At 35.1% G+C, this 116,741-nt stretch overlaps 8 protein-coding genes and 1 long non-coding RNA gene across 15 annotated transcripts; 4 read left to right on the top strand and 5 right to left on the bottom strand.

Annotated features, from left to right (window-relative positions):
* Positions 1 to 475: 475 nt before the first annotated feature.
* LOC126763582 (innexin inx5) lies at positions 476 to 2,370 on the bottom strand. The gene is made up of 3 exons (XM_050481223.1): positions 1,756 to 2,370; positions 1,545 to 1,684; positions 476 to 1,400 (listed from the first exon to the last, which is right to left on the bottom strand). The coding sequence occupies exons 1-3, from the start codon at positions 2,231 to 2,233 to the stop codon at positions 885 to 887; spliced, it is 1,134 nt and encodes a 377-aa protein (XP_050337180.1). The 5' UTR covers positions 2,234 to 2,370; the 3' UTR covers positions 476 to 884.
* A 516-nt stretch (positions 2,371 to 2,886) lies between these two features.
* On the top strand, positions 2,887 to 6,735 carry LOC126763577 (uncharacterized). Its single transcript, XM_050481217.1, has 3 exons — positions 2,887 to 3,046; positions 3,145 to 3,411; positions 4,080 to 6,735. The coding sequence occupies exons 2-3, from the start codon at positions 3,150 to 3,152 to the stop codon at positions 6,122 to 6,124; spliced, it is 2,307 nt and encodes a 768-aa protein (XP_050337174.1). The 5' UTR covers positions 2,887 to 3,046; positions 3,145 to 3,149; the 3' UTR covers positions 6,125 to 6,735.
* On the bottom strand, positions 6,238 to 12,449 carry LOC126763572 (uncharacterized). 2 transcript variants are annotated; one of them, XM_050481211.1, is made up of 6 exons: positions 12,349 to 12,449; positions 12,106 to 12,286; positions 11,548 to 12,051; positions 8,312 to 10,925; positions 7,421 to 8,156; positions 6,238 to 7,080 (listed from the first exon to the last, which is right to left on the bottom strand). In XM_050481211.1, the coding sequence occupies exons 1-6, from the start codon at positions 12,400 to 12,402 to the stop codon at positions 6,784 to 6,786; spliced, it is 4,386 nt and encodes a 1,461-aa protein (XP_050337168.1). In that variant the 5' UTR covers positions 12,403 to 12,449; the 3' UTR covers positions 6,238 to 6,783. The 2 variants fall into 2 exon arrangements, with proteins under 2 accessions (XP_050337168.1, XP_050337166.1); XM_050481209.1 differs by having other exon boundaries at positions 11,548 to 12,286.
* Positions 12,450 to 13,139: 690 nt separating this feature from the next.
* LOC126763576 (cell division cycle 5-like protein) lies at positions 13,140 to 16,117 on the top strand. Its single transcript, XM_050481216.1, has 6 exons — positions 13,140 to 13,322; positions 13,376 to 13,641; positions 13,695 to 13,825; positions 13,881 to 14,658; positions 14,727 to 15,783; positions 15,837 to 16,117. Exons 1-6 carry the CDS (start codon positions 13,278 to 13,280, stop codon positions 16,008 to 16,010), a joined length of 2,451 nt encoding a protein of 816 aa, XP_050337173.1. The 5' UTR covers positions 13,140 to 13,277; the 3' UTR covers positions 16,011 to 16,117.
* Positions 16,113 to 41,843, bottom strand: LOC126763575 (tyrosine-protein phosphatase non-receptor type 4). Its single transcript, XM_050481215.1, has 13 exons — positions 41,034 to 41,843; positions 28,976 to 29,427; positions 22,371 to 22,478; positions 22,209 to 22,301; positions 21,760 to 21,901; positions 21,466 to 21,674; positions 20,962 to 21,114; positions 20,740 to 20,891; positions 20,319 to 20,669; positions 19,557 to 20,254; positions 18,862 to 19,486; positions 17,418 to 17,595; positions 16,113 to 17,342 (listed from the first exon to the last, which is right to left on the bottom strand). The coding sequence occupies exons 2-13, from the start codon at positions 29,117 to 29,119 to the stop codon at positions 17,250 to 17,252; spliced, it is 2,946 nt and encodes a 981-aa protein (XP_050337172.1). The 5' UTR covers positions 29,120 to 29,427; positions 41,034 to 41,843; the 3' UTR covers positions 16,113 to 17,249.
* A 519-nt stretch (positions 41,844 to 42,362) lies between these two features.
* On the bottom strand, positions 42,363 to 45,244 carry LOC126763578 (chitooligosaccharidolytic beta-N-acetylglucosaminidase-like). The gene is made up of 3 exons (XM_050481218.1): positions 45,078 to 45,244; positions 44,223 to 44,854; positions 42,363 to 43,540 (listed from the first exon to the last, which is right to left on the bottom strand). The coding sequence occupies exons 1-3, from the start codon at positions 45,164 to 45,166 to the stop codon at positions 42,444 to 42,446; spliced, it is 1,818 nt and encodes a 605-aa protein (XP_050337175.1). The 5' UTR covers positions 45,167 to 45,244; the 3' UTR covers positions 42,363 to 42,443.
* A 7,023-nt stretch (positions 45,245 to 52,267) lies between these two features.
* LOC126763570 (la-related protein Larp4B) lies at positions 52,268 to 67,725 on the top strand. 5 transcript variants are annotated; one of them, XM_050481207.1, is made up of 14 exons: positions 52,268 to 52,534; positions 52,604 to 53,374; positions 57,040 to 57,856; positions 57,952 to 58,201; positions 58,276 to 58,416; positions 58,527 to 58,763; positions 58,831 to 59,422; positions 59,496 to 60,142; positions 60,956 to 61,625; positions 62,042 to 62,926; positions 63,114 to 63,143; positions 63,205 to 64,239; positions 64,315 to 65,301; positions 67,195 to 67,725. In XM_050481207.1, exons 3-13 carry the CDS (start codon positions 57,057 to 57,059, stop codon positions 64,527 to 64,529), a joined length of 5,502 nt encoding a protein of 1,833 aa, XP_050337164.1. In that variant the 5' UTR covers positions 52,268 to 52,534; positions 52,604 to 53,374; positions 57,040 to 57,056; the 3' UTR covers positions 64,530 to 65,301; positions 67,195 to 67,725. The 5 variants fall into 5 exon arrangements, with proteins under 5 accessions (XP_050337164.1, XP_050337162.1, XP_050337161.1 ...); XM_050481205.1 differs by lacking the exons at positions 52,268 to 52,534; positions 52,604 to 53,374 and adding an exon at positions 53,780 to 53,918; XM_050481204.1 differs by lacking the exons at positions 52,268 to 52,534; positions 52,604 to 53,374 and adding an exon at positions 55,485 to 56,477 and having other exon boundaries at positions 60,959 to 61,625.
* A 16,135-nt stretch (positions 67,726 to 83,860) lies between these two features.
* LOC126763598 (uncharacterized) lies at positions 83,861 to 84,454 on the top strand. Its single transcript, XR_007667640.1, has 2 exons — positions 83,861 to 83,934; positions 84,326 to 84,454. It is a non-coding gene; the product is annotated as an uncharacterized LOC126763598 (long non-coding RNA).
* Positions 84,455 to 84,785: 331 nt separating this feature from the next.
* On the bottom strand, positions 84,786 to 113,939 carry LOC126763585 (probable protein phosphatase 2C T23F11.1). 2 transcript variants are annotated; one of them, XM_050481226.1, is made up of 4 exons: positions 113,386 to 113,939; positions 92,096 to 92,564; positions 91,648 to 91,981; positions 84,786 to 86,000 (listed from the first exon to the last, which is right to left on the bottom strand). In XM_050481226.1, exons 2-4 carry the CDS (start codon positions 92,375 to 92,377, stop codon positions 85,639 to 85,641), a joined length of 978 nt encoding a protein of 325 aa, XP_050337183.1. In that variant the 5' UTR covers positions 92,378 to 92,564; positions 113,386 to 113,939; the 3' UTR covers positions 84,786 to 85,638. The 2 variants fall into 2 exon arrangements, with proteins under 2 accessions (XP_050337183.1, XP_050337184.1); XM_050481227.1 differs by lacking the exon at positions 113,386 to 113,939 and adding an exon at positions 92,856 to 92,945.
* Positions 113,940 to 116,741: the final 2,802 nt, after the last annotated feature.

Here is a 116,741-nt window from a genome sequence, read left to right as displayed (position 1 = left end):
TAACTTCATCTATCACAAAGTCACACTGAGTCAAGTCTGGTGAATATGGAGGCGTGGTAATCGTTACAAATTCTTTTTTGGATTTAAGAACCCAAAATTGCCAACTGACAATTTTGTGGTACTTCAAGGGCATATACTATAATATATCAACACATTTATATATTATACATGTTATTTTTTTAATTCATAGTTCGGCGTAAAAACCGAATAATAAAAATATACAAACTTTCAAATCGAATGTTAAGCAGAAAACTTTATTTTTAAAGAAAATGTGTGATTCAGATACAGATTTAAGGGATCGTCTCAGTGTAAATATTTTTTTATAAATAACAGTCAACAACAGTTGGGGTAGTTTTAAAATTAAGAAAATTTTGAATGGCAATGCATTTTTAAACATTTGAGTACTTACCAACATATTAGTCAATATCAGATTTTATATGTTCACCACCAATTTTAAAATTTAAAAAAAATTAAATTATGTCATCTTCCAAAATTATTTCTTTTATTCAAATTTTAATTTAATTAATTTCTCGTCTTTCGATTTTCATACATAAAAATAAATATATACGATTCTATCGCTTATAGAAAGAACTAGAATTCATAAAGAAAAATCTTACACTCTAATATACATATCTGTATAATAGCATCAAGCATATATGTATGTAGTTCAAAACGATTATAAGTAATTCAATAACAAGGCACTTTTATATTTTTTGGGTGTGCAGCAAACTAATATTTGCTGCCAATTAGAACTTAAAATAAACCGATTTTTCCATTCTTTAAGAATCCAAAATTATTTTCAAAATTTAATATGGAATATTTTATGTACACTCAGTCAGTACATACGCATATATTTGCAATGTCAATTTTAGTGAGATGAGTTCTTACACCGAAGACAAATTATTACTCAATTTATGTTGCTTGTATAGTTCGTTAATTAAATCTCGAAATAACATTGGATTAATATTTACACTGACTTTAAATAGCAAAAACCAGTCACCAAAGCTGATGTTCTCTAAAGCGAGCTGTACCTGTGTGGTAGACATTGGACGCAACTGAGTACTTATCATTTTTAACCGAAAAGTTCTGCTGGACATTAAAAATAGGCGGTACAGCAAATTCAAACCGGCGATTACTGCGATAATGAGGAACCAGCACCATAAAAAAACAAAAATCTTCTCGTTTAATATATTCAGTGGGAGAATACAGAGGACGTCGCGCCTGGTTTGAGAACCGCCTGGTCCAAAAACAAAGTAGTCGCATTTAGCAACTTTGGGAAAAATTCGGGAGCTCATTCGATTCCAGTTGTCCCAATCATAACGTGGAACGGCAGTAAGCGCTTCAATATACTTTGTCCAAAATCCGTTTAAAAACACGTTAAGCAACAAAATATTGATAACCTGTAATTATTAACATAAATTATGCATTAAACATACATATGTATACAAATATTACTCATTTAAAAAGAAAACTCTTAAAAAATAAACAGAGAAAACTTTTCAACGATTTAGGTAAGTCTTAAATATTATGATCTAAATACTTACACCAATTACAAAATTCAGGACTTCACATGTCAGGCCTTTGACCATATAACAAAAGTGTATTTCCTTGTAGTCGGTTGAGAAGTATTTCACTAACAATTTTAAACGTTCTACGTAAGTATTTTCGGGAATCAATGCATCACCTACATGATTAAAACAACAATGTTTACATGTATAAAGCAAAAAACTAAAAAACAAAAACTTTCAGACTCACCAACTTCGGAGCATAATTGTTTCAGTCGTTGACCTTCCCACATCTTCCAAAGGAAAGATGGAAAATAAAAGAAAACCGATTGCAGAAGTAATAACATAATGACCCATTGGTAATAACGCAAATACACTCGTTCTGTTACACCATAAACCTCTGGAATTAATCCCTCGGCTATATATGGAGAGGCTTCTCCAGTCTGCGTATTTAACAATTTGTTGCCATGTGGTACACGATCTCGTACATCGAAAACATTGTATATATAAGTGCCCATTGTCCAGCAATATGAATTAACAAATTCACTGTATTTGTCATCGCCCATACATTGTATAGGTTCACCGAAATATTGCTTTGCTGATAGCAGAAATGTGCAAGTTAATAAAATCACTACCGTACATTTGGAGTGCAAAGTGAATACCACATCATATATGCGAACTGATTTCAATTGCAAGTATTTGGAGAGCGGTTTCACCGCGGCATACATATTGACCGTTTGTGGAAGAAATATTTCCAAAATATCAAACACGAAATCACAAATTTTGTATTAATTTTACTTTGCTGTGTACATATGAATTCGAGATTTATATTATTGTTGCTTGACATGGATGGAAAACACGTTTCAAACGTAAAATCGCTTGTTTTCATTAAATAACGGATTTTCGGCAATTTACAGGAATACATTTTCCATTCTACAAATCACATAATCTACTACAATCATTTTGTAGAACTCAGAGTTGCAATTAAATATATACGGTTAGCGTAAAACAGCTTTTTATAAAATTATAAAAAGAATATTATATATTTACGAAACTGTACGTTCTCATACACAGACGAAATTAATAAATACTCCAATGTATTACAAAATATATGAAATCACCAATAGAGATTTCAAAATATATAATGGTAATCAAAATCTAAAATAAATTTAAAATCACATACCCTTTACACTGCCACAATTTTATTATTATTGTTACTGTTTTTGATCTTTTTCTCAGACTATTTATAAAAATTAAATAATAACCATCGGAATAACCGTAGGCCCAATAAATTATTCTGCTAATATTTTACATTATGAGCACTCTGTTTCTAACAGCTGTTGCATATCGCAAAGCAACCCTCTACGCGGAAATTGCATTATATTGCATTGCTATGCATTACCGTTAAAGAAGTAAAAGGTATAAAAGCCGAAAATATTCTTAGGAAGCTCTAATATATTTAATTAAACAAATTAGTGAATTCAAATGCATTAATCCAAGCTATGTGGTTGCCGAATGAAAAAGTGTCATTGTCAAAACAGGTTGGAAGAAAATCTAACATAATTCCAAACTTGTTTATTTATTTATTGATTTTTCAAAAACACCCTATTTTCATGTGTTCTTCGTTTGGGCAATGCAGCTACAATGCTTCATATGGAATATCCTCATCAAGCTATCTACGCACCGTTAAACCAGGTGATTACTGATTCCGACGAGGAGTCAGAGGAGGAAATTCACAACAGTATAAAACATTCAAAGCAAAAAATATACCAGCAACAACGGGTAAATCAAAACGGATGTATTGTTAAAAAGGAGCCTCCCAAAAGTCTCGCACTACGCCAATTACAGAACGACTTGAATACTACCCATCTTAAGCGTCACGATTCGCTTAATTCATCGAATACAGGTAAGAACATGCAGTTTTCATATAAAGTTAATTAGATTACCGATAATCTGTGCCAAATTCATTTTACCGCGAAAGCGTATATTAATTTAGATGTGTGTTTAGGTCAAACAAAAGGAAATTATTCATGCTTCGGGCAACCAAAAAAAAGAAAAGGGCGTGTAGCTACTCCTCGTTGGATGGTTGATACGACAAAGTCCAAGACTGTATAAAGAAGTTTATTTTGTTGGCCAGCTAATTTTATGCTTGTGTACTGGCGTATATACATATGTAAATAATCAGTATATCAAGCTGAGTCGATTTTGCCATGTCCGTTTTATTTATATACGTTTTAGTTGATGAAATATCTGTCAAACTAACTGAACAATCAAACGCAAGTTCTTGTAAGGACAATTTCTTTATTTAGCAAGATATTGTCACGAAATTTGACATGAATTATTGTCCAAGGGAATGATAGGATACCAAAAAACTTGTTCAGATTGAATCATTATAGCATTTAGCTGCCAGAGTACAAATTGACTTTTTATTTGTGGATTCAAGGCAACCGAAGTTAACGAATTTTTTTGCTTATAACCTATGCTGATAATCAATATAAATTTTAGTTTAGCTATTGTATTAAGCATAATTCTTTGGCCAATTAATATTAATCAAAACGTATGCATGTTTTTCAGGAAATAATCCACTAAACAACCAGGGGCAGGAGCCAAGGCCCAGCAGTTACACGACCAACATGCAAAATACTTTTCGTTCCGTGATGATGTCCGATATAGGATTAAATGACCAGGCCAGCAGTTTTTCAAGTTTCAATAGCGACTATGACGAACGTAATCATCTTGATGCTGATAATGTAGCTATTTTGGGACGCGGCAGCTCAAAGGATCTCAGCACACATGAACCTATGACACCGGCACGACGATGTTGTTTTATATCTTCGTTGCTTTTATGTGTATTTGCTGTTTTTGGTTTTGTTTGGTTGGTGCCCTGCAATAAATCATGTCCCGCACCTGTTGATCAAATACGAACACACAATTGGCTCAACAATTACACAAAGATCGAACTGAAAGGCGGAGTTCACGTGGTGGGCGGCTTACGCAGTTGGGAAAATAATTTAATATTCTTGTATCGCGGTGATGATTTCTTCCCGACAAACAATAACGGCAAACGCAATGGCATTATATCGTTAATTGGTAGTTCTGGAGCTGTAGCCTGGTACGATCAAATGGCTGACGAACCGGTAGCCATCGATTGCACACTAATCGACGTAGATCAAAATGGACGTTCCGATTGCTTAGTGCTTGATGAATTTGGTGAATTGGGCGCAATCGATCCAATTACCGGCAAATGGTATTGGCATTACAAAGAACGTTCGCCACACAGAGTAGATGCGTTGGATTTCCCAGTAATACTGCCAGATTTAGATGGCGATGGCGTTTTAGAGATATTAATGGTAACTAGCATACCCTATGAGCTGCGCACACGCAATCTTGTGCACAAAGGTGAACTCCGTGCTGGAAATCATCGAGTCGAAGAGAGAAATTTCTTACGTATACTCTCCGGCCGTAGTGGCAAGCCAATGGGTGATGGCTTTAAGGTGCAAGATTGCGATGTGTTGCACAAGTTGCAATTGGAGAATTCTCAAAAGGTAACATTCAATTGTTGGCGCAATAATACTGAAGCGCAACGATCGAAAAGTTTAGCAGATTTATTTGCCTTAATAACAAATAAATCGATTGCAACCGGACAAAAACTTATGCCCGCTTCCAAAATTGCGCAGCACCGCCACTACGGCCAACGCAAAGAAACCGATGCGCAACGCAACATTTACTCGCTCAGTGGGCGTGAACTGATTGTGGAAAATCGCGGCAAATGCCCAGATGATTGCAACGTCACGTTCGTACTACGCGAGACACACGGCAACAAAACTACCGTTCTGCGAAACTTCACCAATTCCGCAATGTATGGCATGGTACCGGCACAATGGCATTTCAAAAATACCAAAAATGAAATGTCAGGTTTTGTTATGAAATTTTGGAATTGGAACAATCCTAAGGCTGCATTACGAACTACAAGCAAGGATGAAGCCTCGGCCAATGCAAACAACGCGCGCAATAGTGCCGCAACTGCAAACAAAAAGGCCAAAACTCACATTGGCAAGGAGAATGCCACAAAAACCACCAAACAGAATCACATCACATCAAATAAGACAAAACGTCAAAGTGATAATGATAAATTACACAACGAAGAGCTGGTACATGACTTCCCCACGAAGGCGTTTAGCGCATTTGACCATCTCATACAAAAGCGACACACCTACACATTGCCACTAGCTGAGCAGAATGTAACCCGTCTGCGACGTAGCAGTAACAGTAATTTACTGCTGAATAACTATAAAATGCATATGATTACGGAAACTGTAATGTTGGTTATATTCACCGGCGCTGATTATCGCATCGAAAACACCTCACAGAGCAATATTATACAATTCTGTCGAAATGATCATAACGAAATCGTATGCCAGCCGGATCTGAATAACCAGGAGAACTCTATGCTCATAGCCGACTTCGATATGGATGGCTCTCAAGAATTGGTTTCGTATTCGTCGACTTTCACAGAGAATGATGATGATCCGGAAGATTGGAATTTGGTAACATATGTACGTTTGCTGCGCCTACAGGCGGAGATGCCAGTTGTCTATGGCGAGAAATTAGTTGAATAAAATAGATTAAAAGCAAATGGGACATGATGTGTTGACTAAGCTATTAGTAAGAAGTGACGATTTTGTAATCATTGTTATACATACGTATATGTATATAATATAAACACAATAAATTACACACATACATACATATGTAGTATATCTTACTGTTCTCATATATTGTATAAGTATATCAAATAAAATATTATACAGTACGCAGTGTATACACGTTAAAATCTACAAAAAACATACACACTCTTAACTACATAGTTTCTTAAAAAACACATAACAATATACAAAAATGAAAAAATGCCACAGGGCTAGTATAAATGTACTCAAAGGCAATGCTAACAGAAATTTAAATCATTCAAACTATTTTATTCAGTTGTAGTTGTAGTATTTTATGCTGTTTTCTAACGTTCCATTAAATATTATTGTTATAGTCTTTGAGACCATATTGAATCTTTTCTATAAAGTATGCGCGATTATATTCTGAAAACTAAGTTTGCATTTAGCATTGCCGTTGAGCCTAAAACTAATTAACCTAAACTATTTACATAATTACAAACATTCATAGTGAATTTACAGTAATTCATCAATTTTTCAAATAAAAGTAAATACAAAGTTAGAAATTTTATTTTTTTATGGCAACATTTCTACGTTACCACATGAAGTTACGACTATGACGGCATAGTTACTGCATCGAAGCATAATTCATTAGATTCCATTGTTGAATCTGTCGAAGTGGTCAGTAATAAGTGGCTCTTTACTTTTATCTTCGTTTTTACAGTTGTTGTCTTTTCCGCGCCTGCATTTTCACCAGGAAGTGCAGCGGTTGCTTCAATGTTGCCATTCTTTTTTTCATGTTTCACTTGATGCACGTCGAATAAACCCTTATTTATGGTGACATATGTGCATATTTTGCACTTATAAACGATGGAATCAGCCACTTGTGGATGTTTTTGTTGAACATGTTTCTGCAAGAAAATTATTGTAAAAAATAAATACAGTTTGCTAATATACATATATTAAAATTAAATAAAAAGAGTTAGAATAAGGAAAGGTTACGTTCATGATGGACCCAGCAGCAAAACCGTTTCCTTGACGGTCTGGTCTGCGTAACGATCAAATTGAACACAAATTTTTATCAAAATATCGGAGGTTCTAATTTCAATAATGTTTTTTCAGCTATTATTTTATGCCATATCAGCTGGGAAAATGCTTTTAATTTGGAACTGGGCGCGAATGTGGTCCAACCTAAAGCTCTGCTAAAAGAACGCCGTGGCAAACAATAGGAATTTAGTTTTTATCCCTTACCTGATAGGCTACGCTTTGTATTGACTTGTAATCACAGTGAGCACAAGCATACATCTTCGCATTATTGTCGTGTGTCATCTTGTGGCGTCGAAAGGCGTTGTGATCACTGCCAGAATAGTCACAGACGTTACATTTAAAACGCCGCGAAGACTCGTGCGTTTGCATGTGCAACTTGATAGAGGAGCGTGACGTCAGCACCCGATCGCACACCTCGCACTGTATTGCTGCGGCGGCGTTCTTGCACAGATGTTCTCGTAAAGTTTTCTGATGTGAAAAAACAGCTTCGCAGTCCTTGCATCTGTAAAAATTACGCGCTGCGTTTACAGGTACTTGAGTGGCATCAGATGTGCTTGCCCTAGTTGTTGTTGGCGGCAATAGCGCTGGACTGCCGCTTTCGGAAGCTGATACATCTGATTTTTTGGAAACTTCACGCTTCGCTGATGGAGGTGTTGTGGATTTGTTATGGTTGCGGTGCCAACGACGATGATTTTTCAATTGCTTTGTATTCTTGAAAGCTTTTTCGCACTGGTCACACTTATAGTTGCGTTCGTCATAATGAATTTTGGAATGTGTGTTTAGTAACCGTGAGTATATGGGTGTTTTGAAGCTGCACAGTTCACAGCTATATAGCTCCATGTCGATTTTGTGCGTACGCCAGAGGTGTGTATGCAACGAATTCCAGTTGGTGAACGGTGCTTTGCATTCAGGACATGCCATGGACTGTGGTGGAGATTCACTGCAATAAAAAAGTTACTTTTTTATAATAAATAACAATAACAATATCGACCGATAAGAGTAGTAATGGATTTTAAGTCAGGGATTTGCAATGAAATTCATAAAATATTAAAAAAAAAAAAATCAAAATTCTAACCTAGGAGCCTAATTCCTTACCTGCTATGGCACTTTATATGGTAATCTAGCGTGCTAGACTTTTTAAATCGAAAGGCACAACCTGTTACGGTGCACTTCAGGTATACGCCAGCTCCGTTTTCATTAAGCGGTTGCTTACGAAGCTTCGTTACGCCAGTACGATTCGAACCAAACGGGCGGCCACGTACCGAAGTGCCGCCCGTTACTGAGACAGCAATTGGTGTTTTGGTCTGCTGTTTGTCTAAGCTCTTCGTACTAAGAGATTTGGTCGTTGGTGTTTGTGCCTTTGGTGTTTGCGCCATTGTCGCAGCGTTGGGTGCTTGCATTAGATTATTCGCTACATAAATGCGTCCACGTTCCGTTGAATTCGCAGGCGTGTTAACGTTTGTTGTTGTTATAGCTTTTGGTGGTAACATAGGTACAAGTGGCGGCACCGGTAAACCAGTCGGAGCAACAATAGTTGTTGAGGTATTTAAGTTACTGCTCACAGCATATGTAGCTGAAGTCATTGGTGTGAGCGGTGGAATGTCATCAAAATTGTTTGCCTTATTTTTTTGAGTAGACGCCTGATCGGTATGTTCTCCAGGAGTGGCTTGATTCAAGCGCTCCTGTTTTAGTACTTCTGCGTTTTCTAATCGAGCTGTATCAATCGACTCAGGTTCTGTTTGAGGTTCCGTCATAACCTCATTACAGATCGCAGAGGTATTGACTAAATTTTCAGAGTTACAAACCGGCTCTTCAAGACTAATATTTTCTGCAGAGGGGATTTCACATTCAAAAGTGAAATTTGTACTTATTTGCTGTTGTGTTACAGTCGATGTCATTGTAGGGTCCGCGCTTGTTACAGACTCTGAACTGACATTAAGTTCAGCACTTGTACCGGTGAGCTCTTCCATATCTGGTATCGATATCAGCGATATTTGTGGTGTATCCAAATCGTGTATAGTCTTCTGAGCTGAGGATAAAGTTGGCGCCATGGTACTCGTTATTATCTCCCTAATATCGTCACCCAAATCATAGTCATCGTGCCAACCATTTTGTGTTGAAAACTCATTCAATTTAAATCCTTCACAGCCATAGGATATCGCGTCAATTAAATTACTGGTATTGCAGTTATCAATGGCCGACAAAGACTCTCCATTTGCATTATTCGATCGCGCAAAGTTATCACTCAGTTCCTCTTCAACTAGATTTGCTTGATTCCCATCCAAATTCGGTGCTATTAAGTTTTCAACGTCTTTTCGGTTCATTAAATTTAATTCGTCGACGGTACGCAAATGTAGTAGGCCACGTGGCTCTTGGAACTGTGGTTCCTTCAGAATATCTACATTTTTTATGAAAATTTTCTGCTTTTGTACATTTGCAATGGCATTGGCGTTTTGTGTAAGTTGAGCATCTGTCGTACAGTTGTTATTATGACTTACTGTTGTACTCATGGTAGGAGGTGACGGTGTAGGTTCAGTGGTCATTGGTGTTATCGCATCAGCAAACCGATTAGAATCCATTAGGAAGTTTTCTGTAGTTTGCTCATTGCCATAAGTGTAGTTATCTGAGACGGTGGTGGTACTGTTTACTAAAAAGTTCCCACTTCCACTATCGAAGAGATATTGATCTGATATGGTGCCAAGCGGGAGCTGTGACATGCCACCATTAAAAGGTGGCACTGTTGCGTTTAGGTTATCAACGGTATCTAGATAGGAATTCACCGTTTGTGGTATTGTTGGTTGCATAAAATTGAAATTCATTACGTTGTTAGTGGACTCTGTTATAGATGGAGCATTGACATTGTTCGAAAATGTCATTGGTTCTTTAAGTATATCAACGTTTTTTATGTAAATTTTAGGTCTTCTTGGTTTTTCGAATTCATTCGTAAATTCAGCTATGCCAGCATCGCCATTGTTACCAACGAGTGGTTCTCTATTGGAAGGCACGGAATAACTATATTGCGCATCCGTGTCATTTATTCTACTGTGGCTGTTATCACAGTTACTTTCGTTGTTATTGCTGTTGTTGCTATTGTTTGGTACGTGCAAATTTAAATCATTGCAGACGCTAATGAAATCTCCGAATGGTTGCAACTCATAACCACGACGCGCCAAAGCTGGCTCACGTAGTACATCAACACTCTTAATGGAAATTTTTTGTTTTTGTGGATTTACTGACTTATTTGTTTCTATAGTTGCCGCTATAGTTTCATTAACGATATTATCAATATTATTGTCGCTTTTGTTGTGAAATAATGGTTCACCATTAGTGAGCATGCCTATAAGATCCTGCTCCTCCATGCTAATGCTGCCAATGTTTTCGAGTGCATTGCATTCATCATTTTCAAAATGAAAGAGGCTATCATTAATTAGATTATCTTGTTGCTCAATCGGATCTCTATTCGGTTCCCGCAAACATTCAACATTCTTCAAATATATCCGACTTCGGCGTTGCGTTCCCTTAATTAAAGCGTCATTGGAACCCTCTAAATCAGATGTTTTTACGTTGCTAACTGTGTTCGATTGCTCAGAAGGTTGGTTATTCCTTTTAATAGTCTGCATTAGTTCTGTTATATCTTCTTCGGACATTAAATGGTCTTCTCGTAAATGAGTCTCTACAACCGTGTAAGCGTAGAAAATATTGTCACAACCTAAAACCAGGAATAATATATTAGTTACAGTTTAAGTATATATACATATGTTTTGCAAGCAAAATATTATAAAAAAACATTAACTTTGTCTTGTACTACCCTTCAAAAATAAATACCACGTAAGAATTTGATTTTGTTTGGTCAGGTTTGTATGACAGCTATATGCTATACAAATCCGATCTTAACAATTTGTTCGGAGATATAGTATTGCCTTAGACAATAATCGATGAAAAATTTCATGAGGAGATCTTGTTGAATAAAAGAGTTTTCTATACAAGAAATTGTGTTTGATCGTCGGTTTGTAAGGCAGCTGTGTATATGCTATAGTAGTCGGATATGAAAAATTTCTTCAGATATTGTAGCGTTGCCTTAGAAAATTATCTAAGCCAAATCGTGAAGATATCTCGTGAAATAAAGTTTTCATGCAAGACCTTGTCTTTGATAGTTTTGTATATAGTCCGCTCAGGAAAATATTTTGAGATATTGTAGCCTTAGAAAATAATATTTTGTATCATAAAAGAACTAAACATATTACTTCTACATACAGTCAAATATTAAAAAAAGTTAAACTATTATTAAGTCATAATAAGAAAGCAGAGGAATTCCAGATTCAAGACCTTACCTGGACATGGTAGTTTCGTTCGACTAATGGCATTTTCACATATGCGGGAGGTCCCTTGAAAGCTGGAATTGAGGTGGAGTTGTAAACTTCTTTCGGTCAAACTTATAAAAGCACAATGCTGGCATTTATAAATATTTGGAAATGTAAACGATGTTCCCCTTTTTGTGCATGTTTTTGTGTTTTTTTCATTGACTTCATCCGAAGGTTCACGGGTAGTTTCTAAATCCGCATAAACTACTTTCTCAATTTGAGTTAAATTTTTAGAAGTTTGGCTTTCATTTCTCTGCTGCACAGGTACTGGTGGTGTGGGAGTTCCATTTATTCGTTCTTTGGCACTTTCAGAATTTTCCGACTTTATTGGTTCAGCTTTTATTTCTTCTTGGTTATTATTAGTGAGATTTCTTCTAAATCTTGTACTATTAAATACACTCTGTGGCTGCACATCCGTCGTGTGAATTTGAACGAATGGTATTTGTGTAAAAGCAGTATTACTCGAGCCGTTACCTATATACGTTGCACTGTTATTATTATTACAATTAAAACTCATTTGTGCGGCACCTATATTTTGCGTAGTACCGTCACACACAGCACCAATTAAATTATTATATGTCGACGGATGGTGGAAAGACCGTGCATGTTGATTTTGTGATTCCTGTGGTATTATCTCTTTATGGTAATCCGTTCCAATAGTTGCGTGGATCGAAGTGGCCGCTGCCATTTCTATAGCTAGGTCAGACGGCTACAATATAGTTAGAGTAATAACAATAACATTGTATTTTAATATTCTGTAGTGTGGCTCACCAAACCAGAACCACCAATTAAATGCTCGTAGCTGGAGATAACTCCTTCGTTCATAATTTTTCTACAAATTTTCCTGTTCACAATTTAATCTTCAACTTTTCTGAATGACAAACAAACATAGAAACAGCTGTGTAACGAAGCATAATCAAAACATAACCATAAAATGGTTATTCGATTACTTTGAACTACCAACTACACTGAAATGCTTAATAAATACCAAGAAAAAAATAACCAAAACTAAATAAACTTCAATATATTGAAAGTATTAGCCTAGCGTTAAATGCCCGGGGACTCGTAAATCCTTTGCTTCAGCAAGATATGAACGTATACATGAATTTCGTTTAGTTTTATGTATTTGGCATAAAGAAGCTCATAGAAACTTTAACAGGAATCTCCACTAGAGTTCTTGCGTGTTAAACCAATGATTTAAGCAGCAATCGACATGTAGGGAATAACTATACAAAGATTAGTGGAATTATAGTTTTATGTTTTTACCAAAACAATGTAATAGTTCCAACATTATTTAATTTTGCTAAAAAATCATATACAAACATTAACCATTTTAACTTTGTAAATTCTAAATAAAAACATCAAATATAAATCTGTTAAAACTCTATATAATTAAAAAAAATGTATAATCTCTTTACAATATCTAAACAGCTATACCTATTTGATTTGCGATAAAAAGAAATTAATTTTCATAACTTTGTTATATTTCAACATTTGTCTGATCACTTTACGAACTAAGTGTAGTCACTGTCATTGAATACAACCATGTCTACTTTGACAATTTCAATGCGGCAATTGGGTAGAATCGCGTAAACTGGTGTAAACTTTTCTTTTTCGTTGTTATTTTGCTAAAATAATTTATTTTGCCCTAAATAGTAATTTTATTTATTAAAAAATAGGGGTCTATATCAACAGCAATCATGCCACGAATAATGATAAAGGGAGGTGTGTGGAGAAACACCGAGGTAAGCATGCAAAATTTTTAAAATTTCCACTTCTAACATGTCCCTAACTTTAGGATGAAATCCTGAAAGCAGCGGTTATGAAATATGGCAAAAATCAGTGGTCTCGTATAGCATCACTATTGCACCGAAAATCAGCCAAACAATGTAAGGCACGTTGGTACGAGTGGTTAGACCCCAGTATTAAAAAAACAGAATGGTCACGGGAGGAAGATGAGAAATTATTGCATTTGGCGAAATTAATGCCAACCCAATGGCGTACAATCGCTCCCATCATAGGTCGTACTGCTGCACAGTGCTTGGAGCGCTACGAATATCTTCTGTAAGTATATACAGAGCTATCATTTCTACTTTAGTAATCCTTTTTCATTAAAGTGATCAAGCGCAGCGCAAAGAGGATGGCGAAGATGGTGGTGATGATCCTCGCAAATTAAAACCGGGTGAAATTGATCCAAATCCGGAAACTAAACCTGCACGTCCAGACCCTAAAGACATGGACGAAGATGGTTTGTTTAGCGAATTCATTATATTCTTTAATACTTATTTTTATATTATATTCAGAATTGGAGATGCTGTCAGAGGCACGCGCTCGTTTGGCCAATACCCAAGGCAAAAAAGCTAAGCGCAAAGCTCGCGAAAAACAATTGGAGGAAGCACGGCGGTTAGCAGCATTGCAAAAACGTAGAGAACTTCGTGCTGCGGGTATTGGTAGCGGTAATAGAAAACGCATCAAAGGCATTGATTACAATGCAGAGATTCCATTTGAGAAACGTCCGGCTATTGGTTTTTATGACACATCTGAAGAGAACGTCGATAAACAAGGACCTGATTTCAATAAAATGCGACAACAAGATCTTGATGGTGAATTGCGCTCCGAAAAGGAGGAACGAGAGAGAAAGAAAGATAAACAAAAACTGAAGCAGCGCAAAGAAAATGATATGCCACTAGCCATGTTGCAGAACTTAGAACCTGAAAGGAAACGCTCTAAATTGGTACTCCCTCAACCACAAATATCTGATCACGAATTGCAACAGGTTGTTAAGTTGGGTCGTGCCAGTGAAATTGCCAAAGAAGTAGCAGGTGAAAGTGGTGTCGAGACCACAGATGCACTTTTAGCTGATTACTCTATCACGCCACAAGTTACGGCGACGCCTCGCACGCCAGCACCATTCACAGATCGCATAATGCAAGAGGCACAAAATATGATGGCTCTAACACACGTTGATACGCCTTTAAAAGGTGGTATCAATACCCCATTACACGAATCGGATTTCTCGGGGGCATTACCAAAATCGGCCTCGATTACTACACCCAATACCGTAATAGCAACTCCATTCAGGTTAGTTTATATTTTATTCACACAGTGAACCTCTTGATTTATTTGGAAATATATCTTTCATTGACTAGAACACAACGTGGCGGCGATAGTAATACGCCTGGATTTGCTACCCCTGCGTCCAATGCTCTTGTGCCACTAGGAAAAACACCGCATGCTGTTGTGGGCCAAACGCCCACTTTAGTAAGGGACAAGTTAAGCATCAACCCCGAGGATAATTTGAATGTCGGCGAAACGCCTGCAATATATCGCAATTATCAAAAGCAACTGAAACACTCCTTACGTGAAGGATTGGCAACATTGCCTGTCCCACGTAATGATTACGAAATCGTTGTACCGGAGCATGACGATCACGAACCCACCGAGACGAAATCAGAAAATGTCGTGGAGGATCAAGCTGATGTTGACGCAAGGGCAATCGCTGAAGAGAATGCCAAACGGCAACGCGAATTGGAGAAACGTTCCCAGGCCATACAAAGACAACTACCGCGACCAACTGAAGTGAATACAAAGATCTTACGACCACAATCCGAGAAACAAAATCTCACTGACATGCAGAAAGCCGAGGAACTGATAAAGCATGAAATGATCACAATGCTATTATTTGACTCTGTAAAGGACCCCGTGCCCGGTCAATCACAAAACAAAATTGAACAATTACAAAATTACTTCAAATCAAATCCATACGAAGAGTTTAAGAAACCCGATTTGGAGAAGGCTTCAAACCTTATCAAGGAAGAAATGGATGTTGTTAAAGAGGGCATGGGTCACGGTGACTTACCAATGGATGTTTATTCACAAGTGTGGCAAGAATGTTTAGGCCAAGTGCTCTATTTGCCCTCGCAGAATCGCTATACGCGCGCTAATTTGGCCAGCAAAAAAGATCGCTTGGAGTCAGCCGAGAAACAGTTGGAGCAAAACCGACGACACATGGCGAAGGAAGCAAAACGTTGTGCTAAAATAGAGAAAAAACTAAAAATTCTAACAGGTGGCTATCAAGCGCGAGCACAGGCTATGATAAAACAGTTGCAAGACACCTACGATCAAATCGAGCAGAATTCTTTAGCATTGTCAACTTTCAAATTTTTGGCAGAACAGGAAGCAGTTGCCATACCACGACGCTTAGAGGTAGTTTAATAACATTATTGAACGCATACAAATCTAACTATTTTTGCTTACAGTCGTTACAAGAGGACGTACGCCGTCAAATGGAACGTGAAAAAGAATTACAACAGAAATATGCTAAACTATGCGAAGAGCTTGACCAAGCGCAGCAGGAAATAGAATTATACGAAAGCGCTGAGCAAACCAATGAGGTCACTGAAATCACTGAAACAGATGAAACCTCTAATTGAATGCAATAACAAAATATCAGCGTTTCAAGCTAACATTTAAACTCGTATGATTAGGAAAAATACACAAATTGATTGACAAATAAAATAAAACTTCAAAGTATCTTCAATCTAGGCGGACTTTTTATTATCTTTTGTATTAAAATAAATTCAGTCACGCTTGGACATGATTGAATTGCCATAATTGTGAATACGAGGGTACAATAAATATTTTATTTGGTGCTACAATACTATTAAATTGATAAGTTTCGTAATAGAGTAAAATTATGCCTAATGGGTTTATTCGCCAAACACATTTTGGAGTTAATATTTCTAAATGATTAAATTACCAAATATCGCAATAGCACACGCGTATTATATATCAAATCGGTTGTATGCGGTGTCAAGTCTTAAATTAAGTTTGTCTTACAATTTTTATTACTTATATATTGATATTGCGCATATGCCTACATGTATCGCATTTATAGCATTCACATATGGTACAATAAAATTTAGAATTGCGTTGCAGCACTTACGTGTAAATTCATTTTTTCTTTCAATTGTCTTTCATATTTCGTAATTTGCCCAATAATATAATACATTACACAAATAAATGGGTGAGACGCAGGCATCAATAAGCAGCTGGGAAGTGAAAAAATGACAGAAGTGCTATAAATTTAAAATACTAAATAAAATTGTGAACGAATAGCCACTTTTTGGATGGTGCGCTACATGATCCAACGAACTAACCCAACATACTTATGATCAAATCAAAAATGGTCTACATGAATATACATACATTTATGTGTGTGTGTATGTATGTAGCTAACAAAACCGCGCATTTATAATGCACATTGGTCGTTGCATACGAAGAATCGTTTACTTAATAATAAACTAGATAATGTGAAACAAGAAAGGTCGAGCTTATGTATTTAATTGTCGCTTTGAAGCGCAGAACATAATGATATATTTATACAATAGAAACAAATAAATGGATAGCAAAAAATCAGCGCGAGCTTGTAAGTGTTGGTCGCACGCGCTACTCTATTACGGACGCGGGCGACTTATCTCTGAAACATTAAATGGTTGGACAAAATATATTTTGTATGTGTATAAGTAAAGTATATGTTGTTCTTCGTTCTTTTATGCTCGTAAGCAGTATAAGTGTGTAAAACGAGCAAAATATTTCAACAGCATACATTGCTATATAAATGTCTGCACGTATGGTATAATATTTATTAACTATTATTTCAATAATTATTGTTAATCGTCGTCAATATCATCAAGGGCGGCACTGGAGCGTGACAATTTCATATATGCAGCACAAATGCATTCGCACACGAAACGATATTGGCTCTGCAAAGAAAAAAGTAATTGAAAAAGCATTAATGTACGAAGTTCTCAAAATATTTTGCCACAAATATTGCTTACCACATTTTGCACCATGCAGGCACGTTGATCGCGCATTGTACGCACAATATCTAGTGGATACACAGGCTCTCTGATTTCCATTAGCGCCAAAGCCGTGTCCATTAATATAAGCACACCAGTGCGTCCAATACCGGCTGAACAATGCACTATCACAGGTGGATTTGCAGCACTTATGCATCTGAAATTATATAAGTATTACATACACATAAATATAGTACAATTGTATGATAATAAAGTGTACAAAAAAATGTGTATTAAGAATACAGGTTAATAAATACCAGGAAAAACGTTAACTTCGGCTGCACTGAAGACATAATACCCTTCAAAGATGAATTTCTTATCGCATAAAATGGTAAAGAATAAATTGATTTTAATCGCACCACCACTTTTGTAGACTATCTTCAGGTGTATAACTGTAAACTTAAAAAAATTGGCATTGGATGAAGAAAAGTGATCTTCCCAGCAAATAGCAGCTAGAATTGGAAATTAGAATCAACTATTGTTCGCCTTTTACAAAATAAAGAGAATAGTAATGTTTTGAAGTGTAAAAAGAGATCGGATTGTCCTCGAAAATCAACTGAGAGAACAGATAACTTACAGCGGCGGGTAATTTTAAGCGACCGCTTTAAAAGAGTGTAGATACGAAATTTGAACCAAGTGGATTTAAGTGTCGAAACCATAAACCGGCAAAAGCCGCAATTAACACAAAAAATTAAGGCTGCACAATATTTGGGCTAAAAAGTACGAAAATTGTGATCAAAATTATTATTATTGGCAACATATTATGTCTGACGACGCCTGACGCCATTCAGGTAGTTACCGGTTCCAGGATAATTGGTAGTAAAGAAAATTAAGTTTCCTTAAATATAAATAATTTGGGGCTGCTTTTCATACCATGTTTTGCGATCCCTACACCTTGTAGAAGGAATAATTAATGCACAAAAATATGCGTATAAGGTGTAAACAAGTTTTTAGTAACCGCGATTGAAGAGCAATATGCTTATACGGATCGCTTAATCTTCCAGAACACTTAAATTTTGCTCCAGACAAGAGAGACCTTGCATTTCCTACTCATATTTATGGATTTAAGGATTTCGCTACTTCTCCCGAGAGCTACGCAATCAATCGAGAATAAGTGCTCTGTCTCTGCACGAAAGCATTGTAACAAAAATATTTCCATATTATTTATAGTACCACCCGCATCCTAACTTTATTTATACATAGATTGATTATTTGTTTGAACCTTTTTAGGTTATCCACTTCCAAACAAATTTATTGATGGAAGTCAGTATGTTGTAAACAGTGCCTATCTTTTTTTCGCTTTCTCCCTTTTGTGCAACTCAACTCCTAATATGATTTAGAAATCATTATTAATAACATGTCACCTTTTTTAAAATTCTCTTTCTGCAGCTTACTTTGTCCTTAACAATATTTGAATACTTACTGATGGACACTAGTCGAAACAGGGTTCTCATCTTCCGGCGTAACACCATTGCTGGCAGCACATTTGCGTTCACTCATCAATCCGCCATTTTCATCGGCATCGGCGTCTAGTAGCCGCACCTGTTTTAGACTCTCTTCGATTTCCTGCAACAATGTTTTGTTACGTGCCACACGTACACGCTCGGTGAACTCAATAAAGAGATTCGGATCGGAGGGCACGCAATGATCGGGCCAAGCCAAATATTGCATGTGTTGAATGTGCCGTTGTTCACCCGTACGTTTGTCGCACAAAACAAATTCACGAAATACAAAGCTGCCCGTTTCGTCCGCCTGCTCGCTGAGGCACTTAACCGAAAAACCGTCTCCCAAGTGCAATTCATCGCCGGTAACTGGCCAATACTGATGACATTTCTGGCGTCCCGCCTCCATAACTGTAGTCAGCATGACAATCAAATGACTGCTCTCCTGCTGCACCATCCGCCAAAAATCGGTTGTGGTGTTGGCCAAAGGACCTTGTGTGGCAATATAACGATTCACTACACCGCCTGGTATTTCCATGTTCACATAATTTGCGTTGATGTAATCGCCAGTCATCGAATTTACAAGTGAAACACGTGTACAGTCATCTTAGTGAGTTAAGAAAAATGTTATTAAAATTATGTGCAAGATTATACATAAGAAATGTATATCACTTACATGGTGATATGTCACGATAGCGATTCTTAGCAATATTCTCAGGCTTTCGCGCCTCTGTAATCGCTAATTCAGGATTCTTGCGATACATCAGTTCGTATTGTGCCAAAAGCGCACCAGATGCTAAACCGTCGCTCAACAACAATAAGCTCTGCGTAAATAATGCATCGCCGTCTAGTAGATTTGAATGTGAACCGATTTCATCGTTTTCTGGAACATATTGATACAATGGCTCCTCCTCCGACATTATAGCGCGCATTGCTTTTGGACGTACAGTGAGCAAAAGTTCACCACCTCGTTGACTGCGACTGTCACGTATCATCGTCACTACTTGGTCATGTTGCAAACCCACAACATCACGCCCATTAATCATAACGACTTCATCTCCTTCACAGACGCGTGGCGTGCAGCGATCAGCTGGGGTGTTCGGTACCACTTTGGACACCTGCACAGGGAGTCCGAGATCTATGCCACCCTTAACATTAAAACCAAAACGACCCTGTTCATCACACTGTAAGCGTATGGTAACCAGATCACTGCCGCTATCCAATGCTGTTGACGAATTTCCATTTATGAGAGTCGTAATCGCTGGACCCATATGTGATGGCGCGATATTTGAGTTCAATATCGGGCTATGACTACCGGAACTGTACGCTGGCGGTATAGGTGATTCAAATCGTCTAGCTATAATTCCAGTGTCCCTAAAGTTGAGAAGAATTTAATTTCTATGAATCAAAAATCGAGTTAATATATATTGACACTCACAGCTGTATGTCGTATTCATCGCTCTGTTGTTCCCAAGCTTTACGAGGCATTGTTTCAGTCTGCTTCGAGGTTACTTTATTGTCGTGTGGACGGCTCGTTTTCGTAATGGTCAAAATGGACGTATGATTTATTAGTGCGGACGAGGTGATTTTACCGTTATGAGACACGCTTCCGTTGCTATCGGAACCACTGGTACCGTTAATCAATCCTAACGGTAACGGTGATGTGGCAACAGCAGAGCCAGCGGTTATCAGTCGTTTGCTCGGCGAACGTATAAATGCCTTATGCACAACGCCGCGCTGCTTCGACTCCTGCACCGCCTGCAGCTCTGTGCGGCCCGAATAATAGAATCTGGCATTTTGGTGGGAACAAAAGAAATATTTGTATATTAATTTTACGTAATGGTAATATTTGTACTCACTTCGAGCCCAGACTGATATTTAGAAAACGTGGTAGTCGATGCGGTCGTTTTAGACGGAAAAAGGAATGATGTTCCACACAAGATTTCCACAAAGCTTTCGCATGCTTATGTGAGGTCATGCTAAAGCCCAGCAAAGTGTCATAGCTTTCCGACTAATCAATCCGTTAAAAGCAATTCAATAAATAAATTGAAAATATTGAAATAAATTTGATTACTAATTACCGGTTCCCTACGCAATTGGATAAAAAAGTCTTTTCGTTTGAACGAAACCTTCACCATTTTTGACCAGGAAAAAGTATTTATGCGCAAACCATTTTGGAAGACTAATAGCCCAACCGCCGATACGCCCAACTGAAGTTCCTTACCGTTAGAGTCCTGAAATAAGTATAGTAATAATTTTGAAAAAAAAGTATTTTCTAATTTCTTAAATACAGAAGAAGGTCAACCTCTCGATTTTATGGTAAATTGATTTCCAAAAACACTCGATGTACTTGAAAATGTCTGGCAGTAAAAAAATTAACTATTTTAGTAGTAATATGGATTTCAAGTAGGTCGAGTTTAAAAGTTTGTAAGCGAACATTAAAAAAAATGGTAATAAAACTTTATTTTTAATCCCCTAAGATCTGCTAATATTTAGCAAAAAAGATTTAAAAGTTTTTTTCAATAAGTATAAATAATTCTTATTGTATTTAATCATAATGCAAATATATTTCTACACACACATACCGTAGCTTTATGTAAATCGATGCCATATAAATCAAGCCGTTTCGCATGTTCCAAATAATTATACTCCGCATCAGCCGGCAATTGGCCACGATGCAATTTATGTAATTCGGATATTTTTCGCTCGGCATCTGGCGTTTGTTCGACCAACAGTTGCAAATCGCTCAAGTATCCAGTCTGATGTTCGGCTGGATTGAAATCGCCTAATTCGGCTGAAGAGACACAAATCATACAAATTTATTATAACTGCAGTGTAAATTTGTATTCAAAATAAAAGCCGGCAATTTTGATACTCACATTGGACCGTATAGCTGGCAAGCAAACATTGCGTGTTGACCGAGCATGGCAATCTTCCCAGTAGAATATTCCGTTTTACTTGCAAATAGAACTGATACCGGGTGTATTCCTCTTGCAAACGACTGGGGTCACTTACATAAAACTGTAAAATCCACAAAAATAATGTTTACTCGAAATAAAATCTAAGTATTCACATAAATGTGTATTAGGGTACTTAAAAAAAATTTTGGATATTTTTTTTCAACTCTTAGGGGCTGTAGCTTAACTCTAAGGGGTCGCTTTTTTTAGTTTCCTATGCATTTAGCATAGGAATGTTGGTTTTTTCATTCTAACTAAAATTTCAACAATTAATTTACGTGACTTAAAAAACAATCACTAACATTTGAGGGGGTAAAGTTGAAAAAAAATATAAAAATTTTCTTGAAGCACCCTAATGTGTATATATTTACCTTAACTCTAAATTCCAACGTTTGAATGGCGTCATTTTCTAGAGCGAGGCTATTACATTGCTTTTTGAATTGCTTATGCGCATCCACCCATCGCTGTAAGGAGAGGAGTTGTAATTATTTTAGAATGAATTATTATTATTTTTATATAAAATAATTGCTTACAACAACATCACCGGGTTTCTGAGGAAATAGCAATCCAAAGTAGTCCCTTTCGGATAGCTCTAAGAATTGAAAGACTTGATCTAGTAATTCAGCTCCTTTAGCACGTTTCTGAAATAGAAAAAGAAGTTATCCATTATTTTTTAGCAAATAAATAAATATAATTTATACAATAACAATACATTTTCTTTAAAAGTGCGCAAGTCTTAGTTTGTTAAATTTGAAGCAGTTAGCAGTTTTCCTGTCTGAGTTGAATTCAATAAAAGAAAGGTAACATATAGATACCAGATTAAAGAGCTGTAACCACTTGTTATTCTAACACTAATTAATTATACCAGTCAGTTGTATTTATACCAGTCGTTTGTGCCAATCGCTAACGTCCAAGTAACACGAATCGAGCCACAATGACAGGTAATTTCGATACATAAGTATGAACTCACTATTTATATAGTGATTATTTACTTTTGGTTAATTATATTCAAATAGCGATAAGAACATTTTACATGGACAAATTAACTGTGGCTGGTTATGACTCAAATATGTATAGTATGTTGAAATACCGGGATTTTTAATAAGAGTGATATGATAAAAAATAGTGAAAAAACAGATTAATTGTTAAGGAAAATCTAATTTTTCGTGTGAAGTAGAATCGATACAATTATGTTCTGATTATAATATTATTCAATTGGCCTAATGAATAGCAAGTTCAATATTGTTGCATAAGGCCAGTGACTTCCAATAACTTCACAAGAAGTATTTTATTTTTATTAAAACACACTTATTGGAGGCCTTTCAATATCACAATTTCTTGAAATAATCGAATCTCTAAAATTTTCTCGCAATAATTCGATTGTTGCACATACTATGTGGCACGTAGCACCATCTTGTTGGAACCTGATGTTGTCAAGACCAACTTCTTCCAATTGCGACGATAAACAGTTGGTTATCATCGATCTATACCGCTCTCCATTGACAGTAACGGCGTCATCAGCTTAATTTCGAAAGAAGTACGGACACCGATGATTCCACCAAACTAAAAACCAAACCAAGTGTCAGTTTAGGTGAATGTAAAATCATCTAATTCAGGACGTTTATCGCAAATTCAGATCAGGTTTATGACCTGTCAGTTGAAATCATTATGCAAACGATATAGGGGAATGTCATTAGTAATATTCTGATATATTTGATTAAATATCCAAACTAAAGCATTGTACAGAGTATGTTCCAAAATAGTCTATAATTTATATAAGATCTTCCAACTACTCGGCAATGTACACCTATGAAGGTTATCTGTGGACTGACCATTTCATTCCTTCCATTCCATTCAATTTCTTTGAGGACAGTTCGGGATAAGTGGAAGTTTAGCCTACTGCAATACCCAAAACGAAGTTGCGGAGGGTCAATCTGATTTCGCGGGATAATCATGAACCCAGAGCTAGTCTGTGATTGCGAAACCTTTTGTGTCTCAATAAAATGTTGCTAACCCAATTCTGGATTCTTTTATATCCGTTCATCGTATATAATGTGCATATAAGGCTCATTTTGGTGAACGTTAACTTTCAGCCCCAGGTTTGGATTGTATGCAGCACTTTTAAGGAGTTACATGGATTAACGGGTTTCAAAAACTCGATTTTCTTTTGTCTTATTAAATTCTAGAACAATGTACTAAATTTTCAAGTTGATCCGAGTAATAGTTTCGGAGATACAGTCTTGAAAACTTGTGTGCTCGAGGCTAGCTAGGCTAAGTGCGCCGTCTTCAAACGCGTTTTTCTAGAAATTATTTTTTGAAGTCGGTTGGCAAGATTTCTCAAGAACTACTCAGCCGATCTTCATGAAATTTTACACACGTCTTTGAGATACAATTCTTAAAGACTTAGACGAAGGATTTTTTTTCGATTACAACTATTTCAATAAAAAATCGTAAAATTTTCATTGAAATTTTCATTTTTTTGTAAAAATGTTTGCCAAAAATTCAATTTTCATTGCCAAGTTCTAAGTTAAGGTTTTAACTAAAACACGTATTTCTTTTTTTCACTTTAGATGATCCTGTAAGGAGTTATCCTGTCAAAGCGGGCGCATCTTTTTTCCGAGAGGTCATCGGAATAGCGTCGCAATGGTCGAATTTAAAATATTTTTTTTCCAAAAATTTCAGAATTTCTTTGTTAATAGTCTATCTTTGTAACTAAAAAATTATAATAAAATATTTAATTTCTTATATGAGAAAAATTTTTTGAAAAAATGCGGTTTTTTACCGGCGGAAACGTTCGCGGACGTGAATGCTATAGCATTCAAATTTGAAAGCCAATTTTTATTCATTTAAATTTATAAAATCTTAAGTTTTTGTAATTAATACACACTTCAAAATAATGACCAAATGGTTCATTAGATAGTTTCATATTATTTTATCTTTTCTCCGTGTATTTACAATTTTCCTCACGTCATTCTGGTTGAAAAATATTATCTTTATCGTCGTGGATGCTATAGCATTCATTGTATATAACAGTTAAAATACGATGTTCTGTCTACTATTATAATATATTTCTAATTAGATTTCGGATATTACAACTAGTTTCAAAAATAATTGCCTGTATATTTTTAAAGCTCCCTAAAATTTTTTGCGTCCGCGAACGTGTTAAGGAATATCTTTGACAATATATAATGAAATAACAATTGTAATTATATTCAAAAAACTTAAGTTTTCTAAATAACACCTGGATCAGACAGACGGAACTCAATATGTGGTGTAGTGAAATACAATAGTTGCGTTAAATATAAAGATATTTTCGATTTAAGCGACTATGGCGACCTTTTTTAAAAATTAAAAATCATTCAAAATTGCGCTAGGTACCCTCTCTCTCGTGCACATTTATTGAAACGAATTAATTCGTATTAATACTTGAAACATTAAATTATACTGATAATTCATAAGGATTAATATGTTTTTTCACGGCTCTGCTACTCTCAGAAACACCTTTGATCTTACGCATTAAAATGATTTTAAGCATAATAACAAAAAGACATGAAAATCACGTACAAACCATACAAAATAAATATAATCACATTAATCACGTTATCTCGTCGCTAAAAGTACTGGTCATATGAGCATATGTGTGTATGTATGCGTGTAATAACATTTGTGCGTATTATTTTACATGCGCAAAGCTTCAAGTTCATTTATTGACCAACATAACTGTAACAATGATTAATTTCATTCACTGCACTTGTTTTGTAAACTACAAGGCAATTAAAAAATAAAATAAAACACTAAAACGTGCAGTTAAAAAATAAATGAGCAGCAAATAAAGCAAAGAACTCGAAATGGAAAGTCAACTGTGCGCTCTACGTGGGATGCGCAGCAGACATACAGACATACAAGAGTCGACACTATCAAACCAACATATGTACAAACATTAAACGAATACGAACGAATGTTTTTCGCTTTATTTTTTTTTTTTTTTTTGTTTGTTGCTCTGTGCCACACTAATGCCCGGATGAGTGCCCACCAGTCAACGAACCAGAAAAAAAAGCAGACCAATCATAAAACATTTCAGCATAAAAACATAAATGCGCAACGGAGTCTCCGAAAGCATGATGATATGAATATCCGTCTGAGTACTTTCTATTTAATCATTAGGAGATAAGTACTTAGTACGTACTATGGCACATTGATTGGAGCAAAATTACAGTAGCACAGTTGGAATATGATTTTTTATATTTGCGGATTCTCTAAATGAACTGAGCGTCATGGCTGGGGTTGGTAAGTGAATCTTATAATCAAACCTAGCGCTTTGTTAGTGTACGGATTAGACAAATAAAATTTCTGGCATTATATAAATGGCAGTAGTCCCGAATCGCAGACCCATTTTAGCTAAGGAGAGGCTTTGCATTTATATTTATTCTTGCAGCATATAACACGTATTGAATATTTTTACAAACGTACATATATTGTGATAAGTTAGGGTTAATCCAAAATCGATCGATCTCACTTGTGCAGATATTCGTCCTTTATGTTACCCATAAACCACTAAAAAATGATCAGTAGATAGTCATAGATCAACGACGCGTTTTGACCATATCACAAATTTATTAAGGCGGTTAATATCAATATCAGCCAAAGTGTGTCTACCGAGGAGGAAGTGACGATACGATTATAAATCGACTTTCTCTAGAGCTGTGACTAAGAACACCCGACAGAATATTTAGCCACATCACGTGTAAAGCTATTGGATAGTATACAGTCAAAACAGCTACCCCTGAGGCGATATTGGTTTTTCTAAGAGCCAGTAGTTCGGAGACCTCTAACGATTCACTCTGGGCCAGAAAGATCTCGCAGTCGCACAAGTTCTGGTTGTTGGCCAGCGTTTGCGGAGCTGACTGAATGCCTAACTGTCCAACTCCAGAACGCAAGAAGACATCGGAGGAAAATCGACTAGCTTTCAATCGGATGAAATTGGGGGAAGGTTGTCCTACATAGCAAGCTCGTCGGCCTTGCAGTTGCCGCTACAGGGGTATAGTAATCTGAAACTAGGGTGGATAGAGAGCTCCCGGCAGAAGACTTCACAACATACTCTCCCTCTTAACTTTGATCCGTGAAAAATCTTACTGCACCCCTTTCCCAACGGCTTCGCTCCGCTCACAAGTCCCTCGCAGGTGTGTGAGTTGAGAAGGAACTGCCAGGAGAAGGTTCTGCGATGCCATGATATAGATTGTAAGAGACGCAATCGAAGCTTTGGACAATTTACAAATTTCAAATAACAAGCCGATTCAACTCTCCAGATTTGCCTAATCGACTGGAATTTTGCCAACAAATTATTGAAATGGTCGAAGAAGACAATAACTTCATAATTTGCCTATTTATGTCTGATGAGGCCCATTTTTATCTAATCGGAAATGTAAACAAGCAATTTTTGCCGTAAATCAAATCCAAAAATAATCCACGAGACGAAACTTCAACCAGAACGAGTCACTGTGTGGTGCGCTGTGTTATCAATGTGTATTGTCGGGCCATACTTCTTTAAAACAAGTAAGGAAGGGCTAAGTTCGGGTGTCGCCGAACATTTTATACTCTCGCATGATAAAGTGATAATCGAGATTTCATTATACGTCATTTACATATTTTTCAAATACCGTATTTTTGTAAAGTTTTATTCCGCTATCATCATTGGTTCCTAATGTATATACTCGTATTATACAGAAAAGGCATCAGATGGAATTCAAAATAGCGTTATATTGGAAGAATGCGTGGTTGTGAACCGATTTCACCCATATTTCGTACATGTCATCAAGGTGTTAAGAAAATATTATGTACCGAATTTCATTGAAATCGGTCTAGTAGTACCTGAGATATGGTTTTTGGTTCATAAGTTGGCGAGGCCACGCCCATTTTCAATTTTTAAAAAAAGCCTGGGTGCAGCTTCCTTCTGCCATTTCTTCTGTAAAATTTAGTGTTTCTGACGTTTTTTGTTAGTCGGTTAACACACTTTTAGTGATTTTCAACATAACCTTTGTATGGGAGGTGGGCGTGGTTATTATCCGATTTCTTCCATTTTTGAACTGTATATGGAAATGCCTGAAGAAAACGACTCTGTAGAGTTTGGTTGACATAGCTATAGTAGTTTCCGAGATATGTACAAAAAACTTAGTAGGGGGCGGGGCCACGCCCACTTTTCCCAAAAAAATTGCGTCCAAATATGCCCCTCCCTAATGCGATCCTTTGTGCCAAATTTCACTTTAATATCTTTATTTATGGCTTAGTTATGACACTTTATAGGTTTTCGGTTTCCGCCATTTTGTGGGCGTGGCAGTGGGCCGATTTTGCCCATCTTCGAACTTAACCTTCTTATGGAGCCAAGGAATACGTGTACCAAGTTTCATCATGATATCTCAATTTTTACTCAAGTTACAGCTTGCACGGACGGACGGACAGACAGACATCCGGATTTCAACTCTACTCGTCACCCTGATCACTTTGGTATATATAACCCTATATCTGACTCTTTTAGTTTGAGTACTTACAAATAACCGTTATGTGAACAAAACTATAATACTCTCCTTAGCAACATTGTTGCGAGAGTATAAAAAGCGGTGTAACAGTTACTGACAACACTTATCAATAGCGTTTGGTGCCAGCAAAGATGGAGCAACCGCACACAGAGCCAGACCGGTTATTGCGGAGCTCCAACGAAAATTTGAAAACAAATTAATATCAAGAAACTTTACTTTCAGCTGACCCCTAAGGCACCTGAACTGACTGCACAAGGGTTTTTATAGGGTTATGCGAAGCAAGAGGTGCACAAAACAAAACCCAGAAATCTGATTGAATTGCAGCAATCCATTAAATCGGCCCGACTTCAACCCTCCATTTTCTAATTAAGTGTCGCATATTTTCGGTAAAATGCCAGCCTCAGGCACTGAGGGTCACATATTCAGTATCTGGATTCTTGAACAACTATATGTAATTCAACAAAAGCAGGCAAAAAAGGAAACCCGTGTAAAATATTACTTGGGGGATGTCAAAAAAAAAACCGTGTAATAACAGGTTCAGGGTAGGTGAGTTAGAGGGTCGAAACATAACTTTATAGGGATATTTATGAACTTATTCCACTTACCTCTATCCGAAAGGTGTGCGTTGTGTCATCTAAAAGCAGGACAGTGACACATTGTTGCCTTTGTTGTTTCTTATCGCGCGCCAGTTCTTCACTTCGTAAACGACAATTTGCACCTAAATTACTCAAACGAAAACGTTCAAGCATTGCAATTGTCCATGGCAATGTATGAGCAAACTGTTTTCTCTAAAATATATGTATATCTATGTACATATGTATGTCTAGGTCTAAGCTATTTACTACAATTATGTAAGTAATTTTTCAGCAAAAAAAATGTTTGTCAGTCGCTATTTGCTTGGCTGGCTTATAATTTCGTTCACAGGAGTTAGACTTTTCGATTTTGCGTTACGAGTTCCTTTAGTAGTTTTTAGTGGAGCTCCCTCGTTGACCAACGCTAATTGTGGTGGACGTTGTTGATCGCTAATTGGATGGATTCATGTGATGGATTGTGTTTTCTGTAATGAAATATTTTTTTTTTGTTTTTGTGGAATTACTTCAGTTTAATAATTTGTTCGCTGATTTTACAATCATATTTTATAATATCTATAAGGTATATCTCGATGAATGTATATATGTATGGTATGTAGTTATACGTGTGTACTAGGTATTTTGCTGTCGCGCTATTTTTAATTTTTCTTTACAGTGAAACATATTTTGCTTGCAATTTACATCACACTTGTCATACTAAAGGCCATGAGTGCTGCTCTCCCCGCTACGTACTGCTCAAGAGTACTAACCAAGAACACATGTTGTTATGGCAGTATATATGTAAATATAGTACATAAACCAATATAGTATACATATAGGTAAGTATTATATGCATACATATGTACGCAGTCACTGTGAATTTGTGAATATTAATTAATATTCCATGTCGTCACTGAGTTCCCCTATATTCGTTGATAAGTAGGCATGAATATGCGTATGTATGTATGCTTATAATGGCACATTGGCGAGCGTCTCGGCCAGTGTATTATGTGTTCGACAGAAAATAGAAGAAAACATTTCATCACTTCCGGCTGGCAGTGATGTTTGCAAATACGATTTAAACGGTCATCTACATACAGACATTCTAAACAAACACATATGTACTTGTTTACATATTTACCTATTTATAATATTGTAGACCAATATAAAGCAACGCCCCACAGCACTTCAGATATTCTAATGATATGATTATTGAATGTGAAAAGAAAAAAATTAATTCAATTAACAATCAAGTTTATTTTGGAATATTAAAAGCGAATCTATCTAGATACTCCCCTTAATGCAATTATGCAGGCCGACAAATAGTGAACTGCAAGGGAGGCATACACGTTTTTATCAGTGTACGAGTATATGACTATGTATACATGGATGTATATATGTACATACATATGTACCTACATTAAAAGTATTGGCGAATATTTCAACTTATTTATGCGTTCAAAGAAATTCTTATGAAATTCATTCGGCGTTTGGTGTTGCTTTAAAATGTATTGGACCCTTAATTTTTCAAATGAAACCAAGGCACGCATCAAAGATAGGAAGAAAAAGCGTGCTGTCACGAACCCAACATAATTCAAGTACTACTATGAGCTAAAAATGGTAAGACTTTCTTCATAAATTTAAAATTCTTAATTTATTCTCAAAATCTATGTCGTCCAACTCAAAGTGATCTAACTTGACCCAACACACTAACGCTAACTAAGATAACGTTTTTTCCAATCCTCGAAACAGTTGTTAAAGTCAATTTCCGGAAAAGCCTTCAATTCGCGTAGCGATTCAAGTTTAATATCTCTAATTGACTCGAAAAGGTTTCCCCGAGCGATTGTTTGAAAGAAGCAATGCCGTGTGCAAAAATCAAGAGTTGTCGGCCCATATTTCCAGCCTCTTTTTACGAACAGTTTCGCGTATACGACGCATACCACTCAAATAGTATTCCTTGTTGATTGTTTGGCCCGTCGGAAGATATTCGGAGTGCACCACACTTCGATAATGGAAGAAAACTGTCAAAACATAACCTTGATTTTTGACCTGATTTGACGTGATTTTTTCGGCTTTGGCTCACATTTGTCATAAGCCTAGATCCAAGACTCATCGTCTGCAGTAAAACATTTCATGACATCCTGGTAATCGGAAAGCATTGTTTCACAGACGTTAACGCGACACTATTTTGATGTTTCAAAATGGTTTTCACAGATCTTTCCTATATTCCAATAATGCCAGCAAAATCTCTGACTTTCAATCGTCGATTCTCAAGCACCAAATCATTTATTTTATTGACGTGTTGAACATCAGTTGATGTTGATGGCCGTCCTGAACGTGGTTCGTGGGTAACGCGTTCAAGACAGAATAATTTGTACCAATAAAAAAAAACCTGTTCGCGACGAACATTACCAAATTTGGCACCAGATATTTAATTCCGCACACAAAATTTAATGGAATAATTTCACTCATCGTAAAAATCGCCGAATGCACTTTTTGTACTTCAGAAAAACAAGCATACACTAAACACTAATGATTATTATACCCTGAACAGGGTAAGTTTGTCACGAAGTTTGTAACACCCAGAAGGAAGCGTCGGAGACCCTATAAAGTATATATTTATTTATAGGTCAGTATGTTGAACTGAGTCGATTTAGCCATGTCCTTCTGTCTGTCTGTCCGTCCGTCCGTCTGTGCGTCTGTCTATATATATACCAACTAGTCCCTCAGTTTTTATTAAGATATCGTTTTGAAATATTACAAACGTCATATCCTCTTCAAGAAGCTGCTCATTTGTCGGAACTGCCGATATCGGACCACTATATAACCTACAGCTGTCAATACAAACAGAACGATCGAAATCAAATGCTTGTATGGAAAACTTTCGCATTTGACGTGGTATCTTCACGAAATTTGACATGGATTACTGCTTAAGGCAACAATGTAATCTCCGAAGAAATTGTTCAGATCGGTTAACTATAGCAGTAGCTGCATACAAACTGAATGATCGAAATCAAATGCGTGCATGGGAAACTTCCTCATTTAACGATATATCTTTACGAAATTTGGTATGAGTTATTCTTCATAGAAGTAATGTAATATCGGAAGAAATTGTTCAGATTAGCTCTTTATATTGGAAAACTTTCACATTTGACAAGATATATTCACGAAATGTGGTATAGATTATTTTCTGAGACAACAATGTAATCTCCAAGAAATTGTTCAGGTTGGCTCACTGCCATACAAATCGAACGATCGAAATCAAGGGCTTGTATGGAAAACTTTCGCATTTGACGTGGTATCTTCACGAAATTTGACATGGATTACTGTTTAAGGTAATAATATAATCTCCGAAAAAATTGTTCAGATCGGATTACTATAGCATATATGTAGCTATATTTCTATGTTCCATACAAACTGAACACATAGTTTCTAAAAGAAATGCACCTGTGTGGGGTATATTAGCTTCGGTGCAGCCGAAGTTAACGTTTTTTGTGGTTTTGTCGTTACATTTGGCACAGATGTCACTGACAGTCATGCCAACATAGAAAAAAATATTTGGATATTTGGTTTTTTTACGCGAAATTTAAGTTAAAAAGTCTTCCTATTTTTTGCTCACAATAGTACATTATTTGACCCATCCTTCTTAGAATAATCGAAATTTTAATAAAGTTAGCCTCGATGGTAAAATTTCTATATTTTCTAAATATAGGTTCGGCTTATGAAAAATTTAATCCAATCAAAGAACAATAGGTTACTTAGTAAGTAAGTACTATACAATACAAGTTCAAAAATATGAATAATTACTGAAACGAAGTTATTCAAGGATTTTCTCTAGAAATACACATTAACCCAGATGTGCTATAGTGATTCCAGGTAAAAAAAGAAGTAAATATTTTTGTTTACAATAAATTTTCGCAAATTACTCTTATGCGTTTATTTTTTCGTAAATACACACATATATGTACATATGTATGTTAATGTTATGAAAGACTTAAGGTAAATAAATATGAATGAAAACTGTTTGCACAGATAAGATTTTATACACCGTACGATAACAAGTTGCAAGTGTGTGAGTACATGATTCAGAAAGCAGTTTATTTCGCAGTAACCTTAGAAATACATGGTCAAACGCTAAATTTAAATATACATACAACAAAAAAAAGTTCCCGTAAAAATGAGTAAAGTTTAAAGACCGTCTCATCAAAGTCCAGATCAATGATATGCATACAATACTTTGTTGTATTTTAAAATCAAAGGTAATAATTTCGTATAAACAAAAACAACTGATAAATAACAACACAAAGAAAACTTCATATATACGAATTCAGAACTAGCTACTACTGCTACTACTAGGGAAAAGTATGTCGCCATCACCAATTTGCACTTTTCATTAAAGCTCACTTATTGACCGATATATGTATATATGTATAAAAAAACGACGGGTAAAAATAATTACAATGGGTATTGGGAGTCTAAAGGAATTACTTTCGACATTAAATAAAATAGGCACAATCACAAGTAGTCAAGACGGTCCTGTAACCCCTCCACCGGTGTGAGTAAGCTCTGGACTACTGTCAAGGCTTCATCCAATCCGAAGAGACATGGGTTGATATTCAATTCGTTGACCATGTCTTCTCGGAACCGAAGAAGTGCGCGAGCTTTTTTAGATTGCAGTTCACACTGCACCCTCCAACTGGTAAGGCCAAAAGATATGTTACCCAGCGGCTGCACAAAATGCCAAGAGACTACTCGCCATTAACTTTGAATGTTGTAGATGTTCAGAATGTCATAAACAAGGCAAAATTTTCCAAAACCATTTACCCAGACGGAATCAACATGTTGATGCTAAAACATCTAGGCTCGACGGAAGTAATATCTCTAACCAAGGTCCTCAACCTGTCGCTGACCATCCTTGAAATACCCGATGTGTGGAAAGTTTGAACAGTGGTCCCATTACTGAAACCTCCAATAAACGCCAACCAAGTGGAGACTTATCTTCCGATAATTCTCTTTTCAGTACTTAGCATCTTAAACATCCAGTTAATTCGTGGCTTAAATCGAAAACCGCCCCTTGGGAAGACGATTGTCAGAGCAGTGGAGCTTTTAACACCTTCTCCGACTCTCTCTTAGTGAATGGCTTACTTGGACTCAAACCTTCAACCATCACAGGCGACGAGCTCGATAACCCGTTCCCACGACAACTGGGTCTAAATAATCAAAACGGATACGGATTTTTATTCGGCCAAGGACTGTCAACTCGGCACCAAGCCGATTTTTTATCAGATATCATATTCATATTCAATTGTGTCACCAAAATTAAATTTAAAAGCAAACTATACTCTTGAGTGCTTTTCCACTAAATCAAGTCTTATGTCATGAATAGCACGATCAATATTGACTTCTGTTGCTGTGTGGTAAGTAGCCCCGTCTTGTTGGAACCAGATGTTGTCAAGAACAACTTCTTCCAATTGCGGCCATAAAAAGTTGGTTATCATCGATCTATACCACTATCCATTTATCCGGAATCGGAGAACGATGGTTTTGATAAAAAAATTAATAATTTGTAAACGTTGTTCTTGCGTATATCTTTCCACAGTGAAATTGTAAACATTAGTGAATACAATGAAAAAAAATACAGATCATCACAAAATCAAAATGGCCGAAACGACACTTATCATATCATCTTTACTGGAAATCCCGGTATTTAGAAATTCAATAACGGTTAAGCCATCTTTTTTGATAAGAGAAAATGTGAATATTTCAAGGCGAATATCATCACGATGGTTATAAGGTATTTCGCAAAGCCAGCCAAACACGAACACATTTCTTCGAATAATTATGGTGATTATGTTGAATATATTCAGTCAATGAGTATATGACGCCGACAATGTGTGAAATCGCAATTTTTTTTAAACCGAAGTACATAAATATAATTTCCTGTTGGCATTTAGCCGAGTGATGGTTCAAATGATAATCTATTTTAATAACAGTGCGGACCAAAGTGTAAACAACAAAACAGCTGTGAAAGCAAGAACGTTACCTTTGAACGCGCATTACAAACAATTAAGAAAAAACAAATGAAAAAACTTTCATTTTTAGTAAATTTAAGTGCGAAATAACAAACCTGAGCGAAATTTTAAATGAATTTTTACTTTAAAAGCATTAACTTATTATATAAAATTTAATTTTATCAATGGCATTGTTTTCAGCAGAGATAGAATAAAAGGACTTTATCTTGATTTTAATCGATAATGTATGAATTCGACAATTTGAACGGGGATTTTAGCGTTGCCTCAAACAATAACCTGTGCCAAATTTCGTGATGAGGGATATAGGGACTTAAATTAGACCGATCAGTTTGTATGTATATCTTATAGTGGTCCAATATCGGTGGTTGCGACAATTGAGAATATTCTTGGAGAGAAAAGATTATGTAAACATTTCATATCATAACAAGTAAGGAAGGGCTAAGTTCGGGTGTCACCGAACATTTTATACTCTCGCATGATAAAGTGATAATCGAGATTTCATTATACGTCATTTACATATTTTTCAAATACCGTATTTTTGTAAAGTTTTATTCCGCTATCATCATTGGTTCCTAATGTATATACTCGTATTATACAGAAAAGGCATCAGATGGAATTCAAAATAGCGTTATATTGGAAGAAGGCGTGGCTGTGAACCGATTTCACCCATATTTCGTACATGTCATCAGGGTGATAAGAAAATATTATATACCGAATTTCATTGAAATCGGTCTAGTAGATCCTGTTATATGGTTTTGGGTCCATAAGTGGGCGAGGCCACGCCCATTTTAAATTTTTAAAAAAAGCCTGGGTGCAGCTTCCTTCTGCCATTTCTTCCGTAAAATTTAGTGTTTTTGACGTTTTTTGTTAGTCGGTTAACGCACTTTTAGTGATTTTCAACATAACCTTTGTATGGGAGGTGGGCGTGGTTATTATCCGATTTCCTTCCATTTTTGAAGTGTATATGGAAATGCCTGAAGAAAACGACTCTGTAGAGTTTGGTTGACATAGCTATAGTAGTTTCCGAGATATGTATAAAAAACTTAGTAGGGGGCGGGGCCACGCCCACTTTTCCAAAAAAATTGCGTCCAAATATGCCCCTCCCTAATGCGATCCTTTTTGCCAAATTTCACTTTAATATCTTTATTTATGGCTTAGTTATGACACTTTATAGGTTTTCGGTTTCCGCCATTTTGTGGGCGTGGCAGTGGGCCGATTTTGCCCATCTTCGAACTTACCCTTCTTATGGAGCCAAGGAATACGTGCACCAAGTTTCATCATGATATCTCAATTTTTACTCAAGTTACAGCTTGCACGGACGGACGGACAGACGGACGGACGGACAGACAGACATCCGGATTTCAACTCTACTCGTCACTCTGATCACTTTGGTATATATAACCTTATATCTGACTCTTAGTTTTAGGACTTACAAACAACCGTTATGTGAACAAAACTATAATACTCTCCTTAGCAACTTTGTTGCGAGAGTATAAAAACTGCGGGACTAATTCGCGTATATACCTCATTACTTTTATTTAAACTTTAAAGAAAATACTTTTAACACGTGAAATTACCCAACACCCTAAATACATCTAACAGATTTTGAGTCTCACAACCCCAATCATGTCACTACAACAATAAAATATAATAATTTCTATGCAAATCCTCCAATTTCCAATTATTCGAACACTCTTCATGTGTAATATACACACATATATATATATATATGTATATGTACATACATACATATCTACACAAAATATCGCTTCCCTACGTATCTACATCATTAAAACAAGCTGTCCTCATTTTGATGGTGAAAGGTGAACATTAATATTAAAACAAAAGTTGTTAGTTTGACCATTATCTTTGACCACATAAGCATCATTAACACATACCGTAATTTTACCGGAAACTAAGCATGTATGCAGACTCATTTGCAACACAACACTGTCAAAAGTGAACAGTTAACCTAGAATAATAGTAATGGTCAACGAACTGCAAACTATTTTCGGATATTAGAGAAAAAGCAACAAAACATTATTTTTTATATAAAATGAGACAACTTTCATAAGTCGTTAAATTCGATGTACATATGTACATATATATAAACAATAGTGTTATATTAGTTAATTTGCTTGTTTGTGTAGGAAAAAATTCGTTTTTCAAAAAGCGCAAGAATGTGCAGTTCAACTAAAGTGAATGTTTGAGGAAAACTTCCTTAAACTATACTATAGACGAAGGTCTCTGTTTTGAACTTATGTACCACAAAGTTTCTTTCAATTTTCAGGATGTTTTGCTTTCCTTATAACGGGGTTTCAATAAGAGCGGTACCAAAGTTTTTTAAATAAAACAAAAACGGTTTGGGATATCAATGAAATTATTTATTCCTGTGAAAGTACATTCGATGGCATTATGTATGGAAATCGATGTCTTTTGCATGGTCACCACGGCCGGCTTGCAGGACCTCAGACGCTGAACCCAACTTTCGACGGTTATCATGCATAAATCGGCCGATACTGCTGCAATTTCACATTCGTTATTCATATGAAGTTCATAAATCGTCGTTGGCTTGTTGGCATACACCATAGTCTTGACGTAGCTTCACAGGAAACAGTCTAACGGCGACAAATTGCATAACCGAGGCGGCCAATTGAATGGATTCTTGAGATAACACGTTCACCAAACTTGGTTTTCAATAAATCGTTTGTGACATTCACTGTGTAGCTTGTGACGCCGTCCTGTAGGAACCATATATATTCAGAGTCCAATTCAGGCCAAAAATATTCGATTATCATTAAGCGGTAGCGATTCCCATTCACAGTAACGTGCCGGTCTGGATCATCACGGAAGAAGTACGGACTAATGGCGCCGCCTGTTCATAAACCGCACCATATCATAATTTCTTCAGGATGCAATGGTGACACATTGAGTACGTGTGAATTGCTGCCTGATCAATGATGCATATTTTGCTTATTGACGAAGCCATTCAGTCAGATATGAGCCTCATGCTAAAGATGATTTTTAGTTGATGTTGCTCGGCCCAATTCACGAACATACGACAATTCTGATGGTCAAGCGGCTTCCGTTCTTGCATCAATTTGATCTTCTAGGGATGTAGGCCTAGATCTTTTCGCAAACTTCTTTACAACGACGTCACAGAGGTGCGCAACGCTTGAGAACGACGTGTAAGAGGCTGATTTGGGACTTCATCAATTGATGCACTAGCGGCAGCAATATTCCACATACTGTGCCTGTGGATTGCAATTTTTCCACTAGACGCTCAATTGTTGATCTGACAGGACGATTATGACGACCATAAATTGGACGTAGCGCTCTCTTAAAGTTGAGGCCACTGACTCCAATTTCGGTAGTAAATTTTAATAACTTCGACTCGTTGTTGGATCGTATATGGGAACCTTACTGAATAGAAATGTCAGGAATGGCGTCGTTTGCTGTCCCTATTAGTCTTCTTTTGTAGCGTCCCTATTGAAAACCCCGTTAAATGCCCTTCTAACGAAATTTGATATACATACATATATGATATATCGTCAAATAAAAAAGTTTGCCATACAGGGACGTGATTTTGATCGATCAGGGAGTTATTTCGTTATTTCAGAAACTGAGAGAATTGTTCGCGTATATATTTACGGAAAGACGGACATATCTAAATCCTCACTTCGTCACCCTCATCACTTATAGACATACTATTAGACAGATCTTCGTCGTTTGTTGTTGTCGTAAGGACGTTTCATTCTGGGTGTTACAAGCTTCGTGGTAAAAATAAAAAGGCAAATGTGTTTAGGGGAAGTACCGAATTCAAAATCTAATGATAAAAATTAATAAGCGGCAAGTCATCACTAAAACTGACATGGTAGTAGAAGCTTAAATTACTTACTATTGGGAAATTTGCGACATTTCTCTCTAACTAGAATATGTATACAGTAGAGGCCCGCTAATCCGGACAGGGTTAAAAAACTTAAAATTTCTATTATGTCCCTTGTAATCCGGACCGACATTCTCTATCCGTATTCTCTAATCTGGATCACGTGTTTATTATTCACTACATGCGCTTTTATGCTTTATTGTTTCTAGTTTTTTTTTTGGAACATGTGTATTATTTGTTATAATAAACAAACCGAAATTTATAAATATTTTTTCATAATACATATGTAGTTCTGATGTGCCTTTGGTAATCCGGATTTCCTTATATACCGGATAGGGGCCGGTTTTAACTGATCCGGATTAGCGGGCCTCTACTGTACATGAAGTAGGCATGAATATCAAACGAAATTTACTTTAAAAAAGTTCAGTTCTCGAAACCAAAAATGTCACTCTCGTGCATAACTGTTAAGTGGTGTTATGGATATGTTTCAAGAATAAGGACAACGAGTAAACTATTTCCGAATTCGCTGCTTGTCTTGTCCTATAGAACAAGTGTGTTCATCGTACAATGCGTGTTCTACAATCTGACTTTTATTTATAACGTTGAGAACGGTAAGTCACTTCACATATCTCAACCTCGTACAATAGAATTCTTTGGTTTTTACTTTAATGTATGTATGTGTGTACAAAATATAAGAGTAGGTAGGACGTCAAGTCGTTTGGCATATGCCATAGATGGTGTTACTCAAAACTCTATATTTAGCCACAAGAAATGTAACTCAAGTGTACAGGCATTTTTATAGTATAATGATACACATATATATGTATTGGAAAGCAAAAACGGAACATATATATACACATACTCGTATGTCTATGAATATGCCTTTACAGAGTATATCAAGGCTTTAGGCTCGCAAAGTTAATCCGGACAACAATCCTTATAGCATAGAAATGTAACGGATACAAAATTACATACATATACAGATATAAATATTCATTATCTCACATTTATAGGTTTTATATACATATGTACATATATGTATGTATATAATAACTAAAAATCATTTATGTATTTTTAGCATAATAAGTACTATTTTAAACAAGCTGTTAAAGAATTCCAATGCATATAAAGGCGTTAAAAATTTTTTGAATTTTTATAACCTACTAGTTTGTAAACTTCCAAATGTGTCTGCTAAAAAATGTATATTATTTACAAATATACAACTAAATGTATATTATTTTGCGTCATCGATTTCGCCTGCCCTATCGCATCGGGGGTACTTTGCTTGCAAAAAATTTGCTACGTTGCATTAATGACGGCTTCGCCTAGTTTTTAGAGCATTTGTGTGGTTTTACTTTGCTAAGCACAAAGTAACCCCATTGTGGTCTATGGTAAAGTTCTGTACATATGTACATATATGTTATTAGTTAGACATTTTATTTTAATTACCCAAGGACATAAATTAAATGTTTAACGAACTTTAAATGCAATTACAGTGGAAATTTCTTATATGGATATGTAATAAATTATAACACACACCTTTCCCACAAAATCTGCACGAAAAAGCTTCCTTAATGTCAAAATCAGAGACCTGCGACTCTGAACAGGTGAAATGATTCGTTACACGCTTCTGTAGAGAGGATCTTGGTGTTTACATTTTCCTGCCGAGGGGCGAAAGCAAATTTAACCAAATTTTATGTTACTGATTAATTAGCAAAGCAATAAATTTTATATTTAAAGAAATAAACTTTTGTGGTACAAGATTTACAGGGTAAACTTTAGAAAATTATCCTCCGATTTCAGTGTTAAAGTGGGTATGTGCGGATAGAGGGGGTCCTCCAGATCAAGAAAAAAAATTCAAAAATTCAACTATTAAAAATGCGTGTTTCTCCGATATATAATGAATTTTACACTTACATTTTCAACTAATTCGTTTGTAACCATTTATTTTATATTTAATAGAGCAAAAACACCCGTCAGCATCTAACGTATATAGTGATTGAGTGAATGCACCTATTGGCATACTTATTTATTGATATACATTTGTATGTACATATATATATTTATTTAATTGTAATGTCATAAGCAAACATAAACTGTGCTGATTTTATACATATATCAACATACAAGTACATTTTTATAATTGCTACTAAATAATCCTTTTGTATGAACTTACCTAATTTGAATTATTTTGTATTCTAAGTAATCATGCAGTGATCGAAATTGTCGGCATCCACAGATTATAAAACTTTTAAAAATTCCTTTTTAAGTATTTATTGAAAATTTAGTATCTTTTTAACAGCATTCTGCTCTTATTTTTCACAGGTTTGTACTATGTATGACAGCTGCCTTAATAATTAGTCAGTGTGAACGAACACATAGAACACAAAAAAATCACAAACTTTCGAAGCACTCACTTGTATTCTGTATAATACTTTCACACTTACTTTTGTTTAATGGGAAATGCCTTACATGTACATATATGAATTTGTATTAATATATATGTGTTTAGGATTTTTACACTAATGCGGATTTATTTTCAGATCACTAAAAGAAGCGCACTCATTAGTTTTGTTATATTAACGTGAACAAATCAATTATTTCCAAAATACAAATCACCGGCAAAATAAATCGTAATTAAAATTACAAATATACACAAATAGCATCCACTAACATTGCAGAGTAAACTTAAATTCTGCCAGAATAGTTCTGAAAAGTTTCAAACATTTTCAAATTCGACAAGTGCCCGACGAATAAAAACATAACTAAAACACTATATGCGATTTGGGAAGTACACGATTACACATATTTGGTTTCTTTTTAACAAATTAAATAAAAACTAAAGCTGATTAGACGAATTCCGTCCAACTCTTAAAACAGTCGGCTATTTGACATTTCGCTTTAGCAAGGCAATCAAACTGAAATTTACGAGTCGACCACAAAGCAAACGGACCAATTATGATGGCTGCCGCAAATCAGGGTTGCATTGTAAGCATCAACAACATACTGTGTAAAGTGCGTAAATTAGTATTAGGGTGATCTGATAATATATGGGTTTAAAGCAAGTTCTATTTTTTTGTTATACATATATTATGTTATTTTAATTGTAAATATTGACGTGTAAAATATATATTTAATTTTCTAAACGGTTTTTAACAATATTGCAATTTACTTTCTGCTCTATCGTAAATTTTAAAATAAATATATAAAAGCCGCTCCACACTTTTTCTAGTATTGAAAAATGAACTGTCAAACTACCAAGTCATTAATATCAGCAATAGTTATCATACAAATTATTCAGACAAATATTGCCCAACATAAGTAACCTGCTTGGCAATATTGGCGGGAATCAGAAATTTGTCGTTTTTCATATTGCGATTTTAATTTGAATAAAATTTGCTCCATTGATTTTTTAATATATTTTGGCCTATAATTAAGTAACAAAAACTCTTTATAAATGCAATTAATCCCGTAATAATAGACTGCTATTAAAACCCGTTAAAAATTTGTCTCAAAAATATATATTCATGGCATAGTATTCGAAAATTTAAGTAGAATTATGATTGCGTGTGTATTTACTACATTTTCAACTCTTATTTACTGGACATTCATTTTCATTCTGTAAACACCATTCTGGTTGAAGCGCCTCTGCGTGTATTCCATTTGCTACTAACCGTTCACGATGTAGTAATATTCGGGATTCGGCGTCGCGCCAACCTTCAGCGGGATTTGACCACAATCGCTCTGCTAATGCACTAGAACGTGGCCATAACCGATAGTCTAGCGTGTACTCATCGATTTGCTCCGACCAAATTGCTGCCTCAGCGCCTAAAACTTGACTTTTGTAGCCCTCTGCGATAAGGTCCAAATTGTTGTCATAGACTTTCTGCCAACCGATGTAGGGTGAACACCAGTTATTTCCACTGCCAACCCAACTGGGACCGCCACAGTCGAAATATAGAGCGTCATTGTTGGAAATAATAACACGATAACCACGTTTTAAAATTGGCAAAATGTCGCTACTCGTGCCGCGTGTCCATATTTGTATAATGTATCTGGATTTGTCCAAATATTCATCAATATATGGTTCTTTCGTCAGACTACTGGTCCATAGTGTAATTAATGGTTTAGAGCCATTAGAAACACTGTCCACTCTTTCAAGTGCTTTCTCTTGGAAATATCCCCAAAGCCGATGGAAATCATCCTCCTCCAAATTCCAACCCTTTAACAGCATCCAATTACGGATACCTTCACTCGCATTCCAACATTTTGACAATACTTCATCACCGCCCATATGGAAAACATCTGGAGTGAATAATTGAAATATTTCACGATAAATGTCTTCTAAAATAGGATATAACTGCTCTACAGTGGGATCGAATTGTCCACAAGGTGGTTCCCCACAATAACTTCTCCAAGGTTGATAATTTGCACAGGCAATAACACCTTTATGTTGCCAACCCTCACTAACGTGCGCAGGCGCATCAAATTCCGGCATTACGCGAATGCCTCGGACAAGTCCATACTGTACGATTTCAGATATTTGTTCATGTGTATAAACCTTATTCGGTGAATAAGCACCGAGTTTATGAAGCTCTGGATGAGATTTGACTTCCAGTGGAAAACTTTGAGAATCTGTGATGTGCCAATGAAAGGTGTTTAGTTTAACCATTGCTAACGCATCTGGAAATGAGTAAATAAAGATTAATACTACGAACTTTAGTAATTTTAATGCAAATTATTTAATTAACAATAAATTTAAATCTGCTCGTCTAGATGAAACCTAAAAAATAAAATAAATTTTGTAGAAGTCCTTTATTCTTAACATAGGATAGTATTTTAAAAAATCGTAATAAAGAAGAACTTATTAGAGGGCGGGGTAACGCCCACTTTTTAAAAAGTTTTTTCCCACAGGTACTGCGATTGCCTGTGTCAAACATGAGTTTTAAATCTTAATTTGGTGCTTAGTTATGGCGCTTTATAGGGTTTTGGTTAATGGCGATTTGTGGGCGTGGCAGTGGTCTGATTACGCCCATCTACGAACTATTTTTTTTTGTACTAAGAAACCTACATACCGAGTTTCATTAGATATCTCACTTTTTACTCAGGTTACAGCTTGCACGGACGGGCGGATAGACAGACAGTCAACCGGATTTCAACTGTTCTCGTCATCCTGATCATTTATATATATATATATATCTATCTCGCTTAGTTTTAGAAGATACGTACAACTGTTAGGTGAACAAAACTATAATTCTTTGTGGCAACATGTTGCAAGAGTATAATAATATCTGTTTTAGAGGTCCTTTATCCTTAACATATGATAATATTAAAGAAAATCTGTTCTGCTATTATTTACACTTACCAAGAGTACGTTTTATGGCATCCACAGAATAGAAATGCCTCGATGTATCCAATAATATACCGCGCCATTTATACACTGGTGCATCCTCAATTTCCACCTTGGTCAACAATTGGTGCTCACGTCGAATATCGTCATAGACAATTAACTGTGAAAGTGTTTCCAAACCATGCCGTGCACCGAAATAGGTATTACTATGGATTCTTACAATGCTGCCGTTATCTTTTGTTAGGGCGATCAACAATTTGTAGCCTTCGTCAGTGTCGAGCGTTATGCGAGGAAGTTCATCGATATCCGTTCCTAACTCAATAATCACAGTTAACTTGGCGCCACCGGCCTTTACAGTGCCGATCTCTTGTGACTTTAATTGCTGCAAAAATCTACTTTTGCTCGCCTCCCAAAGCGATTGCTGTTTGGTGAGTTTGGGAAATTCAAACGCGATTGTGTTGACATCTATGTGTTGAAGGAAATTTTCAGTGTGTACTATTCCCGTTGGTTTTGGCCAAACAGTTGCCACCTTTGCTTCTCCGCAGAGCAAACGACACACCGGTAAACTGATAGCGTACTCTATATTGCTCTCTGTAAGTTCGATTTTTACGCACCTGCTCTTCTGACATTGGTAACCGTACACAGCACTACGCTTAAACAAATAGTAAATTAGTAAAGAAATATTTGTTTGTATGAATGTGAGATTATCGAAACATCAAACGACTATATAAACAATATGGTCGCAATTTTGTTGGGGATTTTTAAGTAATTCCAATCAGTGAAACAAAACAAGTAATTTCATACAATTGTATGTATGTTTATACAAAATACACATATGGTTTGGTACATATGTATGTACAATTTACTCACTTGCTCTCTTCGCCTCTTACAAACAAATCGAAATTCGGAGAAGCGCTCGCCACTAAACACGCTATTAATATAATTAAATATAGTTCCATTTCGGGTGCACTTCTCCACACGATTACCGACAACAACCCAACCACTCTGAAGTCTGGCTAGTCACTAAATTGATAACTTGATTTTGATTGCAGCGAAAATTGTACGAGAATCTTGATATGTACATACAATATTTTTTATTTGTTTGTATATCGGTATATACGAGTGGAAACAAGTGTGTAAGCATTTCAAAATCTTAATAATTATTATGTTTTGCGATTCCTTTACATACAGTTGTCGTTTAAGAATAAATAGTAATTAGTATAATCAAACGCTTTTTATCCAACACCGTTAAGTATTTTGAATCATATACTCGCACTTATGTATGTATATCGTATATACACAACATATGTAGTTTGAAAAGTTTTTTCCCGACCGAAAGATCGCCACCAAAAAAAAAAACATATCTGACCTTGTCTTAAAGTACTAATCTTAAATAATTTTCATGACTTTACATCAAATCATTCAGAAAGACTTGTTCCTAAAGTGGTGCTATGCTGCCTCTGCAATTTTTATTTAAAATTAAAAACAAACTGAATGTGAACAATGAATAAAATTGTTGTCTGGGGTAGTACTGCAGCACTGCGCTTTGGCATTGATTTCAAAAATTTGATCATCTTTGTGGGGAATTTGAGTTGCAAGCTGGTTTTACCATCTGCCAAAGCTCCTTAATATTTCTGGAAGCCTTATAAGTGATACCGCCTACACTTACAATTTTGTTGAAAACTACTAAAAGTGCTCCAAATCATAACTAAATGCGCCAGAGATATTCAATTTTATACCCAAAATGGCACAACAGGTCTTTATGGGAGTCAGTGTAAAAATTTGACGATAGGCGCCACATCGCCCACCTTTAAGGGATATGGCATGTCTCCAAACTTACCCACCCAATTTCAACTTTTAAAGCGGTCAAACTTATCCGCCTCAGTAAGTTGTCTGTTCTTTCGGTTAACTTTCTGGACGACTTGATCTCTTTTTACGCAATTCTAGCTGCTATTTGTCGAAAAGATCACTTTTCTTCATTATTAATTATACCGTGAACAGGGTATATTAAGTTTGTCACGAAGTTTGTAACACCCAGAAGGAAGCACCGGAGACCTTATAAAGTATACATATATATAAATGATCAGTATATTGGGCTGAGTCGATTTAGCCATGTCCGTCTGTCTGTCCGTCTGTATATATACGAACTAGTCCCTCAGTTTTTAAGATATCGTTTTGAAATTTTGCAAACGTCATTTTCTCTTCAAGAAGCTGCTCATTGTCGGAACGGCCGATATCGGACCACTATAACATATAGCTGCCATACAAACTGCACGATCGGAATCAAGTTCTTGTATAGAAAACTTTCACATTTGACGTGATATCTTCACGAAATTTGACATGGATTACTGCTTAAGGTAATAATATAATCTATAATACATATGATATAGCTTCCATACAAACTGAACACATAGTTACTAAAAGAAATGCACCTGTGAAGGGTATATTACTTCGGTGCAGCCGAAGTTAACATTTTTTCTTGTTTATTCTTATTATTTGACATTTTGCAAAAATATTGAAATACGCAAGCAAAATACGACTATAACTAAACAGTGTTCGGCCCAATTTCATAAAAAGTAATTAATTTCTCGCCATACTGAGGGATCAACCATCTAACCTAACCTCTAGAAGACATTTTTTATACTCTTGCAATAGTAGCTACAGAGTATTATAGTTTTGTTCACCTAACGGTTGTACGTATCACCTAAAACTAAGCGAGATAGATATAAGGTTATAAACATACATACATACATACATATATGTACATATGTAAATGACCAGGTTGACGAAAGAAGTTAAAATCTGGTTGATTGTCTGTCTGTCCGTTCGTGCAAGCTGTCACGTGAGTAAAAATTGAGATATCTCGATGAAACTTGATATGCAGGTTCCTTAATACAAAAAAAATCGGACTACTGTCTCGCCCACAAATCGCCAATAACTGAAAATATATAAAGTGCCATAACCATGCACTCAATTGAGATATAAAATTCTATTATGGTACAGAGGATAGCAGAAACAAGAGGCAGTTGTGGGCAAGAGTTTTTGAAAAAGTGGCAGTGACCCCGCCTTCTAACAAGTTTAATGTACATATCTCCTAAACCACTTAAGCTACAAAAACCAAATTTGCTGAGTACAATTCGTATACGAATTTCTACCGACAGTGTGAAAATGTATGAAATCGAAGTTAATTCCCCATATAACGGTACTGTTAAAAAGTAAAAAGTAACGATAAATCAATAACTAAATCTCTGACGTACATTAAATTTTACCTTCGAGATGGTATGGCAGGTCTTTTTTGGAGCCGGCATGAAAAGTAGCCGATGGGAATGTACATATCTTTGTGCCAAAAAGAGATAAAATTGGGCGAAAACTTGACGAACATTCGGCTGACTTTACTCGACGTGATTGGTGATTGTATGTATGTGAGGTACGTTAATGAAACCAATGGAACATTTTTTAGTATGTGGCATTTTAATAAATAATAGTTAGGGTCGATACTACCCCAACTCCCATATTCTACGTATAATGATTTTCGTTTTTCTAACAAATATTCGTCAGTATTGTTAATTCGTTAGAATACCGTTTTACCGAGTAATAAAGTACCAGACTATGAGGCTTAATAATATTTTCGTAACTTGGTTACTTGCCTAAAAGTTCATTTGATTCATTGCGAAAAGAAAAATATTTAATACAAAATAATTTCTGATAAATTCTTCAAAATAAGTATTTAATAAAATTGAATCAGCTCTTTTGGAACAACATTTACCACAATTCTGAGATAGAACAAAAAGTATATTTACAGTTAAGTGTTTTAACGAAGTATCAACTAACGAATTACCAGATTAACAAGTTCGAAAATGGGTCTGGTAATGAACAAGGACAAGACGAAATATCTCCTGACATCGAACAAACAGTCGTTGCACTCGCGACTTGGCTAACACGTCCCACTGTTGTTATAACTTCGGAGACGTAGATAATTTCGTCTATCTTGCAACCAGCATTAACGCCAACAACAATGTCAGCCTCGAAATCCAACGCAGATTAACTCTTGCCAACAGGTGCTACTTTGGACTTAGTAGGCAAATTAGAAGTAAAGTCCTCTCTCAATGAAAAATGACCAAATTCTAGAAGTCACTCATAATCCACATCCTGCTATATGGTGCAGAGACATGGACGATGATGAACAACATCTGATGAGTCGGCATTACAAGGTTCTGCGGAATATTTATGGTCCTTTACGGCCAATACGGCAAACGATGGAAAGATGAACAGTACGAGTTTTAAGACGACATTGACATAGTTCAGCGAATTAAGAGACAGCGGCTACGCGGAAGCAGAGGAAAACCTCCACTCCGTTGGAAAGACCAGGTGGAGAAGAAGACACATAGAATTCTTCTATTGGTGCAAAAAATCGAAAATAAGAAACGACTGGCGCGCTGTTGTAAAGTAAGCTATGACCGCGTAAGCGGTGTCTACACCAAAAAAGAAGAAGAAGATTAACAAGTTCAGTCGAATATCCCTATTAATGTTTAGCGTTAAATATAAATGGAGTTGGTCTAGACCATGGTTGCGAATTTTTTAATTCAAATTTTTTGTATGTAAAATTAGATTTTAATTTTTTAATCTCGATGTTGAGATTTCTAATTTTTAATTCAAGTTGATTAGCATTAAAAATTTAAAATTGTATTTTTTAATTTTAATTTGTAAGTTTGCCGGTCAGTGCTCTAGTGTATTGAAGATGATGGCCCTGTGGGAGCTTTAGTTTAAAAGAGTGGAGTGCGAAGTACAAAAAATATTATTCAAATGTTAATTAAATTTTGTATCAGACCTTGATCTAATCTTTTTATGACCTGTAGTATAAGTTAATTTAATCCATTCACCCTTTTCGACGCATGATGAATGTTAAATGCTTTCGAATCATTTTTAATATAATGATTCGCGAAGATCTAAAGGTGTTTCCCTGGCTTTGATCATTGTAAGTTGAAAGAGTATAAAATGTTCGTATACACTCCGTTTTTCCTTTTTTATGTAGCCATTTATTATCTGCGCAGATATTTTCGAGGTATTGAGTTGTTAATAAATTTTGAATTAAAACGGAGCTGTGAAACTACCAAAAGGAGAGTTTGTTGCCAGCAATACTTCTCAGCATAAATATTGAAAGTACTATTTCCACCCATAAGCAATATGCAGTCTCCAATGGCAATATTGACAGCAATAACATTATCGAAATAACATACATATGTATATTGCCTTCTAGGTGTCCCGTAGATGGTTTAAGGACCAAAAGCAAATTTTATGGTTTACCGTTTATAAATGAGATAAAGCAAATATTTTTGTATTATTCTTTACCTGCGAATATGAAATTATGTATGTATTCTTCTTCGAGCATACGCTCATGTACATATACATATGTAACATTAAAATACATGAGCGTCATAATATACTTACATATATAGTACATAACATACTATATACATATATAGTACATATACATATGTATGTATACTATGTATGTTAGTATGAAGACGCAAATATTTCCAAGTAATACCTTTCCACATTGTGCTGGCTTCATTTTATGTGCTAAACTTAACCTTTACCTGCAAATACACCTTGTTAAGTCTTTTTATTATTACATCTCGCTAATACCTACTATGTTCGCGAAATATGTATGTATGCATATGGTATGTATGCGGAAGAGGACAACAGTGGTTGCAAAACTATTTTCTGCAGCAGCCGGTCACACACCCATACACACATGTATGCATTGCATTCACCAGACTAATTCGCATATGTGACCTTCATCCCTTTGAGTATTAAGAGGCACCACCCACGGAACATTTATTAGTGATTTTAGTTGAACGATAGCAAAGAACGGAGCGGTGATGTTACTGAACTTTGGCAAAATTACAGCAGAGATGTGTCTCGTCTTTTATGTGTTAGAATGCACCGATAATTTATAACTCATTCTTCTTATTTTAAGTTCTCCAAAATCTTTATTATTATCGAAAAATATGATTAGACAAGATTACATTAACTCATGCTATACTAGAGTACTTGAGTGCTTAGTAGTAAATATTTGAAAACATGTAGGCTTAATTTAACATACATACTTATGTGTGAATATAAAAAATATAAGCTTGAATTTAATTTGTACCGACTGGTTTAAAATCCATAATGTTTCTTAAATATTTTCAAGCGAAAAAACTTAACACGTCCTAATTTGTAATGCTTAAAGAAGAAGTCGAGATGATTTTTTTTGTTATGTAAGTGATAACTTGCGCAAAATTAAGATATTCTGGTGAAGCATGGGACACATTTGTATATCTTGCCTATAAACTTCTTCTGATAATAATAAGTAGTGATGCCAAAAAAGGGCAAAATCGAGTAAACACTACACTATCCATATATAAAGTCACCAAATATAATATATCGGTCGACATGTAAGAAATCTTAGTAAATTTAAGTGAACGTATAATATTTGATGACCATGGTTTAATGCCGTAATTGCGCGAAATCGATCCATGAATTACTCTAGCACCCATTTACTACTTATTACGATTTTTTTATATGCTAGCATGGCGAATATGTCGGAGAGAGGTATCTTTTTATAATTGTGTAACATGTAACATGTTCTCAAATATGCTTCTACTATTATTAGTTCCAATATACGTGATATAGTGATTTCCAACCATTTTGACTTTCTATCTGCCTTTAAAGCGTTTACCTTAGTCAATATGTGTGATATTATAAACTCAGTGGACAAGTTTTCTTAAACGGTTTAGTGCTGAATATGAATGAAATTCGTCTAAACTTTGGTCTAAACCTCATATCCCTAATATAATGACTTCCGATCATCTGAATTCTTACGCAGAAGTGAACACCTGAAACTATGCCTCCCGCTTTGACCTTTGAAAATTGCGAAAGTACAAGTTTTGGTTACACTAAGCCCTTCCTTACTTATTTTTGTTGCCAAATAAACGTTTGAAAACTGATTGTGAGAACGCTGATATTCGGTTAACTTAGTAAAGAGTCTTAGCTATACATAAGGTAATTTTTTGTAAATTCTACTTTATGAACGAAAATAAGTCAACTATAGTATATTGGAAAAAAATCTACATACAAAAAATTTAAAGTTTATTCTGATGGTAGAACAGTGAGAGTGTTTTTCTTCAAATCGCGTTTTTAAAATCGAAAGTGGTACGCGGTTACAATACCGAATACGGCACGTATCTACTTGAAATTATAAACATAACTTCACAGTAACATTCTCTAGTAAATTTCGTAAGATTGTTTTTGTTAATAATGTAAAAATTTTATAAAAACAATAAATGCTCTTTTTTCGGTATACAATGAAACCTTTTTTAACGCATTTTACGCAAAATTGATGTCAAGCTAAAAATGCAGCAAATAGATTAATATTCCGTTCTTTTTTCAAAGGTACAGCACGAAATTATAGAAATATCGTGTTCTGACGAGGGTGATTCCAGAGTTGGACCCGCTTTTTCGTATGAAATTTATTGAAGTTTTTTTACTTAAAAAAATCGTTTTTAGAGTTTAAGTCCGGCTTAAAATATCAAGAATGGAATTACAGTCGAGCGAAAACTGTTTGTTAACTTTGCAAATGATGCTTACATCAAATACAATGCAATTAATAATTAATATGCAAAAGAATATCTTTGAGAACGTTCGAAAGTGTAAAAGCTTACAATCAACCCGAAATTTAAAAAAAAATTAATAGATTTACGAAACTATGCATTTTAAATCTGTTTATTAAGAAAATAGCAAAAAAAATATATATTTTGTTAAGCATAACGGAAGAAAATATAAATAAATAAATAGTTGAAATATCCAAAAAACGCAGTAATACTGTAATAATTGTATTGGACGACTTGTAAAAGTATACCACTTTTATTAATTTATCTGAGTTAAATTAAGGTATTTTTACAATTTAAAAAACAAACTGTAAAAGGTAACATCTCTGCTTTTTTATTTCCTTCTTCTTACTATTCTTCAGTTCTGTTTTCTCTTTGATATACATCAGGTTTACGCTCCCTTGTGTCGCGTTTGTGGGTGCAATTTTTTCGAAATATTCGATTCTAAACAGTAGATTGTGGGTATAATTACGGAAGTATTAAATCGCAAATGTGTGCAATCATTATGCAAGTTATTTAATAAATTTGTGAGATATGGAATGATAAAAAAGGAATTATTAAGGCTTGAAAACGTCTCGGTGTACGGAAGAAAATAAAGAAAAAGGGGAAAATGAATGCAAAGAAGGCGGTTTTGGGTAAATCGTAACTAAGTCATTGATGAAAGTGAGAAACAAGGTATGAATTTTTGTTGTACCGCTGTCGCTAATGACGGTTAGTGCATTGTATTAATTTTGTGTATAGCAGTCTCACTTGCGCCCATATTTATTAATACTACCGGTTTGACAGTTGCTTATTTTGACACTATCGCGTAGCTATTCATACATTCATCTCGTTACACTGGCACAGTGAAAACGAAACGGAATATTTGAAACTGTTGATCGCAAGCTGTCGCAAGTGTGATTCGAAGAAGCGAACAAAGGCGTAAAGAATTTAGGTAAATGAAAAGTCAGATGAATTTGCGAAAGCGTGAAAACGGAAACAGAACGTAGCGGCTTTTGTTTTAGCAAAAATAACTTACCATTGCGCTAAAATAAAATAATTTATCATTGTAATTATGACAGTGAAGTAGTAAAGATCAGTGTTTGGACAAAAATATAACTTGAATGTAAATCTAAAGAACATTGTTGACATAGTTGAATCTTGAAATGAATATTTGTGTGTATTTTACGTGTCTCTTGATGGCTTAAATTACGTGTCTATAAAAAAAAACAACAATACAGAACAAGTGGTTTCAACATATTTTCAGCTAGATACTCCTTAAATATATAACTTTTTTGTAAAAAAGTGTGTGTTAAAAATATCAGAGTGATATCTGTGTTATAAAAAAAAAAAAACAAAAAAATTGTGAATAAATGAAGGTATCGAAGTTAATTTATATATACCTTAGCAAGTGGACGAATTTTTGAAAAAAACCAAATATATCAGCGATCATTCAGTGCTTAATATCTACAAAAAACTAGTATTGCTGTTATCATCAAAGTCCCTGATTAAAAATTTATTCTACCGCGACAAAAAGTAAGTAATGATTAATTCTCTAAAATGTAATAAAACTTAGTAGAAATTATCGTAAATATATTATTTACCAATAAATTATAACAGAATTTTCATTGATAAAAATACCATTTTGTATGTGTAACAATTAAGTATCATTGTTATATTCTGCAATAACCTGTAGTGTTTTAACAATTTAAAAAATTTCATAGGATAATGAATCATAAAGACATATAATATCAAAAACGTGAGATTACGCTCCTTATACTCGATATTGTATGGTCATATTTAAACTTTTCTGAGTGTACTAACATTTGTCTATGTTTAATAATTTAAAGAATTGGTACTATTTTTAATCTTTCTCTTTATAAAAAGTGATAAAAATAGCAATGTCGCAAAAGAAAACTATATAAGTATCACTAACTGCCTAACGAAGATAGTAATACGTTTTGTTCAGTTGTTGCTGCATCTTAGGCGTATAGTTTGTGAAAAGCTAGTCTTTTCACAAAAGACATCATCATTTACTCATTCGTTGCAGAAAACGTTGTATGTGGAATGGATATTGGTGGTAAGTGTACATTTCCCCATAATGGTTATGTCACAACCAATCCTTGTCCTATAATTGCTATTTAAGTACATTTATCATTTTTGCTTTACTTACAATCGATCATTACATTGCAACTTTTATTTCATTAAAGTAATATGCACTATTGCCATATACATATGTACATACATATACTATATATTTTAAACGTTAAATAAGTTGCACTTAAATATTTATGTATATATAGTATGTATTTTCAAAGGTAAAATCGGCAATTGAAATTAATTTTTGATCTTCTTAATTTTGTTAAAATTTTTATGTACTACTTTGTTCTAATTGACATTGTAAAAATTATTATGTAAACAGTAAACATTTGTATAAAGTGTATCCTCAATCAAAATCGATTTAGGAATTGGGGAAATAGTAAAGGAATTACTTTTGGACAATTTATGTAAGTAATTGCTAAATTGAAAGCCATTCAAGGCGTTAGGCTCCAATATGTGATAACAGAAAAAATCTCGTAGATGAAAAAACATCATGTTTATCAATGGAAACGTGAACTACATATGTATATATGTAGGTATGTATGAATGTACATTTGATACATACATATTTATGTTCGGCATTTTTGAATGCAAATGTATGGAGCTTAGAATTTCTCAAAGCACAGTTGTTTTTGCAGAGGTTTGGGTGGTAGGGGGACAAATTTATTGTCTTCAAGATCAACTAATGGGTAAGTGTATGAAATGCGCTGTTCCAGCGTAGATCTCCTAGGGTATGCAAAGTTATGGGCGTAGCCTCACATTTGTAAACAAAATAATTTTATTTTGTATGGTTATACCCGATATAAGTTTCTGCAAAGATATTGATTTAAACTTTCGCTAAGATAAAATTCATAAGCCTCTTTCCACACTTGTCCAAATTTTTTTTTCTTTGCTTAGCTGTAAAAAGGTTTCTGTACATATGTATGCGCGTGTGTATTAAGGTAAATTCTGATACATTCATATCTACGATGAGCCTTTAAGCGTACGTCCATTCGCAGCATTCTTACTATATAACCATCATATGTACATATGTAAAAATATTTATGTGCTTTATGTCACGTGCACATAAATACTAAAGTTATATGTTCTCCCTATAAATATTTACAGACTCGGTTTTTGTAAATATGTAATTAAATGAACTGTTTAAAAATACGGGAAAATAAACAATTTATACCTTATATTTCAAAGATTTCATTTTTGTTTTATACCTACATATATGCATGTATCTTAATATATCAACTAAAATGTGTACAATTAAAAAAACAAATTTTTAATTATGTATGGAAATCCTTGTAGTAGTACGGGGAATCCCGCCAGCGCATAGACTCCCATCTGTTTTGTTGCTTTGTATTGAGAAACAATTTTTGTGTGGCGGTGACTTTATTATCATGCAACACTGTTTAGTTGTGCACATGTTTTTGAAATTGTAACGTTAGCAACACTGAATTGTTTCATTTCAATATGTGTCAGAAACATTTTGCTGGCTGGCCGTTCTGTGCATGAGGAATAGTGTGAATATTGAAACGGGGCGAAAGTTAAACGGCGACTGACTTATTTAATGATATGTCAAAAATTTTATTCGCTAATTTGTGGCAGAAATAAATAAAATATACCAAGTGAAAATTGTGTAGAATTATTCACGAAGTGAATATATGTAGACAATTCTTGAAATTGTAATTAAATTCCTTCGAAAAACGTGTAGGCATTTGATTGAAATCTGATTTGATGAAGTGAAAAAAGTGGTAGCTACATCGCAGCAAGGCTATGTAGAGAAGAAAAAAGAAATTTTGTATGAAAAGGAAAATGAAAATATTCGCTTAGTGCTAAATATTTTGCAGCTTTCATCTTTTTGCTATTGATGCATTTGAATAAAGTGCGTTTTGAGAGAAAAATTTGTAATTCAGTAAAGTAGAATGATTAGAAAGAAAATTAGAAACAGAAACACCACATACGAGGAAAATTAGAGACTACGAAAAATACCACGTACAGAAAGAGGATAAAAGTTGGACAAGCGATAATTTCAAGGGATAAGCGACAAAGAAAGATAAGGAAATTGAATAAAAGAGAACTAGAATTAAGTCATTCAAACGAGGCAGCAACGTTGCTAGCGATTGCGGTAGCAGTTTTTCGACACCAACGTTGGCACCGCGACGTTGACGACAAATTTCTACCGATCAAGCGGAAAAGGTTGAAATAACATAAAACTAGGGGAACAGAAAACTTGGACGTCGACAGCACGACGAAGGCGGTGGCCGTCAGTCGTCAACTTCTGTTTTGACAATGAATAGTATACTAATTTAATATCAGCAATTAAAGTAAAAACATTACAACGAAGAGGTTCGAAGTTGAATAAAAACAAATAATCTTCTTAAGTGTATCTATTAAAATTTTCGACAAATACAGCGCGCACTTGAACGTACATATTGTGCGTAAGTGCGTGCGTTAAGACGGTCAGTCAAGGGGCAGCTCGGTATAGCTATTTAATAAAAGTGAACGTTCTGAAGTTTCCAAATATCGCACAATATGGAATATCTATGGGGTTTGTATTTTTCTTCTTATGATATTTATGTATAAAAGCTCAGCAGCTGTTCGCTTTTTTAGCCTCAACTGCATTAATGATTTTTCCAAAGGTTTTGATTCCTTTCTCTTTTGTTTTGTTTTGTTTCTCAATCTGCATACGTATTAACTAGCATTTCTATACCATTTTGAAAATATGACATGTTATTTGAAGTATAGAAATTAGGTATTAGGAAGGAGAAAGCCGAAATAATGTTTTATTGTTTCTTACTTAAAATATAAAAATTATATTAGAGAATATATGAGGAACATGAATACAAATATTTACTTACATCAAATAAAAAAAAAAAACATTTAAATAAAAATCGTTCTTGCTTTGGTTTAGAAATTCATACATACACAGATTATATTTGCTTGACCTTTAATTTTGTAATGAATAGATATTAAATGTTTTCTAGTATACGTATACATGTTTGAATATACATTGTGTATAACTCTTGTTTAATTTGTAAAATTCCTTAACTATTCAATACCACTTAAGCTATTTTTTTAAATTATATTCAATTATTTTTAATATCCTCTAGCTGGCGGTTATGTATATATGAATGGAGATGCAGTCAAGTTACAACCACCTGTTGCAAACACAATTTACGCTCATGTACCCGTTGAAACAGCGATGCTAGCCACAACTAATCTTTACGGGCCGACAACGCAATTGGCAGCACCAGCCGCAACACATATTCCTTTGATAGCAACCGCAGGACCCCAACCACCACATCCACAAGCTCTGCAAGTAGCTGCTGCACCTCCACCCACTCAACACCAACACCAACATCAGCATACACAATTAATACCGCATACTCATCCACACGCACACACACATTCACATAGTGCAGCTGTCGCCGCTGCTGCTGCTGCTGCCGCCGTAGCCGGTCCGCACACACAGCAACCCCCTAGTGCTGGTGCCTCTCTACAAACGGTGCCAACTGCCTCACATCAGACCGCACATTTACAATACGCTCACCAACCACAAACAGTGGCACAAGTTGCTACTGGCGGACCAGCCGTAACAACAATTGATAGCTCAGAGTACGCAGCCGCCGTTATGAATGGCACAATTGCACAGGACGGCTCTACCGTCTGCTACGCGCAACAGGAGGAGTTGTCCGGTGTAGCGGCTGGAACGAATTTAATAGCGGTCGATGTTTCGATGGCGGGAACTCCTACTTCTGTGGGCTCTCATCAAACACAACAACATTCTCTTGGTATAAGTAATGGTCCGCATCAACATCAGTCACACCAGCATATAAATAATAATGCGAATTCAGTAGACAACTCCGGCATACCGTTAGATCAGTTGAAACAAATGTTATCCACTCAGTTAGAATACTATTTTTCCAGGTAAATTAAAAATTACTTTAATCAACGAGTGCTTAAATTATTATTTTTTATTCTGTATACTAACAAGCCCAATTTTTATAAATTTTTTAATACAGAGAGAATTTAGCAAATGACACTTATTTGCTAACGCAAATGGATAGCGATCAGTACGTGCCTATTATAACTGTGGCCAACTTTAACCTAGTGAAGAAGCTTACCAAGGATATCAAGCTGATCACGGAAGTGCTTAGAGAGTCTCCAAATGTGCAAGTAGATGAAGACGGATTGCGTGTGCGTCCCAACCACAAACGTTGCATAATTATCTTGCGAGAAATATCCGAAAAGACACCTGTAGAAGAAGTAAAGGTAAAAAATCCGTGACTATTTAATTACTTAAAAGTGAGCCATTTGGAAAACGAAACTAATTATTTTCTTTGTAGAACATTTTTAATAATGAAAATTGTCCACGTGTCATATCATGTGAATTTGCTGGAAATAATTCATGGTATATAACATTTGAATCAGATGAAGACGCCCAAAAGGCCTTTAAATATTTGAGGGAGGATGTAAAGATGTTCAAGGTGAGTAGGAGTCACAGTAGTTTAATATTTTTTGTTAAGTGTTAATGATTTTTAATTGGTATATCTAAAGAATAAAACTATTATTAATTTTAAATACAATACAATTTTAGGGAAAGCCCATAATGGCTAGGATGAAAGCGAAACCCTTCATAAATCGGCTGCCAATCGCACCGGTTGCGCCATTGAAGAATGGGTTCCGAATAACTTCGCCGCCAGCAGCGGTATATGATCCTAATGCGGCAGCGACAGCCGTTGCATACAATACAGCTCCGCAACGATTTGTCTATGCTACGAATGGTGCCGCAATGACACAGGCATCGGTACCTTATAATGCTCCTGTAATATTTGTAAGTCATTTAATTCTTTATAATACTTTCACAAACGCTTTCAACACATTTATATTTGCATTTCCAGCAATCTTTCCAACAGCAACAATTCTATCCTGGTATTGTTGCAACAACACCGTGGCCCCCGGCGGCTGCTGCAGTAGCAGCAGCCGCTACCACAGCACACGGTCAAAATTTTTATGAGCTAGGAAATGTGTTTGCCACTAATGGGTTGACACCACAAGCTGCTGTGCCCACAGCGTACACAACTTCTGCTCCACAACAATCTGCCACGCCATTGCCGGCGTCATCGAAAGGGCAAAGCGGCGGCGGTCGCTATAATAACCATCGCAATAACACCAGCAGTGCTGGTGGTGGTGGCCGCAACAAGTTGCGTAGCAACACTGCACAACAGCAACAACAACAATCTCAACCCTTACCGGGTATGATCGCTACGCTTGGTAATGTCGTTGGTAGTTTGGTAAGCGTTGTACCAACAATAATGGACCCACACCAACAGCAACAACAAACGCAGCAGCAGCAAAATCAACAGCCTCAGCATCAAATGCAACAACAGCAGACGACTTCAAGTCAAGTGCAACAGCAGCAGCAAGTGCAGCAATCACAACAACAACCCCAAAATACTTCAAGGCATTATAATAGTATAAAAAATAGTGGAGGTAAGTTGCGCTTAGTAGCAAAATCTGTTAGCCTACCATTTGGTATTTAAATGGTTGGTATTTGTTTCAAAAGGTGGCATTAATAAATCAGCTATGGATAAGCCCTATGGTGGAGGCAGCAGTATGTCGAGTCACATACACTATGGAACTCAAACACAATCGAGCGCTGGCCCTTCCCATCATCATGCGTCGTCCCAGCAGCAACAGCAGACGAATGCTGTAACTGCTGGTTCACATAATAGCACTCAAAATCACTACCAATTGCCTTCCGCGACTGCAGCTGTAGCGGCCGCCACATCTACAAATCTACAACATTCTTCCTTTCCGCATGCTACGCCAACCGTATCGGTGCAGCAACAGCATCACCATCATCAGCAACAGCAACCACATTTGCACGGCCAACATGTTGCTGATCTGCAAGACGATGGCGGTGTGTTAGGTATGGGTGCTAGTGGTGAGTTGGTGCAGCAACAACAGCAGCATCAGCAGCAGCAATCATCGCATCCTCATCAACAGCAACAGCACAGCAGAAGTAATCTGTCTAGTTCAACATCGTCGCTGGCGACGTCGTCGTCTGTTGGTGTCGGTGTGGTGGGGAAGGAGCCGCCAATGCATTGGACGCAGCCGCGGCATCGTCGTCGGAGACGTGATGACGACGGCAGCGTTATGACATATACGCCAAGCACTCGACTTGGTGGTGGCGCCGGAGTTAGCGGTGGGGTCAGTATAACAACATTTTATACGCCTTATAGCACTTTCGTGCACAATGTTGTTGGGGTAGGTGGTGGAGTTGGAGTTAGTGGAAGCGATATGGGTGTAGAATTCGATGTAGGCAATGGCAGCAACATTGGATGCATTGAAAATACTAGCGGCATTGACAATGGAGGAGGAGGAGGAGGAGGTGGAGGCGGAGTAGGGGAAGGAGTTGGTGGCGTTGAAGGCGGAGGGCAGCATGGCGGTGGTTTGCAGTCATTTACTAGCAACCCCACCATTACCACCACCACTACCACTACAGTCATCACTGCCATCGATAACTACAACGCGGTGAACTCTAATCATAATATGAACTTAAATTTAAACGTAATTGCAAGTCCCAATCAGAATCGAAACATGAATTTGAATCAGAGCCCGAATCCGAGTCCGAATCGCAATTCGTATACGAAAACCGAACTAAGTCAAAGCCATAACCAAAACCAGCACAAACATTATGTCCAAAATCAGCACCAAAGTCAGCAGCATAGCCAATCAAATCAAACCCAGATAATGTCCAATAGCTTCCACAACAGCTTCCACCACAACCAATATAATAATAATAAATTTAGCAATAATAGTTCTGCCACTTCTACTACCACCACCAATACTACTACTACTAATACTACTACTAAAACTTCTACTTCTACTAATGCTAATGCTACTAACAATAATCATAGTAATAATTTTGCTACAACAACAACATCATCAATAATAACAAGCACAACAAACAATGCGAATACGCAAAAAGCAAAAATATTCATTCAATCCTCTACTTCGCAGCAGCAAGCCTACATTGGTGGTAGCGTATCATCACATCATCAATCGCAGCAACAGCAACAGCAGCAACAACAACAACAATTACAAACACAACAATCGTCCAACTCCGGCAATACGCTGCAATTATCCTCAAATGTGGGTAATAATACTCCAATGTCGTCACAAAGCAGTGGCGGCGGTGCCAGTGTGCATCATGGCCAGCGCGGTGAAGGCGTCCATCACGGCGGCGGCGGCGGCGGCGGCTCAAGTTACAATTCACATCGCGAAGAACATCGAGGTGGTTACAAAGGCAATAATTATAATCCACATTATAATAGCGGTGGTGGAATGGGTCATCACTCGCAACATTCGGGGGCGTCACATCATCATCACCATAGTGGCGGCGGTCCATCACAGCAGCACCACCATCACCATTCATCGTCGCATCATACGGGCTCAACGCATCATTACCACCATCATCGCCACGAAGTAGGTGGTGGTGGTGGTGGTGGTAGCGGTGGTAACGGTGGCCTAAGTGGAGGTGGCACGAATGGTGCTCATGGCATAAGCGATCGCAGCAATGATCGCAGTGGCGGTCATGGACATCACGGTCAACAGCAGCAACAGCAACATGTGCCGCCGCCACAACCACCACAATTCGATTTAGAAGCAGCAGCTTTTCCGCCACTGCCAGGTTTGTCCCTTTTTTTCATAACAAGTATATCACTATTTTCTGTACGTATTATCAGAAAGGGTTCGTTAGAGTTAGGTAATAATTACAGCTGCACAGCTCTGTTGCATATTTGACACTTTGTTGTTGATACTCTGCTAAAATGCCGATTATTTGTGTAAAGTGGCAGCAGAGCGTGATGCTGTTGCAAGTGTTGCCAGAAATTCACGCAGAAAGTGGTACTTTGGCACTTTAGCAACACTGCGTTGTGATTGCCATCTCGAACGCGCCCAAGTATGCACATTGATCGTTTCTTCAAAAAGAAGAGTTGTCCCTTCAATTAGACACGTTTCAACAATTTTTTTTTTTGTAGTGTGTAATGATATTTTGTTTTACAAAATTTGCATTCTAACCCACTTTCATTTTTTTGACTTAAACAGCGACTTCGTCGTCCACAGCTTCCTCTTCCTTAGCGTCTACTGGTGCGGCTTCGTCTAATAGTAGTGGTAGCAACAGTAACAATGTTGCGGTGTCAAGTACTAAGCAATCTTCGAATTCGACACCACATCATCATCAACATCAACAACCTCTTCAGCAACAGCAACAGCAACAGCAACAACAACAACAACAGCAACAGCAGCCTCAGCAGTCTTACGGTGGTGGCGGAAATGACGGAAGTATAAGTGGCAGCGTAGATGTGCCAACGCAAAAAACAAGCTACCTGCAGCAGCAACCCCAACTACAGCAACACAATCAGTGTTTAAGCCCTTCTATTGCAGTACAGCAATCTAATAGTTCCTCGTCGGCGGTAACTGGTGTAGCAGCGAATGTCAGTGGTGTTGGTAGCGGTAGCACTGGCAGCGTTGGTAGTAGCCACCAAAACCACAGCAGCGCCAGCGGCGTCGCCAACAGCAGTGGCTGGTCCAATGAGAACCGTTTGGCAGATGTTGTGCGCTCTGGCGCGAACAGCGGTGGTAATGGGAAGATTAAATCTCGCAAAGATTCCGCCCACAGTAATAAACAACAACAAAACTATCAACAACGTAATGCCGGTGCTTGTACCACCATTAGTCCCACCACAACATCGTCCATCAACGCTATAGAAGGTGCTTTTCCAGCTGATGAACCGAATATGCCATCAGCAGCTACAATAAAGCCAAACAATAAGTCCTCGACATTGAATAAACAAAATTCAAATGCTAATACAAACTACACAACCACCGCCTCCTCATCCAACAACACTGTGATAAAGTGTCCAACACAATCCAAACAAACCAATGCCTATAGTTTGACTGGCGGCAATGCATCATTCGACAGTAATACTGGTGAGATATACTAATGGTGATAGAGGAAGAGGGGAATTTTCACATTGTAATTCATTTAACAATCGCCTAGAGCGTGAAAAGTAGTAAACTAGTTATATATACATTCACTTATCATACTTTAAAACGACTTAAACGAACGCTATGCACATCTACCGAGTGAAATGTTTAAAACTCTTTTTATTTGTAGTTGACCACCTTAAACGGAATAACCGTAAATGTACATATACTCGTATTTTCTCTAGCTTCCTTCAATTTATCAGCACAATTTTCATTTACAGTCACTGGTGAAAAATCCATAAACAAGACTGAGGATTTGTCTGTTTCTGCGGCGACACAAGAAGCAGCATGTAAACAGCAGCAGCAGCAACATGCTGCAACCGATAACAATGGCAGCAACGAGTTGCATCAGCAACACAATCATCGCGGTAGTGGCTGCGGCGGCCCAAACTCCACTTCGGGCGGTGCCATCAAAAGCGCTAATGCAGTGCTTTCAACCACACCAGTTACAGCCGGTGCGCTCAGCGGCAGTGGCGTGGGCGGTGGCATCACTAGCAACAGCAGCGCCGGCAATAATGGCCAACAAGCCGTTACATGCAGTGTTGCTACCATGACCACAAATTTTGCCGATTGCAGCCTAAGTAATCACAAGAAACCGCCTGCAGTTGCAGATTTACTAGCCAAAAAGGCAACGCCAAAAGATGCTACGAAGCATAAAAATGCTTCCACATCTACGAACACTGCTTCAATTGAAAACATTGCGGCAGCACAAACGGGCATACCAATAGCGAATGCCACGAGTGCGACAAATAATAACAGTTCACGTTTAAGCTACGCGCAAGTAGCTCAACATCACAAGGAGCGCGCCGTCGCCGATGGTGGCAACAAGAGTTCTGAGAACTCGGCCTCAGGCAATGCCTCACCTGTGGCTGTGCCCAATAAAAGTGAACTGTCAGCTTCAACAATGAATATTAATAAATATGAGACTGCTAATAGCATTAGTGGAGCGGGTGGTGTAGTCAGTGCTGTTATTGGGGCGGCGACGGCGACCGCAACAGTGGCGACAGTACCTTCTTCATCAGCAGCAGCAGCTGCTACTGCCTTGCAGTATGTAGAAAAGCAAAGCGACAAACCGATAGGCTTTGACAAGCAACGTGGCATAACGACTGTTGGCCAAGCGTTGACGAATGCAGCCACCGGCACCACTTCCGCAGGCAACAATAGCGGCAGTGGCGGTGGTGGCAACAACACAGGTGCTGTGATTAACAGCGCAAGTAATGTAGTGACATTACGTGCTGAAATTTCCAAAGATAAAGGTACATCAAAAATGCGATAATACATTTTGTTGAAGAACAAACAAGATAAAACGATAATTTTTAAACTTATTTCAGATGCTTTACGCGAGAATCGCCAAAGCACCGGCAGCAATAATAGCGGAAGCAGTGGCTTCAGTAGTAGCGGCGCTCTTAGTAATAACGCGGCCACCCAATCCACGCTAGCGACGAGTGCACGCAATCGCAACAACGATGGCAAAGAGAAGAATGTGCGCGAACGACACGACACTGCCGAAAGCAGCAGTAGCGGGCGCAAGTCGGGACGTAATTAATCCTTAGTTGTGATGTTCACCCAAGGAACTGAAATATTTCGCTTAGGAACAGCATTTCACACACATACATAATATACACAATTGCTTACACACACACGCACACTCACTTGCATAGTGCCGAAATTAAGAAGACATATATGCAGCCAATGTAGAATAGAAAGCCACACAGAGAATTTTCAGTATTGTCTACGTATGTAGCAGCAGGAAATTAACGCGTACGCAAAGTATCCGATCGTTGAATTAGGAGACGCTAAAGCAATTTATACATACGCAGACAAACACTAACCAAAATTCTTTGACTTTCTTTAACAGCAACAAAAGTTGACATAAATTTGTGAGAGGTGAAGTTTTTGCAAAATTTTGTGTGTGAAACTATTTAAATTTGAATCGTGAACATATATGCAACGTTTCGAAATTATTGTGTCCCATTAAAATACTGTTTGGCCTGCATTACACAAACTAGCGCAATTCATGCTACTATCACTTTAAGTGGACACACTTGAATGCCAAACATGCAATTGAGCTGTTAATATTGAACAACAACAAACAATTACAATTGCGAATAGTTTGCGCAGCTATAAATAAATACAATAAACACGAACAGCAAAGCAACTACTTGTATAGGCTGCGCTCCGCCAGATTTGCTGCTGCAACAAGTCTACTAATTTAATAATACTGTACAACAATTGTTTTGTATGATATTAATTATTCACAAAAATAATTGCAATAAGAATAGAACTAACGTTGTGGAACAACAATATACAGAAATATGGTAAGTCAACAAATATATTTCTTGTATATATTTGTATTAATTTAAAATTTTTTATAATAATAATCAAGTAAAAATAGAATAACATATAAGTGATAAAGTGAAATACATAACGGTGTTCTTGTTTTGACATTTGATTTTGACAAGAAAGCAGAGTTCAAGCATAACGAGCAGAGTAGTGACCATTTGAAGTTATCAAAAAATCAATACCTTAGCAGTTGTATTTATTTTGTATAAATAACAAAATTTCAGACTTTTTAAATTTTTTAATTGTATTCAAGTATCAAATTATTTAAAATGTTAATAGAACACGAGCAGGCTTACAAATAATGCATAATAAAAATAATACCATGAAGTTTGTAACACCCAAAGGAGACTAAGATATAGCTTATATCTATGTATTTATATATCGATTTGGACATATTCGTCCCTCTGTCTGTATATACGCGAACTAGTTCCACAGCTTTTGAGATATCGATCTGAAATTTTGCATAAGCCTTTTTCTTCCGAAAAAGCTCCTCATTCGTCTGAACAGACGATATCAAACCATTATAGCATGCAGCTGCCATACAAACTGAAAAATAGGAATCAAGTGTTTGTATGGATAAGTTTTTCATTTGAATAGGTATCTTCCCGAAATTCGGCACAGATTATTTTCCAATGCAATAGTGCAATCTCCTAAGAAATTGTTACGAAAAAGTTTACTTTTTAATTTTTATTGCATAAGAGTTATGCAAATCTCGCTACATAACTATTATTCTGTGAGAAATAAATGAACGTTTTCAAAAAAATCTAGCGATAAAAAAATCAAAATATAACGACTATTTTATGAAGGAAAAGAAATAAAATTTTAACAGTTTTTGACATACATATTTGTGTAGTACTCAAAAAACTCAACACAAAAACAAATAAACAATTTCAACTACTATGTCATATATGTATGTATGTATATCCAAACCTTCCTTTTCCATAATGATTTTTTTCGGTCAAAAATTATGCAATAACTGTTATTTTCTGTACCTGGTATTATAGCTGCGGTGAAACCGTAACCGTAGTTAAAGCTTATGCCTGTGTCTTGTTTTAATTGCAATTTCGAAAATCTTAAGGGATTACATGGGTGTCTTCGTGTAAAAAACAGACTTTTTTCATCATTTTTTTTCATATTAAAAATTAAATATTTTACTAGAATTTTTTATTGTTACAAACGAGCTGTTTTATTAACAAAAAAATTCTTAAATTTTTGGGAAAAAAATATTTTAAACAACATATGTACATATACATATACAGATACGCCCGCGTTGGCAGGATAATTCTTTACAGGATACTCTAAAGAAGGAAAATAACTGAAAATTAGATTTTTGGCAGACATTTTTACAAAATAAAATGAAAATTTCGCGACATTTTTTTGTGAAATAGTTGTTATCGAAAAACAAAAATCCTTCGTCCAGGTCTTTAAGAATTGTATTTCAAAGACGTGTGTAAAATTTCATGAAGATCGGTGGAGTAGTTCTCTCGAGAAATCTTGCCAACCGACTTCAAAAACACAGTTTCGAGAAAAACGCGTTTAAAGACGGCGCACTTAGCGTAGCTAGCCTCGAGCGCACAAGTTCTCAAGGCTGTATTTCCGAAACTTTTACTCGGATCAACTTGAATATTTAGGACAATATTCTAGAGGTGAATACAATGTGGAATTTAATAAGACAACTTAAGTCGAAATAATTTTCAAATTTTAATTCAAAATCTTTTAATTAAAAAATTGGCAGCCCTGAACACAAGTAACCAAATGTTTTAGAGTTAGTTATATTTCATATTTATGTTGTTTATAAACATTTGTTTTACATTTTTCTTTTTATTAATTTTCATATTATAATAAAGATATTGTATACTTCTTTTCAGCTGTTTTAGTTACGTAAAGACGAATCGCATACAATTCGGAGGATATGTATAAAAAAGGATCAGTCAGAAATTATTAACATTATAAATTTAATAATATACATATATATAACAAAACTTAACCTTAGTTATTAAGCAATTGATAAACGAAATGTCAAAATGTCAAACGCAAATGCAAACGCGTGGCAAACACGAAACGATGTGCGTTATTTTTGTACATAGGGAAGTTAATTTAATTTGTCAATATAATAATAAAGATTATATAGATATTTATGTTCATCTATGCATTACAGTTACAAGTAATGTATATATGTATGTGTGCAAATATGATATATGTACATATTGAACACTAAATATTTACATAGAACTTACATATATTGGATGCAAACACACATACACATACACCCAAATGACTGTGTAGAATTTTATAAAGGTTTTGCTATAGACCGCGAAATACACAAACGATATTATATAGTATATTAAATTTGTAGTTAGGCATATTACAGTGAATATTAAAACACGACAATTTAACGATATGGTATATAGTTATATATGTATATGAAATCTGGAGTGAATCGAGTGGAGTTATGGTTTAGTTATTTGTTCTATTATATTATTTGGTTACATTTGAAAGCAAAGTAAATGAAAATGAATTAAATACAGGTATAAAGAGGTATAAAGGTATGTTGTTGTTTCAAAGGCCATAGCAAAATGTGTGCTTTTTAGTTGAAGAAAGTTATTATTATTATGTTGTCTTAGAAACGCAAACAAAATGGCAGTTCCGACCAACTAATAAGAAAGTTTACATTAAAGAAACTAACATACATACATAACATAACTGGTTTACCGTTGAAAAGAGATTATTTGCAAAATTGGATATTAAGGAAATAGTTTTCACTGTTGAACAATATAATTGTGCTTAAGTTAATTAATTTTCGGGCAACAACTCCAGCAACATTTTATTTCGAAAACAAAAAAGGCCAGCATTTGTTTAAATGTTTTACTTTGCTTAGTTAATGACAATGACAGTGATATGTGAGATAGCGCTGAATTTGAAATAACAAATTCAAGTGCAGTTCTATCCTTAAAATGTTGTTTTAGTTTAGGGTACAACAACAAACATTCTTATGCGGTTTTGGCAATTGCGCTAAGTGATAGTCCTTAACTGGGTATAGAAAGAAGCAGGGTATATCGCAAGGTCAACGTTAGCGTTTATTATACGTTATTTCACCTATTATATTGTTATCATATTTTTAATTTAGTTTTAACTTATTTTATGCCTTACAAATTCCAATGTACATACTTAACGAGTTGAAGCATAAACACGATTATATAACTAATCTTGTAGTCCTTTAGGTAAACTAATTGAGCAACAAAAATTTAGGCGAAGTCACTAACAAATTAATGAAACGAATAACAAAACGTATAAATTACATAATCATATGTGCCATAATATATTATGCGAAAGTGAGCGTGTGCAAATGCAAACAATTAAGTGTTAAGCAAAATTAATGACAAACTTTAGTGACGATTTCAGCACCATATTTGATGACAACTTTTGAATTTTTAGTTTTGTAAATACAAAAATGTTTCGCGGCCATTTCCCTTGCACATAGCTTGACTTTTAGCTTTAGCTTGACTTTTAGCTCTTAGAAAGGTTTTTGTTGCCTACATTTGGCAGTTGGCCACATTTTTCAAGTAAATGTAATTTTATTTTCCAAGATTTCAGCTGAATTCTTAAGGAAAGAAGTTTTTTCTAACAAAACCATTCAATTTATCTTCCGCAGTTACGACAGTGTTAAAGGAATTGTGTGACATTGTGTTTATTTACTTAAAATACTTTAAATAATTTATAATAATAACGCCGTTGAGCATTTTTTTTCTTTAAAAATGCCTTATATATTTTTTATTAAAAGTCTCATAGCTTCAATTGGCAGCTTACACAAATTATCTTTATGTTAATCACATACACAAATTTATTTAATTAAAAAAATGTTTTTTAATGAATTTTCCTTATTTCTATTATATTTCTATTAAAATTGTTGCGCTAATTATTACTTTTAAATTTCATTGAGTAATTTCTTTTGATTTCGCTTATAAACGTTGATACTTCTTATTGATTTCAAAGCAAAGACTTTGTCTGTGTTAGGCTGTATTTGAATATGCATTGATTCTATCTAATATATAAACGCTAGACATTAGTATTATTTATAAATATTGCTAAAAAATTGAATTCTCTCACTATTATATTACATTTGCGTTCTTATCTTGGTTACATTTTTACTTAAACTATTGAAACGATTAACGAATTTCGCTTATTGTTTATTTTATTTGATTTTTTTGCATTACGTTTGTAAATTTAAGTTGTTAAAACCAATATTAGCGTTAAGTCATTGAATTTTAATATTTATTATACACCATTATTCTTAAATATTGGATTTGTTGGAAGTTGGGGGTAGGTTATTATATATTATTAATGGTACTTTAAAGGAGCTTTTTCGCAACATAATTCTTAGTTGTACAATTTGACGCTGAGACATAGCAGACAAATTCTTATGGGATACGAGTTTAAACTGTAGCTGACAATTTTGCTTACTTATACTGTATTTATATATGTAAATTACTGTACTCACGCCAAGTACTTCCTAACGCGAGGGCAAAGTTTAAGTACATTTTCATTTTCTTACTCATTACAAATTCAGAACAAAGCATGAGTTAGTCATATCATTTATATATTATATAACTTTAACTGTATAGTCATGTGCATATGTATGTAAACAAGTGAATAAAATTAAGTGCAGTTTAATACATAAGTATTAGCTGTATACGAAAATATATGTACCGCTCTTAAACGAAGCATCGAAATTTAGTTCACGATTATTTAAACATTAAAATGATTTTTATAGTTTTTGTTGTACATATATAGAACATGAAAACACTGCGAAAGAATGTAGCAATATAATGAATTGTGAAACTGTTGTTAGTACGTAGCAGAAATTCACCTACATACATATGCATATGCACATACTTACATACATATATGTATAAGCAGAAGACGTGTATAAAAGATGTTGCATTCATCCATAGTTATATATAACATACATATGTATATAGCTTTGATTGAAATGCCGTCACAGTGCGTGTTTGTGTGTATGTGTGTATTGTGCCAAATCACAAATGTGGTTTTGCTGTTGATGAAGATGTTGACGATGATGTCTCATGATACTGTAAGCTTAAACGGAAGTTGCAGTTATTTAAGCAGCAAACAAACAATATATAGACTAAATGCATACATATATATATATTTGTATAAATAAAAAAACACAAAACTGAAATTAAATTTGTTCAAAATATGAACATAAATTATTTTGTAGTTGTAACTTATCAATTATTGTACTCGTATATTATGCAATAAGTTGACTAATTTATATAAGTATAGTAACTATATACATATACACGTACATTTATATGTAATGTACATAAAATATATGTATTTAACAGCTAATTATATGCATACAAACAAGTATAACTGTTGTATACACAAGCGCATAACATATGAAATATAATTGGACAAGCATTGAAACAAATTTAACTAAATGAAAATTTATGTGCTTGCAACTGTAACATGAATACACACACATATGTACATATACAAATATGTGGTACATATATAATTGAGCAAAAACTAAACTTAATTTATTTTTAGGTTTTTTTTTAAATTTTTTTATTTAAATTGTTTTTACTTTTTTTTTAATTTATTTTTATTTTTAAAATTTTTTTATTATCATTTGTTAAATATTTTTTCATTTTCATTTTTTAAATATTTTTTTTATTATTACGAGTATATTCTGTTTTATTATTATTTTTTTTTTTTTTTTTTAATTTAATTTTTTTTATTTAATTTTTTGTTTTTAATTTAATTTTTTTTTTTTTTAAATTTAGTTTTTTTATATTTTTTTTAACTTATTTTTTTATATTTTTTTAATTTAATTTTTTTATATTTTTTTTAGTTTAAATATTTTTTTTTGTTTGCTATACACCTTAAAAAATTACACACTTACACACTTAACCACATATTTGTAACCGTTTTTAATACACCGTTATATGCATAAACACGTAAATTTAGTTCTACAATATTCAAACATACAATAACAAGAAATACATTCATTAGCATTGCCACGCAAATTGGCCGAAAACAGTTTTTGTTATGTTTTTTTTTTGTTTTATCTTTTTGTTTTGTTTTATTCTTAAATGTACCTTAACGAAGTGTACAATTAATAACGTACATGCATAAGTTAAAACTGATAAGGAAGTAAATGCTTGTAGACGTTTGTTCAAACATTGATTGATTGCAAAGGCAGCGTAAAAGTAAGCGAAAGAAGTGTGCTGCCAAGCAGTGTGGTGTAAATGTAAATCGGCGTGGTATTGAATTGTTGTTGTTGTGGCCTGAAATGACAAACTTGTAAGAAACTATTGGTTATTATATGCTTGAATATATGATTTGTTTGTTTGTTTGAAGCGCTTCTTATAATTGCAGCCACTGTATAAAAATGAATACGATTACTTGAAATGCACTTTTGTAAATCCAACTATGTACTATGTTAAATAATATTAATGTATTGCTTTAATAATTATTTTATTTTCACCAAAAGCAATGTACGGTACCTACATATGTGCATATGTATATTTGTTATTTTTGATTTTCTTTCATTCCATTTTTATGTTTGTTTCAAATTACATTATTACTAAAAACTCACGCACATACGCATACATATATAGAAGGAAAGCATAATTAATAAATAACGGAACTTGAAATAACGGATTTTGAAGAAAAAACACTGAAAAGAAAGAAAAAAAGTTGATAATTAACACTTATACTCGTGCTACTGCAGTTGTTATTTAAGTTAATAAAGCGTTTGCATAAGTTGATTGCCAACTCAACTATACGTTTTAGTTTATTATTATTTATTGGGTGGGTTGCTGTAAGCCAGAAGCTGTGTGCCAGCACAACCAAGCCTGAATTACCTTGAATTACACTTCTGTTGGCGTATCGCCTAGCAGAATCGTTGACGAGCGTGAAAATTTAAGGCTCAGCTGTTTGTTTCTTATATGATTCTTTGTTTTTATGACAATTTTTCTACTTGATGTGAGGTTATAATTGATAGACATTAATTCTATTAATTTTTATAAATATTTGTGAAACGATTTTTTGGTAAAAGGTAATTTTTTGTTATAGAATATAATCTCTTTGAAATATACTTGTGTTTTTATAGGAAAGTTCGTAAACACTTAACTGATCAAAATATGAGCAGAAATATCCAAGCACAAAAATTGAAATTCTGAAATTAGGATTGAATAATTTTTTTTATTTTTTATTTAAAAGTATGACAGTAAATTATTTAAATTCAGTATATTAACTTGCTTTAATATTTAAAGTAAATACGTCTGAAAGCTTTTTTTTACCATACTGTTTAAATATCTTAAGCAAGCTTAAATTCAGTTCTGTTAATAAGCTTAATTTAAATTGTTTTTACCAGCTTAGTCCATATTCAACGTTGTACTATGGTAGAGTAAACTAAAACAAATAAAAAATCAAACTATACTTATAGGAAATAAAATTACCAAAAATCAAATAGTTTTCTTATAATAAAAAAAGTTTAAAATATTATAACTCCCAATTAAAAAACAAAAGTTAACAAAATAATGCCATTCTAACTTCACATTGCACTATAGTAGTATAGTAGAGTATAACGTTGTATATGGAATAAGCTAGTAAAAACTATTCCATAGATTGGGACTCGGACTCAACTTACGTTGAAATCATAAACTCAAAATTTTATTATTTAACAATTATTTATAGACCCTTACTAGGGTCCACTTAAGCTTTTTATGCCTTTTAATTTTATATATGTTTTTACTTCGAATATCTATTGTTAATACAAATATACATATGCCCATAAATAGCCTTACCAAAATGCTCATTTATATTACAAAATAAATTGTTATTAACAAAATACATATAGGCGAGAATTTTTTTGTTGCATATATTAAGATTTTTGACTGTAACTCGCTTTCACACTTCACACTTCAAATACAGAAAACACCATATTTTCATATATTAAGAGATAATTTCGGGATTGAGTTTATATGAGGCTTGAAAAACAAGGAAACAGAAAATATCTCTTCTTGAATAGTTTCCACAACCTGTTGTAAGCGGTTGTTGTTATTGTTGTAGCGGCAGAAAACATTCTTGAAGTTATTTCGGGGAATGGCGCCGAGTTGACTATTTTTGGCTGGATAAAAATCCAGGTCCGTTCCGGTTACTTAGACCCGACTGTCGTGGGAACAGCTGTAAGCGGTTCGTAAACCATGCATAAGCGCATCGGTTCTCTTAAGTTCACAGATCTTATAGTCTCTAATTAAATAGTTTGTCCCCAACAATTTGCGACCAAACCATTACCCTGCTTTGTTGGTTATGTTCGTTTAATGCATTAACTGATAGGAACATGTAAATTTAGAGGAAAATCCAACTTAGACCAACCTTTCCGTCCAACTTCGACCTTCGTTGCGCCTTTAGAGCGAACTCGCTTGAAAGCATTAATGAGAAATATTGTTGGGTTTTTTGTACTCGTTCAAGTGGCAAGAAGTAAAAACTTTGTACTTGTATATACTTCAAAATAGTTTATTCAGTAGAAATGCAAGTCAACAAAAATAAAACATAAAATTGGAACCGAACACGTGCTGTAATTTGACCACGAACTATTCACCATTACACCAAATCGTTTTAATAGGTTGTGTTATTATTTGAAATATTATATGTATATATTTATAATTTGGAGATATTTATGTATGTTTTTATAAGAAAATTTTAAAGAGCGCCTAATGATATGCAATTATTTTCTTTACAACACTTGAATGCAAAACAAAGAATTTGGTTATTTCATATTACAACACTTAGGAGCATTTTGAAAATAAAAATAGCGGTAATATTGTATTGATAATATTAATAAAATAATAATAATAATGATAATAATAACTAAAACAAAAACAATTATAATCATACCAACAATAATAATGAATTAATAAGCTAAGTTATATTATAAAATGTTTCCGAACGGAAAATAGTTTCCAAAAACTGTATATATTTAATAGTATATAACTTAAATATAAAATATGGATCTAAAAATGTTATATATGCCAACGTTAGAAGTGAAACTGCTAAAATAATTAACCTTAAATGTTTCCATAAATACATATGTATGTACAAACATATATATCATATAAGTGAAGAGAATCAGCTAAATATTTAATAATATAATAAGGCTTCTTTGATAGTATACCAAAAACACACCAAATTATTTTGCGAGTTCTTTATTGTAGAAGTTCCCACTTCTTTGTGCAAATTGCCTTTGAATTCTATGAAGTAATCTTCACCGCTTTTTATTTTTTTTTTGTTTTAATAATTTCTCAATAAGTATCTAATATAATATTAAGCATTATAGGTATATGTATATTTTCATACATTTCATATTTGGTGCATATTATTACTGTACTTTAACCTGCGGATCTATGCGCAAACTCGTAGATATGTATAATAAATTTGTTGTTTTTTTATGCATGGCATTCGTAATTTATTATTACATAAATACCATTACAATTTAAATGATAAGTAATTGCTGAAGTGCCTACTATATAATTAATTTTGTATAATTACAATTGCTGCAAAGTGAATACATATGTATGTGTGTGTGTGAATATAGTATGAGTGCCGATATGAGAAGTTAAGTATTTACTGTACATATAAATGATATTAGTGTAAACACTTGAAGTTATTTTTGAATTTATAATAAGCTATATTAATCTTTTTTTCTTGTAAAATACAAAAATGCACTAATTTTTTATTTTTTTTTTATTTTATAAAGTTTTACTTTACTCATGATAATAATTTTGAAATATTTTTTTTATAAATTATTACTCATAAAAAATGTTTATTTTACGGATTAGACTTTTTTGACGTACTGTGTTATGCTGCTTTCAAGTATATAAAACAAAAACAAAACCAATTTGGAATATACATATGTATGTAAATGTTAGTTGTTGTAACGGCAGAATTCTGTCGAGTTGACAGTCTAATAAAAATCTGCGTCCGTTTCGGTTATGTAGACCCGAATGTCATGGCAAGGGGTATGTAAATATTTCAACCGCTGTGGTTTTATCCAATAACCAATTCATATTTTTCATATTATGTTGTTAAAAGCCACTGGAGAAACGATCACAATATATATTGTGTCAAAAAAGTACCCGAAAAAACGCAAAATATTTAATATTTGTTTTGTCGCCTTCAAAGTAACCACCAGATGTAATACACTTATGCCAACAATTTTTCCAGTCCTCGAAACACATTTCATAAGCACTTTTTGAGATGGGCTTCAGCTCCTTTAGCTTCCTTCTTTTATTTTATTTCCAGGACTTTTGTGCATGTCAAACTCATAAACCCATATTTCATCGGCAGTTATTATCCTCTTTATTAATGTGGGATCGGAATGCGCACGATCAAGCATGTCCAAAGAGACCTGTTTACGGTACTCTTTTTGAAAAAAAATGCAACTTCATCGGAACGAATTGAGCGAGAATGCATTTCATACTCACAATATCCACTAAAATCATTCGAACGAACTTTTATCACACTTACCTGACATTTTCAAGCACCGAAGGTGCCAAGTTTGTCGAATATGGTGGGTGTAGGTGGGATCAAGCTGCAAAAGCTTTTGGCGAGTCATAAAACTTGTATGAGGTTACGCATTAACCTGATGCAATACTACATCTTTTTATTTTTGTTGCTACAGCGGCAGAAAACAATCCTGAAGTAATTTCGAGGAATGGTGCGAATTTGACAGTCCTTGGCCGGATAAAAATTCGAGTCGGTTCCGGTTATTTCGACCCAACTCTCGTAGGAACACCTTTTCTATTTATCAATTTTTGCCTCTTCTATTTCAATGCGTCACTCAATTTGTCCAGCTGATCACAATACACTTCAGAATTAATCGTGTTATTGTCCAGCAAAGGCTCAAAGTGAAGGATTCCTTTGAGATCTCACTAAGCAAACAACATAACCCTTGACTATCAACCTTCGAAGTGGTTTGAGCCGGTTCATCCCTTCCTAACCATGATCTTTTGAGTTTTTCATTCGTGTAAGCAACCCACTTTTCATCGTCAGTAATGTGGATCACTTCATTGACGTTGGATAAGCAAATCTGAATCGTTAATGCGGTACCAAAAATTAATCCCAGACGTTTCATTCACTTGTGAACACGCGCATTAAACAAATTTAATTTTCTGCAATCTCTCGAGTTGTTATTTGACGATTTGCCACGATGAATGATTTTATTTCATCACCACATTGGCTTCAAGAGTTCTTCCAGAACGTGGTGCATCCTCAAGTTCGAAATTGCCGGAACGAAATTTTGCGAACCAATTTCGGTATTGGCGTTCGGTCAACACATATTTTCTCCGCTTTTGAACAGTGAAATATGCCAAAAATGCTGTTTTTGAACTTCAATCTTCGGCATCGACGAAAATAAAAACTATTTCAAACAATTTAAGATTTTTTTTTACAAACTACGAGCTATTCCAATATACATATATAACGGTAAAGCTGTTAAGTGTGAAGTTGGTTGTGGAAATAGTCAATAAGACCTGCTGTTGCCATCATACTAAATTACTTAGTGAACGACCCCATAACACGATTAAAGAACAGCTTCCGATCGTACAAAATTGTTTATTATAACCTTGTACAGCCGACCGATGATCGAAATCACCTTATCAGCACCACTTTCAAAGGTAAATGTTGTCCTAGGTTATACGAAGTTTTCAATTATGACTTATGCAGTTAGAAGGTACCTGTAAGTCATTATTTTTGAATGGCGCCAAAAGTGTAGGCTCTAAAAAGTTAGCCGAAATATTTGTGAATGAGTAACTCCCTAACCCAAAAATATTTTTGAAACTTTATAGATCACTGAAAAGCATTAATATTGAGGGTCTTTAGTTATTTCTCTAACCTGAAAATATTTTTGAAACTTTTTAGATCACTGAAAAGCATTAATATTGAGGATCTTTAGTTATATGCCTAACATAAAAATATTTTTCAAATTTTATAGATCACTGAAAAGCTCTGATATTGAGTTCTTTAGTTATTTGCCTAACCCAAAAATATTTTTGAGACTTTATAGATCACTGAAAAGCGGTAATATTGAGGGTCTTTCGTTATTTCTCTAACCTGAAAATATTTTTGAAACTTTATAGATCATTGAAAAGCTCTAATTTTAGTTTATTGTTTTTTATGGTTCGTTAATTATATTTTAATCGAAGCATGAATATTGAAATGAATGAAACTAACTTATGATTTATGGGCGTAAGGTTATGCGTGTGCGTTGAGTTTAGGTTAGGCTAAAAAATTACTAAATAGTTAAAATTATATGCTATATAGAATATAAAGATACTAAAATGAAAAGTAAACATATTCAAAATATTGACTTATGATGTTTTTTGTGCAACTTACACGTACATTTATCTATAAAGAATATTTAATAAAAGTAGGAATTTATGTAGGTGGAACAAATAAGCAGCAAAGTACCAATATTAGCAAAGTAAGAGAACCAAATTGAATTCACAATCAAATATATATGCATATATTAATATTACATTGCGTAAGTAATAACTTCAAAGTAGCAAAAAGACTAGTTTAATTCAATGTAAATGTCGCTTGGGTTGGTGAATGTTGAAACAAATACACAAAGAAATATATACATGAGTATATAAGTAAGTATATGGGTACACATAATGTATAAACATAAATTTATGCTTTAAAAATACACATATACATACGACTAAGTTAGCATACAATAAAAATTAATTAGGTTTAAAAATTGTACAGAAATGCATAGGTAAAAGTGGAGTGTGGAAACAAATTGTAGCGGCCGTTGCAGACGGAAAACGGATTGCGTGCACACATACATACACACATAGGGTTATGGAAATTGTAATACGTACTATCAATTCACTAACTGAAGTAAAACATATATTAGCATTCCATAAACATATACATATATACATACATATATACATATATATATATATATATATATATATATATATATATTACATATAGATAACATTTAAGTAGGCAAGAGGCAAATAAATAAATTAAAACAATTATGCAGCAAATAGGAAGCTAACTAAACTATTTTATTATGTAAAAGGCAGAGAATGGCGTTGAAAATAGTTATAAATAGGTATAATAAATAATATAAAAAAATAATTAAATTATGTGCAACAAAGCCATGTAATTTAAACAAATTTTTAGTAAATAAAAATTTACTAAAACCAAATATTAACAACAAATTAACATGTAGGCGCTGCAATATGTATGTATATGTATAGTTAGGTGCGAGTAAGCGCGCGTAAGGCAATTATGAAGGCTAAAAAGAATGAAAGAATTGCAATGAATTGAATGTGAAAGGATTGAATTACTCGTATATATAGAGTTGCAAGTGTGGCAAGCGGTAAATAAACACATACATCTATACATATTTAGGTATTGCATATTCCAACCAATAAAACCAACTAATAGCTATTACAAAAATTCACAACAACATACCAAATAATCTATGAACAACAGGTAAATAAGCATAAATATATACTAAAGTGCATATGTATGTATGTAATTGTATGTATATCATTAAAATATGGGCGTAATAAATTAATTATTGTAATTAACATCGTCTCCTTTGTGATCGCGAATATGCAACCTAAAATATTTCAAAAATTCTGCTTTTGACCACAAAAAAAAACACACAAACAAAAACAAAAACATAGTTGTATGTTCAGCTTTAAACTCTCACAGTATTGTTCTTTTTGTATTTAAGCAGTCAGTTTACGCTCGGAACACAAAAGCAAATTATCATTACAGCACATCAAGCTACTTGATTTTCTGCTTTTGCATATAAATTTGCGTTTTATTGTTTCATTAACAGTGTATACCTTCTAAAGATGTGTTCGATTTTGCGCAGCATGAACATCAAACATTAGCAAAGTAAATATTATGATAATACTACAAAAAATAATAATATTCAAAATATTCACATAATAAAAGCAAATAAAAAATGTACGAGTACTGTAAAGTCATGATTATTTTTCTATAATTTACCTTCGAGCAAAATGTGAAAAAAATAATATATATAAATACCTATTATTGATTAGTTTTTAATAAAGTAAATTTAAATAAAACAGAAAAAACCAAAACAAGAAAAAAAAGTAAAAATTGTTTCATTTTAATTTTTGGTAGGCAGTATTTTTAACATTTTGGTAGAATTTTTTGAGAATTTTTTCTATCAGCAGGCGCTTTGTCCGAGTACTTCAATTATATTTCTGTAGAAGGTGTCTTAATTAATTTACGTAGGTTGCCTTTTATATTTCGGGGCTTAGCAAGACTAGTTTTACAATCTGGACTAGACTAGTTTCACACTTTATCGTAAAGCTTGAGATTTTTGTTGGTATGCAGACTCAGATGGTTGGTGTTCTCGTTAGAGTAAAGACTGACATCACCGCCGTCCAAGAGTTGCGATGGACGGGACAAGGACAGAGACGAATAGGTCCTTGTGACATTTACTACAGTGGCCATATAAAGGAGTACAAATCCGGTGTGGGTTTTGTGGTGGGAGAGAGACTCCGTCGCCGAGTCCTGGCATTTACCTCGGTGGATGAACGTCTAGCCACAATGCGCATCAAAGCAAACTACTTCAACATATCGATGATTTGCGCCCACTCCCCCACGGAAGAAAAGGACGATGTGACCAAAGATGTCTCTTACGAGGGCTTGGAGCGCACGTCTTCAGTGTTTTAGGGGTGCTTTCGCTCCGCGGTTCTAGTCTTAACTCGGACAACTATTCTGCTGCAGCGAAGATACGCATCCGCCTCTGTGCAAAAACGCACGTCAACATACACAAGGAAGATTCGACGTCGAGGAGCTGCTATAACACCTGCTTTCTGAGAGCACTATAAGCTCTAAGCAGCTCGGTATAAGAGAACTGTGGGAGGGCATTTCAAGCTTCTTACATACAGCTGCAAACGAAACCATTGATTTTCGGAAAATGCAAAAGAACAGCTGGTACTACGAGGAGTGCCGTGTCGCAGCGGAGAGAAAGCAAACTTCCCACAACGTTACGATCGACTACAACACGTGCGGGATGGGATAGATACCGAGGGTTGAAGAGAGAAGGGAGACTCATTTGCGGACAGAAAAAGAGAGAGGCCGAAATACGTGAGTATGAAGAGCTTGACAAGCTGGCCGACAAGGGTAATGCTCGAAAATTCTACGAAAAAATGCGGCGGCTTACACAAAGTTTCAAGACCGGAGCACACTCTTGTAGAAACCCCAGAGGTGATCTAAGAGTGTACAGCTGCTGACGTAGCGTATGCTGATGATATTGTTATCATTGGCCTTAACAACCGCGCCGTTAGTTCTCCTTTCTCCAGAATGAATAAGGCAGCGAAACAAATGGGTCAGGCGGTGAGCGAGGGCAAGACGAAATATCTCTTGTCATCATCACTGTCATCCACGTCACTGTTGCAGTCATAATTTCGAAGTTGTAGATAATTTCGTATATCTTGGAACCAGCATAAACACCAAAAGAAACGTTAGCCTCGAAATCTAATGCAGAATAACTCTTGCCAACAGGTGCTACTTCGGGCTAAGTAGGCAATTGAGAAGTAAAGTCCTATCTCGACGAACAAAAACAAAACTCTATAAGTCACTCATTGTTGGAAGGACCAGGTTGAGAAGGACCTGGCTTTGTTGGAAATGTTCAATTGGCGCCACCTTGCGAAAAGAAGAAACGACTGGTGCGTTGTTGTTAACTCGGCTATAACCTCGTAAGCGGTTTCTACGCCAGTAAAGAAGATCCCGCAAAAAGCGCACCTAGGGCTAAGTCTCAATCCTTTGCGGGATTATGTGAAGTAAAAACGAGGTATCTTAATAAACCGAGCCGAGGTATCTTAACAAACGAAGGCGTTATACCAACTCTCCGATTTTAGTACAAACTCAAGGAAGCACTACAGACAGTCAGTGAACTTCATTGCCGAACAGTCCTATCGGCCGGAAAGGAGATGAGAACCCTGGAATCCACAAAGTATGATTTACATCGACCGGGTTATAGGTTTGAACTGATGCCTCTATGCAGAAAAAATATTTGCTGTAGTTGGAAGTAAAAATTTGTGACATGACTTTAGCCTTTATCTCTCCTTACTAGTTACAAGCGATGAAAGGATGATGAATAATTAAAGTTCAGTCGAACCGCCAATGAAATGAGGGATGGAGAGATAACATTTTACATTTGAACACATGCCCTTAATTTCAGTCATACATCTTCTTTCTAGCGGTCTAACCCTGTTGGATCTTTTTGGAGCAAACACCAAACTCTACAAGTTCATCAACATTTACGTCCTTCTATATGGCGCGGAAGCATGGACAACGAAATCATCGATTTATGGTACTTTGCGCATTGGCAATGGCGCGAACCGCAGTCGATGATACAATGAGCTGTACGAGATATACCGCGACAATGACATAGTTCAGCGAATCAAGAGACAGCGGCTGCGCTGGCTAGGTCATGTTGTCCGGATGGAAGAGAACACTCCAGTTTTGAAGGTTTTCGACTCAGTATCCGCCGGTAGAAGAAGAGGAAGACCTCCGCACCGTTGGAGGGATATGGTGAAGAAGTACCTTGGCCACGTGAGCGGTGCCAACGTCAGTAAAGAAGAAGAAGAAGAACTCTGTTGGATCGATAACTCGTACTCAGTCGATAGAAGAAAAAATAGACGATCAATACCCACCTCCAACCTATAGCCATATAAAATTAAAACACCGCTTTGGCTAACCGAAACGCATTCTTTATTAAATTAGTTTATTATTTCGTAACGCATAATTTTATATGTATAAGTATGCTTTTATAGTTAAAACACACCGTTCTCTTGCATGTATATCGATTGTATGGTAAGTGTAACTACATCTTTTAAAGTGTAATATTAATACAATATGTATATACCTGCAATAAAATGTTTTTTGTTAAAAATAACTTCACAAACAAACTAAAACAATATTTCGTCACCTAAAATGCAAAACAACGTATCATCAAAAAAATCTAAATTGAGTTTTTTTTATAGCTTACGATTCACTACATCATATTACATATATGTAGGACAAAATTTTCAGCTTCTGCTATCAGAAGTAATCCATATACGTATAACCATTTTATAACCAAAACTCAAATTTTGTTATTGTTTTTCCTTCGCCTCTAAACTTATAAAAAGTGATGTTACTTCATTTTGCATTTTAGGTGACGATTTGCAACTTCCTTAGAAACATTTTGTCCATACTAACTTTCTCTTATTGAAAATTATATCTAAATTATATGTATCGGATTAAAAGAAATCAAGCGACGGCATTGTCTATGAATTCATAAGAGTGATCTTAATCTTCTTCTAAATTGATTCATACATGTAAATATGTATAATATTGACGTATTCCTAATATGAAACAATACTACCATAGACACATTTACTTATCAGTAAAGCATTCACCTTGACTTTTCACTAGAGGATGGAATACGGGGAACGACTTGTGACATCATTCAAATGGAAAGATTGTATTTACATAGTAAGTATAACATTTGCTTGCATTTACAAATTAAGTGTGCCGATATCGATGCTCATTCTTCATGCTTTTCAAAGAATAATCATTTTCTTCTTTGTACGAATACATAAATGCGTTGTGATTTTCAGCTTACGTTTCACTAAAACGCATACTAACGATCTTCATAACATTAACCGATTTCATTTAAATAGTAATTTATGAATTATCCACTACTGAAGACTCTTAATAACTGTTAGATGACACATATTATAAATGCTATATTTTAAGAAATATACCTGGTAGAAATAATATTTGTACAAAAATTAATATTTCTTTACACCAATTCTTTACTTGAGTCCATGGCGTGCATCACTGCGCTTATAACAATATATAGCGGGTATAAAATATGTTTTGGTATAAAGATATATGATCGCATAAAATCTTCATTTAAAGTTGAAATCTTAAAGCATTTTCATCATAGGCACGATTTTTTATATAATAACTATAAAATATAATTTTGGTTTTAGAAAAGTTGTTGAAATTAAAAGTTTATTTAGGGGGGTTTAAAATTGAATAGGATTAATTCAAAAAGTCCCAAATTTAAAACTATTTTTTATGTATGTGAATACCATTAATTCAAAAAGTCCCAAATTGAAATCTATTTTTTATGTTTAAATTCGAATTGAGACGGATATGTAACATTAGGGTGCACGTCAAACTTTTCTGTGTAGCGAAAATTTTTTTTTTATTTTTTTATTAACAAATTTAAGTATAAAAATAAATTGGTTTACAATAAAATTTTTTTAAAGTTGCTATTTTAATAAAATCTATTTGTGAAATAAAGTGCACCCTAATGTAACATATACATATGTACATACTTATAGGTACATATTTATTAACGAAAATTTTGGGAGAGGTAGTTTAAATATTTAAATTAAATACACTACTACTATACGACACTTTTACACACGTATGCTTAACAAAAACAAAAACCATTATTTTCTTCACATACGCATTCAGGAATTTCAAAAGTAATAGTAAGGAAAATAGTGTTAGTAAAAAATAATTTTATAACCACAAAAATAAAAACCATTATTTTCTTCAAATTTACATTCAAGAATTTTAAAAGTAATAGTAAGGAAAATAGTTTTAGTAAAAAATTATTTTATATGCACAAAAATAAAAACCACTATTTTCATGAAATTTACATTCAAGAATTTTAAAATTATGTACTAAGGAAAATAGTGTTGGTAAAAAATTGTTTTATAACCACAAAAACAAAAACTACTATATTCTTTAAATTCGCGATAAGGAATTTTAAAATTATGTACTAAGAAAAATAGAGTTGGTAAAAAATTATTTTATAACCACAAAAACAAAAACCATTATTTTCTTCACATACGCGTTCAGGAATTTCAAAAATAATAGTAAGGAAAATAGTGTTAGTAAAAAATAATTTTATAAGCACAAAAATAAAAACCACTATTTTCTTGAAATTTACATTCAAGAATTTTAAAAGTATGGCAAGGAAAATAGTTTTAGTAAAAAATTATTTTATATGCACAAAAATAAAAACCACTATTTTTTTGAAATTTACATTCAAGAATTTTAAAAGTATGGCAAGGAAAATAGTTTTAGTAAAAAATTATTTTACATCCACAAAAACAAAAAACCATTATTTTCTTCAAATTCGTGTTCGTAAATTTTAGAAGTAGGTAGTAAGTAAAATAGTATGAGTAAAAATTATTTTATGTCCAGAAAAGAAGAAAATAGTGTTAGTAAAAAAATTATCTTATATCCACCTGACCGTGGGTTCGTATATTGCGAAAACAAAAACCATTATTTTTTTTCAAGTATACAACTAAATTTTTATTTCATCTCAGTCAATATCTCGACCTCACACACAAAGTAATTTATAAGTGTTTCAAAGTAAAAATTGTAACGAAATAATATCTTATTTGAATCATACAGTTAGGTAACTATCGCCAGTATGCCAGCATATAAGTGTATTTATATATGTATGTTTGATGATTACATCGTTAATTATGTTGACTAATTCTTATGCACAAAAGTTTTAACTACGCTTTAAATTTAGTTTTAGGGTTTTACAATACAATACAATAATATTATTAATAGAACAGTAATTTTTACAATTTTTTCTCATAAATTTTCTAAACACTTGCCAAACAGAGGAAATAGAAAAACAAATAAAAACATCCAATACTATCTCGTCCGTGAATGTTGCATTAACTAATTTGTGTTTAACTAATATATGTACGTGTATATGTCTGTACCATAAAAGCATTTGTAGAGTAGGTTGTAGTTATATAATTTTATAAGTTTTCTAATATTTGCAGTGAACAAAAATCACAATCTTTGAATTTAAACTGTGCGACAACATCTGTAACTGTTATACGATGCGTCGCTGGTAGCTAAAAAAAATTTTAAATATGAAAATATAGATATGCATAGGTCATAAACACAAGGAACACAATTGTTAAGTAACGCAACCTATAGATTTTACGAAAAATATAATTGGTGCTCTTAGTGATGCTTTGCGCAATTCTTAGTTGATTGGAAATTTTCTTAGCTCTAACGGTAGCATTCTTATTGCGTGTAGTAATCAGAGACGTGGTAGTAGTAGTGGTTATTGCATTGTCGACTGTCGAATTGCCTGTTATTGCTGTTGTTGCCGCTACTATTTTTGCTGCTGCTGTTGCTCTACTAGTATTGAATATGGAAAAGATGGTGAAGTTTTGTTATTTTAAATCGAGATGATCCACATCCATAGACGATGTTGTGGTTATGTTGTCGCTGCTGCCGTTGATATTGTTATTTTTAGCGCAGCGCGCTATCAGTTCTTCGTACGGTTTATTGTGTAGAAAACAGACAAGCACAACAGTCATATTGTCGCCACCCAGGCCGCCCATTTGGCAATCGGGTGCGAGACAATGATTCATCAGCTCTTCGCAAATCTCTTCCGGATACATACCCATGCCGATACGCTTCCGACAAAAGTCGACGACTTCTTTGTTGCTCATTACATCCCATATGCCATCGCATGCCAGCACAATGAATTCCCAATCGGCTGTTATTTCACGTGTCTCCACATCGGGATATGCTGTAAGTATGAATGAACGTACGTTGATGAGTAAAAGGTGAAGTACATAAACAACAGTGTTCAATTCAAAAAAAAAAAAACATCAATTAACATTCATTCCAACATTGTATGAGTGTGTATGTGAAATCGAAAAATAAACACAGCATTTACAAATAGTTTCATTTAGCGCCTGTGTTACTCAATAGAATAGCAACAAATAAACAACGAAAATCTATGGTGTGTGCGCCGAGTGGCCAAAGTGCGCATTTACGTGTTTAGCTATAAATGTACGTTTGTGTGTGTGTGTGTTTACGTATGTATGCAAATCAACACGTTGCGGTGATGAAAGCAATTGCCTTCACTTTATAAATTAAATGATCATATTCTTTTGTTGTGCTATTAATGACTTCGCGTGGGTGCTATTGTTAGATCAGACAGTGGGCAGGTATCACTATTTCAGTGATCAAAATGTAATGTTCAAACAATATACACATAAATGATGCATTAAAAGATTTGTAGCGACTAAAATAATTACAACAAGAAAAAACTGTTCAGTTTTTTATGACAGCTACATATGTATATGCTATAGTGATCCGATCTACACAAATTCTTCGGAGAAAGTATCACTGCCTTACACAATAACTCACGACAAGTTTTGTGAAGATATCTCGTGAAATTAAACAGTTTTCCCTACAAGCACTTGATTTCGATAGTTCAGTTTATATGGCTGATATATGCTATAGTAGTATGATATCGGCGGTACCGAAAAATGAACAGCTTTTTGTGGAGAAAAGAGTGTATGCAAAGTTTCAGTGCTATATCCCAAAAACTAAGGGGCTGGTTCGCATACACAGGCAGACGGACGAGGCTGAATCGACTTAGCTCGTCGTGCTGATCATTTATATACATACATACATCTTTTATAAGGTCTCCGACATCGTTGCAAATAATATACTCCGTTCAGGGTATAATTTTGAAGATCTGTCATCAGATAAAACCGATAAAATTTGCCTCTGAATGATAAAAAAGACACGTATTTTAACAGAAATCTTTATTTTCGTCTACAAAATAGGCCCTTTAGCCAATATGGTATGGTGTTCAGTGCTTTTCAGTGAATTTTGGTTTTTTCGGTTTCGAAACATTTCGTCATTCGCTGGATTTTTGAACAGTCTTGACGTCATATTCATTAACCCACGTCTCGTTATCAGTAATGGCAGCACGTTGTCAAGAATCCCTTTTGCAGCCACTACTCGAGGTCGTTTTTGCAAAAGTTTCAAGACTTTTGCTACGAGTAAAATGGTAAGATCCATATCCAAAACATTAACCGAAATTACTGTGTCTATTTACTCGTATAAAAGGAATGTTGAGATCCTCTGTTAGTCTCTGACGTCAAGTCGACGATTTCTAGCTCATTTTTAAGCTCTGCTTCTTTAACTTTTCAATGTTATTGCCATTAACAGAATTTTAGATTATTTCAGGACCTTCACTGAATGCTTTGTGTCACTCAAATACTGCTGTTCGTGATTAATTAGAGTCCATAGAAAACACTTCGTTGTAAAGTTTTTTCTATGGTAAAAATGGCCAGACAACTTTTCTTATGGGGATCAAACTTTACACGAATATAAAAAACGTTGTGCCCAACTAGGAAAAAAAATATATATTGGTTTGCGCAAAATGATTCGGTTTGCAGGAAATGGACTAGTCTGGATCAAGTTAAATCAGGTGCTGAACATTTCAAATTAGTTACTTTTTCTTTCAATTTGCAATCACTGTAATATAAATGCTACTGTATCAAAATCTAGTATAATACAAATACTACACACATACATATATGTTTCTTTATTAAAAATTCACTGAATAAGGAAGAGTGACTTGTTATTTATAACATCGCCATACGAAGAGGTGTTTAATGTGTCATTGCGCCATGTAGCTATTGACCGACAGGTAGACTATGAACAGAGTTAATAAAGTATACAGTTGGAAGCAAAAGTCAAGTGCGTAAGCGTAATAAAAGAAATAAAAATCTGCAAAATTATTATACATTCGACTTCTCTGTTTGATTTGTTTACCGGCAATTAAGTGCCTTTGCCTTTTCCGAATGTATACAAATGAGTTTTATGAATGCTCTATTTGTTTTGTTGCATTCTTGAAATAGTGTTAAACAGAATGTAAACTGCGTAATCAGGAACAACAAAGTTCGGGAAGAAACGAATATTAAATACTGTCACAAGTTGTGATAATGTAAGGAAAGGGAACTATGTACATCTAAGTCCCAATCTATTTTAAACAAGTAAGAAGGGCTAAGTTCGGGTGTCACCGAACATTTTATACTCTCGCATGATAAAGTGATAATCGAGATTTCATTATACGTCATTTATATATTTTTTAAATACCGTATTTTTGTAAAGTTTTATTCCGCTATCATCATTGGGTCCTAATGTATACATATATTAAACAGAGAAGGCATCAGATGGAATTCGAAATAGCATTATATTGGAAGAAGGCGTGGTTGTGAACCGATTTCACCCATATTTCGTACGTGTCATCAGGGTGTTAAGAAAATATTATATACCGAATTTCATTGAAATCGGTCTAGTAGTTCCTGAGATATGGTTTTTGGTCCATAAGTGGGAGAGGCCACGCCCATTTTCAATTTTTAAAAAAAGCCTGGGTGCAGCTTTCTTCTGCCATTTCTTCCGTAAAATTTAGTGTTTCTGACGTTTTTTGTTAGTCGGTTAACGGACTTTTAGTGATTTTCAACATAACCTTTGTATGGGAGGTGGGCGTGGTTATTATCCGATTTCTTCCATTTTTGAACTGTATATAGAAATGCCTGAAGAAAACGACTCTGTAGAGTTTGGTTGACATAGCTATAGTAGTTTCTGAGATATGTACAAAAAACTTAGTAGGGGCGGGGCCACGCCCACATTTTGTGGGCGTGGCAGTGGGCCGATTTTGCCCATCTTCGAACTAAACCTTCTTATGGAGCCAAGGAATACGTGTACCAAGTTTCATCATGATATCTCAATTTTTACTCAAGTTACAGCTTGCACGGACGGACGGACAGACAGACATCCGGATTTCGACTCGTCGCCCTGATCACTTTGGTATATATAACCCTATATCTGACTCTTTTAGTTTTAGGAACAAACAACCGTTATGTGAACAAAACTAAATCTCTCCATTGTTGCGAGAGTATAAAAATAATAAGCGAATTACATAACAAAATCATACAAGGTGCGTTCCAAAGTAAACAGGGCTTATTGAATCTAGCGCCCCCTGGTGGCGCCATCTATATGTCGACTGGTGCGTTAGAATCTTCTACCTTTATCGATTGTACAGTGAGAATTTCATCGATTAGAGGTGAAGTTATTGCGTTTTAAGTGTCAGTATGTTTGTGCTATCGGTGCGAAAATGAGCTTCGAACAAAGAGCCAACATTAAATTTTGTTTTAAAATTGGTAAAACTTTTACCGAAACGTTTCAATTGATGAAACAAGTTTATGGCGATGATTGTCTCTCCGGTAGCAGAGTGCACGAGTGGTTTCAACGTTTTCAAAGTGGTCGTGAAGACATAAACGACGATCAACATGTGGGCCAATCAAAATCCGTGATCACCGAAAATTCCATCGAAACTGTTCGTGAATTCATCAAAAATCAGCCTAAATCATAATTGAAATTCATGGAAATGGAATTGAACATCTCCAAAACGTCGATTTATCGCATTTTGACCGAACATTTGGGCTTACGAAAGGTGTGTTCGGCCCGAATATCGCGAAAATTAAAGTTGGGGTTTGCTGCGCGATAATCATCTCATCGATCGACGCTTGTGACCGATTATTTGACCAAAAATCACATTTTAACCATTAACCACTCCCCGTATTCACCTGATATGGCACCGTGCGACTTCTTGCCCATGAAAGGAAAGCGTTATGCAGACGTAGAGGCCATTCAAAAATGCTTCCGCCGGCATACTGGCGGCTATACCGGCCAACGAGTTAAAACACTTGTTCGACATGCTTCTGGACCGTGCAAAAAGCTGTATTGAGCAGAAGGAGACTATTTTGAATAAAAATAAATTGATTTTGCCGAAAAAACCATTTGTTCTGTTTTTTTAAAGTCCTGTTTACTTTGGAACTCACCATGTATTACTGATTTTCAGCGAGATCTCCAGTGATATCAACAATACAATATAGCATATGTTATTATTCCGAGTGTTCATATAAACAATTAATTCCTTATTAAGAGATCAAGAACATATTGTCATCTTAGCCATCTTAGAAAGACGGAATTTAATAAATTAGTTCGATAGGGTGAGGTGTGAACCTCTTCATACATTAAAATGAATTCATTTCAGCTACAAATACTTTATATACCACACACTGGCCTATAATAGACGATGATGCTGGCACGAGGTTCGGAAAACCATATGTGGTGATAGGATAAAGCTACAAATATGTACCCTTCTGGTAGGTTTAGTAGTTTTAAACATTAATTTTAAGTGGGCTTGATTATTATTCGATTTTACAACCGACTTGAGTTTGTAAAATGGAAGATTGATATCGAAGTTATTTCTGTATTAAATTTGAGGTTAATATTACGTGATACAAACTTATTGCTAAGGAACGCGTGCTACCACATTCAGCTTGACATTAGGTCAGTTAGTTTTAGAAAGCCATAGGTCTTGACACCCTTTACTTTGTCCTTCATATATTCGACACCCTCTTTATATATCCGATATACTACTGCACCCCAAGATTTAGTATTAATTTGTTATTCGTTAAATATAACAACATAATGCGAAGAAATGAAGAAACAAAGGAGAGTTTTTATCAAGATATTTGTTTGGAACACGGCTTAAATTGCGAGTGAATAACTACTGAACATTTCCTAGACTGGAGTAGAAAAAAGGAAGCGTTGGAGACCCTATAAATTATATATATATCGAGCGGAGTCAATTTATATTGTCCATCTGTCTATCTTTAAATACGCGTAATTGATCCTCAGTTTTTGAGATATAGCTATATCTGAAACTTTACATATGTCCAGCGTATGAAGCTGCTCATTTGTCGGAACCGCCGGTATCTGAGATATAACTTTCATACAAATTGACTTAACAAAATCAAGTGGAAAACTTTTATATTTGACAACATATCTTCACCAAACGTTCATGAACTATTGCGCGAGACAAGGGAAAAATGTCCGAATAAATTGTTCAGATCGGACCACTATAGCAAGTAGCTTCCATACAAACTGATTCATGAAAGTCGGTTCGTTTATGGAAATTGTTTTTGTAATACGGGATGTATATGGAGTTATACACATATAACTTATCAGTGAGACGAGTTGAATTGTACGATGGGTATGGTACCGCCCAATTTAGGCGGCCGCAATCGGACCACACTTAGTACTTCCCACATAGCACAATTTTAAATTTCATATGATGCTTTCACCACCCAGTACACAAATCACACACGATGAATATTTTCGAATAACACCTTGCATAAATAGTGACTTTGAGGTTAAAACACGAGATGTTTTAAAATTGTCAAAATCGGAGCATAATTGTTTAAGCCTCCGCATATCGAATATGTGAAACCCAGTGACTGACTTTTTGCAAAAAATATAGGTCAATCTGTGAGTTAGTTCAAGTTAAAAAGAATACACACCAGTCACGATTTGTTCCTCAGGCTTCTTGTTGGCATTGCGCTTGAATATGAAATCACCGAGTGCCCGTGATAACGCCAAATTGCCATTGACACGATTAAACTCCACGTAGCCGCCACCCTCATGTATGCGTTTGGTTTCAGCCTCATTATTTGGCTTATGGTCCAGCGACAGAGTCTCTACCTCTCCATTGATGCAGGCGATCGCACGCGAATCACCAGCATTGGCACAATACAAACGGTTATTTTTAATAAGTACAACAACAGCTGTCGAGCCGGCCATTTGTTCGCCCCATGACTCATTGTACAGCATCTCATAGTCGATGTCCAGAAATGCCTAAACAAAAGCAAACATATTTATATATATGTACATAATATAAGTTTTGCAAATTTTTATTAAAGGTTAGTTGCTTTGTAAGTACAAAAGCGACGTGTAGAGTCGTGCGCTCACCTGTTTCAAAGCCTTCTCGACATTTTCTTTGTACTCGGGCCGCTTTAATATGAATTTGTGAAGATGTTTGCCAGCATACTGTGCCACTGTCGCACCGCCATGACCATCGTAGACGGCAAAGAACGATGTGCCGGGATCGTCGGGCAGGGAAAGTATGTGTGTGTGCGAGTCCTCCATGTTGATGCGCCAGCCTTGCATGCAGCTGGAACCGACGCGATACAATTCATTTTGACAATACGCAGACTCTTTGGCTGTGACTGGTTCGGAAAGGGTTTGACCCATTTTATTGGAGTGTTTTGTATGTGTGTGTGTGTGCGGGTATAAAGGTGCGAGTACAGCTAGTACAGTGCTTGTGGGCAAGGACGTGCCGTCGTTGTTGACTTGTGCGCCTTTTCACTCTCTCTTTATTTTTTTCTTTTCTAATCTTCTTTTTTAATTACAAAATGTAATCCAAAATTTGCGTACCCAACTGAAAAAAGAAAAACAACGAAATATTAAAGATTTGCGCATACCGAAAATTTTATGTAAGCAGAACTCTAAATTCTGCGTGTGATCAATTGCAAGATTTTGGACTGATTATGGTATTTGTATAACATTTTTTTTAGCTCTGCAATAAAAATACCAAAAATAGAGACCAACACATTTCCTTTTTATCAAACACAAAAAATGCGCTAAAAATTTTGGCACTTCACGAAATGTCTACATACACATACACACATTGGTCAATATTCAGTGGCTCATCACATCGAATAGGACCTACCGTAAACTTGAAATTCACGCTTGAAATCTCTGCTAAATGTGAAATTTTGTTTTATTTTATATTGAAATTATAAAAGATTATCCGTCACTTTCCATTGTAACAAAATAGAGAAAAATGTCTCAGCAAAGTAAACACAATAGACAACAGTCAAACTGACGCACATCCCAATGTGTGTCAGTCAGCCGTCATTTGGAAAATACAAAAAGTTCTATGGAAACTACGAAGCGAGCCAGAAAGTAAATAAATAAATAAACAAATGTATGTAGAAAAGAGTATAGCCGGATATCTGGAAGATGTTAAGCAACAAATGCATATAGAAACTTGCAAAGCTATGAATGACTACCGATTCCCTCACCTTTTCCACTCGCATGATCGATGAGTAAGCATATAGTATATTTATATAAATGAGTCGCGTGCGCCAATTTTGCGATTGCATCATGTTAAAGAATTAACCAACTTCTCATTTGAATTACGTCTAAATTCGTTTGTATGTATGATTACTTTGCTTAATATATTATACCGATGTTGAATCAAAGCTTAATTTCGAGAAATACAATCATATACTATACACACCCACATACATACATACAAACATACATATACTTATGTTTATATATAGTACATATGTATGCATTATATGTATAATACTAAGCTTAGTGAAATTTTATGAGATTCTTGTCAAGGCCGTTGAACAAAGTGTTCATGAAGCGTGATCTCTCAGCAGAGTTCGTGCTTAGGGTAAAGAGTTAGGTTAGTTTGTCATTAATGCCTCAAATTAGCGACACACTCAGACCGCTAAACTGTGAACAAAACACTGTTTACACCGTGGGAAGTTGTTTTACGTGGAGATGATGATATATGTATTTATTGATAATGCTATTGACGAATGTGCTTATATGATGACGTAACACATGAATCCTATGACTCTCAACACTAAATTTCATTCGTCATCTGTTGGCCAGAGAAATCTTAGTATTCTTCTTATATTAACATTCGTTGAACTTCAAAGTTCAACTGTGCTGAACACAGATACTACAAAGACAGGTACGACAAAACGATCTCAACTAAGAAAGACGATTTCGAGTGTGCTTTGCACCTGGAAAATTGATCCCTCTCACAATCTCAGATAGGCTGCTATGGTGCTCATATCTAAATCCTAGTCCGTTAAGGCTATACGAACGCGGCCCAATCCTCATATACATATGTATGTATATGCTAAGAAACGCCGATACGGACTCGTGACTATGTGTGATAGTAGGCGTGTCCGCGAATTTCCCAAAACGGAAATCTGATGATGATCCGATTATTTCAATTAAATTAAAGAGCGCTTGAATGTCGCATACAGTTTTTACACAAAAGTAAATGTTGGTGTAAAAAATATTGAGTTTTATCCGGGCTTCGTGTTAGGTGAAGCAATTGGCCATTCTTTGGTAGTATTTTGCATAGGCCACATAATACCGAAGACGATAAATGATTTCGTTGAGATGAGGGTAAACCATATCAGAAGCAAGGGAAGATAAGATTGCACGTGGATTGCTATATCTATTCCTTTGTGAAGTCATAGAAAAGAAGAACTCCTGTGTTCGAACTTATAAATTAGCAAAACGCTTAGTAGCTAATACAAATTTGCACATGCGTTTAATTTTCACTCCCGCCAGCTCGGTGGAATGTCTGAAGGTATGCGCTCCCAAGTACTTAAGCCTTGACCTCATAAATGCGGGACAGCCAAGAAGGAAGTGTTGATTTGTTTCCACCTCATCTTCTTCCATACAGCTTCTGTAAATGGCGTCTGGTAAGATTCCCAACCTTACAGCCCAAAAAGGTAACGATATGTTAAAAGCCCTACAACTAGAGAGAGGCTAGCCTACTGAGGGCAAAGAGATCACTAGAACTGCTGCGATTGATCTTGGGCCAAAAGGCTTTTGCGACAGCGCATGTACCGATGGCGACCCAGCGCTGACCAAGCTTCCGTGAGGTCCAGCTATTCAGTAGCAGAACACAGGAGGATACGAGAGCACCGATCCGCTCCCATCCTACCGATAGCGGTTCTAGGGTGCCTTTCCTTGCTAGCTCATCAGCTTTACGATCTCCTGCGATTCCGTTATGGCCCGACACCTATACCAGTCTTATCGACACCTATATCAGTCTGACACTCGATGCTATTGATAGCGAGTTTAGTTACTCCTCGATGAACCCTGAACGCAATGTAAATGAATTCAAGGCTAGTATCGCCGCTCTGCTATATGAAAAAAATGTTCCAATTTTCTGATATAAAAATTTTATTCCACCAAACAGTGTCAGGCCTTAATAGAATGTAATTTAAGAACTGTGAAGAGCTAAATGCTGAGACTAAGGTCTATTAAAAGCAAAATATTTTAGATCGATATCAAGAACTGAGGGACTACGTTGCGTATATACAGACAGACGGACGGACGGACATAGCTAAATCGTCTCAGCTCGTCACGCTAATCATTTATACATATGTATGTATATAGTACATGTATAGTTGGTAAGATATCCAATGTTTCCTTCTGAGTGTTACAAACTTTGTTGCAAACTTAATATAATCTGTTCAGGGTATAAAAAATATATAAATGTTATAAATAAACCTATTTTGTAAATACTTTCAATTTCGGGGTAATATGAATGAAAAGCTTTTTCAATAGAAACAAAAAAGTGCAAAAATCTCTACAAAAATCATAAAATAAATGGATTTCTCATTTATTTCCATTGAATTGCCTTAAATCTATTTCCTGCGAACTGCCACCGTATTTTATTGTTAACAACGTGGTGCTACATCGTAAACTCTTGCCGCGTTAGAATCAAGTGAGGAAGTGCTAAGATCGGGCACAACCGAACATTAGTTACTCTACTACTACTTAGATTTATTGCAAATTTCATTAAGATATCTCGCATTTTGACCGATATGAACCATATCCATTTAGACTACACTATATGCCCAAGGAAACAAGTCTGGTTAACTTTATTAAAAGTTATTATGAAATTGGTTTTATGGGGTATAAATGAAGATAAGGAACATTAGTTGAATGGAATAAAATAAAAATAAAGGATGAATACAAATATCTTTGGAACAGTGTTTTAAAATGTCAATTATTCTCTTAACTCTTTACTGAGGCTAGCCCCTTACCAGTGTAACCCATGAAAATTTAGGCGATTTTCGTAAATTTTTGTAAAAAAAAGTACCCAATAGAATGTTTTGAAGTTTTTTGGACATAATAAGGTATATTTTCAGCAATATTTTAAAATTTTTTCTTTACAAAAATATTCAAAAAAAACCGAGTTATGTGCTGTCTTCGGAGGTTCCAAAAAATAAAGTTCCCCAACTGCTGACATGATACCAGGCGAATGAGTTGCTAAAACAAAAAAATTCAAAAAGGTTATTGAAGTTGAAAGTATTTCCTATACAATGACCTGCAACTTTGAAAAAATATCAAAAATTAAAAAAAATGGCGTAGTTTCAGGAAAAAAAATTCGATTTTTAGGTAAAAAATGGTCGTTCTTTTAATGCCAAATTGACAATTTTCAACCAATCAAAAAAATCATAGGTCATTGTATAGTGCATATATCAAGAATACTCATTTTCAATTAGAAGTCGCGCGGTCAATTTCTCGTTGAGTTATGATGTCTGCAATTTTGAAAAAATGTCGTTTCGAGAAAAACGCGTTTAAAGTTTCAATTATCCTATTTCTACAAGCGAGCGGTCGCTCTTTAGAACGCCGCTATTCACAAACTATTCAAGAAAAGACCTTGCAAAAAACAAAAAATTTTTTGAAATTGTCAAATAATCTCTACAAAAAAATCGATTTTTTTTTGGAAAAAAATGACTTATTTTTGATACAGCCGATTTTGTGACGTGGCGTCCGTCTTCACTAGAATTGTCTCCATTAAACGCGTTTTTCTTGAAACTCTATTTTTTTGAGGTGGTTGACAAGATATCTCCAGTTCTACTGAACCGATTCCTTTGAAATTTGGTATATATCTTATTTATACAATGCTCTATCGTGTCTGTGTTGGATTTCCAAAAATTTTGATTTGAAGTATTTTTTAAAAATTCGAAAAGGTCGAAAAAATCCTGTCAAAAAAAATTTTTTTTTTTCAAGTCGACGCCATTTTGTTATTTTTTTCCGAAAATAATCAACCCGATAACGACATCCTTACTATTGAAGAATCTTCTTGTTTTTTGGGTTGAAATCGCGTCAACCAGGACGCACCGTTTTTTTTGAAGCCCCCACTCCACCGGCCCGTATCTCGACGAATTTCGGTTTGTTTTTCTTGCAATTTTTTTTATATTATTAAAATGTCAATAAAAAACATATAAAAAATGGATAGTAAAAATGTTTTTAATTTTTTTTTATCTTAGTTTAAAAAATGCCTAAAATTCATGCGTCTAGACCAGAATACCCCCTTAAGTTATACATTTTAAATACAAGCTGTATTTATTATGTCTAAATGGTCAAGCCCTTTGAAAGATAAGAAACTTATCTTCTTCTTCTTAATTGGCTAGCCCCTTACCATGTTAGCCATGAAAACTTAGGCGATTTTCGTTTCTTTTTGTAAAGATGGCGCCAATTGATATACAATATTTTGAAGTTTTTCCAATAATAAGGTATATTTTCAGCTATATTTTAATTTTTATTTTTTACAAAAAGACTGAAAAATAACGGAGTTATGTACTGTCTTCGGAGGTTCCAAAAAATAAAGTTCCCCAATTGCTGACAAAACTGAACCAGGCGAATGAGTTGCTAGAACAAAAAAATTATTGAAGTTGAAAGTATTTCGTAGACAATGACCTACAATTTTGAAAAAAAATGTTGTTTCGAGAAAAAGAGCGTTTAAAGTTTCAATTATCCTATTTCTACAAGCGAGCGGTCGCTCTTTAGAACGCCGCTATTCACAAACTATTCAAGATACGACCTTGCAAAAAAAAATCAAAAATCGATTTTTTGAAATTGTCACACTGGAATAGCCTCTTAAGGGGGTATTCTGGTCTAGGATTTTGAAAAAAATCGATTTTTTTTTGGAAGGATTTTTCAAAATTCGACTTATTTTCGGAGATACAGCCGATTTTGTGACGTGGCGTCCGTGTTCACTAGAATTGTCTCCTAAACTTTAAACGCGTTTTTCTCGAAACTCCTTTTTTTGAGGTGGTTGACATGATATCTCAAGTTCTACTGAACCGATTCCTTTGAAATTTGGTATATATCTTCTTTATACAATGCTCTATCGTGTCTGTGTTGGATTTCCAAAAATTTTGATTTGAAGTATTTTTTAAAAATTCGAAAAGATCGAAAAAATCGGGTCAAAAAAAAATTTTTTTTAAGGTTGTCGCCATTTTATTTTCTTCTTCTTGTTTTTTGGGTTGAAATCACGTCAACCAGGACGCACCGTTTTTTTTTTTGAAGCCCCCACTCCACCGGCCCGTACCTCGACGAATTTTAGTTTTTTTTTCTTGCAATTTTTTTTTATATTATTAAAATGTCAATAAAAAACATATGAAAAAATGGATAGTAAAAATGTTTTTAATTTTTTTTTATCTTAGTTTAAAAAATGCCTAAAATTCATGCGTCTATACCAGAATACCCCCTTAAGTTATACATTTTAAATACAAGCTGTATTTATTATGTCTAAATGGTCAAGCCCTTTGAAAGATAAGAAACTTATCACTTTCTCTTAAAAGTGGTGATGAACTGATCCCAAACTATGTCTGCTGTATCATCACTTTAGTTAAATTTAAAGTTATTCTTCAACAAATTGTGACACTTTTAATAGTTTCGAACATAACCGTTATCGGTATATAGGAGATCGGCGTGATAGTATCAAATTCGTCTGGCATTTTTACAATATAAGATGAGATAGTACTAGTTATTGCATCAAAAATATTAAAATCAAGCACGTCCTTCTCTCCTTCTCGTTTCCAGATCAGGGTTTAACTTGTGACTGAGGTAATGGTCTTTATGTTTAAATAAATGATGGATGGACATCGGACAGTGCTACATTTATTTACACATATGGTCCAACTATAATTTTTAAATCCTGAACAGGGTATATTAAGTTTGTAACACCCAGAGCGATACCTTGGGAACGAAATAAAATATATAATATATAAATGATCAGCATGATAAGCTGAGTCGATTTAGCCATATCCGTTTGTCTGTATTTACGCGAGATTTTGAAATACCCATCCTTTTTTCAATAAAAACTGCTCATTTTCGTTGACATCGGATCACTACAGTATATATAGCTGTCACATAAACTGAACGATCGGAAACAAGTTCTTGAATGAAACACTTTTTTTTGCATGAGGTATTACCCATGAGAATGGTGCAATATCCGAAGAAATTGTTCAGATCGAACACTCTAGCATATATGTACATACATATCTGCCATACAAACTGAACGATCGGTATCAAGGAAATATTTGGGTAATAAAGTTTCGATGCAACCGAAGTTAACGTTTTTTCTTGTTTATTAGTCAGTAGGTAAAATCAAGTATCCAAGTATACCATACTTCTAGACATCCATAAGAGCAGGTTTAACTTCGAGTAGCACCGCTTCATGTCACAAAATGTGTCTATATTTGTATACTTTAAGAAGCTGACTCGTGCTCCTTACAATTGTTAAGTCAATAAAATGATCGATTACGAATCTTATCTTCGGCGCTTGCAGTTGTTTTTAATGCACTAGCAGGTGTTAATGGCATAATATGTTCCATTGCGCTATACATTTTGATATCAAATTTATATCAAAAAGAATTAATTGAACATTAGGTACTTAATTTCAACTTTTCCTACAAATTATAGAATAACTAATAGTAAGAAATTGCGTATTTTTTTTTTGATATTTTTCTTTACAATTTATAATTGCAAATGTGAATACATTGTGACAAAGTACCAGGAGATTGTAAATAAGTCGCAAAATATTTAATTATTCATCAATATTTATTTTGTCGCTTTCAAAGTAATCCCACCAGACGTAATACACTTAAGCCAACGATTTTTCCAGTAATGGTCTTCAGCTCCTTCAGCGATTTTTGTGTTATCTCTTCGAGCAAACGGAATTCGATGATTGTTGACTTTTTATGTCATACTCAAAATATCGACAGTCAATGCTCTTCAAATGTATTCCAATTCGGACTTGACAAAGAGACCTGTTTTGAAAAAAAAAAATCAAGATGATCGAGCAAGAACGCATTTCATACCCAAAATATTCACTAAATTATTCCAACGGACTTGCAAGAGATGTCGAGTTCTCTTGCCATCTCTCTAACACTTGCCTGACGATTTTCAAGCACCATACCCTTCATTATACCCTGAACAGGGTATATTAAGTTTGACACAAGGAAGCGTCGGAGACGCTATAAAGTATATATACAAGGTGCCTTCCAAAGTAAACAGGACTTTTTGAATCTAGCGGCCCCTGGTGGTGCCATCTATATATCGACTAGGGCGTTAGAATCTGCTATCTTTATCGATTTATCCCGTAGCAGAGTGCACGAGTGGTTTCAACGTTTTCAAAGTGGTCGTGAGGACATAAATGACATGTGGGCTAATCAATATCCGTGATCCCCGGAAATTCCATCGTTACTGTGCGTGAATTCATCAAAAATCAGCCTAAATCATCATTGAAATTCATGGAAATGGAATTGAAGATCTCCAAAACATCGATTTATCGCATTTTGACCGAACATTTGGGCTTACGAAAGGTGTGTGACTTCCTTTTCGGAAAAATTCAAGGAAAGCGTTATGCAGACGTAGAGGCCATTCAAAAGGCTTGCACCGACATACTGGCGGCCATACCGGCCAACGAGATAAAACACTCGTTCGACATGCTTTGGGACCGTGTAAAAAGCTGTATTGAAGCAGAATGAGACTATTTTGAATAAAATAAATTGATTTTACCGAAAAAACCATTTGTTTTTTTAAAGTCCTGTTTACTTTGGAACGCACATTGTATAAATGATGAGTATATTGAGCTGAGTCGATTTAGCCATGTCCGTCTGTATATATACGAACTAGTCCCTCAGTTTTTAAGATATCGTTTTGAAATTTTGCAAACGTCAGTTTTTAAGATATCGTTTTGAAATTTTGCAACAAACTGAACGATTCAAGTTCTCTTCAAGACAATGTATTTTCACAAAAGTTGGCACAGGTTATTTTCTAAGGCAACAATGTAATCTTCGAAGAAATTGTTCAGATCGGTTAACTTGCATGGGAAACTTCCTCATTTGACGATATACTCGTATGTATCTTCACGGAATTTGGTATGAGTTATTGTTCATAGAAATAATGTAATATCGGAAAATATTGTTCAGATAGCATATAGCTGCCATACAAACCGAACGATCGGAATCAACTAAATCACCGTAGGCCGTTTCCAACATTCGCAACGATTTCGCCCACGAAATTTGCTTAAAAATACGACAAATTCCACGATATTTTTATCAATTGTAAAAATCGGAACTCACTACTGAAGTGTACGACTTAAGCAGCTGCTGTAAACAAACTGGTTGACAGATAGCGCTTATATTTGGCATAGTTATTAGGGACAGTTCTACCAACTTAGTAACATTTGTTTGAAATATCATTAACTCGGAGAACTTAATTACAAGTTAAGGTTTCGTTTTCTTGTCACAATATATTGGTAAGATTATTATAATGTATAAACTGCCGTAAGAAACTAAGATACATATAAATAAAAAAAAGATTCAACTATGGAGAATTGGAAACATATCTACAACCATTGGATTTAATTTCGAGTATATTGATGTCAACATCTGGCAACAACAGTTAGTTCATATTAAATTTTATACTGCTAATAAATATTTAAATTTTTTAATTTTTGATGAAATCATAATTTAATTTCCAAAAAAAACTTAGCGATACTAGGGGGTATGGCTATTAACGACTCATGCTTAGTGGGCATGTATGTGAAACACTTTAAAGATAAGGATGAGTGGTACTCACAAAATAATTATTTCATCACAGAAATGTGAGTTTATATTTTGTTGTATTATCTTTATATATAAAAAGTACGTGTCACGTTGTTTGTCCGCGATGGACTCCTAAGCTACTGGACCGATTTTAGTAAAATTTAGCACAATGTGTCCAGTTCGAACCAACTTAGAAGATAGGATAGTAAAAACAATTCATTAATTAAGAATACAGTGAAAGTTCTATTAAATGGACACCCTATTAAGCGGACATCTTCATTAATCATGCACATTGTTAATGCTTATTAAGTACAATCTATTAAGTGGAAAACTCTATTAACTGGACAGAAAGACTGGTAACCAGACATTGAGAAACCAGCCTTAAATTCGTTATTTTTTTACTCTCGCAACAAAGTTGCTAAGGAGAGTATTATAGTTTTGTTCACATAACGGTTGTTTGTAAGTCCTAAAACTAAAAGAGTCAGATATAGGGTTATATATACCAAAGTGATCAGGGTGACGAGTAGAGTTGAAATCCGGATGTCTGTCTGTCCGTCCGTCCGTGCAAGCTGTAACTTGAGTAAAAATTGAGATATCATGATGAAACTTGGTACACGTATTTCTTGGTTCCATAGGAAGGTTAAGTTCGAAGATGGGAAAATCGGCCAACTGCCACGCCCACAAAATGGCGAAACCGAAAACCTATAAAGTGTCATAACTAAGCCATAAATAAAGATATTAAAGTGAAATTTGGCACAAAGGAGGGGCATATTTGGAGGTAATTTTTTGGTAAAGTGGGCGGGCCCCGCCCCCTACTAAGTGTTTTGTACATATCTCGGAAACTACTATAGCTATGTCAACCAAACTCTATAGAGTCGTTTCCTTCAGGCATTTCCATATACAGTTCAAAAATGGAAGAAATCGGATAATAACCACGCCCACCTCCCATACAAAGGTTATGTTGAAAATCACTAAAAGTGCGTTAACCGACTAACAAAAAACGTCAGAAACACTAAATTTTACGGAAGAAATGCACAATATATGTAAATAAATGTACGTTTAAGTGCACAAATAATTAAATGGCAGAAGGAAGCTGCACTTTTTTTAAAAATTGAAAATGGGCGTGGTGTCGCCCACTTATGGACCAAAAACCATATCTCAGGAACTACTCCACCGATTTCAATGAAATTCGGTATATAATATTTTCTTGACACTCTGATGACATGTACGAAATATAGGTGAAATCGGTTCACAACCACGCCTTCTTCCAATATAACGCTATTTTGAATTCCATCTGATGCCTTCTCTGTATAATATATAGTACATTAGGAACCAATGATGATAGCGGAATAAAACTTTAAACAAATACGATATTTGAAAAATATGTAAATGATGGATAATTATGTAAATCTCGATTATCACTTTATCATGCGAGAGTATAAAATGTTCGGTGACACCCGAACTTAGCCCTTCCTTACTTGTTTCAAATGAAATTTATTTTTATGAACATATTCAAAATTAAACCTCAAGTATAATCTCTTGGTTTCTTGGCAGCCGGCAAAAACATTTTCTCCTTATTCGTAAATAAAATTTTCGCTGTATTAAATAGTTTATTATATGAAAAATAGTATAAAATGTATACCACAGTAACGCGTGGCCGGATCCATTACTATTATATATACATATATCAGAAGTATGTACATATAGCAGCCAAAAAATTTGTTGGAATTTTCAGGATTTCTTTATGTAAAATAAGAGCGGGCTTATGTTGTTTAAAAGGGTTGACATCTATCTGAACAAACGTCTATAGTTGATGACAGAAAGAAAAGTGGTTCGTCCCCAGTAAAAAATCGCGCACGCATTCGCAGAAATCCCATTAGAGAACAGAAAATTATGTCAAGAGAAATGAATATATCGATCAGACAAATTTCTATATTTATTCGAGATGAGGTCCACATAAAAGCTTACCGTCGATCAATTGGACAACTTCTGACAAGCTTGAACACAAAGGACACAAAAAATGTTATTTCTAGGATTCAATCATCTTTAAAATTGGAATAAAAGTGTTTTAGAAGGCGTGATAAAAAGCAATTAAGCACTAATATCTTCGATGGAGATCATTGGATCTTCCAGTAAAATTCAGTACAAAAGGCAAAACAACACAGCAGGGGCTTTAAAGCAATATTCCTGGTTTCATCCCCCTCTCTGGCTGTTTGCAAATCGAGATTTAAATCCATTGGACTATAGTTTACGGTTGAACATGACCTGTCGAATACCACACAAAAATTTGGAGAGTCTCAATAGAAACTGTGCTTGCTGCCATTAATCAAGGATTGCGAATGCGGTGGTTGTGGCACGATATTATTTGAAAATGTGGCAAAATGATTACGAATAACCAATGCAGTATGAGATGGTGCATTATCGCACTTTTTTGTTCAATAAATTCAGACATAGTAAAAATCGAAGAATTTACTTTTAGAGCCTCACAAAACTTTGCGTAGTAAACAACAGTCGACTTTATACAGAGGTGTTTCAAAAAGAGCCGAATCTAACAAAAGCTGTTCGACTACGAAGCACATCCAAGCAAATGGTTGCCTATTTTTTGGAAAAACCATACCACTAGAACAACGCAGAACACTAAATTCAGAGTGGTACACAACAATTTGTTAGTCAGTTGTTTTTCAAGAAATAAGAAAAACCAACAGATGGGTCACTCTTCACAACGACAACACAAGCTCTCACATATCAATTGAAACAATTTTTGATCACTTAAAACATCAATTTAATGAGTCATCCTCCGTAAAATCCTAACGGCACCGAATAACTTCTTTTTATTCCCGTTAGTAAAAAATAAACTAAGAGGTTAACATTTTTTGACACCTGAAGAGGCGGTTGTTGCGTTCAAAATGCGTGTTTTGGAGATACCTCGATCAGTGTGGCAAAATCGCTTCGACAATAGAACTATGAACAAGTAAGGAAGGGCTAAGTTCGGGTGTCACCGAACATTTTATACTCTCGCATGATAAAGTGATAATCGAGATTTCATTATCAGTCATTTACATATTTTTCAAATACCGTATTTTTGTAAAGTTTTATTCCGCTATCATCATTGGTTCCGAATGTACTATATATTATACAGAGAAGGCATCAGATGGAATTCACAATAGCGTTATATTGGAAGAAGGCGTGGTTGTGAACCGATTTCACCCATATTTCGTACGTGTCATCAGGGTGTTAAGAAAATATTATATACCGAATTTCATTGAAATCGGTCTAGTAGTTCCTGAGATATGGTTCTTGGTCCATAAGTGGGCGGCGCCACGCCCATTTTCAATTTAAAAAAAAGCCTGGATGCAGCTTCCTTCTGCCACTTCTTCCGTAAAATTTAGTGTTTCTGACGTTTTTTATGAGTCGGTTAACGCACTTTTAGTGATTTTCAACATAACCTTTGTATGGGAGGTGGGCGTGGTTATTATCCGATTTCTTCCATTTTTGAACTGTATATAGAAATGCCTGAAGAAAATGACCCTGGAGAGTTTGGTTGACATAGCTATAATAGTTTCCGAGATACGTACAAAAAACATAGTAGGGGGCGGGGCCACGCCCACTTTTCCAAAAAAATTACGTCCAAATATGCCCCTCCCTAATGCGATCCCTTGTGCCAAATTTCACTTTAATATCTTTATTTATGGCTTAGTTATGACACTTTATAGGTTTTCGGTTTCTGCCATTTTGTGGGCGTGGCAGTTGGCCGATTTTGCCCATCTTCGAACTTAACCTTCTTATGGAGCCAAGGAATACGTGTATTAAGTTTCATCATGATATCTCAATTTTTACTCAAGTTACTTGCACGGACGGACGGACGGACAGACAGACATCCGGATTTCAACTCTACTCGTCACCCTGATCACTTTGGTATATATAACCCTATATCTGACTCTTTTAGTTTTAGGACTTACAAACAACCGTTATGTGAACAAAACTATAATACTCTCCTTAGCAACATTGTTGCGAGAGTATAAAAAGTGTATAGATTAATAATTGTTTTTGTTCTCTGATTCCGAAGTATTAAAGGCAGCCCTCGTGTAACAAACAATATTTATAGCTTTTTAGCACAGAAGTTAATTGAACAATTAACCGACTTTTACTTTAGCATACAAAATAAAAATCTTCTTATTGAAATCGAGCTGAAACTAGAATGCAACTCTGCGGATTATTGTCCACACTGTAAATTTGGCTGTGTTTAACTCTATCCGTGCTGTTGCTTGAATAAAAAAAAAATTTACTCAAAAACTTCCTTAAAGGTAGTGAAAACACTGGAAGCCCAAAAATTCGTTATAACAAAGTATTTTGCAAAGCTACTAACATTTTTCTGATGGGATTTCTACTAATTGAAAATTGAGATGCTTATCATCAGCACGTGGCCCGCATAAACAACTGCAAAAGTTAATTATTGTTGTTAAACTAATAGCGTAGGCGATTCCTCTAAGTTAAGTGCTCAACTTTTACCAGACAATCATACCAATCTTTCAGAGCAGGAAACTAGTTGTCCATGCTGTAAATTTGGTTGTGTGCTTGATAAAATAGCAATCAGCTGATGAACTTTAACTGTCAGAAAAATACAAAAAGGAGAACCCAAGCAAATATAACAGCTGATTGTTAATCGTTGATCGAGTAGAGGGCTGTGCAGGGATAATGGGATGCCGAACTTATTCCAGTGTGAGAGCGCCTCAAAATAAGCGTTTTTTATAACATTTTCCATTATGGCCAGATCAAACAAAATAACAATTTTTGGGCATTTATCAACCCAACACCCAACATATGAATAAAAATTACTATATAGTGGTTATTTATTATATAGAGAAACTATTTAAATCTTATTAAAGTACATTGGAATAACTGATTTTTGACCTCTTAATACCCAATAAAAGGATTTAAGCTTGTTAGCTTTCAATCATTAAATGTTTCTAATCATTTTCCATTGAAAACAATACTATGATGCTTCAAATTACAAAACGTTTCATCAGATACCTTTAAATTTCACAAATTTACTTAATTTTTATTGTTTTACATTTTTTTTAAGAGGTCTTGAACGATGCAACTATGTTACGGCTTTTTTCTATCTCATCTATATTGTTTCAACGAGAGATATAAACTAGTTTAGTTTGTGCTTGTTTCAAATATATCTGCGGAATGTAAAAAAATTAGTTGTAATATGTACACATGTACAAATATGTATGTATGTATGTATGTATGTATATGCCTCCCATAACATTCACTCGATTATTGCGGTGACAAAAAATTCATTACTTTGAAGGGACTATCAGGAAGAAGCATAGACTACTGCATAGCTAGGTGGACGCTGCATCTAATTTTGGGATTGCATGTTTGCAATTCCACTTTTTGCAAGTTTAAATCTATAAATAAAAAACGCAGGGAAGAAAACTTATTTATGTCCCAACACCGTCCGTGCGCCTCGAAAGCAGGAAAAATGTGCGCTAGTTATTGAGTTAAAAGAAGATAACAAAAATACTAGAACAAAAAGTCTTAAATTCTTTAGTGAATTCTCAGGCTGTATCGATATAATTAAGCCAGCATTGTGTTAATATTTAGATTTGTATCTCTTTAACGAAAAGGAGCTTATGGAAAATCGTTTTAGAAGTTCAAAATTTTTGGTTTTTGAAACTTTTTTATCTATTTAAAGTTTTACTATTCAATGGCTATTGTTTTGATAAAAATTCAGTAAAATAATTCTCACTGCGAATTTATACAAACAACAAAATAAAAACCTTTCCTTAAACGACAGATAATTACATTTTGCAAGCCTAATGAATAGGTTTCACATGTGATCTTTGATTATACGCGTTGAATGCAAAAAAGTTTAATTATTTTGGACCTGCCCTGGAAAGGAGAAGAAAGAAAACTATGTTAGATGGAGGACCGTTGCTGTTGTTGTTGTTGTTGTAGGGTGTTAAGGTTCAGATAAGTTGTCATCGAGGTCATCCAACGGTAGCCCCAGGAAGCGTGCTGTTTCGATGGGGTCGGACCATAAGGAGAAGGGTGTCAAATGTGTAGGGTTAGCTGGGCATGCAAAGAGGTGGTTAGGTGCGGGGACTCGTTGCATGCTGAACATATATTTGGTATGTCGGGGTCGATTCTGAATAGGTAGGAGTTTAATCTGCTACATTATCCAGAACGAAGCTGCGCAATGGTCACTCTCTAATCTCGTGACAACTCGAGCTCGTCGTCTACAATGGGTGGGCGGTTTGACCCTAAGTACGCCATTCGTTGAGAGGGAGTCGGTGAAGGATTTTATGGCGACGCTGTGAATGGCGGTCAATGCATGTCAGAAGTTAGTTGCGTCCAAAGTGTCGGCGTATTGTAAGTCGTCAACGTAGTTAAGGAATGATCTCTTGATGTTGCTAGGAGGCGGTTCCGCTTCAAGCAGACGACTGCAGGGATGGTTTCTACGAAAACACCTCAGCAGAAACTAGTTGGAGAGGAGTTCATTATGCTCCTTAAGTGGGAGCATGCGGGCCTCACTGTGTAGAAGTTTGATTGCAGACATCTTTGTATTTTCTACATGTGCTGCCGGCTAGCGACTTGAGGATTTTGTTGCGGCTCTGTAGGAATGAAGGAGCACAGGCTAACTAGTGGCACCCCTAAAATCCTGGGTCATTGACTGAAATATTAAGGTCATGTTTGTACTCCTTCGTCCAGTTTGTGAATATGGCCGCTGTGGAAGAGAGAAAGGTCGAAGAGATAGTCGCTTAGTTTTGAGGACCGGATTTTGAAGCTTCTAAATATGATAAATCGATTTAGGTAAAACTGAAGATTATGCAGAGGAAATTTGAAGTCGGGCTGTACGCAGACCCTTAACAAGCTGAATAAAATGAGCGTGAAAAAGGCTACAAGAGGTAAACATAAACGAAACGTGGATCTTGAACTTATTGGAGACAATGAGAGAATCAAAAATAAAGCTTTTTACCTAAGATGGACTGACAGACAATGAAACAATGATAACCTTTTGATTAGTTCAATAAAAATAAATTTCGATACACTTTCTAAGAAAACTAATAAAATGGACAGACATTGTTTGCCTGACCACATTTTTTGTCCGCTACTGTGTTTGGCCTGTTTGCGGAGAAAAATTTAATCTATATAACATACTCATACGAGTAATTTATTATAAATAACTGCTGAATGTTTTACCTTCTTTTCAGCTTAATAAATATATATATATATACATACAAGGTGTGTTCCAAAGTAAACAGGACTTTTTGAATCTAGCGCCCCCTGGTGGCGCCATTTATAAGTCGACTGGTGCGTTAGAGTCTTTATCGATCGTCCAGTGAGAATTTCATGAAATTTCATCGATTGGAAGTGAAGTTAATGCGTTTTAAGAGTCAGTATGTCTGTGTTATCGGTGCGAAAATGAGCTTCGAACAAAGGGTCAATATTAAATTTTGTTTTAAAATTGGTAAGACTTTTACCGAAACGTTTCAATTGATGAAATAAGTTTATGGCGATAATTGCCTATCCCGTAGCAGATTGCACGAGTGGTTTCAACGTTTTCAAAGTGGTCGTGAGGATATAAATAACGATCAGTATGTGGGCCAATCAAAATCCGCGATAACCGCAAATTCCATCGAAACTGTGCGTGAATTCATCAAAAATAAGCCAAAATCATAATTAAAATTCATGGAAATGGAATTGAACATCTCCAAAACATCGATTTATCGCATCTTGACCGAACATTTGGGCTTACGAAAGGTGTGTTCGGCCCGAATATCGCGAAGATGAAAGTTGGCGTTTGCTGCACGATAATGCGCCGTCTCATCGATCGACGCTTGTGACCGATTATTTGACTAAAAATCACATTTTAACTCTTCCTTTTCGAAAAAATGCATTTGCCCATGAAAGGAAAGCGTTAAGCAGACGTAGAGGCCACCATTCAAAAAGGCTTGCACCGGCATACTGGCGGCCATATCGGCCAACGAGCTAAAACACTCGTTCGACAAGCTTTTGGACCGTGCAAAAAGCTGTATTGAAGCAGAAGGTGACTATTTTGAATAAAATAAATTAATTTTGCCGAAAAACCCATTTGTTCTGTGGTTTTTTTTAAGTCCTGTTTACTTTGGAACGCACCTTGTATATGTTTGTATAAAAATTCACACCTACTGGTATGTTTGCACAATTGGACCTGTAAAAAATGAAAAAGGTCTGCGCTGCCTCTTCGCACTGCACTCGATTGCGCACTCTGCACATATGTATGTATATAAATATGCCAAAGTACATACATACATAACACATGTATTTATTATACTTAATCAGAAGCAAATAGCTGCATTCCGAAATATACACACATTCCTATACAAGGAAATTAGCACTATTCGACTGATTAGACGCTCATAGCTAATGGCTGTGGAAAGTGAGAACGTGCTATTTAGAGCCGCAGTTCTAACATTTATTATTAGTTGGTATTAAGTCATACTATGAAAAAACTATTTACGACTTTCCATATTTACACTTTACGATTGTCATATGAAATCTTATCAATAATTAAAAAAAAAAAAATAATCTTTCGTTATAGATTACTTTTACTATAGCTTTTTTTTGACATACACATTTATGTACATATGTATAGTATATGTATGATTAAAATTTAATATGTACGTAGGGCTGTGTGTATAATCGCATTAAAATGATAATGCGATGACAATTTTGAATGCAGTTCGCTGTACGTAAGTATGTATGAAGTATTTATTTTTAGACCTTTAGGCATTTTATTTTTATTTATTATACCCTGATATAGGGCAGATTAAGCTTGCCAGGAAGTTTGTAATACTCAAAAAGAAACGTCGGATACCCTCAATATCGATCTGAAATTTTGCAAACGTCCTTTTTTTTCAAGTAGTTGCTCATTTGTCGGAAACCCCGATATCGGACCACTAAAGCATATAGCTACCATACAAACTGGACTATCGGATTAAAGTGCTTGTATGGAAAGATCTTTTATTTGACGAGAAATCTTCACCAAATTTGGCATGGACTATTGTTTAAGGCAGCCGCGCAATCCCCGAAAAAATTTTTAAGATCGGATAACTATATCATATAGCTGCTATACAAACTGGACACATAGTTACTAAAAGAAATGCACCTGTGAAGAGTGTATTAGCTTCGGTGCAGCCGAAGTTAACGTTTTTTCTTTTTCTTTTTTAAACGATATCGAAATTTCGATGACGAAAACTTTCTGCGCACACTGTTCGAAGATAACATCCAAAAGCCTAACCAGCTTTTACCAAAGATAGTTTTATATGTAACAGAAAACAATTGACCAAATTCGGAGGCTTGTTAACGTCAGTAAGCGTAAATATGAATACATTAAATTTGGTTTTTGCGCAGTAATAAACTTTAAATCCTACGCTAAACACTAGTTATTTACTATGTACTGGGAATGGAGATTTTTTAGTGTTGCAGCTTTTGAAGATTTTACATGAGATTAAAATGTTTTGTTGTTGTAGGGGGATAAAACATTTTCAGCTTCAGATACATATGTATATTGGGTAATCGGAAAAGGTTTTTCGTAGATTGTCAATAGATGTCGTTGCAGTCGTATATCTCTAGCGACTACCCATTATTAGGTCACTATCAGCGTCCTTCTACTTTTAAATTTAATTACAAATCTTCGATATATAACTCAACCAAAACCTCAAAAAGCTATCAGGGGTACCACATCAAAGAAAAGGTATGCAAATGCTCTAAATTCCATAGCAGCCGGTTTAGCATTGCAGGAATTGGCCCGGAGTGTATGCGGCCAAGAGCTGTCATCCCTGTTTCGATCGGTAAGTAGTCTCAAAACTACGCTCGTGCCCATAGTGAATCCAGTAAGTGCTACTAAAGCCGATAACACAATTAACTTTAATCACTTATGTTGAATGTGACAATCAGACATGTACATAAAGTGATTATAAGATAAAGCATATTTATGTACGTATGTCCATACTATATGTATATTCCTGAAGTATGTATTTGTGGAAGTAATTTATTTTGTGAAAAAATTATCAGAAATACATTTCTCCAGTTGGAAATACCATTTAAAGTTGATAGACCTACTGAATAGCACTAAGGCATTGTGAGCGAAGGCCTAGCAAATTTATCGTTTTTGGATAGATAATGTTATCAGTTTGCGCATATATTATGTGTAATAAGATAAAACTGGCGAAGTAAAAGTCATGGAAAAGAACACAATTAAAACAAATAAGTAATGTGGCTTAAAGTCGACTGTGTTATCGACTGTGCAATAATAACAGTGCATGTATGTACATATGTATTTACATATATTTTTAGTACTTGACAACGAAACGCTCACTGATAAGCATATAAAATCTGCGGTTTGCCAAACAATAAAAAATCTGAAAACTGCTACTTTCATATGTTCTTCGTCATCACATTAAGGATGTTTTACATTTTATTTTTGCAAACACATGTACTTATACATATGTATGGTAACTATGTGGATATGTTGAAGTAAGTATGTATATTGAATCGGTACAACAAAAAGTACTGGGATATGAGTACGTTAATCAACGCTGAGCGAAATACATTCAAAACACACTGCAAGTAAATGAATAAGAAATCAAATGTATGAAGCGTCAAAAGCAAAACAAATAATTGCTTAATAATTTTTAGATAATAAACAGGGGGTAGAGCAGAGAATGTGCGGAGCAGAGGAGCGGCCAAAATGCTGCGCATTATAAGTGTGTGATAAGTAGTAGGTACAATACAAAGAATACTACATCATGTTTAAAGCTCTTGGGGGGGCTTAAAGTAATGACTTGCAATTGAGCTTTATTAATCATATAATTTAAGAATCACAGTTAAATATAGGGTTGACTGAAGCCCATTAAGAGAGTGTTAATATGTCGGTGCAAATATTATGAATATGCACAGGCATAGTCCTTATGACATTTGCTTCTAAGTAACTGGAGCAGACCGAGTTTATGCTGTATAGCTGCCAAGGACTTTAGTTTCTAGCTTTATCAGTTTAGATACTTGCATCTAATATGAATTTATTTTATGAATAAAGAAGTTTTTAATAATACTTTAAACTTTAATTGTGCCAATTTTAACCGAATTATTTATATTTTACAAAATAAAACTAAACATTTAATACCAGCTTCTTAATTTTACAATATACAATTAAACGTTTAATATTAACTTCTTAATTCTCAAAGTGTTTGTTAAACCTTTCATATGCTATGTATTCGTAAAATCTCCAAGCAGCAGTTTCGCGCCTCAACCGAAAAAATTTGGGGATGAATAATTGTGGTATACACGTGCTACTGACAGCTAACGTTAACAGAACCATACACACTTTTGATTTTTAAATACAATTAAATTGTTGAAAAATGATGCTGAATAATTCTCTTGTCATAGTATTTTTGAATAGGAAATGGAAATAACTTAGTTGCTAGAGCTACTTATGTATTTCAGCAGAGAACCTAATTACTGCGTTGCCATCCGGCAGCGATCAGACGGTGCGCTTTTAGACACAACAAAAACAAATCGCTTACTCACCTGACTGTTGTGATATATATGTATATACGTTTGCAATTTGGACTTATAGCCCGAATGGCACTCCAGAAATCTGTGTTGGCGCAAAATGCGCTGTTTACACAAAAACCCGACTTCCAAATGTTCCGTTTCCCCTACTAGATCATCAGCAAATGTATGGTATGACCAACGAAACAAGTACGATGATTTTTTAAGTTTTTTACCTCAGTCACTGTTATTGTTAATGCGTGATTCACTATTATAAATATCCAAATTAGTCGTACAATACGAACTACACGTTATCCAAACAAAATGATTCCGATTTTAATATGTACCAGCCGCTATCTGACTTGTGTTTTTGCCGTTTACAATTCTCGACCGCGAAATATAATCACAAAGCTTTTGTTGTCAAAAATCCTTTTTATTCATCAATTATGTACTTTCGAGTTTGTTTTATATTTTTTCTTTTCACGTTAATCTTTAATTAATTTATTTTTCCTGTAAAAATTTATACAAACACAAAATAGCACAACAAAAAACTGTTTCAGCTCGTTTCGCATTGATTCTCCACATGAAAATAAAAATGCTCCGTACCGAAAAGTGTTGCCATAGCTTTGTTATGAAATGACAACTAAAGTGCTGAACACATAGAGCGCGACAGACTGCAAACTACATCTGTCAAATATTAAAATACACACGTTTTTATGGATAGTGTTATTTTGACAGCTGCACGACTACACGACTGCAGGCCGACAGTTGTCGTTCTCGCTAACTTCAATTTAATCCTATATTTGCCAACGACAGTAGAGTTGACAGTAGAATGGAAGATATAGAGATGAGGTAGAGTGGTGATGCTCCACTCACTAATATGTAAAATGTTAAATTATTCACAGCTCTAACAAACTTGAAGTTATTTTACAAATAAAAGCATAAAATAGCTCTATTATAGCTCTATTATATCATTTGTAATAACCATCGATAATTTAAAGCAAAAATATTTACCTATTTACTTATTTTTTGCATAAAAAATTTCACTTTGAACAAAATATTAAAATTTCATTGAAGCGAAAGGAATTAGTATGGCAACAACGAAATTGTGTATATACAAAATGGACAACTGCGTTGTTTTGTGTACATGCCGGACATTGTGTTGTGGCTGCTTCTCACATATGTACATGTAGTAAGATGCACAACGACGTTTTCAGTTCACTGTCGTGCTGCTGCTGCCTGTCGCGCTCTATGTGTTCAGCACTTGTGTGTCTTGATATATCGGTGTAGAGGGAAATTTATTGTGCGAAGAAAACTGCTGCAATCTTATATTATGCTTTATGATTATTAAAAAATTGTGTTAATAGCGGCTTCTGAATAAAATAAGCTATGCATTTGATGTATTTCAAATAAGAGCTTACTTAGCTACAATTGCATATTTATTATACCTGTTATTTTGTATGAATATTGCAACACTTACCAGAATATGACATTTGGAATCGTGCTTAAATAAATAAAACAGGGTGCACCCAGTGAATGTAAATACAATCGAACACACTTTCTTGTGTGAATGACTTAATACAGAACGCACAAAATTCTGAAATATAATAAGACGTTTTTAATTTCCTTCTTACATTGTTTTAGTATGAAAGAACACTTTATAATTTGCCTGTTGTTGTTAAAATTATTTATATTTCCAGCATATGAGCTCCGACATAGCGACAATTGATACAAACCTACGTTGATAAAATCTTTTTTTTCTTTGAAATACATAAGTCAATGGGCTTGTCACTATTATTTCTGCCGCCAGTGTATATTTTCATTATTTAAATATTATAATATAATATCAAAGTTATAATATAATACCAAAATACCAAAATAATATAATATTAAAATATTTTCTTGTCAAGCTTCTTATAATAGAAATTCATAAAGATAAAAGCAGATAAATGTATTTGGGCCACAATTGTACAACAACAGATTATAGTGAAACCTCCATTTGGCGGATACTCATCCTCGTGCGACTTTTGTCCGCTAAAGAGAGGTGTCCGGTTAAGGTAGTAGCTTTTGTAGATCTAAAATAATTTTAAATTAATTTAAGACTCATCAAGTTATCGCTTTATTACAGAATTGTCATATTATTTTCTCAAAAAAAGACAGTCGAATATTTCTATACATACATACATATGTATGTATGTGTGTATATTCATATCAGGACATAAACATAGGTAAGTGGAAGGCGACGTAGGGGCTTTTGTTCGATAGTATAACAATTAACTGTCCGCAACCGATCAAGAGAGAGGTTCTAAAATTTGCGCTTAAAATTTGGTGCAGAAAAAAAGTTTAAAAAGTTTTTCTTTGACGTTTTAGCTATGTGTGGAAGTTCACGCAAGTGAGGAAAATTCTCTGAGGGTTTGGGACCCGCCATATAAAAAAAAATACCCCCCATGAAAAGGACACAAAAGCCTCGGAATCCCCGCAAAACTAATACGGCCGTGTAAACTGACGTTGGGCAATACCAAACGCTCTGTCAAGATCGGGAGGGACCCCTCCGATCCGTTCGATATCAATCGAGGTTTCAGACAAGGCGACTCCCTATTGCGCAACTTCTTCAATTCACTGCTGAGGAAAATGAATCGAGCTACAGAGCTGAATAGAGAAGGTACACTTTTTTACAAAAGTGTATAACTGCTGAAATATCTCCTGTCATCAAACAAACAATCGTTACATTCGCGACTTGGCTCCCACATCACTGATGACAGTTATAATTTCGAAGTCGTAGATACATTTGTCTAAATTAAAACCAACAATAATGTCAGCTAAGTGAATTAAGAGACAGCGGCTACGAATGGATGAAAGCACTCCAGCTTTGAGAGTATCGACGTCGAGGCAAGCAGAGGAAGACCTCCATTCCATTGGAAAGACCAGGTGTAAAAGGATCTGGCTACCCTGGGAATCTCTAATTTGCGCCAAACAACTAAAAGGAAGAACGACTGGCGCGCTCTTGTAAACTCGGCTATAACCGCGTAAGCGGTGTCTACGCCAATAAAGAAGAAAAACTCCTTGACCAGAGCCCAAAGGGGCTGGTTACTAATAGACAGCGCGGTTAACACCTCGGCAGGGCAGGCTCACATCACCCTATCCACCTCGGCAGCAGAGAAGTATTTGTTGAGATTTAAAGGGAAACCTAGTGCGTTTAATATCGGTAAAAAACAGTCGCACCTGACATGGTGAACAGACGCTGACCAGGAAGCCGCTCATTGCGAGCCCGTCGCGTCTGGCTTTTTGTATTACTGAGAGCCGGTATCTACTCGCCTCTGTTGCAGGGATTTTATTGGCTTAGCTGACTTTTATACCGCACTCTCCACTCCCACCGCTCCTTGTCAGGGGTT

The sequence above is a fragment of the Bactrocera neohumeralis genome, chromosome 6, assembly GCF_024586455.1.
Source record: "Bactrocera neohumeralis isolate Rockhampton chromosome 6, APGP_CSIRO_Bneo_wtdbg2-racon-allhic-juicebox.fasta_v2, whole genome shotgun sequence".
Taxonomy (NCBI): domain Eukaryota; kingdom Metazoa; phylum Arthropoda; class Insecta; order Diptera; family Tephritidae; genus Bactrocera; species Bactrocera neohumeralis.
The sequence above is the reverse complement of the archived record's forward strand: the minus strand, read 5'-3'. Positions and strand labels throughout refer to the sequence as shown.

Bases quoted from the DNA above. Each gene is read 5' to 3' on its own strand.
- LOC126763575 (XM_050481215.1), bottom strand. From the start codon at position 29,119: ATGCTTGAACGTTTTCGTTTGAGTAATTTAGGTGCAAATTGTCGTTTA. The intron at 20,255-20,318 runs GTGAGTGTCAAT...TCTCAACTTTAG, and splicing joins GATGAATACGACATACAGCT to GGACACTGGAATTATAGCTA. The intron at 17,596-18,861 runs GTAAGTATTCAA...ATATAATTTCAG, and splicing joins GTTTCGACTAGTGTCCATCA to ATGCATAAGTGCTGCAAATC.
- LOC126763572 (XM_050481209.1), bottom strand. From the start codon at position 12,402: ATGAACGAAGGAGTTATCTCCAGCTACGAGCATTTAATTGGTGGTTCT. The intron at 12,287-12,348 runs GTGAGCCACACT...ACTATATTGTAG, and splicing joins TAATTGGTGGTTCTGGTTTG to CCGTCTGACCTAGCTATAGA. The intron at 10,926-11,547 runs GTAAGGTCTTGA...TCCTGGTTTTAG, and splicing joins AACGAAACTACCATGTCCAG to GTTGTGACAATATTTTCTAC.
- LOC126763576 (XM_050481216.1), top strand. From the start codon at position 13,278: ATGCCACGAATAATGATAAAGGGAGGTGTGTGGAGAAACACCGAG. The intron at 13,323-13,375 runs GTAAGCATGCAA...CCCTAACTTTAG, and splicing joins GTGTGTGGAGAAACACCGAG to GATGAAATCCTGAAAGCAGC. The intron at 15,784-15,836 runs GTAGTTTAATAA...TTTTGCTTACAG, and splicing joins CCATACCACGACGCTTAGAG to TCGTTACAAGAGGACGTACG.
- LOC126763577 (XM_050481217.1), top strand. From the start codon at position 3,150: ATGCTTCATATGGAATATCCTCATCAAGCTATCTACGCACCGTTAAAC. The intron at 3,412-4,079 runs GTAAGAACATGC...CATGTTTTTCAG, and splicing joins GCTTAATTCATCGAATACAG to GAAATAATCCACTAAACAAC.
- LOC126763582 (XM_050481223.1), bottom strand. From the start codon at position 2,233: ATGTATGCCGCGGTGAAACCGCTCTCCAAATACTTGCAATTGAAATCA. The intron at 1,685-1,755 runs GTGAGTCTGAAA...TTAATCATGTAG, and splicing joins ACAATTATGCTCCGAAGTTG to GTGATGCATTGATTCCCGAA. The intron at 1,401-1,544 runs GTAAGTATTTAG...TAATAATTACAG, and splicing joins TCCTGAATTTTGTAATTGGT to GTTATCAATATTTTGTTGCT.
- LOC126763570 (XM_050481203.1), top strand. The intron at 59,423-59,495 runs GTAAGTTGCGCT...TTGTTTCAAAAG, and splicing joins TAGTATAAAAAATAGTGGAG to GTGGCATTAATAAATCAGCT. The intron at 61,626-62,041 runs GTTTGTCCCTTT...TGACTTAAACAG, and splicing joins AGCTTTTCCGCCACTGCCAG to CGACTTCGTCGTCCACAGCT.
- LOC126763585 (XM_050481226.1), bottom strand. From the start codon at position 92,377: ATGGGTCAAACCCTTTCCGAACCAGTCACAGCCAAAGAGTCTGCGTAT. The intron at 91,982-92,095 runs GTGAGCGCACGA...GCTTTTGTTTAG, and splicing joins TCGAGAAGGCTTTGAAACAG to GCATTTCTGGACATCGACTA. The intron at 86,001-91,647 runs GTGTGTATTCTT...TCATACTTACAG, and splicing joins TGAGGAACAAATCGTGACTG to CATATCCCGATGTGGAGACA.
- LOC126763578 (XM_050481218.1), bottom strand. From the start codon at position 45,166: ATGGAACTATATTTAATTATATTAATAGCGTGTTTAGTGGCGAGCGCT. The intron at 44,855-45,077 runs GTGAGTAAATTG...GTTTAAGCGTAG, and splicing joins GTAAGAGGCGAAGAGAGCAA to TGCTGTGTACGGTTACCAAT. The intron at 43,541-44,222 runs GTAAGTGTAAAT...ACTCATTTCCAG, and splicing joins TGCCATAAAACGTACTCTTG to ATGCGTTAGCAATGGTTAAA.